Raw genomic sequence first — 126,910 nt, 5'->3', positions numbered from 1 at the left:
TTAGGCCAGTAAGAACCCAAAATATATTGGGCTATAGCTCGATCTACTCGAAACAACCCAATTGGAGGTTTTAAAGGTATAGTCTGAGCAGAAAAACGTGAAATAGCACATTTTAATAATTGTAAAAACGTAGTTAGCCATACAAAAGCGAATATGTTATTTATGCATTTATCTCAAAAACGGCCAACGATAAATATTGAAGTGCATTTTCTAGAAATCCCGATAGACATAGAGGCGCCATGAAAGATTAGTCATTAGCGATAAGAAACTAAGGCGAATGTGACGTATTCTTTTCTCGAAATATGACGTGTTTGTTCTAGAATATTCGAGAGCGTTCAAGAACTTTTGAGAGGAACCGGGGTTTTCTATAAATTAATCCATTTTCTATTCTAATACTGTTACACATTTATTATTAGTTAATTATTGTAAATAAATAAATCACGTATTAAATACTGTTACACATTTATTAAGTTATAAATAACTGAACATAGATTCTAAAAATCGAATAAAATACAGGGTGTTCCATTTACAATTTTCAAGTTGGGGGTGGTGGATTGTTTACACCCTTGTGTAATTAATATTACCAAATTTGGAAAATTGCTCAACTTTTGTATTAAACTTATTTTTGCAAAGTTTAATAGAAAATAAGTTAGAAGGGAGAGGGAGGTCAAAATATAATGAATAACCCAGTACAGGGAGTCCCACTTTCGACATTTTATCTCCGTGAAAGTGCTATCAAAAAAGTAGTATAGGTAATTACTATAAACATATAAATATATTCAGAGATTGTCAATTTCGGAATGACCCTATATTTTCGTAATTAAAAGAGAAACAGAAAAATGTTTCATACTAAAGTTTCTTTACGATTGTTGAATAATCATCCGTTTTTAAAATGAGTATACAGGGTCGGGTAAAAAAAATTATCATACCTAACCTCATTTTTGTAAATGGAACATTCTGTATATTTTAATCTAAAAGATAGCATATTAATTCTCACCTCAAAAATATAACACACCAGGGAAAAAAATCAACAACTATTAAAAAGATTAAAAATAGTTCAAGAGATTTAAAAAATACAAAAAAAAATTTTAAAAAACCTGAATTTTTCTAATTTTTTTTTTTTTAAAAAGTAATATGGAATTTTTTTGAAAGAAATATTAGATGTTTAGAAAAATGAGGTTAAATGTAATAGTTCTTTAAGGAAACTTCTGTATTAAAAATTGTTCTGTATCTCTTTTAACTAAGGAAATATAGGTTCATTCTGAAATTGCCATTTTTTCCATTTTCCACCGTATCTCGACCAACCGTAATCGAGCGACTGTTTTCATTGTATGTACCGGTTAGTTCAAATTCTTGACCCACCATTTAGATCTCCGTAACGGTGAGAGATACAGTGTAGGTTGAATGGGGGCAAAATTTTACCTTTTTGTGACTAATAAAACGCATTTGAAATTTTTAAAAAATCTTTGAAAATAACTGAGTAATTACCGAAAAACAGAAAAGTTACAGGGTACTATTTTCTTATTTCTTATGGGCGCCATATTGGGTTTTTACACAATGCGATAGAGGACAAAAAAAGAAAAATAATGACGTGTCACACTCAATACTTTTACAAATTATCTAAAAACATTTTCAAAATCAAATGTTTTACATTCATTTGTCAATAGTACGTCCGCAGGTAACTAGATCAAATGAGTTTCTTTTTTTGTCCCCTATCTCACTCTGTAAAACTCCCTGTACTATTTTATGACTGACCCAAAAGACAACATGCTGTGTATATTATTATTTTTTTGCACCAACAATAACGGTGATACTCTATAAAGTTCCGAAAATGGGACACCGTGTACATTCCCGGAAGTATGGAAGATAACCCGATATCCAAGAGTGGGGATCCAGGTAACTAACATCCTATTAGAAAGCACAGCTGGGTACCGTAACGCCCTTTGCGCCACAATTCCAGGAAACAATTGCTTTGGTTCCGGACAGTCAAGTCAATGATGGCCTAATCTCTGGCAATTAAAACACGTATTAGCCGATTGAGTCACTTCGCTAAGGTTTTTGAAATTCTCCACACTCCATAGCTGGTGATCTGATTGCTGTCTCATTTACTATGCTGTAATCTATTACCCACGTCCCTCTTCCACAATGTAGCTATGTGTATTGTCCCCTCTTCAACTTCATCCATGATCATCACACGTCATTCAGATACAAGATACTCAGCTAATCAAGGTACATAAAAACCTTACTCATACATGAAACATTAATTGAATTACAGGGTACGTTTAGTATATCAAGTTAAAATCTACATATATCGTTTACCAAAACGAAACGAAGACCTAACGAAGTATCAAACTGGGACATGCAAACAGAAATGTTCCCTTAAGGCACAGTTACAGAAATTGCGTTTTATCAATTTCGTCGTGAAGTCAATCGACCGCAGTCAGCGATTGAAACTCAAACCTACAATTTTGAAGAAAGTGTAAACAAAAATAGATCTCGAAATCGACATTGAAATTACTTACACGGTTTCTTTTACTACATTTTGTCCTTTTAAGTGGAAACCTTTTATCGAAGAAGGAAAATACGTAGCTATCGATTTTATTATATCTGTAATAACATTAAATTTTGTAGGGATGGGTATTCGAAATTGTCGCGAAAGGACACAATTACCTGCGGAGAAAAAGGGGAAACGGGGAAATTCGAGCGTAGACTGTGGCGGAGTGTTACCTATGAAAAATGTCACGCTTTTAAAAAAAATTTATTTACACGAGTTAATTGTATCCGTATCATGTCATGTGTAGCATAATCTCTGAACTCAAGGATAACGTGTAAAATGTTATTTTAATAGGTCATACAAATTTGTATGCATAGCTGAAAGAGACATAATAGCGGTCCACTGGCTATTACCACTACGATTACAGATCTACGATCATTTGGGCTATTTTTTAAACAGTTGTAACATCCGCTAAACGATGGGGGAATAAATTTAAATGGAAAAGGTTAACATTTACTAATCGTAGTAAAATTCCGATATCCAGTTTTTAATTATTCCCATTTTTAATTTATTGGCCAAATATTTTATTCTCCTTCTCTGTATTCACCATCTTCGCCTTCTGAAATTAGATCGCCTTGACTTTTATCTTACATACTGTCGTAGGTGAAAGTCTCTGAATTATTGTTAGTTTAATTCGATTACGATGTATGTAATTTTCGACCAATTAATGTTAGGTATATTGTCGATAAGTAACTAGGCACTTTTCAACAATTTTTCTCTTTTTCGAGGCTTTCGTTTTCTTTTCTTTTGTGTTGCTTGGTTTTCATAACTGCACCTCATTGTACTTAGTTATGCTGTATTTTGTTTGATTTGTTTGGATTTATTTTATATTGTTTATTATGTTATACCCTTTATTTTATTCTAAACCTGAGAAAAATGCATGAATTGATGTTTATTATATCAATTATAAACCATGAAACGTCGACTATACAATACATTCGCCGTTCTTTTTATTCGACGTTTCAGAAAAAAATGGAAAAAGTCTGATTCTTACTTCTCATAAACGAATCTGTTATAAAGAAATCGAAGTACGCGACGAATCCGAGTATGCAAATATTTGTCATAGTGACGGACGTTATCTACCATTTTTTCGTAATTTTAATATCCTTAGCTTAGGATTTACCTTTAGGCTTTTACCAGTTATACAAAGCTAGAATTTATGTAATTATACTCTCCAGAGCAGTGAAGCTACTAAAGTCAACAAAGAGCAATCAAGCTCGCATTCATAAAGACTATTTCAAAGACTAAAGTTACAAATTGGTCAAAACAAAACAAGTTACTGCAACTTTGAAAGAACTTTTTGACCACTATGCCTTCAATGAAGTATAAGAAGAGACGTAACTATCTTCAAGGTAGGATCAAAATGTCAATTACAACTTGGCTGTATCGAAAGTCAATTGCTCAAACGTCATATCAAGGAGTAATTAATTACCTTTGAACCATGCTCGTAACGGCCTTCTGAATTCAGAAGGGCGCTTTTCTGCCTTATCTGTCACAGATAAAAACACAAAAATAACAAGAGGGATAGTGAATAGGGCGGCACATACATATTGCGATAGCAATGTCTAACGTTCGACACTCGGGTACTCGAATACTACAAACCGTAATTAATACTTACTAAGAATCAATAGTTCAATTTACGTTAAATAAACAAAAGCAAAATGTTGACTCTTCAACGAGCTGCAATGACCAAATAGTCGTACCTCAAAAGCAATTAACTAAATATTGGTAAACAGACTAATATTTATTTATTTACTTATTTATTTATACCTAATTCCGGAACGATAATTAAAGTCTCCAGGTGTAAATATATCGTAGTAGATCAGTAGTAATAAAAAAGGTTCTGCGTAATATCAAAGGCGTCGATGTAAGTCGAAATACTCAGAGGAGAAAATTAGGAGAAAATACGAAAGCCCTAAAAGAATATATTAGACGTTATTCCTATTTAAAGGTGACAGCAATGTTCTTTTTGAAGGTCAGTATCGAATTTGTTTTAGTACAGGGAATGCGCACGCAGAAAAAGATCAAGGAAAGGAAAATTTTAACCGCGGAAACTACATCTGCACAACCTCTAGCGGGAAAATAAAGATATAAAACAATAACATCGATAAAATGGATCTGACTATACGAATTTGCACGAGAAATACACAGATGGCGTAAGAATGTTAAATTGGAATATTAATTTGGAATTTAACTAAAAAAACCTTACTTACAGGTTTAAAATTGCTACTCCTCCCAAAGTTTAAACTTGAAATCAATGACATCACACACTCCACTTCACTCTATTTAGTTTTTTTTTAAGTCACCTTCAAATGACATTGACACTAGAAACTGGGATTTTACATGGAGTTGAGCGACTCTATACACCTCACAAAAATTGAGTATTGCCCTTAAAAATATATAACATGACAAAAATTATCAAAGTCCTCGTGTGAGATCGAAGGGACTTCAGCGCATTTTTGTATAGCGGATCAGTGTTATGTTGACTCCACCATCAGTAAGAATTTGTCGAAGGCTACCACATTCACTTTGTCGGTACCCGGTCCCCACTTCCCGTGCACTCGCAATTCGCGTTTGAAGTTTTGACTCCGCCATCAGTAAAATCTTGTCGGGGCTACCATATTCCGTTTGTCGATGCCCACTTCCGACGTCCCATTCACCCGCAATTCGCATTTTGGTGGATTTCGTTAAAAGTCCAGGGCAAAATAGTACTCAATTTTTGGGTACTTCTCATAGCTCGAGCTTCTATTGGCAACACAAGAAAGAGAGACCGCAATTCGAGCTCTAAGAAACTTTTGTGCGCCCAAAGTCGCCTGTAGCCCCGGTCCTAAAGTTGTTAATTACACGGCCCCGGTAGCTACATGTACACTCCTCGTCTTTCTACAAGCATTCTTCTACGGGTCCGCATTTACTGCCAGCCAGCCAGCCAACCAGCCAGCCAGACAAAGTGAGATTAAGAGCTCCCTTTTTACAAATGCGCTAAAAAAGGAGTAATTGAGTGCTTGAACGGCGACCAACTTTTGAACTTTGAACGGCGACCATCCTTTGGAATTTGTGCGGCACCCAAATTTGTCCTTGTGGAAGATTCATTTTCCGATATCACGTGGCACCTTGATGATTACCGGCGAATGACCGAACGGACCTCTATAGTTCACATTTCATCTTGACCTACTTTTCAAGGTCACCTCCCAGTGACGAACGACCTTTGAACTTCACTTTGACCTATGTGGCGCCGCAAAAAAGGCGTTGTTGACCCAAGGTTACCAACCTTTAAAGTAAAATGACAACACAAAACATGTAGTCATTCACCTCAGAACCTTGAAAGCGAATGCCCTTGAGCATCACCTTGGCTTACTTTCCAAGGTGGCCGCCACGTGGCACGCCACCTTTGATCTTCCCCTTGACCTACTTTCCAAAGTCACCACCAGGTGGCGAGCGGCCTTGAAATGGACCATGTCCGACCTTATATGACTAATATTATTTTATCAGAATGTTTTGGGCAAAAAGATAGTGGAGTATCCTAAATCATTAATTATGATCCTACTTCAACGAATAAGCTTTCGTAGTTTAATAATTAGATAGAGTTTCGAAATGTTAAACATTTCACCATATTACAAATCTTCAGGTTTCATGAATTCATAATCTAAAAATTCGCAAACCTAAGGTTTCGGAAAAAATACTGTGTAAACGTCTTTTAGACGTTATTCCGATTTGAACACCAAAAATAATGACGGATATCCTGTATACCGGGTGGTGCCTTGCGCGACGCAGCATAGGGATTTCAATGGTAATTTCTTTATAGTCATTTACTAGCTCCCCTAATTATTTTAGAGCAAAAGTGTAACTACGTTATTTTAAAGAAAAAAATACTGCATCTGTTCATACTATTACTTATAATTTACCGTTTTTCAAAACCGTAGAAATCGACAAAATAAAAAATTACATTTTTATAAATCAGTGATGCTTTGGAATCTTTTAACAAACTACAAACGCATCGCATCTAAGTTATCGTTGTTTGACGTCGAACAATTTTCATATTTAATTCTGTTTCAACTAACCGACCAAGAAAAAGCGTCTATGGGGTATTGTTTTTTTAAAGAACTGGAACCGGACTATATAATCGAAGAAAAGAAATTGATTTGAGGAAGAATTGTTCGTAAACTTAAATTCGAATTTTCCGCTACTGCAGCCAAAATGTTGAATGTACAGTACAACCTCGATAATCCGAATACACGCTAGTCCGAAATCGCGATAGTCCGAAATAATTTCGTTCCTCGTAACAACGATGACACCCCTGAAGACGTTGAAAAGAATAAAGTTTATTTCTTAATGCTTGGGTCCAAATTTATTATTTTCACTAGTTTCGCGATAATCCGAAAATTTGATAATCCGAAAGGGCGGTGGTCCGAATCTATTCGGATTAACGAGGTTGTACTGTATTGCCGTTTTCCTGATGGTTTTGACGGTAATTATGAACGTTATTGGACTTGGAGATAATTAACACTGTGCCTGTTCTTTCAAACTTGCGGACAATTCTGTCTACTGTGGTACTGCTTGGAATCGGCCGATTGGGGTACTCCACACTAAATAAAAACGTTACTTGGCGGACATAAAACAGCTTTAACATTTCCACTTTCTCTTCAGTTAAATACCTACATGATAAACAATTTATGATTAACTAATTTATAAACAAGTATAAATTTAATATACGTCAAAGGCAAATAATGAAAATGTTATCGCTGCTTTTTTAGGTAATTCCAAGGCATATCTGATTTATTGTAAAATGAACATTTTTATTTTGTCGATTTCTACGGTTTTGAAAAACGGAAAATTATAAGTAAAGTAGTTTAGACTTTTGCTCTAAAATAATTAGGGAAGCTAGTAATTGACTATAAAGAAATTAACATTGAAATCCCTATGCTGCGTCGCGATAGGCACCACCCTGTATAAGAAACATTTCAATTTTAGTAAAGTAAATGGGGGTATAAACACGGAATTGGTTCGTTTTACTTAAATTTGTGACTCAGTATTATTTTTCCTTTTGGTTTTGTTTGTAATTGCATAATTTGTGTTTCAACTGAATCGTTTGTGTAAATTGTTTATTTAGATTTATTGTGAAACGTAAAATTGCCTGTTAAAATGTAGGGACATCTGGTTGTATGCGATAAAAGGTTTGCTATCGGATGAGATTAAATTAACGGACGTGTTCTGGTGCTGATAACAAGAGATACAGGTATGGTCAACGATGTGCGCATTATTTTCGGCGTAAGTGGGGACACAGCCTGCGTTATCTAATCCAATTGTAATTGGCGCATTATTGGTTAATACCGGAAGAAGGAGATTATTCTCATAAAAAGGTAAAAAAGAGGTTTAAGATTTTCTTATTTTTAATTATCGTCCGTCTGCGTGCGGGGTAATATGTCCAAACAGGCTATGTAACCTTTTTATGTGTGTCGAATAATTTTTTGTTATTGTCAATCAATTAATTGTGAGCTTATTCGAATCGATTGTGCGACCCGCATAGAGAGTAGGTGGACCACGGTAATTTTCCGTCGAGCATCTGTGGCTTAACTCAAATTTTAGGCATACCAAAACTTTCACACAATTCATGGGCTTCTTTGCGGGACGATTGTGGAACAGTCAGTAGATCTTGTGTTATCACAAATTACGCGTTCTTCATTCAATACCATAAATCGGCTTCGTAGTCTAGTTTTCACTTTCTACTGTATGAATTTTATCTTGTACACTCTGTATCTTATTTTGGACGCTCTTGAATCATTCCTCTTATTTCTTGCTGGTCTGCTTCCAATTTAGCTTCCATGACTTGTTGACCACCAGCTTCGATTTTACTTTCCAAGGACTCTTGACCGGTTTTTATTTCAGCTTGATCAGCTTTTATTTCAGCTTCCATGGGTTGGTGACCACCTTTCATTTCATCTTGATTATAATTATAATAATTATTATTATAATTGCAGAAGTTGGTCCATCTTTCTGGTCACTGCTGGAATAAATTGTTCACTTAAACATAACCCGACATACTTGACACCAGTGTAACGTAAATTTGTTTTTTATTTATTTACAATTAATAAACAATAAATTTATAACAGTCTTTAAACGAATTGATTTGTAACAGCTAATATATTATTTATCACTCCGATTTATAACAGTGCGAACTATTTAGTACTTCGGCGTTGAAATTAGTACTGAACCAGAACGCAATTGAACTTGCGCATATTGCTATCAAACGATCTCGACCGCCTCCGAATGCAAGCGACTATTCTCAAAGGTTCTCGAACAAACACGTCATATTTCTAGGAGAGATTGCGTCACATCCACCTTGGCTCTTTATCGCCGAGGACTAATTTTTCATGGCGCTTCGATGTCCATCGAGATTTCTAGAATGTTCGCTACATTATGTTCGGCGATTGGAATAATTCAAAACTAACGATTTCTTTATTGTACTTGCATCAGAATCGCTTTTTAAAAAAAGTGCGAAAAGAAGGCGATTAAAGTACGTCAAGTTTTAAAGGTTGCTAAGTAATATTTGAAATTACGAAACTATAATCTGCGAATGAAATAAAAATCCTCTCAGCTCGCTCTCTGCAAATGCAAAAGATGTCTTTGGCTCACATCCTTTATTGGAATCTTTCACAAATGCACGTGATTTAGAGCAAGTATGCTGCCAATTCTGGCCCACTTTTTCATCACAGAATTGATTGAAGTTTTGAATGCAATGGATAGAAGATTTAAATACCTTTGATATTTCTATCATATATGACAGCATTAACGGTGTATGCAAAGTTTCTTCCTATTCTTCAATGCGAACAATTTTTCATATTCTTTATAATAGGCTTTGCTGGATTTAGATATTGCAGGTATCAACTTTTCTTCTGCTTCTGCACTAAGCCACTGAATAGACGGTCATTTTATTTACAAAGACGGTGATTTTTATAATCGAGCGTCAAGTGACATTACCATGGCAATCATAGAATTCCGAATAATCATCCCACTCAATTTAAAATGTGTTCCAGTATAACCTCAATATGATTTTCCCTTAGTTTTAAATTATATTGCAGGTATAATTGGTCTTTAAAGCTCTGGCAACGTTTAAAGGTACTCCGCTACGCGTCGTGCTTTTAAACCAGTAGTGCGTGCTTTAAAGACTTGATTATACACTTATGCGCTACTTTGTTGTCGGTTTGCAGATAGTGCGTCTTTTCTGCAGATAGTATCCACCATTTTGAAATTCATTATAACGGTATCGGTGAGCAAAAACTAGAAATTGATGTTTCCTAATGTCGAAGTTTGGTATTTTGGAGAGCGAGGGGTGGAGGAGGCGGATCAAAATGGTTGTGTCCTTCGTGGCATCCCCAATGAAATTTTCAACAAACGGAATTGTGTACAAAAATGCTCTTTTCTGCTCTACTTATTTGCACAAATGTATAAATAGTAAATTACATTTAAAAAACCGCATTTTATTCTATTGTTACGTGTATAATTATTAAATAATTACTAACTAATCAAGTTTGATAGAAGTAGGTGGAAGTTTCATGGAAATAGGTAGATAATGGCAGTATACTGTATATAGTGTATGGGGAAATTTGGTGGTCAAATGCATACCGGTAAATCTCAGTGCAGATCAGTTCTTCTTTCCAAGAAAAATGAAATTTTTGTGTCGAAACCCTTGGACACTAAATAAACAGTATCTTTAGAGGATGTCCCATTGTTGAGATCTAAACCCTCAGACTGACAAAACTCGATATATTTGTTGTTGAATGAATTTAATTGTAGTTAACTTACGACGTAAGTCTTACGTAACATGATCCCCTGGTAAGAAATACGAAAGGAACCCTTCTCTCCTTATAATAAAGTGTAGTTTTATGTCTCGATCGTATTTGGTGATATTTCTCGCAAATGAACTGCCCAACATTAATCGAGTAATATATCAATTTCTTTCCAATTTAACGCATCGACTGACGAATACGAAAGAACTCCCCAGACCTGAGACGCCCTAACGGTATTAAGAGAAATATTCACTTCGTATACTACGGCTAATTAATTTATCCTCAAAACTCGGACGTAACACATTGTTATTTAATTAATATTAATAACCGCCGTAATACAATCGAATTTTGCCCATCGAAGTCAGTGACCTTACGGTGCAGTTTACGTAAAACATCGGCAATTCCGCTCACGTTTCCCGATTAATTATATAGGGGTCTAATCGGTTTTTTTGTGTTATTGGGGGGGCGTTCGAAAATATAAAGCGGGGTCGGCTCGCCGAAAATTTCGGCATTGGCATCGGCAATGAACCTGTATTTTGGCGGTACCCGGTAATGGGCCCGCGTGCAGGGGGAAAAGGGGGCCAAACACGTCTCACCAAACCCGAGCGTCCTAGATTTTTCGAATTGCCATTCACCACATAACGGGAAAGTGCAAAATTTAGCAGAACCCGTTTCAGTTTCACTCTGAACTCGACGCTTATACCTTTCTCTTTCTATTTTTTCCTGGTGTCTGCGTAGCGTGTGTGTGTGATGTAAAAAATTTTCTTTTATTAACTTTTAAGTTCTTACGCGCGGTGCATTAATATTATGTAAGTGAGGTGAATAAAGTGATTGTGAGCTGTAATTGATATTAAGTGTAAAGGTAATAACGTGACGTAATATTAAAACCGTTTTACTAATCAAAAATTAACGACACCGCGATTTGGACGAAATTGGGACCCAATTTGGGCCCCTCCGGTACCGTTACCTCTAATACCATGGATTAGTTTGTAAATAATTGGTATTTGAGAGGGTGTGCGAATCTAAAGAGAGTTGAACCGCGCGCGCCAAGTGGCCTTTAAAAGGTCGCGCCTTATAATGGGAAAAAGTAGTTTTCCTTGTCTTATTTTAAACTAAAATTATTTAGTATTCGCCGCCGCCGTTACAATTGTAATCGAGAAACTGCAGTTTATATTTTAAATCCGGTTCGATTAACACGCTAGAATAATTTATGAATATTTGAGAGATCGTCCTTGAAATAATTAGTTTTTAGAAAATTTCTAAGTTTTAATTGTGCATGTGCTTCGTTGCGTTTAATTCAATTCAGTTTCTTTTTATTCGAAATCACACTTGAAGGTATGTAAATATATTAATCGCATTTTTGACAATATTCACTTGTTACAACACCAAGCCCCTTTCAACTCAATTGAATTTTTCAATTAATATTATCGCCTCCCTTTCACATTTCAACCGCAATTCGTAATTGTTTTTCATTATATCGTACCGTGTATTCGTATAGGTACGATTTTACAAATTTCCTGATATTGTTCAATCTCTGCATGCTGAAGATTCCAAGCATAATCCATAACGAAACGTCAATCGAGTGTATGCAATCCGGATTCTCGTGCCTTAACTTTCTAGCAAATATTTTAAAATAATAGATCAAAGGACTGCCACACGTGTTGAAATATAAGGAAGTTCACTTTCATTTTTAAATCCCTGATTCAGTAGTGCCGTACTAACTAAGGGCCCGTGGCTTTGTTTACAAATTTCGCTTCCGAAAAAGTAAAGGGCATTTTTCTAAATTTTTATCGTGTAAACAAAATGGGTCCTAAATTATATTTCGCGATGAAGCCCAAATTGTGTAGTTGCATTAATTAACTGTAATGATGTTAATGTTTCATTGAATCGTTAGTTCAAAGTTCAAACCCAATTTTAATACCGTGTTTTCTCAAAACCTCCACTTCTATCTCGTTCATCGTTTACAATTTTTAGCGCATTTCCACAAAAATAAAAAAAAATGCGCTATTGTGGCCACTTTGTCCGTCCGTCCGTCCGTCCGCTCGTTTTGCGACGCTACTAGTTCTTTATCTATTTAGCTATTGTTCTACTTTTTTCGCTATTTGGTTCGTTATGGTGTCGAGTCTTGTACCAAGGAACGAATTTTTTCTGTGCCGCTTACAAAAAAAGTTATTGTAAAAAAAACAAAAAACCGCTTTTTACATGTTCCATAATTTTACACTTTTGCCGTTTATTAACGATCCTAGAGATCGTTTATAATTTTGCATTGCTATCTGTCGTCTGCCTGTTGGTCTGTCCGTCTGTTCCTTTGTCTGTCTGTCCATCTATCTGTCCGTGTGAACGATAACTTTGTTTAGAAATGTTCGATCACTTTTACATCTCCGTTAGTTATGACGTGAATTGCATGAAATTTAATATGGGCATAGCTTTAGCCATATAATACGCAATGCCAAAAGTTGAATCGAATCGATTCAAAATTCACAGTGCCCTTTTCGCATCTCGACCATTTTATAAACCGAATTGCAAAATGTTTTACTTATAAAAGCATTTGAATGAAATTTGATACATAGGCACTTGGAATAAAGGAAAATCAACTGCCAATTTCAAAATTTGGTTTTGCGCATGCGCAGTGCCAACTTTTTTATTTATGGAAGAATTTAAACGAAATTTGATACATAGGCACTTGGGATAAAGGAAAATCAAACGCCAATTTCAAAATTTGGTTTTGCGCATGCGCAGTGCCAACTGTTTTATTTATGGAAGAATTTAAATGAAATTTGATACATAGGCACTTGGAATAAAGGAAAATCTAGCGCCAGTTTCAAAATTTTATTTTGCGCATGCGCAGTGCCAACTTTTTTATCTATGGAAGCATTTAAGTGAAATTTGATATTTAGGCGCTTGGAACAAAGGAAAATCTAACATTAGTTTCAAAATTTAGGTTTGCGCATGCGCAGTTCAACTTTCTTATTTAGAAAAGCATTGAAATGAAATTCTTCTCATAAACTGACATTGAAGTAGCACGTCAAAAATGGATTGCCCATGTGCAACGCTATCTTTCATATTTGTGGGCCGGATTTTTACGATTTTATAGAAGTTGCATCTTACAAATGGGAAATGAATGCAAGTGGAAATGCGCTTTATGTAAATCGTTTACGATTACTTTTTAACTTGTTTTAATTGTCCGTGAAAACTACACTCTGCTCTAGCTTGAATCCTTAGTTCAAATATAATTTTTCAACTAAACCGAGGATTAAACAGTCTTAGTATCTGAAAGTTTTCATAAAACCATTGTTTATTTCAATTATGTATTGTTTATTAAAAATGTAAATTGTCACAGATAAACTATACATCGAACTATACACTGCACAGTCACGTGGCCAAAGGTGAACTTAGGTGAACATATTCTCGTCCTGAATAAACCGATACAACGATATATCGAAGGATCCTCAGTATTACCACTACTTTTTTATGGACCAGTCTTACAAAATAGGTACATCAAATTCATGTCTTGGGCATCGCAATAATGCTCTTGCTCTATTTCCCAACGATATTGGTGCATGAATAACGATTTTGATCAAAATCCATGTGGTCGCCAAAAATGCATCAAATTCATGTCTTGGGCATTGACCTAATGGTCTTGGTCTTTTTCCCAACAGTCTCTGTGCAAGAATAACGATTTTGATATGTTTTGATAAACATAAAAGAATTTAACATCTTGAATGAAGCATACGCGGTTATCAAATGTACAGGGTTTACCATTAATAAAGATCACACCGTTAATTGCACAGTTTCGGGAAAAAAATGTTGTTAACAAAAGAGGCCAAGAAAAATCGCTGGAAATTATTTTCAAGTGTCTGGGTTTGCCGCTAGAGGGCGTACGATTCAAGAAAAATAACTTTTTTCCTAAAACATGCATAAAAATACATGCATTGCAATCGTGTATCAATTTTGCATCATTTTGATGCAGCACATATTGCTATAGCTCATAAAATATAAGGGGTGGGAGGAGAACATCTCTTTAAGGAATTGAATTTAACTTCGGTTTAGGTTAACGGATTTTCAGGTAATAGGCCTTGTTGGAAAGAGCTCGCTTCGTGGAATCAGATTTTATATGAACAGAATCTTTTTAATAAATCTGATGATGGGTAGTGGGTGCAGTTTGACATTAACATCTAATTCTCGCCACCATATCGTCCCTTGTAGTGGGCCTTTTTTGAAATACTAGGTCTTTTATCCTTTATCGTTCCCCACAAATAAAAGTCTAAGCAAGTTAGGTAACCGAGTAAAACTTCTTCGGTCATATTTTTCAGGATACACCCTTGATGCAACCATTGCATTTTGATGACACTCGAAATAAATGGCAAACATGTCGTATGATACTTCATTTGAGATGGGTATCGTGATAATTCGCACGAATACGTTTAATGAAAGGATGCGACAGACTGTGATAAACTTTGACAGTTTTTTTTCGTGGTATTGTGTTTCTTTTGTTTCAAAGCCAACTTGTATGCGCATAAATATTTCATTAAAATTTGTGAATGTTCGTATTTTCGCAATATCTCTGTTTAGGAAGCAGATATCAAAATGCGGTTTCAGTGATATTCACTTTTTCATCTTATTTGATAATATCATATAATAATTATATCGTTGCATTTAAAATTTTCAAAAAAAAAGCAAAGTATGTGTTAATGTCACATCGCGCCCTCTACCACTCATAACATTTAGGTACTAAAAAGACTCGGATTCATGTGAAATTAGATTCCACAAAGAGAGCTATTTCCAAAAAGACCTATTATGTCAACATCGGTTAACTTAAACCGAAGCTACATTCAGTTCCTTAAATAGATGTTCCCCTTCCCCCACCGATCATATTTTATGAGCTAGAGCAACATGTGTTGCACCAAAATGATGCAAAATTAATACAAGAGTGCGATGCATGTATTTTTTATGCTCGCTTAGTTGGGTATATTTTAGGAAAAAAGTCGTTTTTCTACTTCACCATGAATAGTACGCCCTCTAGCGGCAAAACTAGAAAATAATTTCCAGCGATTTTTCTTGGCCTCATTTGTTAACAAAATTTTTTTCCCAAAGCTGTGCAATTAACGGTTCCATAGATTGGTTTTATGGTTCAGTGGTAGAGCGTTGGACTATAAATTCGGAGGTCGGGTGTTCGAACCTGGGTTGAGGTGAATTTTTCATCTGTGGCGGAGGTGGGAATTACCTTAGACCAGTTTCGAGCATTCTGCCGGCTACTCCGAATTAGGTTTTCCTGCAGTTTTTCTAATTCGTAAGGTAAATACCGGAGTAGTATAGAACTTAAGACCTTCTGCAGAGGCACCTCTAAAAAGCATTATGCGGGTCACTCTGTAATTGGGCGCAAGCCTGTTGAGAGCCCAGAACAAGGGAGGGATAATAAATAAATATATATGGCCTGTGGCCATTATTAATGGGACACCCTGTACATGACATGTAGTCTCTAGGCACCAAGAGAATGCGTTTAATGCATTTGAAAGCTACAAATTCATGTGAAAAGAATAATTTTTGGTACTTTGGGTGCTCTCCTAGACCACAGAGAGGGGTTATATTGAATTGTTACACCTCTAACAGTCATACGAGATAATCTAGCGAAAGTCCGAACTCGATACATGACTTAGCGAATGAAATATGTTGATTTCTATTATATTGAGCCCACAGTTTTTCCTGTTCATGTATGAACTCTATGTTTTAATAATAATAAGAATAATAGTCTTTATTTGGTTTCCATCAAATCATAAAGTTACAAAAAAAAGGTTTAAGTAAGATTTGTGACCGGGACAGTATAAAACGCTTTATGCGGATCTCGCCTTCGGCTCGCTCGGCATTGGTATGAACTCTTTTTTGTGACCGAGTAAAACTTTCCTGAATTCCGGGCGAGCGGTTTGATTTACGCCAATCTCGTCTTCGACTCGCTCGGTATTGATATGAACTCTCTGTTTTGTGACCGAAACGGACGTGTAGAGGGGCGAGTCTACGGAAGAGCCCGAGCTATACCGAGTGTGCGAAAAATGCGGGCCGTTTTCTTTGTGAGACATGCGAGCTCGGCATTGGTATGGATTTCGAATTATGTAACGGCATCCGGAGCGGTTGGTGTATGCCGATCTCGCTTTTTCGGCTCGCTCGGCATTGGTATGTACTCTGTGTTTTGTACTACCAAAAAATTGAAACGCTTCACTGATAATAATAATAATAATAATCTTTATTGTCAAAACAGGTGTAACACAATCCTAACAGTACAAAATTATATGTGAGAGAGTACAAAATTAATAAAGTAACCTAACTCGTAAAAAATCGTAACTAAGTAGTGTAATTAAGAATGATAGATAAAGGAGTGTGAAAAATATCTAAATGACTTCAAATATCATTATAGTGATCACATCGTATAAATTGGTGAGCTTTGTCTGATATTGGTTCTACATCTTGGCAACTGAAATGTGATTTCGATCGCGGTATATAAAACATTATCGCAATCAGTTAGGTTGTGCAAAAGTTTATATAGACAAGTAACTGTTGACGTAATCGGGGCATGTTTTAAGTTTTTTTTTTTGCAAGAAGTGAACAAATCAAATATTGAGCATATGAAATCACCTCAACTTTTCACGGAGGATTCGATTCCGTCGAATCCTCGGTTTAATCGAAAAACCGATCACAAAACATGTCGTGACTTTCAAGTTAGTTTTACCAGTATATTGAATTATATTAAATTATTATTCTCAGAGATGGTCTCTTATCACGGTGGTTAGAAGCCCCTCTTGTCAAAAATAAATTTTATTTTCTACGCCACTGGAAATTATTGTAACAATTTATTTTTTGCAATGAAATAATTAATACCACTGCTAGCTCAGTAATGTATACATTTTCAGTGACTCTTACCTTGCCCAAGGTTGGTTCTTTATCTCCACTTATAATGTCCATTAAGTTAGCCTCCCCCACTACATCCAACGATTTTCTAAACTATTTCAGAATTAGGTGCTAATTAGGTGCCAATAACAAACGTTTAGTGCTTTGATTCCCCAAGTATCTTACAAAAGTAATTAATCTGCAATACCAATTTTATAATTAAGGGTACGCAATTGGCGCAATCATTTTCATGATTGATCAAGACAACACCTAAATGTTTAAAGAATAGTTTACTCTAGAGTGATGCGTCTTTTCACTGACGAAAATATAGCACCTAATTCGTACTTAATTATAAAATTGCAAATTACTGTTCTAAGACACTTTTTTTCTATTGAGGGGCTCCCAGAGAACCCGGCCTGGACTGCGTTTTTTCTACATGAGTAGATATAGCGGAGAAATTTTCTTGTTATATCGACTTGCTCTTTAAATATTTCTTTCTCTTCTTAATCGTCTTCACTTCGTCCTATGACCAATGTCAACTCTTTGTCTGGATTAGCTCCTAACTTCTCTCTTTTCTTGTCATCTAAAGTTTGATAGTACTGAACCAAACGTTTCATTGCAACAATGCAGGGTGCAACTTAAAATTTAGACTAATTCTAGCTTCTCTTGAATATCTATAATTTTCTCTTCTTTCATCTTTAATTCATCTTCGTTATTCTTTACTTTCTTCTTTGGAATTTCAAATTTGCCTCTTATGCTTTGGAGAAATTTTTTTCTACTCCGTCAATTTCTTCTTCTGTCTCCAATCACGTGTGTTCTACTAATTCTACTTCTTCTTGACAGTTCCTCTCTTGTTCTTCTATTAACTTGTGTCTATCTTCTTTAAGTAACTTCTTGGTCATGTCTGGCGATGAAAGTGATTATTCTTGATTCTTCAAGTATTCTCGCTTTAAAATAACCATTGGCTCTACTTTTTTCGTCCTTAGGCTCCAAGAAAACACTTACGCTCAAAGGAATTCTTGAGCTTGCTTCATATTTTCTCATTTTCCATTAGCTTGCCGTCCCTCCCACTCCAAACTCCCTATTTGACTCTATCTCTTGAGTATCTTCATTTGTTTCCTCTGGTATTGATCAGCTGCGATCTACTGCTCCCATTAAACTCGCTCTAATGTCTTGTATCCATTTACCCATTTACCCTGATGCATTTCTTCATCACCTCCAAAATTTTCGTCTTAAACTTCTGTAACTCTTAGTGTGATTCCTTTGTCTTGAATTAATTTTCTTAAAGGTTTCTTGAAACCCGACCGTAGTTCCATATATAGTTTACAAAAAAACCTACCTTCGTATCTCACTGAATTGAAAAAAACCTTTCAGAAATATCATTCCTGTAACTTCCAGAAAATTAAAAAATTTCCAAGACCCCTTTTATAATAATATTTACTCCGCCACTGGTAGCGATAGATAACTTCAATCATACCTTCTGCGAACACTCTTTCGTATATTTAAATAAATGTATTCAATACAAAATTTTGAAACACAAAACCCATCCATCCATCAATCCATCCTCTCCATATACTCCAACCATTCGTATTCGTATAGTTGACGGTTTCGACCAGCTTTGTAGCAGAGCTGGGCAGAATACTTTGGAAAAGTATTTTAATACAGTAACAACTATCAAATACTATTCGAATAAATAAAACTACATATCCCATTACTTTGAAAAGTATTTAACTACATTAGAAAGCGAGTTAGAAAGTATCTAAATACTTGAGAATCAGTCAAATACTTTAAGATTTTAAAAGATTATCCATTATCACAATCACCTATATATCATTTTAGGCGATTATTTAGTAACTGTTACGTTAGTTACCTAAACGGTACGTATGTTTCTATAACATCATTGATTTTATCAAAATGATATCGTGGCGTGGTGGCTTACAACAATAGCGTTATAGTCACACGTCCAAATTTTTAATCACAGTAAACTAATAAAAACCAAATGAAGAATCAACCGGGCATTATTCATTACTCGAACCGACATATAAAAATATTCAAAGTTACTTTCTGTGTTACTTCCCAAGAATGCATTTTATGCACCAATTTTGTTCTGAAAACTGTATAACGCATTTACCTATCCAACTGTTGTTTTATGATAGAGATACCAGTTTTTGTTTTGTTTTATACCGTTAATAAACGAAACTATGTTTATTTTTCTAAAGCAGAAAATTTTAGAGAGATCACACGGAAGGGACGTTGATTGTATTTTTTATTATACCTGAATCACAATCTCCGTTTAAAACACTCAAATGCGTGCGAAAAAAGGCCTTTAAAACACACGTGCTTTAAAGTTGCTAAGTAACGGTACTTCAAGTATGACTTTTGAAACTGTCATCTGGGTGAAATAAAAAATCTTCCTAAGTCGCTTTCTGTAAATGCAGAACATTTCTTTGGCTTGTACCTATCCTTTGGTTGAAGCTTTTACAAATGCGCGTAATTTAGGGTATGCTTCCAAATCTGTTTCACTTTTTAGTCCCAGCAATAAGTGAAGTTTTGAATAAATGCACCAAAAGATAGAAGATTTAAATACCTTTGACATTTCCTTCATATATGCCAGCATTATCGATGCATTTAAGACTTTATTCGTAAGTAACTTCCTATTCATCCATGGAAACAACTTTTCATATGCTTGATAATAGGCTTTACTGGATTGAGATTTTACACCTACCAACGTTTGTTTAGATTTTACACCAAGCGATTTAATGGGCGGTGTATTATCTGTTTCAACGGAAATCGTTTTATTCACAAAGACGACAATTTTTATAAGCAAACGTCAAGTGACATTTCCATGGCAATCGTGAAATTACGAACACCCAGCCCACTTAATTAGACATGTATTCGAGTATAACGTCAATACGATTTCATTGAATTTCCTATTTTTAAATTATACTGCAGGTATAATAAAAAATACTATAAGATACACGTGTATAATTGGTCTTTAAAGCACTTGCAACGTTAAAGGCACTCCGCTTTGCGTCGTGCCCTTAAACTCGTTGCGCGTGCTTTAAAGACTTGATTATACACTTGTATCTTAATATACTATTATAGCAACGCAATTTACGCACCACTTGCATGCAAACATTATAGATCTTAGATGACTCCAGAAATTTAAGGAACGCTTTTTAACTTATTCGTATATTTTTTTAGAACATTGCATATTTCGGCAATTTCTTCACTTTGTGTAGCTTGACAAAAGATTGTAGGTAACAAGAAAGGAGCTTACAAGAATCTTTAAACTCAAGAGAACTTCCAAGTAACTTGAAAAGTATTTGATAAACTTGACAGTATGTGCCGTTTTCAAAATACGACAATGGGGTGTCTATGTCAACCCCTTGGACGGCAATGCACCTGCGTATTATTGTTGATTATGTATTCTCGAACTATCATTAACCAGACATGAAAATTAGATCGTGATAGTATGTGCCCTTTTGGAGATATGAAGTAAATAAAATTGCCTCTCAATGCCTATTTTCGCTTCGGGCATTTTCGGAAATTGTGGCTAGTATTAACCGCTAGGATTGACCGCACCCAGCTCGTCCCAGGATGTCTGGTGCATCAGGACAACCAACTGTCGGGTTTTGCTTATCCAGGCGGTAAACTATTTTTTCCGGTTTTTCTATGAGTCCCGGAATCCAAAATCATTGTACTTACAGGTTTGGGGAGGTTTTTAGCTTTGCAGAACCGAACCTAGACCCTTTTTTTTTTAATAATAAAGAGCCTTTAAGGGTTTTACGAGTCTTACTGACTCCGTGAGATTCTTGGAAACTTCGCCTATGGTTGGAGACTGGTTTTCTATTCAAGGTGTTCCTAACTATGATGTTAATACGGAAGGGGCTAATTCTTTGACCTTATTCTGTGACTAAACATTCATATAAACATAGTTCCGGAAACGCTTCGTTGCCGATCTACAGGGTGTTACAATTTCAAGATTTTTTAGTTGTTTTCTTTATATTTCCTTTATTTGTACAATCTCTTGTTTTTTAGTCTTAAAAGTTCGTATTTGAGATTGTACTTGTGCTTGCATATGTTTATAAATTAAAAATTTGTCAAGTGCATGGTGAAATTATAACACCCTGTAGATCGGTAACGAAGCGTTTGGAGGCCTATGTTTGTATAAACTTTTAGTCATAAAAAAAGCAAAAGAATTAGCTCCTTCTGTATTTACATCATATTTAAGAACACCCTGTATAAACATGGAATGTTTATTGTTTTTCAATGCCCTTTACAAAATCACCGATAGGTCCTCTTGGATTTGGTCTTGAAACTGTACCATTAGTATGTACTTGTTCGTTTTTTATTGGGCCCTTTTGAACTGTTTTAGCGCATTTTTTAAGAAGTAAAAAAATGTGCTATCGTTTGCGTTTTATCCGTCCGCCCGTCCGTCAATTCTGCGGTTTTGAACTACTTTTAGAGGAAAGGTCCTAGAATTCTGGGATTTTTTGCAGTATGTACCTTGAAACTGTGCCAGACGGCCATCAAATTTCGTTGTGTCAAGGGGGAGGGTGGGGGGCATTCATTATTTCCTGAGATGCTGTTTTTGAATGTAAAGTGTGCATGATTACATGTGACCACCAACTGGTATCAGAATTTGCATACGCATGCCTTTAACAGTACCAAGTAAAAGCTTTGAAAATGGGGGAGGGGTCACACGTTCTATCCTTTATGGTATTCTAATGAAAGGTCTCATTGAAATGAATTGGTTTGTACCTCGGTTTGTACAAATTATAACATTCCTACGCGACTCCCTCCCGAGATCAGTAGGTACCCGAGGGAGGAAGGAGGGGGTAGAATTTAATTTTATTTTTCATGGCATTCCAATTAAAGGTCTCGCCAAACGGAACTGTTTTCTACCCACTACCGCCCTACTTTCTGACTCGTTATCAAAAGAGGGGATTTGGGGGGACCGGTTGATATACTCTAATTAAAGGTCTCTACGTAAGGAATTAATTTCTATCAACCATAGCCTCTTAAGCGACTCCTTATATTTCAAGAACAGATTGTCGGAGGACGGTACTCACAAAGAGCGATTGGGACGTCCGTAAGAAATTTATCTATTGATGATGTCAAAACTTTACGAGCGAATATCTCGAAAAGGTTTTGTCGAAGGAAAGTACCCACAAAGGCAAAATGAATTCTGGACGAGACATACCTATTGGTGAAGTGTAGATAAATCCCGATAAAACATGGATCAATGTTATTACCTTATAACACAACCATTTACTAAGCTATTTCGGTTTTAAAAAATGCACTTTATATCTGATCGTGTTGTAACAGGCCGAACAAAACTAGTTTGCCGCACTCCATACATTGAAACCGCATAGGATTTTCTATCTTTATTGGGTGCCGAATATTGGCTTATCTAAAGAATATTGTCAAATAATATGTACAAACTTTTCATGTTCATTATTCCGCCATCTTAAAAAAAAGAAGAAACTTGTTTCGTGCAATCCCAGCAAACACGGTTACATAACGTCAATGTAAATGTTATGCAACACTGTTACTTTGAAACTGTTTCAGCAATACAAGTGTTACATGTAACTTACCTGCAACTTACAATTATCATATAATTGTGACATTGTTGTTATATGGCGCCAATATAACATTATGGAGTAATCCCTGCATAACATATACAACTAAGTTATGTAACTGTTATGTACCGTATACGGTAAATACTACCTTAGCTTTCAGGTAGAAATTTTGAGGTTAAATATAATGACAAGATAATATACAAGTTTTAATTCACTAAGAAGAGTAACAAACACATTTCAAATAGTAGCACACGTTAGCTATTAACCCCAACGTTGATGTTTTTATTGGTTTTCCTTTTACATAACGATAGTTAATCGCGAATTTCATTGCGTGAAAGGAGTGAATAGTGATAAATAGCACAGTTTATCTGTTTAAATAGTTTAAAATGTTCAATATTTGTCCTATTATAACAGAAAGGTCGCATCGGGCTTGCATCTTGTGTTCTAAAATTGTGCTGTGTTTCACTAGATCTCTTGTTCGTAGGTACACGTGGTGCAGCAGTTATATCTTTATAATTTACATTTAAAGTGATTATTAACTTACGATGTATGGATATGACGAGGGCGGGGAGGAGGGATATGACGATAGTTTTCGAGCAAGGAACTTTTAGTCCATAATGTCGAAATATTAACATTGAAAAGAACAATAAAGTACGAATAGAAATGTAAGTTTTTTACTAGTGCAACTTAACTTCTTATTTAATTCATCTGATATCCAAGTGAAGGCTTCGACGTATCAAAATTAGTTCGAAAAGAATGTATTGATAAAAGAAAGCAATAAATAACTGAATAAATATGTAGCTGAAAGGTTCGGCTATATTTTAGATACAATGTCACTTAGCTTTAGAATATAGTTTTGGTTGCGATCGATGGTTTTTAAATATTAACCGAATACAAAAGTCGCTTACTTGATTTACTTTTTTTTTACTTACGACGTGCAACGAAAATTTGTTTGAATGCTTGATGAACTGTTGCTAGATACTTTAATAACGTTAATGTTGTATTATTATATAACAGCTATGTATATGTACCTAGTGTATATGACTCTGTTACCCCAAAGATATATAACGGCAATGTTACATGTTCAATGTTATAGTTATAACTGGATATTACATTCAGTATGTTTCTGTTACGTCTATGTTACATAACATATCTTATATAGCGACAATGTAACGTGTTTGCTGGAATATGCGAATAAGTAAAATGAAACAAGATCATTTTTTTCTACAGTAACTTTAGTATAAATTGTGCTAGCTAATATCTTGATAAAGAAAATTCGATACCGTAAATATCCTTATAGAAAACAAATTGAAATGTATGTATTATAACAGTGAGCTTCACTAATATTTTGCTCCGATAGTAAGTGATAAACACCAAAGATTAAAATGGATAGTGACACAATCGTCCTTTTCTAAGAGTCACAACCGCATCAAATTTGTATGGGCGGTAGGGAAAAAGTACTTACCTATAGCTATTCAAAAATTGGACATTTGGTTGTCGTACTGAAATATAGAAGTGATCTGTTCAATTAGTCCAAAAGAGAGTAGGTTCGTTTGCGAAACTGTGTTGTATTTATTGCAAACAATAAACGTAGTAAGTTGCGTTAAAATAGAGGTTAACCTGTAATTATATTATTGATAATTGTTTTTTCACGCTCATAGCGTGGGTATTAATCTCAAAGCACAGCGTGCCCGAGGTGGTTCCCTGGGGACCGCGTAAATAAATCCAGCACAAATCGTAAGCCTCGCGTAGTAAACAAGGAAACCGATACATTCATGTGACTTACTTTTTAATCATTTACAAACACGAAGGTATGCGTTAATTAGGCCAACTTCTAAAGGTCGCTCGAAAACTGAAATAACAAATTCCGAAGAAAGGCTAAACTAACCTAAGTCGCAGTGATGAGTTCATTGATTGCCCAATTAGACTCGTGTACTTAAATTAGAGCCATTTCACCTGAGGTTTGCATTGACCTTTTAATAACACGAAATACCGCTTTGTGATTATTTATGGAGTTAAACAGACCAAATACCTAATTACGAAATACAAAGTTCTCCTTGACTAATTAGTGAGCGTGTGCCAAATCAATTTGGCGACGATTCAAATTCCCCAAATTCGGTTTTATATTATTGTCGTTTGTAAGACGTACGCAAAAGTGTAACTTGCTAATTGAGCCCGGCGAAAAAGTTACATAAAATGGCTCGTGAAACGGATGAGAGCTGAATTTTGTCCCGCTGCACAAAGTAGACTAATTGGAACGTTAATAGAATTTTTATTCTCTAAAGGTTGCCATAACGAAAAGAATTTATATTCGTATCTTACTTATTAACCCAGTTATCGTTACTAGTATATTGTTTCTAAACTCAATTCCTGTTAGAATGTACCTAATTACACAGCAATTTAGTAAATTTTCAGTAAAAAATTGAAATCAAGGCAAATTAATTGCATGAAGAACGTGTTCCATGAGACGATAAAATTTAATTCGATATAATAAATACGTTTTTTTGAAGGATCAGAGCCTTTCGCTTTCGTAAGTCTAATTGTCAATTTAACTTTCACTTGCGAAATTTTAGATCTCGCGGAAGTCTTTTTCTGATAGGTATCTATCGAAAATCCCCCGCATATTAATTAATTATTTTTATCGCGCGCTTTTGTTTTGCACATTATCGAAGCGCGAAAGTAAACATTTCTTTTACGTATGTAGTTAATTACACTTTCACGAGTTGGTAATGAAGCAATAAATAGTCGAACGCAACAAATACCGTCGACTTTAATTGCTTTGAAACAAAAATCTGTAGGTAACGTTTACTAATAAGAAAACTGTCAATTTCACGGAGGCAGCTTCCTGTCGCTTTTCAATGTTGGGTACTCGTAAAATGTATAGAAAGTGAACCCGGCTCGTTGCTCCAAATTGGAAATTTGCATTTTTCAAACTCCCACGCATGAAAAGTCGCCAATGATATAGAAACCAAACGAGTTCGTTTTCCAATCCATATTTTTCAAACTGAAAAGTAACTATCACTACATCTTTGTGCGAATTTTACACCGCCAGTAGGTAGTAAAGTGTAGGTATCTATAAACATAATTTTTTATTATGCATTTTAAAAGGGAAACGAAATTTTATGAAGGCATTTATGTAATGGCTATTTCGGTATTGTTACCATAAGCTCTTTTACAATCGATAACTTTATCTAATCGTATCCATTATACCTATTTCAATTAGCTGTTTAACCGCACTTGCCAAGGCAAAGAACGTGCGTATTCCCCATTTGGCTATTGTGGCATTTCCTGGAAGCACGGTCTTACACCGTGCCTGGAAGTAATATCCAAATATCGCCGCGTTGTTCTTGTTAAAAAATTACAAAAGTCCTCGTATGTGCATCGATGAGACTTCAGCGCATTTTTGGCGTGACGGATCAGTATTGCAGTAGCAATCAGTATTTTATCAGAAAATTTTAATTATAAAATAAGGTTTATGCAAACATATATTTCTTTATTAATTTTCACGAACTCTAATAATAATTGAACGATGGTATGAACAGTACGACTCGTAAACCGAACAATCAACAGTGTAGTTGACCATTTTGCCAAAAACTCCGTCAATTATTGTTCCGCCATTCGTTGTCACTGTTCGGGGAGAGATGATCACTATATTGAATTTCTCTTGAAGAAATTTCTCTACCCGATTTCCGACAGAAATATCTCCATAAATAAGAAAGTTGGCATTGCGCAGTCACTGCGCATGCCTACACATAATTTTTACTATTTGCGAAATGTTTGCCTTTACTAGAAGCATCTGTGGTTCCAATTTCAAAGAAATATCTCCATAAATAGCAAAGTTGGCATTGCGCAGGGACTGCGCATGCGCACACATAATTTTTAGTATGTGCGCAATGTTTGCCCTTACTAGAAGCATCTGTGGTTAAAATTTCAAAGAAAAATCTCAATAAATAGGAAAGTTCGCATTGCGCAGTCACTGCGCATGTCTACATAATTTTTACTATTTGCGAAATGTTTGCCTTTACTAGAAGCATCTGTGGTTCCAATTTCAAAGAAATATCTCCATAAATAGGAAAGTTGGCATTGCGCAGTCCCATTCCGCAGGGACTGGGCATGCGCACACATAATTTTTAGTATGTGCGCAATGTTTGCCTTTACTAGAAGAATCTGTGGTTAAAATTTCAAAGAAAAATCTCAGTAAATAGGAAAGTTCGCATTGTGCAGTCACTGCGCATGTCTACATAATTTTTACTATGTGTGAAATGTTTGCCTTTACTAGAAGCATCTGTGGTTAAAATTTCAAAGAAATATCTTATAGAATATTTCATAAATAAGAAAGTTGGCAATGCGCAGTCTGCGCAAAATAGAGAGTGCAATAAAACTGTCTGAAATGGGCAAATATAGACCATAGCAGCTATCAATTAGCGAAAACCCGAAGTCTCTAGGTGTCCCAGGGGCCGAGATCTCGATGGAACGGACGGACGGACGGACGGACGGACGGACGGGCGGACGGACGGACGGGCGGACGGACAGACGGAAACACGAGCACATAAGCGTTACCTCAACTTCGTTGTGTTACGCTAAAAACCGCTCAGACCTGGATACGATATTTTAACCAAAATTATACCACAAACTGTAAAACTCATCACCGTGTTATGATTTTGATTAGTTTTCACCTTGAAGTAGTTATCCTAGATAAGTCATATTAGTGACCGTAGTTAGGCAATGTCAAAAGTATATTTTATAAAAAAGCCATTCCTCTACGTCAATCGGATCGGCTTAAAATCGATATACGCACGGACAAGTTTTCAAGCGGCGTTAGTTATTTCGCAAATTCTAATTAAACGCAACCACTGCGGGCTTAATGAATGTCCATTGCGCCAATAACTCGACAAGACGGAGATAATGCAAAAAACCGGACCTCTCTACGATGTCTAGATCAAAAGTTTTTCAATCCGCCCAGCCACCCAGCCAGCCAGCCAGCCGGACAAAGTGAAATGATAAGCTCCTTTTTGTTACCAAAAATGCGCTAAAAATTGGGCCGAATAGTCCAGGTAACGAGTGCTCAAAAGGGGCGAGGGGCGCCCGGTATGACTGGAAGCGGAAGATTTGACTTCAGAACCTTGTTTGCACTCCTTAGCAGGTAACCATACTCAAAGTCCACAGGATTCCTACTGGAGGCGCAAAGGTCAACATTTTCGGTTTTTCGCTGATATCTTGAAAACCGTCCGTCCTAGGAAAACATTGTTTATTAGCAAAATGAAAGCTCATAGAATTGTCTATAAATTTGATTGTATACACTTTTTCGAAGTTCCCAACCGTTTCCGAGATATAAGCTCCGGAAGGTCGGAAATTTTGAAAAAATCGGTTTTTACCTCACGTTTTTATCAAGTATTCCTTTATATCCTGTGAAACGATGCTGACTATGATTTATGATTTTTATCCTTAAATAAAAACAACGTATGAAAGGTGCGAGTCAAATAATTGTGTTGTCTTATTACTAAACCTCCCTGAATTAATATGTAGTGTTATGTATGAAATTTACTTGAGTTTTTAAGAAAGCGGGGTTTGTTAATCAACAAAATGTTTGAGTGAGCCGTATATTTAAGATGAAGACTACGCAAAATATGGTCATTGGCCATGCAATTAATTGCAAGTTACAAAGAATCTCATACGATTTTCAGTAGGGGATTTTTTTCCATTGTGCTCGTATTCGGAAACCAGACTTTTAATCCGGCTCATATTCAATAGCACTGATCCTTGAACTCCTTGAACTTGAATATTTCTTCATAATGGTTGTTGAATAATCTGTCGTTTTCAAAACAAGTATATAGAGTCAGGTAAAAAAGTTATCGGACCTAACCCCATTTATTTAATATACATATGTATACTTTAATGTACAAATAGCATATTACATTTTATTTTTAAAAATATAACACGCCACGGATGTTATTATAAAAAGATTCAAGTAATTCAGAAAATATTCAAGAGGATTAAAAAAGATTTTAAAGAAATTAAAAATGTTCAAATGATTAAAAAAATACAAAAAAATTATTAAATTTTTTTTATTTTTCAAATCTTTTTAATTTTTGAAAAGAGGATTAATATGCTGTTTTTAGATTAAAATATACAGGGTGTTTGCCTTGCGTTTTGAAATAAATTCGCGCGTAAGAGAACACCATAAGACTCTACAGCAGAACTAACTAACGGAAGTGTGACATACTGAGACCAAGCTTTCTGTCTTTCTTACATTGCATCGACTACAATATTGCTTCACAACTTAACGGGTAGTTCATATACCTTTCTTTATTTTACACCTTGGGTTAGACTCGCGGTTGAGCGAAGGAAATGAAGTGCACAATATCTATCTGTATGGGAGTAAATATCTTGATAAGCCTTAGGGGGCAACTTAAACAGGTAGTTACAATTTCGGGACGGAAATGCCTACTCGTACTATTAAATGTTGACTCTTTAAATGATGTTATTTTCTTGCAATAAATTTTAACATCGAGTAACTCTATACAACAGGGCTCAAATCAAATTTGTTCGGGAGATTCAATTCAAGATCCTGGATCTCGTGAATGAATGGCGTCTTTGGTTTTGAAATTTCAACACAATAACTGAAAACGAGGGCAAAGCCGATAGTTGAAACATAAGCGACAGCGGTTAGGATGAGAAAACTGGAGCGGTAGAGAGTACAAGATGGAAGACTAAAGTGAAAACCGACACGGAAGCGAAAGCTACAATAAAAGCAAAATTGGAAGTAAAAACGGAACCAAAAATGGACATGAAAGTCAAACCAAAAGCTAACGCGAAGGCAAAAGCGATAGCCGTAGCGGAAACGAACGGAAAAACGAAATCGGACGCGAGATGCTAATAGAAAGCCGGAACGGGAGCCAGAAAAAGACAGGCAACCAAAAATTCGAAAGTGGCACCCGGTAAGTGTCTCACAATCTTTCGCTCAACTTCAGCTCCCGAGCGTAACGTGACGACCACAGAATATGGAAGCGTGCTCTATATTCTGTGGCGTTACGCATGAGACTCCCGTCCAAAACCTAGTGCAGACCGAGCGAAAAGCAGTAATCACTTCAAACAAGATAAGCCGAATGTGGGAATGTAAGAGAAAGCGGTGAGACTACGAGAGAGAACATTAAGGGACACCAAAGTGCAAACTGAAACGGAAGCAAAAGTGAGATCCAGAGCCAAATCGGAAGTTGATAACGGAAGCGTGAAGGTAATTTGAGGCGAAATCTGGAAGGAAGCAAGAGAGCGAAGACGAAAGAAAAGATGCGAGCTAATAGGAAAGCGATAAAGAAGAGGAGAACCAGGATGAAGAACAAGACGAAGAATACAGCGAGATCCTGAAGTTGTTATTAAATACATCGAGAACGAAGCACAAGTAGAGACGAAGATGATAAGGACGACAGCGAAGACGAGAACTAAGATGAAAACGTAGACAAACATCAAGACGAGAACGAATTCGGGAACGAAGTCCAGAACAAAGACGAAAACAGAGACATGGATGAAGACGAAGACTAAGATAAAAACGAAAACAATGATAACCGTGAAGACGAAAAAGAAGACAAGAATGAAGGAGAAGACAACGTAACCCGAGGGTGAGCGCCTCTGTTATTAACAATGGTTATATGCGTACAAATGCGACTATTGCAGACAGGCGATAAATTACGTCATGAAAAACTTCCGCCATCCGTATTCGTAACTAATTTTCTGTCTCGCAGTTTATCCTTTGATTGAGCTCACAAAATGATTGACTCGTTGCGAAGTACAGTTGTAAATTATCGTTTTCGATTTCCTCCTTGCAAAGTAACCAAAAACTTTCGACCGCACGCGACTCGGCCCAAATTTCGAACACATGGGTATTCTTTCACAAATTCTAAAACCACTCCGCACTATCTTACGGTAGTTGATATAGCTTTTCGGACGGCTCGACGTAAACGCTCTCGTGGCATAACGCACATTGTCCCGCGACAACTTATTCCACCAACGAAAACTATTTTTTTCGTCCAATCAAAAATCTTGACGCACATAACTCTGCTCCACATTCATACAAATTTAACAAAAAAAAAACACCCTGCGTATCAACCTTGATAATGACGGATGCAAAATAAACAAATTCTTCCTGCAATCAGAACTAAACACGTCAATATCAAGTCTTCATGGTTTCAGACGCAAATACACAGTTAAGAGCATAATCCAAGACAAATTTAGAGAATAATGGAACGTACAGTTACTTAACATACGAGTTGCGAAGTTGCAACACTTAAGTATGTTATGGGTGATGGTGATTGAGGGTGCCAAAACCAGCATTTTTTCGAAATAAATCTAGGTCTTAAATGTTTTGACATTTCAAGTACCAAATTTGGATTTCTTCAGCGACCATAACAGATACATATTCTTGCGGCTTTACCTTTTCAAAATTTATCAAGAGGTTTATAAAACACGAGTAGGTACGTATATTATACAAGTTAAATTGTGCACAACCCTTGTGCAGATAAAGCGCATTTTTTATACCGAAATAGCTTAGTAAATAGTTGGGTTTCTTGGTAGAGGTAGTTTTTACACGCAAAGTTTTAAAGGCAGCCTGGCATATATTCTAAATCCTCCGACACTCCATTCTGCAGATTTTTGCATTGAAAGGTTTGATCACCAATAGATTGCCTTTTATGAGTACCCTTTTCCGACACTTCGTTGTCAAGGTGTTTGGTTCGATTGTTCAGTCGATTCATTTTGCCTTTGAGAGTACTTCCCTCCAACAAACCGTTTTCGAGATATCCGCTCTTAAAATTTTGACATCACCAATGGATATTTTTTTGTACACGTTCCAATCTCGCTTTGTGAGTACCCTCTTCCGACAATTCGTTCTGGAGATATAAGGCAATATACCCGATCACGATAAGCGGTCGAGGAGGAGGAATGATTAAACCAGTTCACTGCCCCCCCCCCGCCCCAACCCTCTTTTTTGATAAGGGGCCAGGAAAAAAGGCGGTTCCTTTCGTTGAGACCTTTAATTAGAATACCATGAAAGATAAAATTAATTTCTTCCGCCCCCCCATTTATTTCGTGAGATCTTTTGTTACAATCCCTCCCCCCCCCCAATTTTCAAAATTTTTACTTAGCTCCACTAAACACATGCGTAGGCAAAGGCATTAGACCAATTGCTTGTCGTATGCAAAAGTTATGCACATTTTACTTTCAAAAACAGCATCTCGGGAAATAATTTATGGACCCCCCTCCCCCTAAGGCATCGAAATTTGATGGGCTTCTGGCACACTTTCAAGGCTACCTATTGCAAAAAATACAGAAGACTCTAGGACCATTCCCCTAGAAGTAGTTCAAAACGGCAGAAGTGGGGCCGGACGGACGGACAGACAAAACGCAAACAATAGCACATTTTTTTTATTCTTAAAAAATGCGCTAAAAAATAGGGGATGCTACCTTAGATGAGGTTGCGAAAGTTCCGATGTAGACGCAGTTGGGTGCATAAGAATTTTTCAAAATTACGTATTTAGAATTCGAAATTCTAAATTCATGAAATGTGATAGGGGTATATATCCTTGATGAACAAAATTGTCGTATATTCTGAATTCGATGCACGCCTTAAAAAAATGTATGCATATTAACGACAAAATCGCCTAAACGTAGTATAACAATATAATAATAAATATAAAATGAAATTATTGATGGTTCTGTCATCGTATCAAAATGGTCAGAATTACAGTTCCTTTCAAATTTTTCTTCCAGATTCTTTTGATTTTTTGGATTTGTCGAATTCTTCACTTCCTTGAGTTTCATTGGATTCTTTGACTTTTTCTATATCTTTGATCTGTTCTCTTCTGTTTGTTTAGTTTAAGATTTTTTCGAATTGAATTCGTTCATTTCTTCGCATTCGAAAAAATGCAAATTCAAAAAAATTTTTAAAATTCTTCTTCTCAATAAGGCATATTATTCCACCATAGAATGTATTTACGATGGGTTTAGTCATCTTTAATTGTTAGTAATTGGTGTAACTATTTGTTTTTGTTAGTTGATACAATACGTTGTTTGTGATCTCTACTTATTCATTTCATGACAAATTTAAAATTATTATTATTAATTCTTTCAATTGTCTATATTTTTTAAGTTCATTATTCTCTGTGATATCTTCATTCCTTTAAACTTTACAGGTTTTCAATTTCTTGGATTCGTTGAATTATTCATTTCTTCGAATTTCTTGGAATTTTTTCCACGTCTTTTCCGGTTCTTTTATTTGTTTAATTTTAGAGTATACGAATTCTTTCGATTGTTTGAATTTTTCAAGCTCATTATGCTTTGCAATGAAATTGTTTGTTTGAATTGTAATAACCCAAGTCCAGCCGAGAAGCGACTGCGCAACTCAAAACGAAAAATCAAAACTCCCGCCTCGAAAAAAAAATCTCGCATCCTTTTTTCATTTGCCCAACTTTCGCCTTTAATGAAACGCATACCTTTATAGCGGGAACTGTTCAATTCAAAACTGCCAGAATTCTTCCGACTGTGAAACTCCCGCCAATTATTCGAATTTTTTTTATCTTTCAGTTTCTTGGAGTTTTTAACGTCTTCCCGTGACTTCCCGATTTGTTGGATTCGTCGAATTGTACATTTTCTCGAGTTTCTTTAAGTTTGTTCCGTTATCTTTTCGTATTCTTCTTCGAATTCTGGCTATTGTTTGGATTTTTCAAGTGGTTTTTGTAATGCAAGTTTTTTTTCGAATTCTTACGATTGTGCAAGTACCTACTTCAGCTTATTCGGATTTTTCAACTTTGATAGATCTTCGGATTCCTTTAAATTTTACAGATTTTTGCACTTCTTGGATTCGTCGAATCCTTCAGTTCCTTAGGTTCTTTGACTTTTTTCGTATCTTTGATCTTTTCGAATTCTTTCATTTCTTCAAATTCTTCCGATTGCTTATATTTTTCAAGTTTTTATTGTATGTAACGAAATTGTTTCTGTGAAGCGACTGAGCATTTGAAGAAACTACTATAAAAACATAGGGAGGGTGTTCTGTATGTAGTTAGATTTAAGACTACTACAGTAAATGTGCGCTTCATTCAAACTGAGTAGGAAAAAACAGTAGTAGGCTTGGGTCAAGGTATTAACATAGGTACTTATCTTTCTTTTTACCAAATATTTCTTTACTTGCCAATTTCCGCCACTTCTCTATTGTTCCTCCTCTAACCGGAATCATCTCTCTGGTAAGTATCGAATAAGAATGGTCCAACAGTAAACTCTTGGGGAACCCCATTCCAAGTGGAAATTTGATTAGTGTTATCTAACACATCGCCATGCCTCCACTCTACATTCGATACGCAAACTATTTATCGTTGTTTTGAACCAGATTCATTGATTGTTTGCACGTTACTCCCGGTTTGTTCTTACGCGATTATCTGTTGCAAACATTTCTCTGAAATTCTTCAAACAGCAAATAGTCATATATTAAGATTACATGAAAAACGGATTGTTTATCAGTCACGTAAGGTTCATTCAGGGGACGCCTTTACGTCCGTGTTTCCACTCACCACCACACGAAAAGCTGTGGTGTCGCGGCTCGGGGGTAAACTGCGTACTGCGTTTCGGATTATACATGAAACATACGCCCTTTAATTTATTGTCGAGCGAAATTATCTCGTTTTTTTTATCTCACGCCATTATTTTTACCAAAAGTCGTACAAAACTGTATTATCTAATCTCATCGATTTGATAACGCAAAAGCGAAAAAAAGGTTTAATCTTTGTGAATACTTACGTGTGTTTGCAGTGAGAAAAAAAAACTTGTCCAAATAAATAAAGTGCGGCAGTAAATAATTTATTAGCCTTCCGAAATTTGGCATTATATAATGATACCATTATTGTAAATGTATATGTAATCAAATTGTAAATTGATAATAATTACACGTAAAGTACTGCAAAATTACGGACGTCATTCAGTATTGGCTCGGGAGTTTTACTAACATGGTCATTGCCTTGTCCAAAATCGCGGATTAGAAATGTCGGGTGAGTTGAATCTTGAAAATTTTGCTGCGCTGTAAACAACTTGACGTCGCTGCGTGAGTTTAACTAAGATAGATCGTGGGCGCGTTAAAAACTAATTTGTAGCCTTGTACCCCTTTTCCGCTCCAAAAATGTTTACGCAGTTACGTTCTTGTTACAGAGACGATGAGGTCACTTGAGGTGACAACCCCTTGGCAGGAGGAGGACGAAGATGTCGAGGTTGACGACATGGAGCTAAGCAAGAACAGCCGCGATGAGATGTCCGAAACGAGCAGCGACGAAGCAACGGGCAGAAAAATCGCGAGGCGGAGGACAGGAGGTTCGTGCAACCCCTCTAACTGACACCTTTCATTCATCCTTTGCCTTCAAAATTTTAAAAGAGTCATGTTGCGTTCTCAGGAAGTACGACGAGTGGTGGTAGTTCTAGTGGGAGTACAACGACCAGAAGGAGAAAAACGGGAATTAGTGCGAGGGAGAGAAACTTAAGAAGACTGGAAAGTAACGAACGGGAAAGGATGAGGATGCACTCTTTAAATGACGCTTTTGAGGTAAACTATTTATTTTCCATTCGTGCACGAAATCAATTCCAACTTTTGTAGTTCAATTATTTGGAAAACTCGAGCTTTGAAGTTTTTTCCTGCACAAACGAATGTTTCCATTCTGAGCGGTCCTCAGTTTTCATTTCATTACGTTCACACGCCTCGTGGTTAGTTTTTATTTAATACCCGCTTTACTATGTTGCATCCAAAAGGTATTTTGATAAACTGAAATAACGTCACCATGTAAGCGAAATGCTCGGAATACAATAGCGGATTATGAAGTGAATAGTCAACAGAACGAAGAAATTGGTTCTATTACAGGCTACAGTTTTCAGGCGGTAAAATATTAATTGGGCGGGAATTGATCACGATCAATTTTTACAAATTTCATTAATTAATGATCACTGTTCGTAACTCGTACCCTCACTGAAATTTTTTTCCAAAGTTCAAAGAAACTAATATTCAACCAGTAACCATAAGATTGACAGCGGAGAAAGGCTAATCTGCATCATTTGAGCTGTACAGGGTGGTTCAAATTCGTGACTCACCATTGGGGTCTCCGTAACCGTGAGAGGTACAATGCGGTTTGTCCCTTTTTGTGACTAAAAAAACGCATTTGACATTTTTTTTAATCTTTGAAAATAACTGAGATATCACCGGAAAACCGAAAATGTCATATTTCGTTTTTTCCTCTCGATCGGAAATGGACGGTTCTCGATAGCACCTTCTATGAGTACTTTATTAGGAGAATCTGAATCTGCTATCAGCATTTCACTAGATGTGGAAGCTACAGTTTACTACTTTCTTATTTCTTATGGACGCCATATTAGATTTTTACGGAATGAGACAGAGGACAAAAATGGTCCGCCATCAAAGCTATGTTGATTCAGCAAGACCTAGTTACCTCCGTAAAAATTCAACATGGGGTCCATAAGAAAATTCAAATACAACATTCAGAAAAATTTAGAAATATTCAAAATTGAGAATTGCAAATTTGTAAAATTTCAAAACAATTCACAAGTGTGCAATCAAATTAACAAAAATTTGGGAAACTAACAAAATTTTAAAAATGATTAAAATTTATAAACATTAATTAATTAATTTAAAAAAAGGAAAAAGAAAAAAATTCAAATAACTCACAAGAGCCATTAAAAGGAGAATCGAAAGTTTAAAAAATGAAAGAGAATACCGACAATTTATTAAAATTCAACAAAAAACAGAAAATTAAACAAATTTCAGAATAAATTTAATACATTCAAAAAAATCCTGCAGGTGTAAATAAATATTCAAAATATATTCAAACGAGCTACAGATAAAGCAAAAGTTTATAAAATGGGAAGACAAAATTCATAAAAATTTAGAAAATTCAGAAACATTCGGAGCAGAAAATTTGAATATTCCTAAAAATTAGGAAAAAGTGGAAAATTTAAAAACAAATTCTAGGGAATGTGCGGAAAAATTTAAGTTCTGAAAATTCCGGACATTTAAAAACATTGAAAGAATTCGAAAAATTTCAAAATAACTAGGAGCAAATGCACAAAAGTTCAAGTTCGGCAAAATTTGAAGAAAAATTGGTTAAGGAACAGTCGAATCCTAAAAAAGGAACATAAAAATTCAAATACAGAAAAATAAAAAAATTCAGAAAAATTTTAAAAACATGCAAAAATGAGAATTGAAAATTCGTCAAATTTCAAAACATTTCACAAGTGTGCAATAAAATTAACAAATATTGGGAAAAATAAACAATTACATAATTACAAGATTAAAAATTTATACAAATTTAATCATTTATAACCTTTGCAAAAATTCACGTTTAGAAATACACTTGTCAAATTTGCTATACATTCCTGTTAGACATTTTCATAATGGCGTACGCATTTCCAACATTTCGATAATTTGTTGCACATTGTTTTGCGAATCATTTCCATCGTTTCTGAAATATTTCAAAGATATCTGACATTTCCAAAACATTTTCCAAAGTTTCCCAACATCTCTGAAACATATTTCTCAGCATTTCCAAAACTTTTCCAACATTTCTATTTCGGAAACATTTCGAAAATAGTTTTCACATATTTTGAAAATTTCTTACTTTTCCAAAAAATTTGCACAAATTTTTATTTTATTTGATTTAATTTTTTAAGTAGGCGTGGTCTTGAATTTTTTATTCACATTCAAACCATAGAGACCCCCTAATCCACTACGGCAACAAGCCGTCAAAATGTAATTCCTTCCAAAATTTCCTAAATATTTCTGAACATTTCATAAGTATCTTATACACTGTATCCAAGATAAGGATGTCTATGATGTGATCTGGAAAACGAAAGAAAAGGTACGACAATGGTCAAATTAGGCAAAAGTTGTGCAATAAATAAATTTTATTTATTATTCTTCTTTTCTGATGTTATTCCAACAGATACCATCGGACAAATTTTTCTATTTTCCAGGACATTTGCCCGATAGATATTCTTACATTATTAGGGCGTTGTACGCGGGTGCACCATCCTGTTGAAACCAACAGAGTTTTCAGCTTCTGTTTTCTTTGGTACCTACTGTACATCGTTGTATTCGTAATTAAACATGCTACTCAAGCGAAACGTTGCATTGAAAATCTCCAACGTAAACGTCCTATAAAGCTCAAAAAGTGGCAATGAGAAATGGTGTCTGTTCAAATAACACTAGAAAAAAATAATAACAAAATCTTCGGAAGTAATCGGAATTTTCTGGTTTTCTTTACTGCACGTCGCACGATAATAACCCTTTAATTGCGCAACTTTTCGCGAATTTGACCATCGCCTTATATCTCCATTGATCCTTAGATATTCCAAAGGAACCGGTGGATGACGTAGGGGGATTGTTTTGAATTAATTAATGGGGGTGCTACATTTTAAATTTGGGGGACCCGCTGGATTAACGATATGGTTCAAATGTATATTTGTGTTCAGCTTCGTAACATTCTGAGCGGCGGATTAGGTAAATATTTGGCACTAAGATAACCTGATGTGTATCATTTGACCTTTGTCTTTTTCGAAATGAAGTTGATCGTGTTTTTACAGTCATTGGAATGCGCTACAGACGCGTATAACTGATTATTAACGAGGTCCTAGCGAGTTTATAATTTTGCAATGTATGTCCGTCTGTCCGTTAGCTTGAAATCTCGAAAACGATGCGATGAAATGTTTCAGGCGGATTCTTTATCAAATATGTAGATCTGAGTTCGCGAATTGGCCTTAGTTATGAACCGAATTGCAATCAAAAAACGTGTACTCATTAAAAAAAGGTCCCAGTTGACTATGCAGAAGGGCACCACTGACCACAAATTTAAAGTACATAAATTGGTAGCAAAATTCTATAATTCTAGATCTTGGTGAATCAACATGGCTATGATGGCGATACATTCAAAGGAATTTCCTTTTTTTCCTCTATCCCATTCCGTCAGAATCCAGTATGGCGTCCATAAGAAATAAGTAAGTAGTCACCTGTAGCTTCTATGAACATTCTGATACCAGATTCAGATTCTCCGAAAAAAAGTTCCCATAGAAGGTGCTAATTTTTGCGAAAGTTACGTGAGCAATTCGAAATGCTCAAAATAAAGCTCCAATTTTAAATATCCCATCAAAATCAAAATCGATACGTTACCTGAATTATACCTTTAGTTAATAAAAACTGTCAGGTGCAGGTAGTACAATTTATTTACACGTATTTTCTACTCCCCAGACACTAAGTGAAACAGCTTCCTACCATGTATCATACTCAGATCCCGTTCGGCGCTTCTCAGTTCTCATTTTCTTTGGAAAGGGAGTAGTGTCAAGCTCAGTTATTTTGCAATATTTACCATTAGTTCTTCTTCACGAGTGTATTCGAAACGTGATGGTTTCATCTCGATTTCCTGGAAAACTGCTCTTATGCTCTTAGTGGGAAGCTTTTTTTGGTTTTGGTTTACTATGCGAAAAGGTTGGTTCACTGGCGAGAAAGTCCCACAAAAATTGTTGCCTTTTTGTTACTCAAGTTAGGCCAATTTAGGAACACGGTCGCCATTTGAATTTTGGCTCTAATCTTAACATTGGAACCTATCGACAATTGTAACCTCTCGTACTCCTCGCTAGAAGTACGCGATTAGCTTCGATATGACAGTATCAGGCCAAACTACGAATGTATTTTTAATTTTTAATTAATTGATTGATTTTTCATTGAGCCACTCTAGGTCGGTTAACACAATTAATTTTTATGCGACAAAAGCGGTAGATTATAATAGTAGGGAGTTCCTCAAGGATCAAAGTGGGCCCTTTTCTGTTCGACTTGTATTTGCTGGACACTTGGTCTGTTATGTCAAATTTAATAACGCACTTTTTATCGTAGGTAATGTGAACTTGAACCATTGAATAATATTATTATTCAATGCTTGAACTAAAAATTTCTGCACGATTGCGTATATTGCAAAAATAAGAAAGTATGTATGTTTTTATCCCCAAACTGTTCATAGCGAAAATTTTTCCGATATTTTTTTGATGTCTGCTTTATTTTATCGATCCCATGCTTTCACTCGGAATTTCATAATAATTTAGCGAAAACTTTTCGAAAGATATGTAAAAACAATCGTACCATAAAATAAAAAGTCAATTTGAGAAATATAACAGGCGATCCCGACGAACTGTGTGAGACAGTTATTGTGTTGGCGGTTGTTTTCGCCAAAAATAAGCTCTATGTTTATTTTTAGGAGACGATGGAGCCCTTTAAATAGATAAGATTTTGTTTTGGAGTGTTTGGGGAGGTGTATGTAATTATAACCTACGTCAAACTCTTGTTGTTCGAGTATGGTGCGGTCGATGGGGGTGATAAAGCGAAACAGACATAATTCTAATTGCATTATAAGACAATTTGCCAATATTAATTGGTTTACGTACACTGTTTGTTTGATTAAATGACGTTATCTTTATCGTCAAAGATAAAGTAATGCAAATGCACCTCCCTTTTGTGCAAGGTTTGTGCACGACCAATTTTAATCGAGATAACAAGCGAAGTGCCACAATTTAAGCTCTAGCAGCATTTATTCTATTACAGGAATTATTAAGTTATGTGTATTTAGAACCGATTGTCAATACATTAGGACCCTTCGTCCGAAAGTAGAGACTATGTTGACGTCGTTATAGCTTTTTGTCGTCTGACATAAATAATGCCCGTGTAGGCCTACTCATAGGCAATTTATTATATTGTGTATCTATGCAAAAACAAGCCCTATTAAATACAGTGCCATAAAGGCACAAAAGTATAATCTAACGTAAATTTAGTTACGTGATTTATGCATATAAAATCAATTACTGTATTTTATGTTTTATACTAGGTTTTGGGTGAATTGCATTCTGTAACAAGTCAAGCGAAATAAAAATATTTATTGTTAAAATTATTATTTATCATTTCCTTGTGCTCACATTTATAACGCGTAAAGCCCGGATTTTACTATTTATCACTTTGGCGTGGATGTTGAGTTAGAAAAACTGAACACATTTTAATTTGCTTACATAGCAAACAAATAAACCTTTTCGAAAAGTCATATTCGCTTTCATTTTTATCGCAGGTGACTCATTTATCGACTTGGTGGCGCCTTAATGTCGCTCTAGAAAATTCATTACGCTGCCCCCTCTCATAATACTGTTGCGTATCACTGGAGGTGTCCCGTACTATTATCGATACGGGCTTTAGAATAGCGCCGGCTCAAAATTTCGTCTCTGGTCAGTGTGTAGTTCCAGGAGTACTCCGAATCTGGTAAAAAGTTTTATTACCAAAACGTTTGCAACAATTGTCACTTCTTAATTTGGTAACGCATATATGTTACTATCCATTCGCTGAAATAGTCCATGTATTTGTTTCCAGAAGCTGTATCTGGAAAGAGCCCCTAGTTTTTAGTTAGATCTATGAATCTATATAAGTACTCGTTTTCCATATACATTATACAATGTTTTTTTTAACACAACGTTTCGTTTAGGAGAAACATCATCAACTTTATTTTTTATACAGCCCGTAAAAAAGTACATATTTTATTGAGTAGCATTTTTTCCTACTAACGCAACGATGTACGGCACAACAAAAACAAAAGTTGGAAACTCTGTTGGTTTCAGCAGAATGGTGCTCCAGCGCATAACCCGTAATCGTGCGAGAATACCTGTGGGATAAATTTTTCATTTTCCAGGATATTTGTCCGATAGGTATTCCCGCAACTTGTTTTTTTTTGTGCATCGTACATCGATGTATGTGTAATAACAAAATGTAATTAATTGTGCATTTTTTCTCTAATTTGACCATCGTCGTATCTTCTATGGTTTCGGAGATCTCCATAATAGACATTTTTATTTTGGACACATTGTATAACAGTCATTGTAATGTGAATATAAAATGTACCAATGTGGAAACGCAAAAATATTTTTTACGTCGGCACGTAAGAATCTCTATTATAATAATACAAGTATTTTTAAAATGGATTCCACCATTTAAAAAAAATCAAACCCCCAACGTAAAGATAGGCAACGTACATTGCACGTAAAGTGCCTCAGATGAACTCATTAACTCTAATACAAAAGAAATTATTAACGACCAAAACAAACATTTTTCCCAGTAAAGCAATGGCAGAAAATGTTTCGTTTGTGAGTTATGGCTCCAAAAAATCCATAATTAGCGTTTCTTTTATTTCGGCAACCATAATAGATACATAGGATAGAACTGACTGCTTCGCATAGGTCTTTGGGACCTTTGTTTCATTGAGAGAAAAAGTTTTATTTTGATATTTTCTACCCTTCAGTTTTTACACACTAATATGATACACCCTGTATAATAATTTTAAGAATGCACTTTAATAACATCAAGTTTTTGCTTTTAAAACGTCCAACGACCTCGGTTCAGACTTTAAGGGGTCATCAAATATCCGATTGTGTTTAAATGTTAAGGCCTTTAATTAAAGGTTCTTGAAGGTCCGTGAAAATTTCTTGTACTCCATTGAAGGAACTTGAAAAGCTGGTAAGGGTAAAGTCTAAACATCCTTATTTGACTTCATGACAGTGTTGAAGCGTATTTAAGACTTTTAAAGGCTCTTAAGGACTTTTAAAAGTCTGTAGAAGGGTCTTCAAAACTTTTGGAGACTTGTGGAGACTTTATTTTAAAAAACCTTTAGAAGATTTTTCTATTCTATTAAATTTTAAGAAGCACTTTGGTACCCAAATGTACAGAGGGACTTTAATGCTCGTAAGGCGTCTTCAAAGTTCTTATATTAAACATTCTTAAAGATACGGAGCCGAAATTATCAAATCGCCACGATCAAACGCAGTGGTACACCCTGTACTCGTCTCTGTTTTTAAAAAGGTGCTTTAATAACATATGAAGTCTAGGGTTTTGAAGAGTTCAAAGACATCAAAAGTAACGAAACCTTAAAGAATAGATTCGAGTGACCAGTGGCTTAAAAGAACTGAACACTTGAAAGCTATTGGAGGCTCTCCAAGACTTGCAGCTTTTGAAATCTCTTAAAAGCTGTTGACACTTCGGGACTGTAAGCGATCCTTAAGAGCTCTTAAACACTCAAACACTTTTACAGATCCTAACGGCTAACTACGAGTCATTAAGGTTCACGATTCGGCTTTGAAACATTCTTAAAACTAGTGTACTTTTAAAGACTAAGGCTGAATATATACTGTGGCTGAATGTCTGTTAAAGGTTTTATATACCTCAGAGGTTTTGGAAAACGTTTGTTATTAATGCTTCCAGGAACTTTCTAATACATTTGCAGGGCGTTTTAGACGTTTTCTGGATATTTCGAGTTGCCATACTAAAAAGGGTCTAGAAAGAACCCTGAAAACTGAAAGTGATGTAAACGCCATAGGAAAGCTCGTAGGAGATTATATAAACCTCTGTAAAGATACTAGATAGGGTAGCGTCTTAGTTTTTCTTGCATTCCAGGGACTTCCTAGGGCAAGGTCTTTGTTCTAGAGCAAGACGAGCTTATGATCTTCAGAAAAGCCTCTTTAATAAAATATTAAAACCCGAGGAACTAATCTATAGAGCTTTGTCAGATCCTAGAAAGAGGCCTAAGGCGTTCAGAGAGGTGCTCCATGAATGTGGAAAAAGCCTTGTTTGCCAGTCTAAAGCATTTTCAATGGTCAAAGCGCTCTATTGAAGCTCTTTATAGATTTTGCTGGCCTAGAAAAGGAATTTCTGAAAAAGGTTTTACTGTTCTTTGAGAACTGTACAAATAGACTCTGGAAATGACTTCCTGCACTCCAGAACTCTGCATCACCTTCCAAAGCATTCTATCGTTTTCCAACTGCATTTCCAGAACTTCCCTGGCTATTTGCAGAACTTTCTAGGCGCGTCTATCAGGGCTTTAAAGAAAGATGGAATTCTGGAAAGCACGAGGTGCTTCCAGATCGGCATCCGAATTTCCTATAACTATACTTCCACAGTTTTTCAGGTCTTCTGCAGAGCTTTTTAAGTTTATTCCAGAGCTTTAAGTTTAAGTGGATACAGTTTATCGGACTTTCCGGATCCTTCTCAATGTGCTTCCTGTTTTTTAGAGTCTTTACAGACACCAGTGTAGTAGGGCAAAAAAAATCACGTTTCAGTATTCGATAAGTGTTAACCCGAGCGTTTTACGTCCTTTCCAAAGCGTCCCCAAGGCTTTGTCTGCATGTTCCAAAAGTGAATTTCATACTCAATTTCGAAGACTGTGAATTTTAACCATGATTATTTATGCTATTATTCATGCTACAATTTTGGTGGAATTGTGTTTAAATTTTTTCTATGTATATGTTTTGAAAGGAATTCTAAAATACAATGGAAGGAACATAAAAATAGGTACAGAATGTTCCAGGTAGACTGCACCATAGGGAAACGGCTTCGCAAAGGATCCACGAGGCATTTGAATGCTCGTTCAACATACTGCTCGTACACCAATCTCTTTCTAGCATCAGGCAAGCGCCATAACGTATGGTTGAATGCTAACTTCAAACACATAGCAAAGACCTCGTCGATCCTTGGCGAGATGTTTGCCTATGGTGCGTTCAACCTGGGACACACAGTACTACTCGTATACATAATGAAATTATATGGTAATTTAGCAATGACATAATACTAAGTGTGGTGATCCTATCGTACATTTTTCCCATAAGATAGCAGTCCGCCTCTGAAACCCATCGAGAAAAAAACTTTGCGAATCTGGGTCTGTGAAATTATTCAATGAGTGTCGAAATAAAAAATGGAGTACCATGAATATAGGCGCCACTAATGTTTTCAGGCTCATAGACCAAGACCAAATATGAAAAAAAAACTAATAAATAGGTATTCAAAATGGTCTATATTTGAAGTATTTCACTTGAGCTTTCACAAAAGCAATATTTTTCAATCTAGACTCATCATTGAACCTGACCTTTTTGTGGCCTACCTCTAAGCAATATAGTTAATGCATGAGAAATATGTGATATGGATGCAATTAAAATGTAATAAAAGTGAAGTATCAGTTTATTTCTTCATTAATGTAACATTAGCTTAATTGTTTTGGTAAAATTCATGCAATAAAATGAAATCAGTGGATTGTTAAATATTTCATTAGTCTACATACTCCCATTACCTCAGGCTGGGATTTACTAAAGAAGTTTGTTTGTTTCAGCAACTTAGGGAAGTAATACCACACATAAAAATGGAAAGAAAACTATCAAAAATAGAAACATTAACATTAGCGAAGAATTACATTATGGCTTTAACGAATGTAATATGCGAAATGAGAGGGGAGGAGAAACATTACACGTAAGTAGCACTGAGTATGCGCCTGTGTACGTTACTGATCACCCGTTTTGTTTAGATTCCAAGACGTCTCCGAAGACAGAGACTCTGTAGATACTGTAACAACGATACAAGAAATCAGTAGGGAGCAAAACAATAATTCCATGTTTCAAGAAAATCTAGAATTACCTCAAGAAAACACTCTAATAAATTCACGTTGAAATCTAATTATTTAAGTATACGATAACTTAAATCAGTTATGCTTATTCGTCAAAGAGACTTAAGTGTGACATTTACTTAGTTGCATACGACTGAAAATTTACTTACTTTTTAAAATTAAAGTCCGTAGCGTTGTGAGATAAAAATATCATAGACACGTAAGTAGCTAGATTAGATCAAAATTACATTCCCAGTGGCGTAACGGGCCCCTACCACGGTGCAGCGCCACTGACAACATACTTGTCGCACAACTAAACTTGATCTGAATCAAGTATGTGTTTTTGTTACCTATTTTTTAATGTATAATTTTTTGTATTAAGGCGGAAATTAGTTGACGAATAGACTACTTTAATATTTCGCGCTTTAGGCGCTTCTTTTTGTTCTGCAAGGGACTTTGAGTTAACGAGAAAATTGAAGCAGATCCGTTCAAGGATTGTTCTAATTTGTGGCGGCTAGTATACTATATAAACGACATCAATTACCATCAGGTGTACCTTCAATCGTGTTTAAGCCAAACGTTGCTATGCCTGCTCGGCCAAATAACGAGTTTACATATATTGTAGGATAATTGTGATTTTTTTGTGCTTCCGTATTATTCCTTTTATTGAACGCCGCGCTACTATAATATGTAAAAACAATGTGTGAGTATCAATTAAAAAATCTAAATGTAAGTTATTTTTTGAAAATATTACAATTACAAATGTATAAAAGGTAGAGAATATAGTTCTTAACTAACAATATAGCAAATTTAAGAAATTTGGAAATTGTTCATTTAGCAAAAAAATGAGTTACCTGCAAAAATGGGATTCCCAAAATACTCATATGCTCAAAAATAGTTTGGTTTCTAGAAAAGTTGGTAATGTATAAATTGCGTTTAGTCTTCGAGTGTGTTCCTATACGATCATTAACACAAATTTTAAAAATATATCTTAAACTACAGGGTGTACATAAATTATTTTTTATATTGACCGTTTGTTTTTAATTTATACATTATTAATTTTTGTAAGATGAAATCTTTAAAAGAGTTCCAAGTGCAATGTGATATTGTAGTAATTGAGAAAATTTAGTTTTGTGTTTTAATTTAGGTATTTAAGATGTTAAAATATACAATATATATTTTATGAAATATGTATTAAATGTATTTTTCCTTGTATAAATAAGTATATATGTATACATAAACCTATATCAATCACATCACACAGTATAAAATATAAAAAAAAATGTTAACTATACATCAAAATATGTTGTATAAATAAAACGTTGGTGTGAAAACAGATCAAATCTATATCTTGTTGTTTTTCTTTTCTATGTATATTAAGATTCCAACATCAGGTACTACTTTGCTAACCGTTTTAATCAGCATCAAACACTAATAATAAACAAATCTGGCGCTAAACATGGTTTTATGCTTCTGAGATCTGTTTTTAAATCTGCATGAGGGATGGTCGCAGATTAAATATTAGAAGCAAAGACCAACATCCACCTTGAAGTCGCCACATTCGTATTTTCGACATAAACCACTCGCTGGAGGGTTAGATAGACGGCGTAGTGCCTGGGGGGTGGGTACAGAAGATGGGCGCGTCGATCACGGTACTACCAGAACTATCACGGACTGCCGAAAAACGCGAAAAACTACACTTTGGGACCAGTACTTTCAGAAGTGTTTGGAGACTGCGGAAGTGCCAAAAGAGGCGCGAGACGCAACGTAGGTACCTATCAAACCTGCAGGGTACCGAGAACGCACCCAAAATGGCGGTTTTAGAATTTTTTAGAAACAAGGCCATAAATCCTCTTTGAAGCTGTCTTGAACCTTCTTTTCACTAGAAATCCTCTTGAAATTTGCTTAGGAATCTCAATAAAAATATATTTAAGAACATTCCTAGAACCCTTGTTCTTCAGGCGACTGTACTCTATATGTAACCTGTTAAACATGGTCTTTCGCGCGGTCAGAACCTTCTCTGTTGGGACAGGTACAATGCATTTACATACCTAGAATGGGTACAGATATAGATATCGCAAGCCTCGCTCTGTGTGACAGGGCCTTTAGTCTCGGCGGCAATTTCATTGAAATCATTTTGGCATTTCAGTTCTGAATCGATATAGAATGAAAATGTTCCCCGAAGTTCAGGACGTGTCTTTAAAAACTTGGAAATTGTCATTGAAGCTTGTTAAAAATAAACTTCTTGTAAATACCTATTAACGCCCTGCCACACAAAGCGCGCGATAGGCCCTGCCACACATATAGTCCAAGAGCCCAGTAGGAAAGTATACCTTGAACGCCCGGACGATTCTAATAATTTTCATACGATTCGCCATAAAAAGTTGTATTAGAATCGACAACGGTGCCGGCGAAAATCCTGCCGAAAAAAATTAAATTCGCTCCTTATTTTTGGAAAATGACTGCGCCAAACGAAACATTTTAAACCTTTGATTTTTGTTTTGGTTGGCTCTTCCACCCAATTTTATTTTACTTACGTGTATAATGTATATTCATACTCTGCTTATCGATTTGTCTGTCTGTCTAGCACCCGAATTGTTAACTTCCTGTTTGTAGAGCGAATTTCATGAACAAAAATTGGAGAGTCTTGTGTGGTGGTGACCAAAATGTTCATTCCATGCAGAGGAAACATTGTCGCATTATATATTATGGTCTTGGATGAGGTTTTGTTCCAAGCCCGCGTGGTAAATAAATTACTTTTATTCCATTAGAAAAGCGGTAAAACGCTCTTATTCGTTGAGGAGGTGGTTTTTGGCGATGGAATCAGATACCACTCTGAACCACCTTGTGATGTAGGTAACATATCCGCCGCCTACTATAATTCGTCATCTAAATTCGCATGTAAATAGTTAGTTGAAAATTCTAGAAAATAACAAAAAATTAACGATGTAGGTAGGTAAGTCAATATTGTGATAGGTACTTGGAATAACGATTTATTTATTGTAAAAGAAATCCTTAAAGAAGCATTTTCCCACCACCCGCAGCCACGCAGAATCTACATCTTTTTGGAATCGAATACTGTGCGATCAAAAATGAGTTGCTGTCGAGTCACCTTTGGAACTTTTGTTTACATAGGAAATCGTATTTAACTTGAACTTCCAAAGGCGACTCGACAGCAACTCATTTTTGATCGCCCGTTATTTTGTAGAATTCAATACCTGCAATGATCGACATATCAAATGACCATTTAATGTCATTGTAATGCCACGAAGAGATTCATATGATTGGTAAAGGAAGTTGACTGATAATAAGAATGTTAGCATTGAATTTATGTTAGTAATAAGTATAGTGCCAGTTCTAGTTGAAACATCCTGTATACAGAACTTAAATTATCTATTTTTAACTTCAGTGCCACAATGCAATAACGTAAATGGCAACTCTAAAGCCTTTTTGATGATGAGTGAACACTGCAAACTATAGCCCGTTCTAGCATGATTTTAAAGACACATTCTCTGTTTCTTGCGCAACTCAGATTATTTTCGTGTTCTTTGTCGTTATAGGCCTTTTGGACCTTTCGATTCTTGTAACCTTGCACCTTCGGGCTTTTGAATTTTTTGGAATTTTGGACCTATAAGTACTCGCTTGCGCTTGGACTTTTGTATTTTTGGGTCTTCCTCGGATTTGTGGACGCTTAGATCCTTAGAATTTGAAACCCTAGACCCTTGTTTTCTTAAACTGCAGTATCACTGGACGCTTGGACATTTTCCGCTTGAAATTACTGACTTTTGAACTCTTGAATGATGGCACTCGGGGACCTTAAGGCACTATAGCCTCTTGAACCCTTCCACTGGCGGGATCTTGGATTATCCGACTTATTATTTAGCCACTTATTGGATTCTGGAATACACAGCATCTTAGAATGTTGGAGTCTAATAATCTTGGCAGTATGAACTTTTCGAATCTCAAAATCACTGTATTTGTAATTTGGGATACTCGAAATCTTGGAATATATTCGCATATTGGTATGTTTGAATCTTAATAAGTTTTTGAATCCTTAGAGTCTCAGTACAACCTCAAACGTTCGGAAAATGTAGGTCTTTTCTCATACTGTGATCGAGATTTGTAGTTTAGGCATCTTTGTAACCTTAAAATCATCTTGGAATTGAGTGTTTGTGCTTTAGGATCTTGGGCGAACCTTAAACCTGGAATCGTAATGCTAAAATGGAAATCTAAATATCTTCGAATCTTTGAATCTTAATACCCTCCGTTACCCTGTAACCGTAGACACCTGAAATTTTTCATTGTCTTGAAACCTTATTGAACCTAGACCTGAAATGTTGAAGCCGTAATCTTGAACTTTAGACCTTGAACCTTGATCCTCGGCTTTAGCCTCGAACATCAAATGCTGGATTATAAACCTTCATTCAGCTTTGAAACTTTAAATTGTACGTCTTCTATCTTGTATCTTTCAGCGTCTTGTCGTAACTTTGGGTAGTGTATCTTGGATCATTGACCTTGGACACCTGGGACCTCCGACATATTGAGTTTTCGAATCTTATTTGTGTTCGAATTTTTGGGTCTTTTGAACTTCTTATTCTAATCGTTTAACCTTTGGATCTAGAATGCCTCAGGGTTTTTATTGTTTGATATTGAGGTTTGAATCTTTTGGGCTGTTTCCGTAGAGCCTTCTTGTTGGGTATTCATATGTGAGTCTTGAGTAATGCAAGGTCGTAGTGGTCGTGGTCGCTGGCCCGTGTGGCGCATTTCAGTTCAAGCTGCGAACGGTGGTGCTAAGAGTCCCTGGTTCGAATCCATCAAAAATAAAGGAAAAAAAATAAAATAAAATATTGAATTTTGAATCCTGAGCTTTTACTCTTTGAGTTGCGGATCTTGAGCATTGGGCCTCTATACCGAATCTTGGATATTATTGTGTGCTAAGTCTTAAGTTCTCGAGTGTAGGGTCTTGAGTTTTGGGTCTTCAAACCTGAATCTTGAGTCTTATATTATGATCCTTGAGCTGTAAGTTCCAAGCCTTGATCAGAAGTAAGGATAAGCTATGTGGCAAGAATTGCGATAAATTGTTTTATATTTGTCTATTTATTATTATCTCGATTTGTAATTTTTGCATACAGAATTCTAGAAACTTATATTAATGAAACGTTTGTGATTTATTTGGCACACAAGATACCTACATAAATATCTCCCTTTTGTGATCTACTAAGCATTTCCTAACGACTACTAAGATTAAATTACATTATTGAACATGAAGCAAAAAAAAACTACGTAGGGGTTCCTGATGGATATGCATCATTTTAATATTTTACTTTTTAAAATTGTGCTCTTAATAATTTAATTATCTAAAGCCATTGTTAAAGCTAAACCCTTGCATTAATTATTGAAAAAATTGGTAAATCTCTATCTATACTCCATAGGTATTTAATTATAGTTATAAATTTAATGCTCATGATGGGTCATGAAACAAATTGTTATAATTCTCCACAGTTCAAAAAAATGCTCAACATTCATAATTGAAGAGGGGGAAGCGTCAAAAGTAAACTTTTTTTAGTCTGATAATTAGATCGTTAATATTTCTATAGGAATCTTAAGTATAATGAATAGCGTCATAAGTTGTGTAGGGTAAACCAAAACTGTGCCCAGAACTCCACCAAAAAATGTTGTCTCTGGAGAAAATGTTTAATTAAAATCTGTAATGATGCTAGACATCCGCCAAGCCGACGCTGCAATTTGGACTTACCCTGTACTTACAGTTGGCAACTACAAAATACAAAAACATAGATATATAAATACATAGATACAGCCATACCCCAACATAGTTCAAAAGGACGTACCATCTATTACCATCACTTTCGGCACATTAATTACGTATAGCGCTATCCTTTATAGAGGTACCCTGAGCATGGAAGGCAAGATTCGCATTATTTATTATAACTGTCAATCAAATTGTTAGCACAAATCACACAGAAAATTATCAAATTTGAGACTTTACAACATAAATAAACCGCCTTTTTATTTATTTAAATTGCATAGCAGCAAAGAAATGTTACATTTAAAATGGAAGATGTTATTTAGAAAGCTGGCAAATGAAGAATTTGAAAAAATTACAGCTGACAACTGGAAGAAAGTGTGTGAACATGTGGAAAGTGATTAATTTAAAAGAGAAGTTATATTGGTTGATGTTTCTGAAGTTGACAGTGATGATTCGGATTTGTCAATTTCATCTGATGATGATTCGGATTGTGAACTTTTACAAACGTAATGAATGTTGACTAAATGATTATTATCACCAATTGGATATCATTGTTAAGATGTTGTATTTATTTTAAATAAATGTACACGGCGTGTAGCTTACTTACTACAATTAGCACTATAATTTCAAAAAGAAACCCCACCGATTGTACAACATATGCCGAAAGGGAGGCAAGACGCGTAGCGACCAAAATTTGATATTGCACGCACACACAGTCTATAAATCTCGTTTTCCTAAGAATATTGCACGGATCCTTCTTTGTGATCATGATACAAACGCACTGCATCAACATCATATAGGCCAAAATGATAATTGGAAACGAATTCACTTCCTGTCGCAACTTAATCTCCGTTACCAATACGCCTAAAACCATGCAATTAAAATTAAAATGTTGAACATAAACTTTACTTACTTACGGTTTTTTTGGTATTCTGTAAGCCAGCAATGAATTCACTGCAGCACATCATGCCAAACAAGGTAAACATAGTCCCAAATTTGAATGGCGTAGCTCTATGTAATAAAACTATTTCAGGAATAACAATTATGGACGCGTCTATCATTATGGCAAGCACTAATGTTATTCGTATTCCATTGATAACGCAATAATTACATAATATTTAGTGAATAAACCGGCCATTTAGTTAGATTTGATTTCGCGCGATCGTGAAATGTGTCAACTGTCACATGACTTATGGGACGCGCTAAGTTTGTTTTAAGCGTCCGATTCGCGTACGACATAGAAGTTAATGCAATAAAAAGAGATAGAACATGTTTCTTCTTGGTTAGAAAGTAATGGAGAGATGTACAAATTTCTTTGATATGTTTTTTAAAAACCGAGGTACGTTTGTTAAGGATGGCTGTATCTAGGTATTTATATATCTATGTACAAAAACTACAAGCAGAGCCATCTAACTTTCAAGTCGAAACTACAGAGGTTTCGCGGCACGTTTGAATCTCGGTAGCAATCGATTCCAAATGGATGGCACGAATGAACTTCTACATAGTGTAATCACTGACCTTTATCATTGTTTAAATACTTTATTAAACAATGCCTTTATTTAGATCAGATCAGATCAGCATTCATGTCAAAGTCCATTATTATCGCCCAAGTAAAACACATGGGTAAGTAGAGACACAAAAGTTGCAGTACCAGTCCGCACGAGAATAAAGTAACAACGAAGCATCGGACAATATGAGGTACTTGCTCCACGGAGTAACTAAACCGAATTATACAGTGCAACGTCACTGATAATAAACTTCCTTGTGAATACATAAATAAATACTTAATACAACAATAATCACCGTTACAGTACAAGTACAACAAACATGATTCAGCAGTTTCGTATTTTTTCCCACACTGCCATTCTTTCAATTGTGATGTGTGTTGCCCTAGCCATAGGGTATGTTCCCACAACGCGTGAAATGTTTTATATTTTACTCCTTTGAAGGGCTGTTCAACACTATTATACAAAACTTTAAAATCTTACCAAAAATATCCCAACAACAAAGGTCAAACAACTTATATGTACCTACATAGAAATATGAAAAAGTAAAAATCCTCCATAGTCTTCGTTTCATAAGTAGCCAAGTCTACCTTTCAATACTCTTGAATGACTATCTGGAACTCAAATCAAAACTGAAAAATTTTACCAAGAAATGGTCCCAAATATTCTTTTGGCACTTGGAATATAAACAAAAAACCTCTTAATGTTTTTGTTATATGGTTTAGGTAGCACTGAGCTCTGGTTAGGATATCCAGAATGTTGGCAAAAAATAGCTGCAAGTGTTCCTTCGCCACTTGGAATACGAAAAAGTCTCAATCTTTTTATTATGAGGTTCGATCAAACTGCCACTAATTAGCGGCACAAACTGTCCTATTGAATCCAATGAATTGAAGAAAATCATGTGTAAATTTTGAGTATCAAGTGGATAATGAAACCACATTTTCCAGAAATATTCAAGGAAAAATAAATTATTCTATCTTTACTATAAATTACATTGAACTTAAAAGTAATTTAAAATTTTATAAACGATAACAGTCTCTGTCCCTGGCATGAGGTCCCACATATTAAAACAAAATCAAAATTCAAAAATTACAAATTCAGAACTCTTTTAACACGTTCCTTCTCGCTCTTCTCCACCACAGACCGTCGTTTTTTCTCATTGCCAAGAATTTTACTCTCATTAATCTTGTACTGCTCCATGATCTCTTCTAAGGTTTTATTCGCATCCAAGACTAAAACTGGAATGGAATTGAAGCTGATATCGTCAGTCATAAGCCACTGTTCATGGCTATCATGCAATTCTTTCAAGTATTCTAATGGTACACTCGATTCCTCCGGCCGTTTACGAGCCTTCATTCGTTCGTAAACAACTTCAGGCGTGCTTTTTAGGTAAACTGAAAAATAACTCGTCATTACGATACAAGAATGAGTTGGTTACCTATCAAGTCTAGGTCAATATCACAATTATTTTTCGCCCATTTGTACCACTCGTCAATAATAGTGTAATCTGCTCCGTGAAGCGCTCCACTCTTAAATGCCTGCTCGACGAAACAGTACCGATTGTTTTGCAATGACCTCTCGAACATCTGCACTGTGGTTGTACTTTGAGGAACGGTAGTCTGAACTTTCAGTCGGGTCAACTGCACATACATCTGAAATGTATTCAACCATTTGTCGCGATCCAAGTATGACAACTCCAGAAGATTGTGCCCGTCCAAGTTTCTCCACCAATTGATCGGTTCCTAAACACGAACAATGCCCAAATTAAGCACAGAGAAAGAGTGAACTTACTGGATATGTTTCAATTCCAGGCAAATGTGAGAAATACTTGATCAATGTGGATTTGCCGGCTCCAATGTTACCTTCCACTGACACTCTGAACGGCCGATCCGTCGGTGTACGGATATTTGTGAGCTCTCTCTGAGGTGATATGCCTACAAAGTTCGTTCGTTTCGTCGGCGACTTTTTTTCTGGGGTCACAATGGGTCGGATGTTACCGGACTCTGTCATTACGTATCCTTCCATTTCTAATGTTTTACTTATACTTCTGGAAACAAAACATACTTGCAATGGTGTGGAAGAGAACATTCTACCACCTTACGGTAGCAGGTAAGAAAAGAAGGGCGTTACAGTTTTACATCAATTTCAGTTTCGAAAAATCAAGAGTGCCTTTGAAATGTTCTAAAATCGTTTCTTGCATACCTCTTACCATGACACGTGAAAGGTTCAAACACAATTTTCGAACTAACTGTATTAATTTATCAGTCGGTTTTTGGGAAACCATCGTTTGTTTTCCCTTATTGATTGATTAAACAATGATCTCCCAGTCCAAATCCCATATAATGTTAAATCAATGTATAATTAGTGAGTTGGGTTCGTTGAAACCCCTCCCACTTCAAATTAAAGTCCAAAAAATAAACAAATTACAAAAAAACGAATAAATTCCTAATAAACCGTTTTCCTATGCTATCCCATCTACTTGTACTAAAGTAAAATAAATTTAATTACATGATTTATTTATCTTCAATTAATTAATAGTAATTAAATAGATTGATTTATAAATTACTTAGCTATTATTTATTACTCATTTGTACACAAGTTTATAACATGCAGGTTTATAACAGACGAACGCGTACTACTAATTATCACTTCGAAACTTCCATTAGACACAATTCGATTTGCTTATATCGCAAACGGAGTGTTTCTAGAAAGATCACGAACATTCTCGAGAATTCCCGAATACCTACGAAGTCGGTATATAGGAAAGAATGCGCCACATCCGCTTTCGTTCCTTATCGCCGGTGATTAATCTTTTATGGGGCGGCTGTTGGCGCCCGAATGTCTGGGATACTCGCTACAATAATATACGACTCCAACTTAAAAATTCAGAATTAAGAAATCTGTTTCATGGCATCACAAAAACAAAAAAGGACACCACCTGGTTAACGGACCCCGAGCCAATTTGATTTCCTTTATTCTGAAAATGCAGCCAGACCAAACCCTTTCGCCTACAATAGTTAACTTACAGTTTTACTTGCGTAAAATATGTCAAAAATTCCACCGCTCGAGTGCACCTCTGTCGCCTGTCGTGGGGAGATTGTCAGGGTATGGGCCATTCTAGCCTATTTCGAAGATACAATGTAAAGTACTGGAATCTCCCCAAATGTGACTACTTCCAGAGACTTTGTTTATGTGGATTCCGCTTCTGTCAGGCAATATAAGGTTCGTACGTGTATTTTTATTTGCAGAACGCCCACCATCGAATTCCACTCGCAAATTTCGGGCTCCCAGAGTTTACCGGGGTTATTGGGCCATTCGGATTTGTCTCATTTTTCGCTTCCCGTAACTGTATTTGTTTTCTCGTCCATACGCCGCCACGGACCTGACCTGGAAACGACATACTTCCAAAGGTTCCTTAGCTGGGGCTGGGAAGCGTTTGAAAATTTCCCAAGACGGGTATGACGACTTCGAATAATCGTCTCACAGCCGTGTCTGGCTCAATCTCAATGAGGCACCTCTCCAATCTCACTGCTAATTGGTATCGCCTCCCTCTCGCTACGCCACTGTAATCTTACCTAAGTAATTGAACTTTGTTTAGTTGTTAACGCCAAGATCAATAGAGAATCTGTTTATAAATAAGTTATCAGTTCAGACTGCCGACAGACGTAGAAATCACTCGGCCCAGAGAGCAAAGTTTCAGATTAGGTTATTGGATATCTTGGGGTCTGTAATTACACAATACAAGAAATTAAACAAACATAGCAAACGACCTGCTGGGTGAGATGGCAAAAGCGGCTTCCTTATTTTTTGGCCTACATTGCCAATTCACGAACTCCGATCTACAAATTTGATAAAGAATCCTCCCGCAAAATTTCATCGTAATCGGTCCATTCGTTTGTGTATACCAAATGGTTCTAATCCGTTCAGCAGTTTAGCCGGAAATGAAAGTACAGACGGACGGATAGACAGACATCATCGAGATTTTGTATAATTCGGAACCCTGGTGCTTCGAAACGTCTATTTCCGTTTAAAAAGTGGACGGAAATTTTTTACCCCAATACCCTTACTATCGTGCGGGTGGTAAAAAAAATTCATATCTATTCGATACGGATGGGGCGAGGTCAAAAGAATGAGAAAAACAGGAGAGAGGATGCAAGATGAATTGACAAAAAATGTACTGTGACAGAGGGCGAGGTACAAGGAGCTGATGAGGGAATGGATGCTAATACAGTGAATTTTTTTTTAATGCGAACATAGGAGTTTGCATCAGAGACTTGTTATAACTAGACCGCGCGTAACGTACATTTTACTATAAACGCCTGTTGTCAAGATAGGATAGGCAACCAACTGTTCATCGCGGGGCAGACGTACGTTCTGCAGCTTGCTTTAGCATATGTTTATTCTAAATTTTAGTAGCAAAAAAAGATAACATATAACTGTTAACTGTTTTAATCGAATTTATTGGTATTTTATTTGTACTAAATTGGTATATAACTGCCTTACTCTGGTCCTAATTCGATTTATATGTGTATTTTGGTGGTGAACACGCATGGGAAAATATACTCTTAAAACTAAAGATGTAAGTAGTAAGATATGATTATTTAGCGGATTTTAATTCAATATATGCCTATCCAAAAACCCAAATGGGCTGTAACTGTTATTTATTTTTCTTAGACTGCTGATAACCATTTTGTTTACAACGCGGTGTGGTGTGGATTGAATGAAAAACCTGAACACATTTTCAGCAATTTGGCGAATTTTTAATTCATCGCTTGATACGTGCAACAATCCTCCACGATTTTTTTCTAGTTAAAAGCTTTGAATGACTCTCTGATGCGAATATCGCATCTGCACATATGGAACATTTAACAGACTTTTAGCTATTTTTCTTGTAACAAAACCTGAAATATACTTAGTACCAGTAAGTACTTAGTTACGTCTATACCTAATAGGCAAATAGGTACTGCCGTTATCTGGTAAAGGATGTCGAATAATAGTTCTACGTTATTTTAAGTGAATGGGAAAGTCGAAAACGCTCGGTATTGCGTTATTGTTTAACACCTTCGTAGGTACCTGTCTAAAATAGGCTTCATTCCCCGCAAATGCACTATGGTGGGAGTAAATTTTTCTCTTCGAATGGCTCTGATCCATTGGCCCTTTAAACTTTTATCCGTTGGAAATCTGCATATTATTTAAAATTCTATCTACAGAGTACATGTTGATACGCACGAGTTAACCTAAGTTTATTGGTTTATTCTCAACAGAAATTTATCTGTTCACAAATTCGAGCTAATCACGAGAATAATTAAAGAACGGAACATCTAAAATAACAGCTTATTTCATTATATTGCACATCATCTCTGCGATTTTTGCCCCGCGGTGCATTGTGTGTTGCATACTGTGTCGACAACACCTTAGATACGTTAAGCGCAGTCTAGTTATAGCAAGTCTCTGGTTTGCATGCAATGTAATTTCCCTATGTTCGATTTTTAAAAAAACACATCAATCTATTGAGTAGTTCAAATGAGTAGTAGATACAATTGACAGCTGTCACATTTTTGAAAATACCACCGTCCAATTTAATTACGAAATCGGTTAGGTTATTGCTTAGAATGCCAAGGAGGACACTTCCAACATTTATTGTAATTGTTTTCGGTATTTATTTTCTTATTTTCTTAATAATTAAAGGTTGGTTCACAATGAATTGCGATGTCAGCGCGTGCCATGTGAAGTCAAGTTATCGTAAGTTTAAGAAAAATTTATCCTAAAGTTGCTATGACCTCACACGGCTTATTTAAAAAAATCTTACCGGGTGCTCTTCATCATAAAGACTATCAGTTGCTGTTCATAGTCACACAAGTTGTACGATTTGGGAATGTGAACCGCGCACACCTCATAGATTGATGTGTTTTTTTTTAAATCGAACATAGGGAAATTACATTGCATGCAAACTCCTATGTTCGTATTTTAAAAAAATTCACTGTATATCTAAGGCAGGGAAGAACAAATATTAAGATAATAAGCGATAAGGAGATGATGATGAAGATTTTAGAAAATTTAAACATTTAAATTGTAAAAGCTAACAACAGTATGGAACTTGAGGGTTTCCCTTGGTATTTTGGTATGCCCTTTCTGATTTTGTAACAATATTTCCAAAATTCCTACTCCAAGATGGTGCATTCATAAATGGGATGTCGGCGAAATTTGATATGTGGGGGTTCTTCAACATGAAAATAACGAATCCAAAATTGAATTTTGAAAATTCAAAAAAACTGTAATTTTTGACCGCACCATAAACAATGCTAAGAGTTTCATGAAATTTTTTTCGCAAGAAAATCAGGCAATCTGGTTGCTGAAAGATAAATTAAAGAAGAGACTCAAGTTTTGGGACTTTCGGGGACGCACCTCCCAAGAGGAATATTCCTTCAGTTCATTTGGAATAAATGCTTTCGTTTTGTACCATGAAGGATCAGATTACAGCAGAAGAGCGGTGGGTATATTTCATCAGAATACCGTGAAAGAAAAATACAGTTTTTAACCGCACTCCCACTCAACTCACTCGCACATCTCGGTCGCAGAGGAGAGCGATAGTTGGTAGAAGGTAGAATTCAATAGTAGGAGTTGGTATTTATTTTAAATTTTAAAGAAAGCCGCCAAAAAGATAAGTACAGGGTTATTCCATATATTTGGACAGGGCGTATCGCGTTTATTATAAAAGATAGAAAAAAATGATCAAAGTCCTCGTGTGAGATCGAAGGGACTTCAGCGCATTTTTGTGTGGCAGATCAGTGTTATATTAGCCAATATTGACTCCACCATCAATAAGATCTTGCCGAAAGCTACCACGTTCACTTTGTCGGTACCATTTTCTCACTTACCGTGCACTCAATTCGCGTTTGAAGTTTTGACTCCACCATCAGTAAAATCCTTTGTGTCGATACACACACGTTGTAATTCACATTTTGGTAGATTTCGCTAAAATCCCGGCATAAAATCGTATTCAACTTTTGGGTACTTCACATAGCTCGACCTTCTATTAGTGACACGAGAAAGAGAGACCGCCGCGCTGTAAGAAACTTTTGGGCGCCCAAAGTCGACTACCCCTCGAAGCGCGCCGCGCAAAAGGTGGTTTATTTCGCCCCTATTCCGCCACGTTTGACAAGATCTTCCCGACGACACCAATTTGAAAACAATCGGAGAAAAACTGTAGAAGAAGATAGATAAAAACTGAAAAATCTACATGGCGTCCAGATTCGTCGACTTTCCGGGCCCCGATAGTTACATGTACACTCCTTGTCTTTTTACAAGCGTTTTTCTACGGGCGCGCATTTACTGCCAGCCAGCCAGCCAGCCACCCAGCCAAAGTGAGATTAAAAGCTACTTTTTACAAAACAAATTTTTTTGCAAAAATGCGCTAAAAACTAGAAATGTGGGATTTATCATGTCGCCAAAAAATGTAAAATAAAAAAACAAATGGATGTCGCCAAGTTAGTAAAAAATGCAAATGTGGTAAATTTTTAATGAAACGCCCTGTATATTTTTCAAAAATTGAATAATCTTTGCTTTCTGACGAGAAAAGCGAAGCGCGAAACGAAGTTAACGGAATCGATATGAACAACGCAGAAATGTTCTCTTTAATCCCTATCGAGTTGCACTTAATTATAACGTAGCAATCGATTACAGTTTCCAGTAAATCGTTGCTATTAGACCAAAGAACTTTGTGTGTCCACATTGTAAGGCTTTTAAGATTAAAACTGACGCCCCGGGATTATGTTGCGTCATCGGTACCGCCACCAGAGCCACTACATTCCTTGGTTTCCGGAAATGGGCCAGATTCTTTACATTTTTTTACTCATACTGGGTGATTCCTATAGTACCTGCCACCGTTTGGGAGCGTATAGGGGGTGCCTAGGGGAGTATTTTGATATAGGACACTTGCGGAAATCTAAAATAAGGGCAGAACCAAATTTATCTTCTGGAATTTCACGCCTGTATGTAGGCAACCCAACCGACCGACGTTTCGCGCGGAGCGATGCAGAGCGAGTTAGCGCGAGGAAGCGACATGGGAGGGAAGGAGGGAAAACGACAGTCAAAAGCAATAACGTTTACAAGTGTTCAACGTGGCCACCGTTGTTCTCAATGCACTTCCTACATCTAGCCAACTATTATTATACTATTGCCATAGTGTTTATTCACTTGATACGCGTCGTTGCAGACGGGATTTCGTGGGTTTAAACAAAATTCTGATCAAGTGTCAGCCACACATCGCCGCCTGAGATCGCTCCGTGTGCACCGCCGGCCGGTTGGGTTGCCTACCTACAGGCGCGAAATTCCAGAAGGTAAATTTGGCTCTGGCACCCTTATTTTAGATTTCCGACCCCAAGTGTCCTATATCAAAATACTCCCCTACGCACCACCTACACGCTCCCAAACGGTGGCAGGTACTATAGGAATCACCCTGTATATCCAGAAATACAATAATTGCTTTCAAATTACGGCATTTGGCGCAACAAAAAAAAGGTACGTTGCCAATCGTCAAAAGCAACTAGAAGTGAGTCCGTTTGTTTTTTATTATTTTGGGGAGAGATGGGGGAGAATTTGGGACAAGTGTGTCAAAATCCCTTTTCCGGCTAAATGGTTGAACCGATTTAAACCAAATTCGCTACGCATATTCTAGACATAAAAGGGCAGAATCGCGCATGCGCAGGTGGGGCGGGTGGTACCTGTGCTAGCCACAGCAAATTTTTTGAAATAATTTTTTGTAATTATTTATTCCAGTCCGAATTGAATAGGTATTAATAGCTAAGAAAGAGGAAAGCGTCCGTCGGGTCAGCTAGTATACTATAAATGCAAATTGAAGCAAAACATGTTATGTATATATTTCTTACACTATGGCGCTATCTGAATGTACGGAATAACCCTGTACATGTTACTGACAGCAGATCAATAGTAATGGGATTATACACATATCTTTACTTTGAGTGAAGATCTTGAGTAGGTAAAAAATTACTATACCGAGCAGATTCTCATGAATTTTATTAAACTAGTAGGTACCTAGCCTACTATATAACTATCAAAAGAAAACAAAAAAATTACTTTTGTATGGTCCAAATTTAAATTGTATTTAAAATCTTCTTACAATTACTTTAAGCTCATCTAAAATTACTTGAAGTTACTGTCTTCATGTGAGGGATATGAGCACAAAATCTGTTTGTGATACAACAAAAAAAGGAATATTGCGATATCGGTACAACTTCATGAACCATTTTTTTCATTTTTCTTAATTCTTAGGAATAGTCAATTCGCTGGTTCGAATGTTTCTAAATATCCTCAATTTTTATGAATATTCTATTCCCATTTCTTATATTTGCCACTTAGGTCGTTGATTTTTTTTTAATTTTCCAATTTTTTATTTTTTTTTAGTTCATTGTATTTTTATAAATAAATCTCGAAATAAATAATATATCTGTACAGTATAGGCCCTGTCAATGTAAAATACACATAAAGACGCTTGATTTTTTCCTAAATTATATATTTGGTTCTTTGGAAAAGAATGGGGTTGCCGTCTCTCTGTCTCTCTTGCATTACATCCACCAAGGCCATGGTGTCTATTATGTATACACCATGACCAAGGCACAGAATATGTAGCGTACTATATTCTGTCACCAAGGTCCAAGGGATTGCGTCACAATACAAGTAGTTTGTCCTTTGTACACCTCCCGGCTGGATTAAATTCGTACCCATAATAAAGAATCCAAACAACCCTTATTTTACAATCATAAACACGAACGGATAAATTATTATACTGTGACGTAATTAGTGCAATTGGCAATCCATCCCCAACATAACACTTGTTTAGGTACGCCACTGTGAATGATTTTCACTTAATTTCGTTTTCATCGAACGGGAAGTTATAAACACCAAAGATTGGGTGTATCATAAACATAATTCCTCCACACAAAACCAATTAACCAGCAGGAACCACCGCGATAGTAAAAGTTAATGACCCTTAAGTGCAACACTTGCCCGCGTCTGCTAAAAAAAAAGCAAACGCAATGTAATGATTTGATTACTAATTGACCTCCAAAGAGTATGATCGAGTCACGAGTGAAATCGCGCCTTGGGTTCATCATTTCTACCGTCCACGTTTTGTTGCTCCTTGCCCTACTAGTGTAAGTCGTGAAGTAGGAAAGAGAGCCACTATCAGTAAGCTGTGAGAGAGCATTAAAAGTTCCCTCCATAACCTAGAAAACTTACGTGTTCGATTTTGTGAAGTTCGGAATGTGGTTTTTCAATAACAAATCAACGCACTTACCTAAGCCACAAGGTACGAATCTCTAACTTATTTAATATAGACGCACAATTTAATAATTTAAACATAATAAGTCATTGCGTTTACGTAAACAGGACTACCGCTTTCAAGTTCAACAATCAATCAGCTGTGTTGTGTTGTGGGTGGGGCGAGAATCCCCATGCGCGTAGGTCAAATGTACTCAGGATGGGGAACGGTATACGGGGATTGGGATTTATATGTGACGTAGAATTCGGTAAAATGTGTGGTATTAGGTATTATGATTATGTAAATTATTAATATAGGTAGCTGCGGCTCTCTATTTCTCATTACAATCGAGAAGTGAGACTAATAGCTTTGGATAAAAATAATTAGCCTATTATAGTGGCCTAGAAACAGTAAACACTGGAATTAGGTAATTTTGTATAAATGTATACGAGAACACACAGACCACAAGCAGCCATGTTTTTGTTATAATTTATTGTTTTGTCGTTGTCTTGCTTGATTGTTGTGGGTTTGTGACCTCGGTTGTGACAATGTAGTCAGGCAGGACCGTATCTAGGCAGTGGCCAGATGGGCGACCACTAAGGGCTCAGCTACCGGGGGGCGAAAAATTGGCCCTGATAAATAGGTATCATTTTTGGATTAGTGACCAGCCTGAAGTTACTTTCTTTTTTTTAATCAACGGCCTTCGAAAGTGATGGGACTGGGACCAATTTTCATCGCCTTTTTGGAAAACAGCCCTAAACCTCGACAAATTCATCCCCGAAGTTGACAAATTGCGCAAGTGTGTGAGTTGGAATTTTTCGAACTGTGGGGCACTTTTCGAAAAACGATGGATGGGTAGGGCCTCCACGGCGCCCTTATCCTCCGCGTGCAAAACTCACTCACTCACACACTTGCGCAATTTGTCAACTTCGAGGACGAATTTGTCGTTTAGGACTATTTTCCAAAAAGGGGATGAAAATTGGTCCCGGTGCCATCACTTTCGAAGGCCGTTGATTAAAAAAAAACGAATATGTAACTTCAGCCCGGTCCTAGTTATTTTTTGTTTTCCCATTTAGGTTGGTACTATCCCAAAAGCGAATGTCCTTAAAAAAAGCGAATGTAACTTCAGGCTGGTTAAACTGGGTTACTCCTTGAAAGTGAATCTCGAAAGATGACGACCAATTTGAATCCAGAACAAACCCGTGCTTTAGGTTCCTCTCAATTTATTACTTCCATTTTAGTTTACCTACTTACAGGAATGGTTACCAACATTCCGCAGTATGCAAATGTCCAAAATTACCCTTACAACTTAGGGTTTTGACAGCCAACAAAAGCACGAATTAAGCGTTTTTAACTTTTTTACCGATACCGTTTTACTTATAATGTTATTAGCATCTCGTATAACCAATTTACGTGCACCACTTTCATTAATATACTGATTTTTTAACGTAACTTTAGTCCAGTCAAAATAGGCAAAAAAAGAGGGTTTTGCTGCAAAAGGTCAAGGCTAGGGGGAAACAACTATGAATTTTTAGTGTGCAACCCTCTGAATTAATTTGAGTTAACTTGAATTAATTCGAAGTAACCTGAATTAATTTGAATGGACGTGATTTAATTTCAATTTACGTGAATTAATTTGAATGTCTGGTGCACACCAAAAATGGTACTTGTTCCCCTTAAAAAAATTCGTTTCTAAAAAATCATTCGATTCCTGAATAAATTGCCCTTGTAAATCCTCAGAAAACAGAAAAATATTTGACACTTAAAAGCACGTCTCACCCTGGGAAAATTCGCTATAGAAAAATTCTTGTCCTGAAAATTTAAACACGAAAAAATCGTTCCTGGAAAACTTTTCCCTGGAGTACTTGCGTGAAAAATTTAGCCTCGAAAAAATCTCCGTTGAAATATTTGACCCACAAATACTCGTCCTGATAAAATTTGCCCTGAAAAATTCGTTTCTCGAAAATACGCCGATTTCTGTAAAAAAAATCCCCTAAGATATCTCTTGAAAATTCGCTATGGAAAATCGCTCTCATAAAAAAAGGCTCCTAAAAATCTACCTTCGCTAGAATACTTGCGTGAATAATTCGCCTACGGAAAATTTAGCCTCCTACAAAATAGGACTCGAGTCCTGGTAAAAATTAGCTTTGGAAAACTTCTAGATGGAAACACCTTTGAATGTTTGATGTACACCCCTCTGTATTAATTTGAACTAACTAGAATTAATAAGAATTAACGTGAATTACTTAATTAGAATTAACGAAAATTAATGTGAATTAACGTGATTCAATTTGAATTAACGTAAATAAATTTGAATTAACGTGCATTAAATTGAAATAACGTGTATAAATTTGAATTAACGTAAACTAGAGTGAATTAACGTGAATTAATTTGAATTTACGGGAATTCATTTGAATTTAGGGAATTAACTTAAATAAACGTGAATTAACATGAATTTACGTGAATTATTTTGAATTAACGTGAATTAATTTGAAGTTTTGGTGTACACCAAAAATCGTCTTGTTTCCCCCTAGGGTCAAGGAGTTTTGAAACTTGGTAGATTATTATATTTTGGGGTCCTAAATAATACCCTAGGTTTGCGACCTTGAGCGACTGCCGCTCACGCCGCCATATTGGAAAAAGTGTACGAAAATTCAGTTTTTCGATAATTTCTCCGTTCCAGTGCTACCCACGTTAAAAGTAGCTATTACGAAAGTTATAGACCTCAAAACATCGTAGGTATAACTTTCGTAATCGAAGTTTTTTAATCGGATGAATATTTTACGAGCCACAGCCGAGTAAAAGTCAGGACATTTTTTTAATTCGCATTCGCTCTCTAGACACGAAACAAATGAAAATCTGTCGCCCATATTTGGAGAAAATGGTATTGCGATTTCTGACTTTTACTCGGCTGTGGCTCGAAAATATTCATCCAATGAAAAAATTTTAAATACGAAAGCCCTTTTTAACCTAGGTGGTGCTGGAACGGAGAAATGATCAAAAAACTGAATATACGTACCTTTTTTCCAATATGGCGTCGCGAGCGGCGGTCGTTCAAGGTCGCACATGGTATTATTCAGGACCCCAAAATACAGTAATCTACCAAGTTTCAAAACTCCTTGACCTTTTGCAAATTCAAATCCTATTTTGACTGGACTATTGCCACTTCAATAACGCAATGAAATGTTTTGCACCTTGCACCCTAACGCTGTCGTAGTAACAATTTATTTAAATTTTTAATCCGACCGTCGTCCATTTTAGCCCTTGGGTCGGGCTACGATTTGCTGGTGTAGAACATGACGAGGAAATATGTTGACCATATCTTTCCGGAAGTGTTTTGCAAACTTGGTTGGAAGCGTGCGCCATACTATAACTGTGTCCTTACCCACAAAACACGGTCATCTTAACGATTTCATCTGTCGTGTCCATTTTTTCACTGTCAAAGGATTCGTCTGGTTCCAATTTTGATGACTTTTTTTTTTTAATTTTCCCAATAAACCATTCCAATTTTTCATCTGTAAGCCTATTCGATCTCATATCGATATTGAACAGTGGGTATCTATTGTGCAATGAAAGCGTGGTGTAATTTACCTCTGTATAAATACCTGATCTTGTCCGTATCTAAACAACTAATTGGATTGTAATCTTCACTAAGCGCGATATGGTAAATGAATCCTTAACTGAAATGTGCTAATTTTTAGGTAAATACGTACCAGGATGCGTAGACGTAATGTTGGACTACTCAAAGGAAGGTCTTTTTATGAGGCTGTACTACCCAACGAGTTCTAAACAAGAACAGGTTATTATATTACATCAGCAGTTCATGTACGCCTAATGATGTAGTACGTTACAGACACCAAATCCATCCAAATGGCCAGTATGGACCCCCGACGATGATACAATAGACGGTATTTCCCAGGCTATATTTCTAAAACCTTTTATTCTTCGGTTTATAACACGATTGTTCTACGGTAAGTGTGCTAGTTCCATTGTACAATTATTTGTGGACTCTTAACTTCAGCTAGCAAGGTGTATAGCCCCGCATTATTTGGCGAAAAAATAAATACCGAGAATAAATTGAAGTGCATTATATTATCTCATGGTTATGCGAGCAACAGATACTTTTATAGTGTGATATGCAATGAGTTGGCGTCGCGGGGATATTTAGTGGCTGCTATTGAACACAGGTAAGAAGGCCCCTTCAACCCCTTGAAGACATGAGCTGTCCGTGTACCTACATTTTCATGAAAAACCATTAATTGCTCAATATGCACCATTTTACTTTAAATGGATAATTAAATTTTGGACCTTTGGGCATGTATCTTGTATTATTGATTTAGTGGTCACCTTATTATTATTCTTTTAGAGACAACTCATCATGCTTCACATACTACTACAATAGCAAGGAGGATGTAGAAAACGATGTCAAAACGCCCATACGAGTTCGACAGGTTCACGTGGGACATTATATGGAGAGGAACAAGCAAGTAGGTAAGCTAAAGTCTGCAAATTGCACACCAGTCACGGTACACGTAGGTCAACCATCGCGCCGACGAATGCAGCAGGTTACTGGATTTTCTAATTAGGCTTAATGGCGGCGAAGTTCCCTTCAACATATTGGACGACTTAAACAAAAATCTCGACTTTAAGCTGAGCGATTTGGTGGGACGTCTGGATTTGGACTCGCTGACGATTGCCGGACATTCCTTTGGAGGGGCGACCGCCCTCCTCGTTCTGTCAAAACGTAAAGAACTGAAGTAGGTAGACGTTTCTAATCAAAATCTGGTTAGCGAAACGATTTTAAGGCGAGGAATACTTCTGGATCCGTGGATGTTTTCGATCAAAGGCGAAAAGTCGATAGTGGAAGGTACGACGCAACCGTTGCTCTTTGTTAATACGCAAACGTTCCACATATCTGCGAACGTGAAGGCGATGGAGAAATATTTGATAAACGCCGACCGGCATATGTTTACAATTGTGTATGTGCAAGTATTATGTAGTACGAGTAGGCCACTATGGTACCTAGTACTGTATCTCATAGATCACGTGGACCCTGTATACCCTCTCTGTATTCCAATGTCTTATAAGGGTACAAAATATCATCTAAATATCCCAAATGGTTCCCGAAATACTAATTTTCCTTTTTCTGAAAGATTGGCGTGTCGCCATCCATGTGTTTTTGTTCGCAAGAGCACTAGTTACCATGGGTCTACTTTTAATACATATCATGATTGTACTGTATGAAAGCTCTTGCAGTGGCACCACCCACGAAACTCACACCGATTCAGTACATGTCATGGGTTATTGGTTAAACTGGTTCATGAAGAAGTTGCACCCAAAGATAGCGATCGATATTAACAATGGACTTATGTTACGATTTTTGAAACATTATACGTCGCATGATGAGAATATCGAAGATATGGAAAAGTGCTTAGAAGTGGAAAGGGCCAATATAGTACCTGGATTGACTAGACCATGGGCGTAGCTTCGTTATTCTACGTATTTTGTATTATGCGAGTATAAAAAGTGGTAATGGAAATATTTTATTGGGTTGTTTCGGGAATGTTTGAATAAATAAATGTGATATTTAGTTAGTGTCATTGTTCAACAATAACAAATAATGGAAACCAGCGAATCACCACTTTATCACATGTAGGTAGAAAACTATAGTTATTGTTTCGGCTTCTCGGGTAGGTAGCTGGTTCAAAATGCCAACCTACAGATGAATTCATAGCAAGAAGGGTTGGCAGTACCATTGTGTACATATAAGTCACAATGGCAATACATCCGAGAAGTCCATACAAATATTAAGAAATTTACTACTGTAGCGTGTAATGTTTCTAGAGGTCTATCAAGCCGACACTGAAAACGTTGACTTACCCTATACTTACCGTTGGCAACCCTGGGAAAAAACTACAAGCAGAGCCACCTTTCAAATCGAAACGATGGACGTTTCGCGGCACTTTTGAATTTGGATGGCAGTGTGCTAGATATGGGTAGAACGCATGAAATCCTACGTTGTGTAATCGGTTCTTGTATGTGTTGGGACGTGAGACATAATTGGGAAGGGAATTAAATAAAAGACAGAACTTTTGTGCGTAAAAAATGACAAGAACAAATAAATATATTACGCACACAACAAGACCATGCCAGGAAAACCTTCTACGGAACTAAAACACCGGCATACGCCACACAAATACATGAAATAAATCACCTACAGCAATAAAATGCAAGAGAAAATATAAATAAATAAATAAAACATCTCAAATTGTATGATAAAAATCAGATAATCAAATCAAATGCAATTAAACAAGTTCATAAAAACAAAATAAGTACACAAAACATCATAAATGCAGTGGAAAACATGATAAATCAATTCAGTACAAAAACACATCAAAATACCTGTACGATCAATTGAGATAACACAACTGTAAAATAAATAACTTGCATGTACATAGGAAACATGTAAACAACGTGGTTCTACTCCAGCCTTCATTAATTTAATTTAACACGAAAAGTAAATGTGAGAATGCCAATGGCCAATAGCAAGTATTCATGTGAAAATCGATTATTGCTCAAGCAGAACATATTTTAGATAGTGGAAATGTTAATGGGAGGCCCCTACTCGCGTTGCTAAGATGCTAAGAACTGCAATCCGCACGAGACGAGTAGACAACAGATACAACGAATGATCGAACTGTATTATTTAGGTACCTAGTCCACGGAGACAGAATGAACCACTCGCACACACAAACATCGAAACACCAAATAAGAGACCCCCCCCCCCTTCGTATAGCTAACGCCAAGAATTGCAACGCGCCACGAATCAGAAATTAACAGATACAGCGAACAATCAAACTGTATTAGGTACTTCTCTCACGAAATAGTTACGGATCAATCGAACAGAGCAACATCATACTGATAATCAACTCCTCGTGAATACAGAAATAAATACTTAATTAAACAAAATAATGGCATAATCATCTGTACAGTATAACAAACACGACTCATTTAACGGTACTCAAAACAAAGGCATGGAGTACCTACGCCATGATTCAGATATCGTAATTTATGCAAAATCAGCAAAATGTAAATAATATCAAATTGTGACAAGAAATTCAATTATTAAATAGCTAAATTGTTACTACCTGTAATTACACCTTCAAAACACCACCACCAAAATAATCAAGAATAAAAAAACCGGGAACGCGGCGCCTTCCGTCGACCTCGTCTCCATCTTCTTTATTTTCCTAGTTTCATTACGAAAATCCCCTAGTATTCGGCATCTGCGCAAAACGGTTGATTGGTTATATACAGAGCATATCATATTTTTGTTTCCGATGTAAAGGTGTGTTGCCTAACCATAAGGGTGAATTATGACACCATATTCTCTAATGCTTTGTTGTTGTCCATTTAAAAGGAAACGTATGTACGTAGGTATTTGGAAGCACTGGAACTACTGTGGCCGTTGAAGTAAAGCATAAATCCAACAACTACGATGATATATTTATATATCGAACGCGTTTCAAAAGCAAAGCTGCCATCATCATCGAAATACAAGAAAAAAAGCAATACATTATGCGACATATAGAATTCATATCCGTAGATGGCTTAAAGAAATTCAGAAAATGTCCAGTTGCAACCTTTCTTTTAAGTCCGACGTTTACATATAAAGGGGGTTGACCCTCCGTCCCGTGCTACTTTGGAATAAAATGTTGACCTTTCGAAATCAACAATTTTTTTAGCAAAAATTTTTTTACCGATCCACGGATAGCCCTTACGTAACATCAGTTCTCTTTACATTTGTTATTTCACCTTTTCTATTTTTCTAAGTTGCTTGCTCGCAAGTTTATACAAAAAATGACTAACGTTATGGATATATTCCGTGGCTCACTAACGAATGCCTCCACAACTACTCCAGACTAACTCCTACCTATTCTTTTTAACCAATTAACGCCTACAAAATAACTTCTTATTAACCACAAATGGCCATTTTTACTCATTGATTCGTTCCTGCCCTACGAATTAAATTTTTCCCACAATATAGATATGACCGAATCCTTACGCTACGGTTTGGAACAGATAAAACCAATTAAAATAACTACTTGTTACCCCAACATTGGGTCCCCAGACTTCCTAAAGCTATTATGAAAACTTTACTCTATAGAATTTAAATACGCAGAACAAAATTTTCAGTTTAAAAAAAAAATTGAAATTAGCAGGCCTATACTTCGACTACCCCGCTCACTCTCTGTTAACAAACCTACAATAATGCGCACCCCTACATAATTGCCGACATGACTGCTTTCAAAGAAATTCGAGAAAATGAAATCCAAATTAGGAGCTACCGTTACACAGGGTTGCCAGATCTTGATAATTGACAAAAGGCGGGATTATGCTAGCCCAGCGGTAGGTACGTTAGAATTGTTTGACTGACTCATACTTACCTACATAAGACGCGTAAACGCTTACAGATAACGCTAATATAGAAGTATGGGGGCTCATTATAACTTACCTAGTTAATTGGCGCACATACCGCATGTAGCCATAAAGAGAGACCCACTTAAAAATGAGAGCAATAATTGTCTTTTTTGCTCTAATCGTAATAGCGAATGCTGCAATCAGTATGTATTTATTGTAATAGGTATAATACGGGTCTTGTTAATTATTTGATTATATTATATTTTATTTTTTGAATAAATTTTCAATAATTTGTAGATATGACGGATATAGTGAATATATACAAAGGTCAGCGGAAAATGATGCAAGCGTTTCGTAAGAGACAATTCTTGACAGCATTAATAACATACATCGATATGAGGTATAAGTACGATCCTACAAAAAATTTGAGTCCAACACAACTGTTAGCTTTATTTCTAAAGCAGATTTTGATCGACTCAAGAAAGGTTTTAGAAAGAGTCTCTTCCCTACGCAACACGCTCAAAAGTACTCAGTCGTCAGTGTAATAACTCAATGTATATTTGTGACTTAATAAAGAATTTTGAATATTCGATGTTGCTTAATTAAAGTGAACTAAAGTGTCTAATTATTATTATCAATAGCAAATTAGAACACAACATTCGTTACTCATTTTGCAGAAATACGAAACGTACCACGCATTTCATTGCCAGTTATGTTTTTGTTAGTAGTTTTAGTGGTTCTTCTAACAGGCTCAACGGCCGCAAATACCAGTATGTATCAATACGAAATTTAGAAAAATTCTTGATGTTTTGTAGATATCAACACGTTGTATGCCAGTTTGCAAAAGCAAATGCAGGTCGTTAAAGCGATAGAGAATCGGGAATATTTGACTGCCATAATACAGTTGATAGAGTTAAAGTTTGAGGTGGATCCTCCGGACAATTTTACGAGATTACAGCTGTATCTCCTGCTGACGAGGCGGCTGTTAGCGGACGTGAGACTTTTCATTAACCTAATGTGTCAAGTAGTACAAAGGATCAGAAACACCTCAAACAAATTAGTCGTGAAATTCCGAACACTACTGTATGTAGTACGAAATGTTACACACTTCATCGACGTATGGACGGATCTCTTGCTGAACGTAACGGAACCGCTCGTACAGCCCAAACCTCACCTAAACAGAACTACCGATGCTCCGAAGCCGTTCGAGACAGATATACCAAACGCTACAGTCGTCCTACATACGTTGGGTGGTCTATCGACTAAGGTGATGGGTTTGGAGAGTTTCGAAAAGAGGGTGATTCCCAAAATCGGAAATCCAAGTGAGGTTTCGTCAATTACCAACGCCTTTTCGAATATTACGGGCGGATTCTTGAATATTGCAAACAACGCACTGGAAGGCTTTCTGCAGAGCGTAAATAGTACATCGGTTGAGGAAACGAGCGACCAACAGCTTGATAGTACAACGAGTGAGGGCGCAGAGACAGGCGAAGCCACTGCGTCAGAAGACACGTCGGAAACTGATAATGCTCCTCCAGTATTGGGATATCCTGCTGATCGGAAAGAAGATGTTTCTTGAGATTTTCTAACTTTTTTGCACATTTGTAGTATAGAATGTGGTGGAAAAATTGGCTTCCATTTCTACTCGTTATTCCTGCATGCCTTCTTTCTCGTTTATACCTCCCCAATCTTTTTATCTCTTTTTTACCCCTGTTAGTAAGTCTGATTTTGCTCTTCCCTTTATTTATTCCTCTTCGTATATTGGTTCTTCAATATTCACTTGGTATCCTATACTTTTTTATTTTCTCCCAGTTCTTTTCTTCTATCCATGATTCTACCATCCTCAAAACATCATTCCTCTTACAAACTTTCAGAATTGCACGTTTTTGTTTGCTATCCTGACCACATTCCGCAACATCACCTTCATGTTGCTCATCTCCATTTTGTTTTCCTGCTTTCTACTGTTGATATTTTCTTTGGCCCCCCTCCCCCACGCGCCTGCTTTTTTACTTTTACTTTCTCCCTCCAAACCCCGGCTTTTCCCCACCCGTTCTCTCTCCTTTGTTGTCATTTTTCTGTGTTTCTTCATCTCCCACCACTAATATCTTATATTAATTACATTAATTAATAATTTCTAGTCTTTCCCCTCTTTCTGTCGCCACCTCACTAATTTTTCTTTGTATTCTTCGTTATTCATAAGTCAACTCATCGTCTATGTGTATACCGCTTTCTTTTAACTTCCCCGCACCCCTCATAATTTTCCTCTTCTTTTCCATGCCTATTACCTTATTTCCTCGTACTTCAATTGTTCTCGCCTTTTTACGTTTTATTTTTACGTTTTTACCTGTAAGATTCTTTTTCCGTATCTTCTCTCTTTTCTTTCTTTCACTTTCTTCTTCTAATTGTGCTATCCTTTCCATCAGTTTCCTTGTCCCATTGCTCTTCCTTTCTAATATTATTAAAAATGCACAAAAAAAACAATTAGAAAGATACTCTCTTGATACCTAATGTGCGAAGGGGTCATCGTCATATTGAATACCACTACTTATTTGTGCCGATTCGGGTATTTTCGGCAATTAAACACGCTGGAAGTATAAGTAAAAACGACTTGTCTAATCAATATTTTGCTCGTAGAAGAAGTATAGTATGTAACGCGTCGTTGTATCAACTTCGCTCGTGCCGAAAACTCGTGTCCTAAAGTGTCGTTTATAAAACTTGATGCATAATATACACTGTGTCCAAGATAAGGATGTCTATCATGTGGAGAGTATTGTTACGCTGTAAAGAAAACCAGAAAATACCGATTCCTTCCGAAGATATGCCAGAATAACCGAAATTTGCCGATGTTGTTTTTATTTTTTTCTCATGATATTTCTCGTGATATTTCAACCGATACAACAAAACAAAAAACACTTTCTCGTTTAAAGTTGGTTTGTACAAACTAGGCGGGGGGGGGGGGGGGTATTCTAATTACGTCGTGATCGGGTATATTCCCTTATACCTTGAGAACGGATTGTCGGAATGTCGGAAGAGGCAACTCACAAGGGCGATTGAGACGTCTGCAAGAAATATATCCATTGGTGATGTCAAAACAAAAGCTATTCCGGTTTAAAAAATTCGCTTTATCTGCACAAGAGTTGTGCACAATTTATACTTATTTTATATGACCCGTAAAAAGGTACATATATTGTATTGAGACGGCCATCAAATTTCGCTGTCTAAAAGGCCCCCCCCCCCCACGAATTACCTTCATCACTTAAACCTACGGCACACTGACTTGATTTCCATGTCATTGTAACAGGTAGTCGCTTTATCAGTTTTAAAAAATTTAGTTTTGGTAAACGGCGAAATTTACACATGTACCGCTTTATAGCGAACATGAACGAAAGTATGTCTGGAAATAAAAGCGATAACATGGCGTGCATTTTGAAATAAGCATTGGTTAGATCGTGTATGCAGACGAGGTTAACCTGTCAAAGAGTTCACACGTATTTTTTCGGTGTGAGAATTTTATTATTTCGGATAATTGTAACATTTTCGCAGCAATTTCGCCAGCGGTTACTTACTATCTACGCTAAATTGTCGTTTGAAAGAATTTATCAAGTAGCGATAAAGTGTTATCAATTCTTATTTTGAGTAAAAAATTATCAAAGTCCTCGTGTGAGATCGAAGGGACTTCAGCGCATTTTTGTGTGGCAGATCAGTGTTTTATTAGCCAATATTGACTCCACCATCAATAAGATCTTGCCGAAAGCTACCACGTTCACTTTGTCGGTACCATTTTCTCACTTACCGTGCACTCGCAATTCGCGTTTGAAGTTTTGACTCCACCATCAGTAAGATCTCGTCGGGGGTTACCACATTCCCTTTGTCGATACACAGTTCCGACGTCCCGTTCATTCGTAATTCACATTTTGGTAGATTTCGCTAAAATCCCGGCATAAAATCGTATTCAACTTTTGGGTACTTCACATAGCTCGACCTTCTATTAGTGACACGAGAAAGAGAGACCGCGATTCGCGCTGTAAGAAACTTTTGGGCGCCCAAAGTCGACTACCCCTCGAAGCGCGCCGCGCAAAAGGTGGTTTATTTCGCCCCTAGGAAAAAAAAACAAAATTCCGCCACGCAGGAGTTGTGCGCGTTGACAAGATCTTCCCGACGACACCAATTTGAAAACAATCGGAGAAAAACTGTAGAAGAAGATAGATAAAAACTGAAAAATCTCCAGGTTAGTATAATACGCTCGGGGATGGCGTCCAGATGTCGTCGACTCCAAATCTTGTAGCCCCATCCCTAACGTTCTTAATTACACGGCCCCGATAGTTACATGTACACTCCTTGTCTTTTTACAAGCGTTTTTCTACGGGCGCGCATTTACTGCCAGCCAGCCAGCCAGCCAGCCAGCCAGCCAAAGTGAGATTAAAAGCTACTTTTTACAAAAAAAAATTTTGCAAAAATGCGCTAAAAATTCCAAACAAGTACATCGCTGCTAACATTTTTAGCGCATTTTTAAGAATTAAAAAAAATGTGCTATTGTTTGTCAGTCCGTCCGTCCGGACCCACTTTTTGCAGTAGGTGGCCTATACCTTGAAGGTGTGCAAGACGGCCATCAAATTTCGCTGTCTAAAAGGCCCCCCCCCCTACCAATTATTTCCTGAGATGCTGCTTTTGAAAGTAAAACGTGCATAATTTTTACATACGACAACCAATTGGTCTCAGATTTTACATACGCATGCCTTTAGTGGTGCCAAGTTCAACTTTAGAAAATGGGGGGGGGGGGGCATGTTCTACCCTTCATGGTATTCTAATGAAAGGTCTCATCGAAATAAATTGGTTTGTACAAACTATAACTTTACGTCCGCACTGTATAATCAAGGGCTATATAACAACTATTTTCTGGAAATGATGCTGTAATTCTCTTCGCCTGTATTTTTTTCTAGACCATTTGAGGTGGTCTCGAAGAGAACCCCCGTTGAAACTTCCCCAGTATCTCACTTGTGCAGGGTGGGTAATGATAAATATTATATAGAGGTAGGTAGGTATTGAAGTGTCAAAATGTATTTACCTACCTATGCGTTAGTTAGGGTATGCACGTATCTTTCATGAAGACTTTTTGAAAAACAAGATATGCTTATATGAAATATGATTTTTGTGAGAATGAGCACCACATTCTGAACCTGATTTGGTCGAAGGATTTTTGAATCCTGTTTTATAGTAGGTAAGTAGGTATGTAAAAGATACTCTGATTTACAGTATATTCATAAATTCATTTAATAATGACCACTGGTGGTAGACAAAATAATATGACGACAGCTACGACACAAATTTAAGAGTAGTGTGTGGGAGTTTTGGTTGAGGTTTTGTTGGGTGTTGTTTCAGGCCATGTTTCAGTCTTTCAGAGACCACCGATTGTGATGCGTGTAGACTTTTTTGCACAGTGAGCGTGTGTGCATAATATCCACATTTGGCCATATGGGATCATAGAACACGACGCTGTATGGTAGGTACAGTACAACAATCAAACAAAGCATGTAGCTATTAAAAATCAGCGTCTTTTTTCCAAATCAAGCAGATCTAAAAATAATGAGATATCCCTGAAAGATGATTAAAAATCGTGTAAGAGTTGCCATTTATCTAAAGAATAATTTTCACCCCTCCGAAGGCGCCATCCCATTGTAAGAACAACCTACGTCACAGTCAGTGGCGCCACTAACATCTGCAGGGATCCATATAGTTCAACTACCTTTAAAAACTCGATTTGAATGGTCCCTTTTGGACTTTTAAAGGTGACATGAGACTGATCCCTGGTGCCGTTCTTCATTACTTCCTTTTTTTCAACTTACAAATCTGAATATAAAAGTATTAAAATCTGCATGCACAACGCACCTACAGCAGGTGCGCATAAATAATTAACCAGTGGCGTCGATACCAACGCAATTCGGCCGTTGCAGGGCATACTAGGCTCTCAAATGAAAATAATGGAATGTAGAACACGTTAAATATAGCATGTAAACGTAGGTAATTCATATCAGCACGAAAACCACAAACCGTAATCACTCAGATATCACACATAGCATAGTCTTCCACCACTTGCATCAGTACAAACAATTAAAAAACTAACAAATTTTATTTGAGAAATATGTAATCAATGCATGTGATACTTTTCTAAATACTTAACAAAATTGTTTAAAATTTTTGAAAGTATTCTACAGCACTCCTGCTTTACATACAACAATTTAAAGTTATTTTCGTTAATACTTAGGAACGGCATTGTATTGAAGTCGTCAATTTCGTCGATGAGATCCTCAAAACTGTCACTCATCACCTGTGATTCCCTCAGATGCAAGTCAGCTTTGCACCAAAGCACCAGCACCTTCAGCAAATCCCCCCTTCGCACTTCATGTAGGTACTTGTTGAAAATATTTCGAGCTTCTGCACTTTCCAAAACGTTCTTCATGCGATCGCTCAGGTGGTCAATTTCTTTCTTGGAGAAAGTCTTCGGGTTACATTGCTGAAGACATGAATACGCCATGAAAATCTAGAAAATGAAGTTTCGATTAGTCAAAAATTATGGCAGGCTACGATTAAGCGTTCGCACCTGCCCCATTTCGAATGGGGGTTGCATTAGTCACGGTTTTGCGAATCGATAATTGAGCATTGATAAAACAAAGACGTGTACAGCGTTTTCCCACCAGAACGTGTATTGAGGTGTTAGTATTGACTTTCTCAAAAAGCGTGTTTATTTATAAATGGCAAGTACACAACCCCTTAATGCTAAAAATAAGTCGATTACTCACGAATCCTCTATAAATCCATACGATTTAATGAAGCGAATAAGAAATGTTTCAGAGCGCCGCCATATTAAACAGGAACTTACCTTTGTTGACTTGTGTATTGGCACGTGACACTTCCCCCAATCGGACGGTAAGGAAGGTAAATTCAAACGAAAATAATGAGATGCACTCGTTCAGGAATTTCGATGAATTTTGTAATTATTGAATTTTTCGGGAAATAACGCCGTCGCGGTGCGCATCGTCGTGGAATGTTGTGAATCAACTGGCGCGCGCGCGGGTCTCCTTTGATTATATTTTTGGCACGTGGGAACGTTTCTTGAGGTATAAGCCAAACGTTAATGATTGTGGGAAACACCTGGCCCTTTATTGTTCGGTGTCAGTGACGCTTGAAAAACAAGTATTCGTGCGGTAAATTGCATATCTTTCTAACGTGCCTATTCTGCCTACGAGTGGTCCAGCAACGAAATAAAACCAGTTTTTAAAAAAATTGATATTTGAGTTTTAATCACCGCTATGTGGGTAGTATAGCGAACAAATCTATATACTTACATATAACATAAAAGCAAAATAGGGGTAGCATCCCTCAATCAAAAGACTACCTTCACTAAAATTACCAACTGGAATACACCAAATAAAAATAAAAGGCAGCGTTCTAGGGAAAACTAAGAAAGAGAGTGAGAAAAAAGGGGACGGATAAAGTGAAAGGCATAGGAAACAATCTAAAAACATAGGTATCTACTTGACAAAGGTTTACCACAGAAAAATAAACCCTTAGTAGAGATAACACAAAAAACAAGGTAAGATTATCGAAAAATGGGAATGAAGAAAGGAAAACGAAAATTTTCAGAGTTCCAAGAAAATGTTTTCATTAGAGATTGACACTGAAAAGGGAAACTTTTAGAACCACACACAAAGGATATGCAATTTAAACCAAATGGCTCGCCAAATGGCAATAGAGAATCGGACGAGACTCCAAAATATGATACATAACAATAAAAGGTATAATAAAAAAGGGGGGGGGGATTGGATTATAGTATGAGGATCAAATAGATTATAGAGTGGATACTGAAAATCCAGGAATATACGCAGAAAAGATCTTTCAAATCCACAGCCTCTACAAGATAATTAATATGCGCACCATAGCAATATGATACTGATTTGAGAGAGATACAACCCTGTCAGCGAAGAGCCACCTTTACCTTTAGAAATTTCAAATTAAGCATTACAAAGTGGAGGTATTTGCGGAAGATATAGACGAAAAAGAGATTGTGCCATATAACTTGACATAGTGCAACATAACGACGCCATCGTGTCGCGTGGGACAGAAAACGGAATGTTCGGAAGAATATCGGGTACCTATGAGTCGAGCTAAATTGGTTTGACAAAAGATTGAACTCCTCCTTGAAAATAATCGACGTAACGTACACAGATCCGCGACTTACGTGTCGCTAGCCCGACGCTTATGGAATTTGAGTTGAAATTTGCACAAAGCATGTAGCTATAATTACTAGTATCTATCAAAGTATCAGATTTAGTACCTACCCGTAATATTCCATAAGTTTCGGACCAGCGACATCGGCCTAGTTCAATAAAGTTGCAATGAAGCCAATTTCAGACTAGGTTTTCATGGAGGGAGTTTTCTGTTATTACAAAATAATACGGGAAAGTTTTATTTTAAAGTTGAAACATAACTTCAGTGGATGGATATATTTGAGAACCACTAATCGTAATTACAATCGCTTACCTGCTGATTCAATGGCAAAGCAATCTGTTATATTGCGCTACCGTTTGATTTTAAATACAGTACTTTATGTGGAATAAGCTGCTCAAACCTGTTATACATTTCCTCAGCAGGTTTGTCGGTATTTTTCCACGATAATGACAGTTATAAATTATAATGATATTTGTACTATAGGCCGAACATAAGGTGAACGCAATGATGTAAGTAAAGTGCAAGATGCCACTATTTTTTATTGAAAGACGTATGTCTGAGATAATTCGTGCCCACAGTAAGAGTTCTCACCTTTTTCTAAGGGGTTGGGGGGTCATAAATGATATTAAAGTAATAAAGGTAGGTATATTAGCTTGCTCCGGCGATTGATGGTTGACATAAAAGTGTATAAATATATAAAATTTAAAAAATCTGCATCGATCCGGAGTAGAACCCGGGCCACCCGCGGGGCAGCTACAACAATTATTAGACGAACGACGACGACGGCTAGCATCTTAACAGACATGATGGATGACGCCTCGATAACGTTTAACAATGTTTGCCACACTGTCCCCTCTCAAAACATAAGTAACGGTTGTATGTTGTATCGGTGACACTCATTCTGTCACTCTCACGTTATTTTTATGGCGCTACTTGCACGATGATCGCTTCGTGCACCTCCCATTTTCTCTAATAAGAAGCAGGTAACGGTCTTACGACATGATTCTGGAGTTTCCTTAGGGTTAAAACAACAAATCAATATTTGCAGCCATGTACCTTGAAATACTGCTTCCACCACAATCCGCACGATGCGCCAGTCCCCCGAGATACATTCACGTTTTTCGCTATTCAGTGAGTCAGCGCGTACTGCATATCTGCTACAAATTTCTTTTACCAGGACGTCTGCAACAGTTGACGCTTCTTGCTTGGTGGGAGAGGGGAGGGGATATGCTTCTGTCCTTTTCTTGAAGTAATCCATGGCCATTATGACGTATTTGTTTCGAGAAGCCGTCTCTAGGAAGGGGTCATTATAATGCCTCATTTGTGCTTTTCTTTCCTACCAGTCTGATGGTTGTGGCCTGCATCATTCCTTCGCATCTTTTTGTAATTTACTCAGTACAATCGTTCCCGCACCTTAACCAGGGTTTTCGTCACTCCTAAAAGATGTCCTCCTCTGTCTACAACTCTCTTTAGAAGACCATCTTCTAACCATAACGAGTCTCACTGAGTCTCTAGAGCAGTTTAGTGAAGTTACAAGATTGGAAGAACGATAAATCTTTTTCGGGTGACGAGGGTCATATTTGATGAATCGAATAATAGAACGTATTGGACAGCAAGAACAGAGTCATGGGAAACTATAGCCGTAGTCGAATCAAAATTTTACTTTCGCTAGTGTAGTCATTCGAATTATTGATTCTTCTTGAGTATTTATTACAATGTTAATATCCGATTGCCTCAGTGTCAGACGTTAGCATTGCTTACGCAATATTTTAAGTGCCGCGCAATTCACTACCCCTTTTATTTGTTTGTTGTGTTGTTTTCTGTTACAGAACCAACCCTTTTAAGCTCACAAGGTTGCGACCCGAAGGTAGTTTAGATTTTTCGGCGTTTTTTTAGCGTTTGATTACATACTGGTTTTCGATACAATTGAAATGTAATTATTACAGTTACTTGATATTCACTGAACGACTATAGCTCCGTTATTTTCTGCGAAAACCTTTTTTGACATTAATACTTTCTCCGACTACGTGTTGAACCTCTTTTTACTAAAAATTAATTTAAATTTAAACATTGACATCGCAGATCTATACATATACTACAGTGTCCTATTTGTAATATTTTTGAGATCATTTTATTAAATCACCCTCGATTATTGTGTATATTCTATCTCTCTCAAGTATTTTATTTCTTTAACTCTGGGAACAGAGTCTTGTTTCTCACTTTTGGCCTAATTTTATATTCAAAGCTTTTGGTAAGTATTCTTTCCTCTCTTTTGAAAGTGACTAGAAGATTACATGGCGCCTATCCGGTTTACTATTATTACATTTCCCTTTTTTCATTATTTTCGCTAGTGTACTATATCAGAACCCCGATATTCACCCCGACCCAACTTTACTTTGCTTGAGCTTACCGTGTAGTTATATCTCAAGGTAATTTTGTTACATTTGGCTCAAAACGAACGTAACAATTCTCTCCATGGCTCTACTACCCACCGATAGCGTAGGATTACAACACCTACTGTTCTCCATAGCCATGGCGTATAGGTGCCCCAGGCCCTATTGTTCACAGTACACCCATACACTATAGGACTACAACACCTACTGTTTGCCCGTAGCCGTAGGTCCTCCAGGTCCTATTGTTCAACTTGTTGAGTATCCATTCTCTCAGGGAAGCTCGAAATGGGATAAATGATAATTCGGAACAAAGATCACAAAACCTTCCCCAGAAATTTCATTTATTATACAAAGATATAAATACTTAATGATTGTTTATATCTTTGTATAATAAATGAAATTTATGGGGAAGGTTTCGTGATCTTTGTTCCGGATTCCCATATTGTTCAGCCATAGCGTAGGGTTACTACTAGCCGTGCTACAGTTGCATTTGACATCTGGGGCTGTTGGCGTCACAGTTCTGCCAATGTAAGTCGCTGACACGAACCTTCATGGCCCTCACCCGTTACTCCAAAGAGTGACCGCAAGCACTGGCGCAACGTGCTGTTACCAGAAACATCACCTCACATGTTAATACAACCCCCAAAAGTGTATCGGATAAAAACATCACATAAGGGGAATTTTATAAGAAGATTCCCTCTTATGTGATGGTTTATGGTTTTGTCTGTTCGTCCGCTTGTTCCTCGTCTAACTCAAGAACGAAAATAGAACTAAAAGTCGTGTTTCCGAATGCGAGCGGATTTTAGTACTTATGTTCGAGCGATGCACAAAAAATTCCCTACCGAAAATTGTACTTATGCGATTCTCCGTACGCAGGCGCCATTTGGGCATGCTACGCCACTGTTTTGTCACCATAGCGTAGGTAGATGATCCAAATTCGTAGTACGAGTATATTCCCTTACTTTGTACTACGCGCCTTCTTTATTTTCCCGTGACGTTACGTCAAGCAAAAATAAGTTGTTGCACAGAATGCAGAGTTCTCATCTGGTTGCTAGGGCCTATCACGCTGTAATCCCTCCGCAACGTTTCGGCCAATATACCAATTTCCAATTTCTTCAATGAGCGTTCTTCACCTTTATCAGATGTTTAAATCTGTGCCTTTATACAGGGAAAACCTACCTTGCAAATAAATGGACACATTTTAAATTTTATTTAAAAATAAAGATGCCAATTGCACAGTACAAAATTATTCGCTAGTGAATTTAGGAGGACGTTTTTCAATAAATGCGGTCATGCCTTCCAATCGATCCTTAGTCGCAAACGTTCCGTGGAATGTTCTCTTTTCGAAATGTAAACCTTCGGCGAGCGTAGTTTCAAATGCGGTATTAACGGACTCTTTGGCGAGAGCGACAGCAATGGGCGAATTGGCGGCGATCTTTTCGGCCAGCTTTACAGTTTCCGGTAACAGTTGATCGGGGGGGAATATTTTCGAGACGAGACCCATTTTCTCGGCTTCTTGCGCGGTCACTTGATTACCTACAGAAGGTTGGGTTGGGATTTTTTTCGCGACTGTAAATTGGACTTTACCTGTAAGGACGATTTCCATCGCCTTTGACTTTCCAACTGCTCTGGTTAAACGCTGAGTACCGCCGGCGCCGGGAATCGTTCCGATCAAAATTTCCGGTTGACCAAATTTGGCCTTTTCGCCCGCGTAGATAATGTCGCACATCATGGCTACCTCGCAACCTCCTCCTAACTGATGGAACGATTATTATTGTCTACAGTGGGAGGACAAGCACTTACCGCATATCCATTAACAGCGGCGATTACTGGCTTTTTCACGTTCGCAATTTGATCCCAGCCACTCAACAGATTTTTGGTGATGCACTTGGCATAGGTCACATTCTGCATTTCCTTAATATCGGCTCCAGCCGCAAACGCCTTCTCGTTTCCGGTGATGATGATCGCGCCAATGTTGTCATCGGCATCGAACATTTCCAATGCTTCTAGGACTTCCTTCATCAACCCATTGCACAGGGCATTTAAAGCTTTGGGCCTGTTCAATGTTACCAAACCAATATTCTTTTGGGCACCGGCCTTATCTACTTTGATGTACTCATATTGGGTTGCTGGAATGAAAATAAAATTTAATTGAAGACTCCCAAAAATATTAAGAATCTCTACAATCTTGTGAATCCCCGAAAACGACCATGAATTCCAAAAAACCCAAGAATTTTCGGAAAATATTGTCAATTTAATGATTACTCATTACGCTAACCATTCGTACTTTAAGTAATGCGTCATAGGAAGGCCCAAATGTTCCTTTAAATCTTATCAGAGTTCAGTCCCGCGCTTGAAGAGACAAAATTTCAGTAAATCGCGTGCCTTCTTATCTTAATACCACCAGAGCCATATAAGAACGCCAACATTTCTCGTCGAAAAGTCGCTGCCTTTATGCCTGCGCCGGGTTGCATCGACAGCACCAAATCAACGAAAGAAAGTACTTCCGGTGTAAAAGGAAGCAGAAGAAAGACTTTAGCACACGGAAGATCGTCGACCAATCGTAAGCTAAGCCACGACTCCAATTAGATATCCTCGCGGGACAATTTCTCATTTACGTACACCAGATCTGCGGAATGGAACAACAGGTTCTTTAAATCCGATTATTTGTGACCGGTTAGCGCATCTAGATAATTCAAAAAATCAATAATCGCAGAAACCTCGAAAATTACAAAATTCTTCAGTTTCCTAAGAAACTTAATTATCTTCTACATTTTGCATTAGTTCTGCGTAGCGCAGTTGGTTTATCCACACTCTTAGCACCCATTGACACGAAGTATATGGGAAACAGTATGTATAGGTTCGAACCTTGATCTCTACCGGGTTTTTTAGAGATCCAGCAGCGACCAATCTTAGAATAAAGCGGCACGTCTCCAACAGCGACTGGAAACGGATTGAGAGACATTCGACGACCGTGTCATGGAGCATGGGCGAGTGCCCCCCAACGGCGACTGGAAACGAGAAGGGAGGTAGATGCGCAGCAACAGCGCTATAGAGCGGATGGAAGACCCAACCAATAGAAATTAAGAATTTGTCAGAACCAATGGGAACGAAGGACGGAACCAATAGAAATTCGAGGATTCTCAAAAGATGGCGGAGATTGATAGGAGTAGAGTGGGGGCCCAAGGTGGCTCCTATACTACCGCTATGGATTTGTTTTTGTGTGGCTGCCACCGAAATTTCATGATTATTCCGCAAATATGATAGTAACCGCGCCGTGTATCGCTCGTGCCTAATTAAATCAGCTTGACCTCACACCTATTGGAGAAGGTTGATATTGCTGTCTCTTTTCGTTCGCGAGTTAGACGAGGGAACAGACGGACGGACAAAACCATTAAATAAGGAAATTTTTTTTCTTTCGAAAAATTCCTCTAAAAACTATCTGAAGATAAAATATTTTGTTTGATATTGTTTCAACGAATCAAGTCTCAAAGTCGCTTTCGAAGTACACCATCAAACTGGTAAGAAGAGAAAGCTCTAAAAAAACAAATGGTTAAATTAGTAAGAATTCAACCAAAAAAGAGGCAAACGAAACCAATCAATCATCATTTGCCGAAGTGATACATGGAATTTTGTTCGAAAAGTTTATGAATGGATACGTTGCTTAATTACCACCATAATAAGCACTTATTCTTCAATTGAACAAGTCGTACCGTAATATAGTTGAAAACGACCTTCATTATCGTGTCCCCCCTTTTAGACATTAATTATCAATTATCATGTATCATTGTAATTTTTTCGCACGGAATAATGTACAAAACGGTTTGTAAGATTCACTTACTTTTTGTAACTGTTGTAATTAATTGAGGAATTCAATTCAATTCAACAACAATTTGGTCACTTTCTGAACACAAGAACAGTTTTTATATATTGAATAAGGTCTACAATTTGTTTAAGCAAATACAGAAAATAATGGATTGGTATAAAAGGAAATTTGTTTTGTGAAAGAGTACATTTTCCAAAAACTTGGAAAAACACAAAATAATTCAAAAATCGTTGCCTCAATTTGCGTACATTCAAAAAATCAATCAAATCTAAGACAACATAACTGGAACTCGTATAAATCAGATCATTAGCTGAAAATAATGTTGCGAACATTCAGAAACTTATCCGTAACAATTGAACACAATGACTTGACCCCTCATTTATGATAAATTTTATTCAGGATCAAATAAACCCATAAAAGGGTTTAAAAAAGCGGCAGAGCACCTCGGTGTGACCCCACGGAGACATTGGATTTGACCCATTTTCAATTGGATTGTTACATGTGGTATATACTGTGCAAAGTTTGAACCGAATAGAGGCGTGACCCTACGGGGTCATTGGTTTGACACATTTTCAAAAGACTTGTTACATATGGCATATAAGTCTACTGTGCAAATTTTCACTCGAATAGGTTCAAGCGTTTGGCAGGGACAGAGAAGCGTGACCCCACGGGGTCATTGGATTTGACCCATTTTCAATAGGCTTATTACATGTGGCATATAGGTCAACTGTGCAAAGTTTGAACTAAATAGGTTCAAGTGTTTGGCAGAGACAGAGGGACGTGACGTGACCCCAAGGGGTAATTGAATTTGACCCCTTTTCAATAGGGTTATTACTTGTGGCATATAGGTGCAAAGTTTGAACCAAATCGTTCCAAGCGTTTGACAGTTATCGTGTTCACGGACAGACGGACACCATCGACTCCCCTATAAAGCTTCCATCGCTTTGCTCTGCCGATTAATAAAGAGATGATAAGGACAAGCATAGGTAATGGGAATGTGATAAATTCTTTCTTTTTCTTCAATAAATTAACTCTAGTTGACATACTCCGCCTTAAGTCATCGAATGAAAATGGGAGAAATCAGATGACATTTTGAGTAAATTCACGACAAATATATAAAGATATTCCGAAGAAATTCTAAGGGAAAATGGGGAAATTTGAAGGAGGGAAATTATAGGAAATCAGTGATAGAACTGACAGGAAATAAAGGAAACATTCTAAGAGATATTGTGACCGAAACGCTTTGGACACCCCCATATACGGAAATAATTCTCAATCCCCTGAAAATACAGAAGTGCTCATATCCTCCAAGTTCTACGACCAGCTTGACGACCAGCGACATATTTCTTTACTTACATATCAGGGTTATACGTTGACTGTAAACAATAATCAGTGGCGTGCATAATGTTTTAATAATTTTTAATCTGTATAGTCTATTTGGATCAAGATCAACTTTCTGTTTCTATTAATTTCACGTTCCCACCTACTCTACTGAACCTCTCATTTAAACAAAACAAAATTAAAAAATCTTATACTTAAGAGGGTTCCAAGAACTAAGTCATTAGGATAGATTTATATTTAATTATATTATTAGTAACGCAGTTATTTGATTTCTTCACAGAAAATTAACCTCTAAATTAAGTTATTTAAATAATTACATTTAGATTAGCAGTTGAATGTCACTGGATTTAGTACCCCCTTGTGAACGAGCAAGTTTTCCTCTTTGAAAATTTGAAATGTAAATATGGGTGTCGCATGCGATTAGTGGAGGAATGCTGCTCTATTTATTCGGAATACCTACCTACCTAATGTTTATATTAAAGTGATAAAAATAATAAAACTGGATTTCGAGGAGTGTAGTGTAGAATTTACTTAGCGACAAGAATTTGCATCGACGAAGCACCGGACCCGAGGACGAAGACGACTCTGATAAAAGCATTTATGCTACGATAGGGAGAGGGACCGGCCCGCGGTTAATACCAGTCATCCAAGTATATTCGCAAAAACAAATTTTTAAATAGGATGACCCAGGAACATCTTGAGATGGTTTTGGGAATTTCTTCTAATTTGGAGCCAATTTTCGACGCTGTAATTAATGAACAGTCGAAATTTGATTTGTCACACTAACCCCGGACATCGAAACAATAATTTTGTACTCTTACAATAAATCCTCTTTGGCCCGCTTAAATGTTGTCATTATTTTATGTGGCCCTCTTTTAAATTTATGTCCCCATCCCTGTGCTACGACTACAGCATAATTCTAGCCCGGCCCTGACCACCGAAATTTTCCATAACTGCACTGAAGATAGTGTTTTTATTCGGTAATTGTCAATAAAATAGATTTGGGCGAACTTTGATCAGCAGGGCACATGACATGACACATTGAATTGAAGGCCAGGTGGCCACTAATTCCCTAACTTTACAATTTTAGGGGGTTAAGTACGCACCTGCGGGTGAACTAAATAATCTCGCCTGGTTGGTGAAGCTCGAACCCGAACGGGCAACCACGTTGGCTTGCACTTTTCCGTAAACAAATCTAGCGAGACTTCTCGTAGCCATTATTGTCGACGATGAACTGGGGAGGCTGCCGCCTTGAACTGCGTATTTATAGTAACCGTGTTTCGAGAGAACGCAAGTGATAAAACGATGTGGACATAGTGAAATCTAAATTCGTGTTGCTTATCACTTTAATCTATTTTTAACTACATACTTTTTATTAAATACCATCGAAAATAAAGTTGCAAAGGTTACGCTGCAAGCCAGTGGAGTTACAAATTGCACCGTTTGCCTATAAATAACGGTAGGGCGTGTATCAAAGTTGAATAGGCAACACATATTACACGTCTATTGAGTGCAACGGTCGCCTCAATTATTTGAGATCTTGGGAGTAATTGAGGACAGTGTCTATTGTTAAAAGATCTTAAATACTCGTAAGGAGGTTTTAAAAAAAGGTTACAAGCTCTAAGGATTACCAAAAGACCGTAGAGACTATACAGAAATCATGGAATGAATACATTTACTGGATTCCCTCCCTTAATGACAGTTCTCTGTATCACAGGTCCTAGCGCTCCAGAGACTTGTTACTACTAGCATAGTGTATTCTTTACACTAAGCTACTAGACCGCGCATAGCTCAAGTTGTACGTTATCAACATGGTACCCACCGAACTCGTAAAGGCAATAACTTTCGCGCTCCAATCTTCACTATTTGTTTTTGCTGGGATTATATCGCTGCCCTGGGCTAGTTTTTCAGTATTTTTTAAAATTTCTTTGCTGAATCGAAAGCGCACACTTTCTACACACATAATGTTCTCAGAAAAGTGTATAAACGGTAATAATGAAATAAAACAACCGATGCGCAAAGTAGTATCTAGTGTAAATTTTCGTATAAGGTATTTTTTATCGGATAGTTACATCTAGGTATAGTTATGTAAAAATGGAATGGAAAAGCAGAAAAGCACCAGAATATTTTGAGAAACAATCTTTGCGATAGTGTAACAGAGATATGAATTTGTTTATTCGGCGTCTTTGTTGTACGTCGCGCAGAAATCTCCAAGGATATAATATGTTTGTAGCACTTCAAGATCAGATATTTAATCAAGACTCTTTAAATAATCATGTCCTCCAGTTAATGAACTTAATACTGAAGGTATTCTTTACAATACGTATTCATTACGAAAATAAGAAAATAAACGTATAGTAGATGTGAGAATTAGACATTTGTACAACAAACTAGTATTGTTTAAAAGCCAATAAACATTTTTATGTCGATAAGCACATTTCATTTTACCATTGAATAAAATTTTTATGCAATGATTCTAGTTATATTCACTGGTTATATGTAGGATCTTGCTACACTGGTCGCGCTTTGCCTTTACGTGTATGATGTGTTGCCTAAACATGTTGGCAACACTCTTTTATAACCGTTGTGAAAAGAGCGGGCGATTTCCAGTTTATAGGCGAATGGGATTGTATGGGCGGTCTAAAGCAGGCCTTCCACGTGCATTTATTTCATCGAACTTGGAACAGAATGTTGAAACACCACTTCCACGTTCGCACATGGTTCGTACAAACTTGGCGAGCAAATACAGGTACAATTGTTCACGCGAAAACAACGATATGCATTTTCGGTTCCTCATATACTATAATGCGTAAATCTATCTCATTAATGTCTTAACTCCAGGAGCGACAACCACATCCACGCTCGCGCTCAGCATCGCTCCGCGCCAAGAATTCAGGATTGGCAAAACTCTTCGCTCCGCACCAAGAACGGCGCAAACTTTGCGCGATGACCACTTCCACGTTCGAGCTTGATCTGTTTGTAGGAGTGTACACGCCAAGTTCGATGAAATGAATGCACGTGGAAGGCCTGCTTAAGTATAACAAGTCTTCTCTGTAGCGCTCTTCCTCCACTGAATATACCTGGTTGCGGCAAATGATTACTAATGTGATATTTTATAAGAGCGGCGCAGCATATGATTATTGATCTCCCTGTATCTATTTTGTGAGTAGCTTTTTCCGACATTCCGTTCTCGAGAATTCGCATTTATGGTTTGAACTCGATCAACTAATGCGCCTGGTACCCATCAACAATTTCCTTTTGTAAGTTCTTAAGAAAAGTGCTCGCTACGACGCTACCCTGGTTTCCTGTAAAAAATTCTCCCCCAACGCAGAAAGGTCTCCTGAATTTACATTTGTTGTAAGGTGTGTTGCCTAAGAGTGTGTCATCACAAATCGACTAATGGTGCAATGTAACAATTCGCCTTAAAAGGTTCCACACTGTATATACAACTTACGACAATGCACACATTTTTGAGAGTTGGCAACCACGCAATTTTTAGGAGGGGGAAAGCGTTTTGCGCCATCTGTAGAAAGCACGAACGTGTACACAGATATACGTTGTAACCAATGAATAAAGGTTGTAACCGTGGGGTTACGTTGGGCATCTTGTCTTGAATGGCGGTTGTGAACGCGTCGCTCCATAAATGTTTGTTGTTATTTTGTGTTATTTAATGCAGGTAGTAATTTTTGCATTTCTTTATATCGTATTTGTGTTTTGTATGCCGCATTTTATATTTTCTGTGTGTTTCAATCTTTGTTTTTGAAATTTATTTGGTTTAACCGCAATGTAGAATAACATGTTTAATACCGTTATCCTTTGTTTGCAATTGTTTACGTTTTTGGTGTAACGCTTGCTTAATTTATGTTTATTGATGTTGATTACTTGATCTTGTCCCTGAAGTAACATTCATATAAGTTTTGGTCATTTTATTTTAATATGTGGAAATTACCGATTCGTTTGATGTATGTACTGACTTGTTGTTTGTTACTAACATTTTTTCCGTGAATGAAGCAGTGGTAACTAAAAACTGTAGTCAAAATTGAGTTATGACACCTAATTCCGTGACTGTATTCGACATTCAACTCTCGGCTCGAAACCCCGAAACCAAGGGCGGGCTACCTATCTTGCAGGAGCAGGATTACGCAGATCAAAGCTCTTCAATTTAGTTTAGAATCTATGTGCGATAAATGAGTGGCGATTCAATAATTTCACCATACCTTGTTTTTAGTTAAATTTGCCTACAAGGCCATGTAATTTTCCATCTTGCTTTTAACAAAAGGACTTTATTGTACTAAAGATGAGTCACATCCTATGTATTTCACCCTTTCTTAGAATCTTGGTACCTGCTTACCTGACCCATAATTCCCAAAATTTGTTTTTAACTTATATGTTGCCTCTTGAAGTTTACCTGCTACTTTTTGTGGTGTTATAATTTTCTGTCACGTATTCACATCATTACAAACAATTAATTTTAGAACACAATGTGATATTAATTTGACAGCTGGTTTTTTTATTGGTAAGTTCTTTTTGTCCCAGCCTATTTCTATTTTTATTCGGTGAACCACCATTTTCAAAGTTTATTTTTGCAATGTAATTTATTTGGACTTAAATTTCCGAGCATTTACAATCAATAATAATTGCGATCATTATTAAACAAACTTTTCACAATTTTTGTGTCAAATTTGTTGTCAAATTTAAGCGGGATCTTGTTCATCATCACAAAACATGATTTCAAAAACAGGTAAAATGTAAAAGGAAGAACTGGGTAGCCAGGGTAGCTATATTTTTGGTGCAATAAAACTCTTTTGTTAAACATGACCTTAAAGGAAAATTCAACGTTTAAACCACGGAATATATGAAAATTAGTAATTCACAACTCATATGGTACATAAATTTAAAACCGAAGAGTTTCTTGTTAGTAAGGTCCCACCCCTGGGACGTGTCTCTCGTACGGGAAATGCAAGCGTTTAGATGAGCTTTGAGCTAACCAGATGAATTTTATTATATTGAAATAGAGGAAGAGCGCAGCTGAAAGAGTAGAGGGGGAAGAATGGAGTGGGAACAGCGCTGGTGGAAGAGTACAACGGGAAGAGTTCAAGAAGAAAAGGGCATCGGAAGAGTGCAGAGGAAAGAGTGAAGCGGGAAGAGCGCAACGGGAAGAATGCAGCGGTGAGGAGTGCAGGGGGTACAGTACAACACATTTTATAGAGATTGACTGCGCGTGGCAAGGCTAAGCGCGGATACTGCAGATTTATTTATTTATTTATTGTCTCTCTTGTGACCAATTTCGATTACTTATTTGAATCGCCCAAACTACATCTATAAAACTGGTTCAAATTTTTGATTTTGGATTAATGTTCTATACCATTGTTTATTCATTATTATAAATAAAGTCTACACTTAAAAAAAGGACAGTTTAAATCAGCTGTTCGCACTACTCTCAATGCTGCCACAAAACACTTTGTGAATGCTGCACCAAAAATCAGGACTGATGAGAGCGTGTTCCGCGTACTATTGTCCTTAGTTATGAGAAATTCAAAAGAGCGTGCTCCCTCAAAGGAAGAAATTGGAAATAACTTTCTATATACAGCTCTGTGGAAATAACGTACTCTGAGCGTGCTACAATCGAATAAAAGAACAAGAAGAAGCATTTGGAGACAGAGCTGGGATAGTTACTTGTAAAATGGAACTAGTTACAAGTTACTAGTTACTTTTTAGAAAGTTTCTAAATAAATTAAATTACTTTTAAAAAGTAACTTAGTTTCTTCTAAGTTACATTTTGTATAAATGAAAAGGACACATAACAATTTTTTTATTCTCAAAAATACAAAATAACAGAATATTTCTATTCGATTTCTATAGTAAAAATGCCAGTAGAAAAAAATATTTATCTTGGAGAGAGCGCTATAGCCGTTTTTGTCTTTAATAACACTAAATTTTCAAAATTGCTGTCTGAAAGGTTGTTTCTTCTTGGCGAATCGATAAATGTTGCAAACGAAAACATGCGTTCTACTGGCGCTGAAGATTGAAAAGGGGTATTAACTGACTCACTAGTCACGTGCCACGTAACTACGTTTTGTAACTCAAGTTACTTTCCTGAAGTAACAGTTACAAGGTACTTCGTAAAAGTAACTAGTTCCAAGATACTTTTAAGTTATTTAAAAAAAGAACTAGTTACTTAAGTAACTAATGACCGTTTGCACCGACAAATTTAAGTGGAGCTTAGCAAAATCCATGGCAACGATTATTGAGACAATGGTTGCCATGGATTTTAAGCTACGCTTAAGCTAATCTCAGCTTAACTTTGTCGGTGCAAACGGGCATTAGATACTTAAGGAACTTAAATAGGTACTAATTACTCCCAGCTTTGTTTGGAGATGCCGAACGTACCCTGCGAGGTTTGTACTACTACGCTAGTGCAGAGTGCTCCGAGTTCGTGTTTTTTGCGCTTTTCTACTTGGGTACACCGCAGTTTCAATAATCGAAAAGTTTGTGATGTCTCGTGTAAGCAGTGCAATACTTCCGTGTAAAACGCTCTTTACTAATACCAATACAATAGTTAGGCAACCAACATTACGTAGAAATATTGGTATGGCGCGTGTGATGTTTGCGTTATAAATTCCGCAATTTCATAATACAATAATAGTAAACAATGTATTATTTACGAATGTTTTGTGTTTAGTGTAAAAACTGTGGGGCACTTTTCATCATAACAGAATGACTAGTACGGAACAGATAGGTTTAAACAAGACATGGGAATTGTCTTTGTATGAACTGCATCGAACCCCCCAAGATGCGATTGTTGACAATACCGAAATTGCGGTCTCTCCCAGAAGCTTACACAGTGAATTAATGTGCCCGATATGTTTAGATATGCTGAAGAAGACTATGACCACCAAGGAATGCCTGCATCGTTTCTGCTCGGACTGTATAATCACCGCTTTGCGGTCGGGCAACAAGGAGTGCCCGACGTGTCGTAAGAAATTAGTCTCGAAACGGTCATTAAGACCCGATCCGAACTTTGATTTGCTTATATCTAAGATATATCCTAGTCGCGACGAATACGAGGCGCATCAAGAACGCGTGCTGGCCAAGCTGAATAAAAGTCACTCGCAAGCCGCCCTTGTCAACTCGATCACGGAGGGAATTAAGCTTCAAAGTCAAAACAGGCCAAATAGATCTAGGAAAAATAATGATGAGCAAAGGGAGCCCACCGGTGAACCGAGACCGGCCCCTGAAAATGTTGAAAACCCTGTAAGTATTTCTGTTGCTGTGTGTTCATCACGTGGGATTTTTACTGAATTCCATTCAACTTGTAAATGTACTGCTTGTCACAATAATTGGGGCCAACCTGACCGTTATGGTTCAAGCTTAGCTATACTTTTTATTGTATTCCTTCAAATTAAGAATTTGATACATTTTTCTCAAACATTTCTTAAACTCAAATTGGTAAAAATGCGAATATCTATCATTCCATTCACTTTTTTTACATTTCTTAAAGTGGACATATTATACAGGTTGTCCACCTAGGAACTGACAATTAGTCAACTATTATATGAGAAACTAATCCAAATAGATTTTTTAAAATTACGAACATTACGAACGATTTTAGAATTATTTGAATTTGGGGTAATAAAGATGTACTGGGTGACCGAGTGGGTGACCCAAGAAGACTGTTCCTCGGCCATATCTCGGGAACCGTTTGTCGTATGACTTAGGTGTAAAAAAAATTATTGGGTAAATCCGAGGGTAGAATCGCTGGAAAATATTTTCAAGTTCTAAAAATGACCAACAGAGGGCGTAACTGCTCGCGTAACTGCCATCTTAAATTTTAAAATTGCATTTTCTTTCAATTTCGCATAATAAACTAAACATTCTTTTTTCATATTTTTAAAGAGAACCAGTTTATCTATCATTTTCGTAAAAACAAAAACTCAGTTATTTCAAAAATAAAGATTGTGTAGGGCGTTCAATTGTTTTTGCAATAATCTGCTTTAACTTCTTAACCGTTTGACCGATTTTAACAAATTTGGTATGGTTGAAAAGAGCCGTTCTTTGGGCAATAAGAATATAGATAATTTAGTTGTATCCTTCTCCGCCAGGGGGATAGTTTTGACCGAGGTTTTGACACTGTGATCCAAAAACCTAAAATATTAAAAAAAAATCAAATGGAATGATATGACTTTTTCTTTATGAAAAAGTAGCCAAATAAAATCCAAAGAGGCCAGTGAAAACCGTTATTCAAAATCTCGTTCCTAACCTCAAATATTGGGAAAATTAGATTAATTAATTAATTAATTAATAAAAATGCTTAAATTGTATCTTAAATTTACTTTTGACGTATTTTCGGTATTTGTAGATGGCGCGAAGGAAAGGACCCTACACTTTTAGGTAGGCCTTGGAAAATTAAACAAATGAAACACGATACATTATAAAATAATATCAGCCGTAATTTGTAAATTATTCTGCTGTGTTTACATTCAGAAAGTGCATTTTTTTGAATTTGTAATCTTTTCTAAAATGCCGATTTCTAACCAAGAAGCATTTAATATGCTGGCCGCGATGGTTCGTGGTTGATTCGGATAACGCAAATAGAAGATGCGGGCAGCGATGGTCGCATTTTGAAAACACTCAAAATATATCGCCAGCACATGAAATGCTTCTTGGTTTGAAATCGGCACATCTGGTGGTCATTTTTAGAGCTTGAAAATATTTTCTAGTGACTCTTCATAACACTGATTTACCCTATAATTTTTATTACCTCTAAGTCATACGACGAACGGTTCCCGATATATGGCCGAGGAACAGTTTTATTGGATCACCCGGTACATACCTACGCCTTACACAATATGAAAACAACGCTATTACACCAAACACTCGACCAAACACTAAAATAAAAATAACATACAGGGTGTCCCAAATTATAGGATGACCATTGGAATTTCTGAAAGCCTAACAGATACATTTTCCCTTTTAGTTTTTTGTGACTAGATATTTGAAGAGATTTTTGAAAACAAATGACACTTTTTCATTGCAAATTTTTTATCGAAACTCGACGTTCCTTTTTTTTTGGGGCTTTTTTGGAGCCATCATTAACGTTATTTTTAATCTACCTTTTGCAATTGTACCAGTATATTTATAGGTTTATAGATTTATAGGTTTATATCTATCATTTCCAAGAAACACTCTAACTTTCGTAATTATGAACCGATTTGGACCAAACTTGAAGCGGACTAGAAGGGTTGGTGTAACTCATCAGTATATCGGTTAAGTCGAGGGTTAAGTTCGCGAATCAGCCTCAGAATCCGCCATATTCTAACAAAATGGCGGACACTTTCATATGTTAATGCGGTTAAAGAAATCTACCTACACCTGATTGGCCGAGCCGATTTTTAGCGCATTTTTGAAAAAAATACGCTATTATATTCGTCATTGCTGGCAGGCCGGCTGTCCGCGTTAGATCTCCACAACTACAATAGCTAGAGACTTCAAATTTTCACTAAAAGCTTTCTGCTATAGTGTAGATGTGCAGGCACTACTCTATTTTGAGTTAGATTACTTGTGAAATCGATAATTGAAGAAAATAATTTCGATATGGGTTTCGGAGGTGCTATAATTTTACCGTTAGATAGCGCTACCAGTATAAAAACTTATTATTTACTTTGTGATTTGTTTTACAAAATGAAGACGTACCGTCAATTGAAATTAAATAAAATTAATTATTTAACGCAGCCAAAATACTCGTGAGATCGATAATTTTAAACTTCGCTAATAAAATACTGACCTGCATTACCAAAAATGCGCTTTAATCATGCATATGCTGATTTACAACTTGTTTAAAATACGGATCTGCATTTTTTATTTTATATTCTGAAAATTCTCAGCAATCAGCATGGTTACTAAATGCTAACACCATTACATTGACAATAAAACAAAATTTATACAAAAATATAAGGTGACTATCCAACAAAAGCATAGTTATGTGCAGCGCTGTAGCCAAGCATTCAATTGCAAGTGGGCAAGGAATGTTTGAGAGGGGCCAAAAATATTTCTTTTGATCACGCGAAATGTATGACTACCCAATGTAGAACTATGGCTCTAAAACAAATCGAGGTGCAGATAGAGGTGCTGGAAAATGTTTGACATTTGAATGCAAAATGAGGAGAGCATTAACGATGTTGAAACCGAGGTCGAAACTGACACCTGTTCTGACAATTGCGAGGACAATTGGGAAGCCGAGTGTGCGTACATGTAAGCTCGCAAGTAAGTGATAAATAATAAGTACTTAACTGTTATAAATCACTATATAAGTTGTAATTTAGGTTCTCGTCTATAGTGTTAATTCGTGTGAACTTTATTATTTTTGAAACTTTTTTGTGTTATTTGAATTTTTTTCCAATTTTTTGAATCACTTGAAACTTATGAATATAATACTACAGAATTTTAAAAAAATTAATATTGATTAATAGCATTAAAAGACTTTTTTTAAATTAAAAAACTTTTAAAATCAATAATTAATTGTACCTCAATAAATCATGTGAGCAATTAATTAATTAAAAATTAGAAAAATTTAAAATTAATCAAATTGAGTCATATTAGTTGATCGAAGATGAAAAATCTTCTTTTTGAGAGATATGCTCAAAGAGAATCAACAAAATTTCACTCAACCAATCTTCAAAAAATCCCAACTGCAAAACTTCGTTCTTTATTTAGAATAAGAATAAAATTGTCAAGAACGTTTTTAGATAATTTTTCAAGAAAGAGACCCTGTCATGAAAATTGGTGACTTAGTACCTTGCCTAGTACAGTGTAATAATATTTCGCAGTGTTTGAGTTGTTAGACTGGAGCTTGGAATGGAGTAATTTTTCTATGATCCTATGAATTTGTCTAAAAAATTTATTTATTCAAAATGATTAAAAAAAATTTTTGAAACTTGCATTTTTTAATCATTTGAACCTTTTCTTAATTTTTTAAAAAATGTATTTTAAATTTTTTTATCACGTGAACCTTTAACACTAAAAAATTAAAAAAAAATCAATATTGATTAAAAAGTATTTAGAAAAAAATAAAAAATTAGAAAACCTTTTTGAAATTGTTTGTATTTGTTTGAATCATTTTAATCCTTTTTTATTTTTTTTCATTTTTTGAATTTTTTGTATCACTTAACTTCTTTTAATATCATCCCTGATGTGTTTTTAATTTTAAAAGAGAATTTAATATACTTTTTAGATTAAAATATACAGTATGTTCCATTTAAAAAAATGGGGTTAGGTCCGCTAATTGTGTATTTATGTTAAAAACGGCGGATTATTTAATCATTCTAAACTAAAAGTGAACAATGGAAGCCCTTTCAATTTTGTAATAAAAAATAAATATTATAAAATGGCGATCCTTCGGGCGATCCCTAAGCGGGGACTAAAGACGGAAGTCGTCAGAATTTCATGAATTTTGCTATGTAAGCTGCAGATGACGCTTTTTTCCATCGATACCAAATTGATAAGTCGAAATTGGAATTATTTTTTCGCGCCCACGATTACGTGGGTGCCATCTTGGTGTAACAATTTATGAGAAGTTTGTCGTTAGTTCGATCGTTCCATGTCTTATGACTGCAGAGAAGATAATTAAGACATTTTTAGGCACAGTGTTTTGGGAAAAAATGTATACTTCTAACCAATAAATAAGCGTGTATTCATTGTTTAATTTTAGTTTTGTTTATGAAGTTATCAGGCTGGAATTTGGAATGGAGTAATTTTTCCTCGAATTTTTCTATGACGCAATGAGTTTGTTAAAAAATTAAAAAATCACTATTGATTCAAAATGATTTAAATTTGTATTTAAAACTTTTATTTTTTTTCAAATGTTTTTTAATCACTTGAACCTTATGAATATAACACTAAAAAATCAAAAAAAATCAATATTGATTAAAAGGAGCTCGAAAATGAGTTTAAAAAAAAATTAAAAATTGAACAACCTTTTTGAAAATGTTGTATTTGTTAATCATTTGACCCTTTTATTATTTTTTTTGAAATCTTTTTGAATCTCTCTTTTTGAAACCGCTATACAACTACCCTTATTCATCGTCGTAGGAGGTTGAAATTTTGCATGTGACGTGTTTGTGGAGTTTATAGCGTGTATGTAAATTTTGGAACATAGCTGATCATTCCTAGCGGTTTTTAAAATTATTTTTGACGAAGACTAGATTTCATACTGTAGACTTTACTAGATAGGGTATACATCCATCCATTCGACCAAGTTAATGTAATCTTATTTAGAAGTAAGGGTTACAATGAGAAGGGCAGGTAGACGGTAGTACATTCGAATACATTGAAATACTCCAAGATGCTAGGCTATAACCGAGGTAGATTCCTATTCTTAAGAGAAGTACCTTTTAAACAGAAGTAGCACCATGGAAAGTACGGGCGGTACATTAGGGTGCATTGATTCAGTACGTTGAGGTATACTCCTAATGGTTGCCAAACCACATAGAACTGAACCAGGGGATGAGGTCTAATTTTTGCAAAAAAACATGCGTTATAAACTGCCGAGTACAATGACAAATCTCGTTGAGTAAACCTATTGTTCTCTTTTAAACTAAAGGGGTACAATTGGGGGAAATGCGATACATTGAAAGTACTCCAAAGTACATTGCTTGTTAAACCTCAAAAGAATTGAACCGGGGCGATAGTCAAGTTTGTCCCCACCGTACCTTTTTGATTAAAGAGATGCATTGAAAAGTAAAGGCGGTACATTGAAAGTAAAATGGAACTGTGTCAATGGCCAACTTGATGAAGACTGTTTCTGCATTGTCTCTTAATGATTGAATTTCAGCCAACTGTCGCGCCACCTGTTATAATACCACCTACTGTACCAAACGCGAATCCAATCGTTAATACCGCGACACCGCCCCCGGTTGCACCACTCATAGTCCCTCCAGTGACCATCGCGCCAAGTATTTCCACCCCTAGGCTACCGAGCCCTACACCTCAGTCCGGCCGAAGCACCCCGTCGCAACCACCGAGCCCGGTATCGTCGAACGTCAGTTCCATCAGTAAATCTCTAGGCAAACGTCCCAAAAGCAACATGACATCCGAACGAAGCGAGGAGAGCGAATCGAGCGAACGGACAGAACAGACGGACACCGAAGGGGAAGGACCCTCAGAACCGACGACTCTCAACGAAATCGAGTTAGTTTTCAAACCTCACCCGACCGAAATGGCCGGCGACAACCACCTCGTAAAGGCCTTAAAGGAGAACTCCATCAGATACATCAAGACGACCGCAAACGCGACCGTCGACCACCTACATAAATATCTCGCGATGCGTTTAACCATCGATCTGGATTCCCAGCTGTCTCAGACGCACAACCTCCTCAATTTTTGTATTTACATTTCGCCTACGACAGGCCAGTACGTCCAGCTGAACGGTAATCAAACTCTCGGACAGGTTAACGACAGATATTGGAAAGTGAATAAACCTTTAGAAATGTATTACTCGTGGAAGAAAACATAGGGAATAGGGAAGGGGGTTAAGTAGGCCCCCTTGTGCATTTTTTATTTGGAAGGTATGTCAAATTGTAATTTCTATACTCAGCTTTGGATTTGATTAATTTTATTTTTAGAACTGTATATCTATATCTTAAGTGATGTATTTACATAATGGTGTATGTAATAATTAATAACATAATTGACTTTTTCTTTTGTGTATTACTGTTATCTACATAGTGTGGCAAAATTAAACGACCATACCTTCAGGGCCAATTTTTGTGTGGCAAAAAAAATGCGTAGATATACTTATCTATAGTAAAACAATTGACATTTCAATTAAATATAGAAGCACAGATTAACATAGTACAGATATATTATGTCATGCAAAATATTTGGAGGGAAATGTATGCTAATTCCACAATGCAACATAAACCCGTTTATACGCACCCCATTTTATGTTATTGTACTACTTTTTTCATATATCTACATTTCGGACAATAAATGCCCTATACTTCATTAGCGTTCCAATAGCCATTTCTGCACAATCTGCTCTTGAAATGAATCTGAATTTATAGTCATGTTGTTAACTATGGTTACTTTTGCAAGGTTTCTTTTAAGTTTACACCTTAGGCATTTAAATGGCTCTAAAATCTGGAAAGATATATCTGGGACAAGACCATGTTCTGCCCCACCTGGCCACCCCCTGACTACAAGCTTGCTACGACCGGCCCCTACTTGACCGCAGAGGGCGTCAAGCGAAGGGAGGAAAAACCAACTTATTAAATTGCGAGAGAAAAGCATCCCGCAATAAATTACAAAGGTGCCAAAAGCTTCCACGTCTATCTGCTAGATGGCGCGTTTTCTCATTCGTGCCCGCCAGACACGCATGCGCATCCAAACTGTCCACTAGTCCCGGCAGTTACGCAACGGAAAACAGAAGATGCGATTCCGGAAGTACCCGCCATCGCCTTCTGGCAGTTGGCGATCGAAACCGGATTCTAAGCCAACAGCTAGTATCCATATCATTTTGAGCCTATACCAAAGAGTGACTAATAATATACTGACCAAATCAGAGCGTAGAAGCATTGTTTAAAAGAAGTTACCATTGTGGACCCAACCGAACCGCGATGCCGCTATTGTCCGAAGATCTGATTGGTATCCTGGACGAGGATGTAGCTACCGCCATCGCCGGGGATCTAATGAGAAGGGTCCCGCATAAATTTTCAGGATTTAAAACCGCAACGGCGGCGTCACTCTCAGAAACTCCAACGCAAACAATCACACGATATACTCGAATACTGGCCGGAAGGAAGGGACGACGTCCTAAACGTCGCCGCCCTGAAAGGTGGACCGTTGCAATATCGTCCCACAACGATGCCAGAGATGGACTCGGACCATAATATCGTTCTTCTAGAACTAGGCGTTATTGGGTCGAAGTCGAACACATGCATCAGACTAGGTCGAGGAAACGATTACGGACGTTTCATCGGTAATCGATCATTTTGAAACGCGCACAAGCGGCCTACAAGACAGAATACCGCCATCCGGGTTGGATCCGAGGCCTAATCCGCGAGAAGAATCGATCATAAACGCGATTCCAGCGTTTATGGGATCCAAACCGAGTTTCCAAGACCTCAATATAGGAGGTCAAGACCGCCATACACTTGTAAACGAGTTCTGAGAGAACGGTCTGCGATCCTTGCATGAGGAAGAAGTTTCCGACGTCATCAAAACAATCAACCCGAGGAAGGCACCAGGACCGAGCGGTCGGTGTCGGGAGCAGAATGCTAAAGGAGCTCCTTCAAAATGCAAAAAATTGCTCACCTTCATTTTGCATGCAATGCGCTCTCGGTGGAAACGTGCTGTCTGTAGTGCTGTGATAATAATCCACTCTTATGGTTAGGCAACACACCTTTACATCTGAAACAAAAATACGATATGCTCTGTATAAAACCAATCGATCGTTCTGCGCAGATGCGGAAGACTAGCATTTATGATGGCCCGTGTGTTTTGTTTTTACGAATTTGTTTAATAGCATTTGATTCGATTACCTGATATTTATCATACAATTTGAGGTGTTTTATTTATTTATGTGTATTTTCTCTTGCATTTTGTTGTTGTAGAGAAGATGATTTTTTTTATGTATTTGTGTGGCCTATGTTGGGGTTTTTGTCCCGTAGAAGGTTTCTCTTGTATAATCTTATTGTGTGCGTAATATATTTATTTGTTCTTGTCATTCTTACGCACAAAAATTCTGTCTTTTATTTAATTCCCTTCACGATTATGTCTCACGTCCCAACATGTGCAAGAACCGATTACACAACGTAGGAGTTCATTCGTGCCATCCATATTGGGCCAACTGTTATCCAAATTCAAAAGTGCCGCGAAACGTCTACCGTTTCGATTTGAAAGCTAGGTGGCTCTGCTCGTAGTTTTTTTCCCAGAGTTGCCAACGGTAAGTACAGAGTAAGTCAAGGTTTTCAGTGTCGGCTTGAGAGACCCCTAGGATCATTATAATGCCAACATAATTATGTTACAGAAACGGAACCAGTCCACGTCCCCCCAGTTTCGACGATTGTCAAAGAAGCAGAAGCGGTGATCTAATAAAGGGGGCTGCATCAGGTCCAATCGTTCAGAATGGACAATGCGGATTCTGGAAGGGCCATTCCATGGCCCATCAAGTGCTAAAAGCGGTAGAATACGCGACACGAGTTTAGTCTTGTTGGACGTCTCCAAGGCGGTCCCCAAGGTCCGGCACAACGAGCTAGTGTGCAGATGCTGGAGAGTGGTCTCCTCTAGTCCTCTTCGCCACGGTCCAGATCGTAGTATCATTTTGCGTCCGTAGTGTTGTAAAATTGACGTTGAGTTCCAAATGAAATACTAAGTGTATAGTATCACTGATTTTATAATTTTTTACTCGATAGACTGACGTAAAAAATCAACATGTCCATTTAAAATAATGAACTTGCTGCCAATATCTCGAGAACCGTCATTTTGAAAAATTTACGTCCATTTTATTTATCCCATCGAATCTCTAAAATTATCGAAACTTTTTGCGATAGCTCTCTTTGAAAGAGAAATACGCAAACCAAATTTGGCATGGCTCTGCTCCGGCATCGTCTATCACTAATTTCACGCGAAAGTGTGGTAAAAATGGAAGGTATTCAAGGTATAAAGTCCATTATCATACAAAAAAAAAAATACTAAACAGAATAAAAGTTAATTAGAGGACCCCGTTCTCATATTGTTAAGATACGAGTGATGCAGTCCGCACGAGACAAGAAAGAACCAGAAACAGCGAAGCATCAAAACTGTGTTAGGTGCTTTCACTACGGCATAAACGGCTAATAGAACCATACAGGGCAAGACACACTAGACAATCTCCCGCATGAATATATAAATAAATACTTAATAAAATAATATAAAAGCATAACCGCGTATAAAAAAAACAATGATTTCCGCACGCCATTCTTCAATAAACAGATATCAAAGTCTAATGCAAAATAGAAGTAATAACTTGTGACACAAGATTTAAAGATTACTACCTACATGTAATTACACTTTTCAAAACAAAAACATTAAGAAACCAGTTCGCTTGCACATTATTAGAGCTAGGTATCGAAAAACAGTAATTCATCTTGACAAGCTTCATACCCAAAAACTCTCTATCCGCGGTGTCTGTGTCAAACCGTTGAATGAAAAATTCGTTATTCAATGGCATAGCTATGTCGATGGTCATACTCGAAGACTAATCACAATTACTGTATACAAAAGCGTTTTGATTTTTTTCACATAGCGCTCGTAAGGTGTGTTGGCTAACCATAGGCGTATGCCCCATAATTCCCAGATAGATTTGTAAATCTCTAAATTCCCAGAGACTCAGATAAATGTGTATATTTACAGTTACAACTGTCAATTAAAAAAAAAAGAAAGTGTATGGCCCTTCTGCTCTTCCGTAATAAGGATCTATGCTCATTAAGATTCTCATTTGAGAAAATGAACAGCCATTGGCAAACGGCACGTTGTAAATCTCAGTCTTTTTTGCTTTATTTTTTGTTTACTCACTTACGCACGATCCATTTCGTTTATTTATACTCGTATAAGTGATGTGTAGTTATTTTTCCATCCACAAGTCAGCTTACACTTCAATCAATAACGCGCTCGGTTCTGTAAATATTTGATGAGACACGCTTTGCCTACTAAAGGGAAAAAAATGCTATTAATGGCAGCTGCATTTTGAAGAAAGGTATATAATATCCATATCCCAAATTCAATATTTGTCTAAAGTATCGGTGTCCCTCTGAGAAATTCTACACCACTTTAAAAGAAGGAAGCGGTAATTCTATTCCCACGTTTCTTAATGAATGAAAAATTACAAGATAATGAAAACTGCCAGATCTTGAACTATTGCCAACGGAGCGGAAGAGAAAGGCATCGTCGATACGAATCCATTAAGATAAGTTGTTTTTTTCTTAGTCCTCAAGTATGCACACAATTAGCTGTTAAAGTCATTAGGGTGGTCGCGACGTGTGGTTTTGACACCGACAGTCGTGATGGGTGGCTGTTTGGTTGAGTGATAGGGCCTTTGCTACATGTGCTTTTTAGTAAACGCAACAAGTTTCATTGCAAATACGTAAATCATTTCGAAGCGAGAAATTATAACTGTTCATCTCGAAGGAACCGGCAATTTCCGAAAATTCGTACATTCCTTCACGTAAAGTTATGCCCACGTATTATTAAAGAATTACGTAAATTATAAAAAGCTTAGGTACATCAAGTGCATTTTTATTATAAAAAAAAGTATATCCTCCGGCTATCAAATTAGATCCTCTGATACTAAAATCTCCGTTAGATATCGTTTACCTTAACACTTTTTTGTTTCCTAATGTTTGGTTATACGTAAATCATTATACTTTAGACCAAATTACAATAATCAGTGGCTCGCCTCCAAAATCATGCGAACTTTACGGTACTGATTGTAGAAAGTTATCAGTGCAGATCCAACAAATATTACTTCTCGTTCAAAGTAAAAAGTAAAAAAGTTCTTACGGTTATTAATTAAATAAGTTTTATTTCAAGGAACAAACTCTCTACATCGTCGGCGGATGTACCTTAATTTAATTATGTATTTTGATTCGTTTTTGCAAAATATTTTTTAAAATTTCAATCTAGAAACACCTACATTTGTACTTAATTAATTTGTAAAACATATAATTTGTTTAAACGCAATGTTTTTCAGTAGATGAAGAACATGTCCGGAGGGATGGCCACATACATCAGTATCGTTGCCACCTATTTCATTGTACCTATAAGGAAAAAAATTGAATCTGTTTATTCAGTAGCGTGCTGCGTGGGTATTGTGGGCAGCTATTTATCAAAAACGTTAAAAGTCTGAACGTCCGGTCGTCCAAAGATCTTTGATATCTAAAAACTCAAATTTGACACACGCTAGCCAACAAAGTAAAAATAAATACATAAACCACCGCTTGTGGTGACTCCATCGACACGTTTTTACGGATTTGGACTTTGCGCATCTGACCACTTCGAGGTAGATATGTTATATTATGTTGCAGTATTTTAGTTAAGTATATTTATTTTTAGGGCTTTAATAGCTGCTGCTAAGAGATTGTTAGGTACTGTGTAAATGGCTCCTATACATCCGATTTAGCTTACCCTCCTTGCTTCGTTACGAAGAATACACCGTCCTGTCCTACAACCGATTTTGTTGCCGATATTGATTTCTGTTAGTTTGTTTGCATTGCATCCTTCCGATTAGATGTGCATTTGAGATAGTAATGGGCGATCAAAAATCAGTTCAAGTTAAGTACCATTTCCCATGTAAACAAAAATTCCAAAGGTGACTCGACAGCAACTCATTTTTGATCGCATTGTAGATACCGTTGCTCTGTGAATTAAATTTGAAGTTAACGAGACTTGGTCCGAGACCAAAACCAACGATTTTTCAGGTGCATTATTTGTTGTGCTTCGAAGAATTTGCTCATACTAGTTTGTTTGCATTGCTATTGAATAGAAATTTAGTTATTTGTACATCTTAAAGTATTTTTCTTAAAATTTAACGTCACTTTGATGGTTTAACATACAGATGTAAAGACAATAAGTAGTCGAACTAAATTTTATTTTTACTATTATAAAGTCATTCGAGTTATTGATTCTTTTTAAGTATTAATTACAGTTCTTCGTATATGATTAGCTTTCGTGTCATACGTTAGCACTGCCATTCGCAATATATTTTGTGCAGCGCGATCATTACCCCTCTTGTTTGTTTGTTGTGTTTTTGTCTGTTTACAGATTTCCAGGACGCGCCCTTCTTGAGCTCAACAAGCCCGTTGCGACCTGTAGGTAAAATTTGTTATGTTCGTCAATTTCCATACTTTAACGTTTGATTACATATTGGTTTTTGATACCATCGAATTGTAATTGTTACATTTGCTTGATATTCTCTTAACGATTCTAGCTCCGTTGTGTCTGCGGAAGCCTATTTGATAAATATTTTCCCCGACTACGTGTTTTTACTAAACATTAATTTAAATTTAAATATTGACATAGAAGATCTATACAGATATTACAGTGCCCTATTTGTAATATTATTGAAATCATTTGATTAGATCACCATCGCTTGTGACGTCAACTATTGTTGATGTTCGGTCTCTATCAAGTGTTTTATTCCTTTAGCCTCTCCATACCAGAACAAGGATCATTTAGTCTTCCTTGTTTCCCCTTTTGGTAAGCATTTCCTTCTTTCCTCATTTACTGGAGACTAAGTGGCGTCTATTCGGATTACTATTACTATTTTTCGCTTTTGCTTTATTTTTGCTTGTAGATAAGAAACCCAAATATTCACCCCGACCCATCTCTACTTTGCCTGAACTTACCGTGTGCTTATCTTAAGGCAATGTTGTTACTTTTGCCCAAAGTGAACGTAACAGATTCCTTTGTGATGTAACTAAGGACTACCTTTGCTTGTTGTGCAAGGTTCTAGCCTGGGTGAAGGAGCCTTCCCGGTTGCGTAACTAAGGAGTTACCTGGTGCAATGTCGTGTCGTGGAATTTCCCGGCGAAAAAACGTACTCGATCGTTATGTGTCATTTCAGGCTACCTAAAAAATGCACAAACGATAAAAAAGGGAGTTGATAGACAGGACAGCCAGAGAAATTTTAAACTATCTAATTGGGAGTTGGATGGATCTCCGGTGCCATTTCTTCAGAACTGGTAAATTTTTGAGTTGTTTACTTGTAGGAAGATATTTGAAATATGTTTCAGAACTTGTAAAAATTTTTGCGTTTAATTTTATCCCATAAGAGGAATGAGTTTTTTTTAGAAATTATTTAGAACAACTGAGGCGGCATTCCTCTATATCTGTCCCAGGGATCTGCATCGCATGTTGGGAGTTACCTCTTATCCACTCGTACAATATTAATGTATTTTCTCGTCCATACATGGTCGAGCCTTCGCTACGGCATTTGTAAGATGGTCTCAATAAAAAAACACATTTACATTATCTCCACGATTGTACGATTGTTCCTTCTTCATAAATTAACGCGCCATTTAATAACATTAATTTCCACGTTGCATATTATTTATCATTTGTAATTCGAGTAGGCATTGTTCGAGTACATTCACACGCCATTTGTTAATTGATTAATTTACGCATCGCGTATTATTTACCTGACACTTTTACACCTAAACTGCAGTCACTCGATCGCTAATCATTCACTTTTAAACTAATTCTGCTTTTGTAACTATTACAAACGCGCGGACGAAAGATACACTTCTATAGACGTTGCACATCTCTCTGGTTCCGCTGTATGCTTTACTATTTATATTAACCCGAAACGGAACCAACGAAATTGCCCCGATTGGTGTCCCTTTTAAGCCGATTCTTCACTCTTCGCACCTCGCTCTTCGCTCTTCACCGACTTGAAATGCGCCTAGTCCGTAGCTGCATTCGAGTTTGCCTCACGTGCTACTACCAGGACAATTTCTGTGAGTGCAAAGAGCGTATTCTAAACAAACTTTGGATCTCTACAGGACTTCTTTCTATTGAAGGACAATCGCCGAGTTTATCCTACAGAAGCTCATTATGTAAGACCCAATTGGTTTTTATGGCCTTTTTGTACCCTTCTAAACCATCTGTTTCTGATTTTATATTAAACGTTTAAACCGTTATTATGACCAGAGAGATACTTCTGTCGACAGATGCCAATTCACAACCATGTCGCGTCAGCTACCTCTTTTCTTCTTATGCCAATGAAAGTGGGATAATCGGTACCGCCCCATACTGGGCCTTTGCATTGCATCCGATGCAATAGTCCGCCAATTGTGAAACGCGGACAGTTTGTCCTGAGAACATCGTGGCAATTTGTAACCACCTCTATCAGTTAATATTGCCCATAGTGGTCCTTCAGTAGGTTTAGCAATTTTTATATCCCCGCTTTGCAGCACAAATTTTCTTTTTTAAATTTTACAGCTGAATAAAATGCATGTTAACCGTTTGGTATACGTACTAATCGCGGTTAAGTTGTTAAAACGTACGTATCTAGAACGTATGGATTGTTCCCATTTACTTACTTATTTTCCGATACGAAACAATTAGAAACAAAGGATGCTGCTTTGCTATTGCTTTAAAATAGACGTCAGACTCCAAAGTTTCGTTGGTTCCGTTTTTAGTTTGTGATAAATAGCTGAGCGCGCGACTAGTCGGGAGAGACGCTTATTGTTTGTGAAGGTGTACACCTCGTACGTGCGAATTGAATAGCGACTTGAAATACGTAGCGTCTTTGAAATTGCGTACTGAAAGAGTCCTTTGGAAGTGTAGGCATCCTACTTGCATATTTATTAGTTGCAGAATGTGTAGTGTCTTTGTAATTGTACACTTCATTCGCGTGTAGCAGAATTAATTAAAATTGAATGGTCAGCTATCCAATTATTACAGTGTATATAAAACTAAATTGTTGAGATTTATATAAACTAAAGCTTGTTAGCAAAAAAGTGTTACTGTTGACGATTGTTTCAATAAATACGTATACATGTCCGTTTTTTTAGTTTAAAACGTTACAATAGTTGCATACAACCTAAACAGCGTTGCTAATTTGCAAAGGCGATATTTTGTCATTTTCACACGATGCAATTAGTATTAACTATGCAAAAGGTCATTCATTACAGTAATGTAATTTAATGAATAATATTAAATGATAGTTTTCACACGATGTTATAAAAGAATTGTTATTTGAATTGTTGGTCTCGAGTAACACAATGAGGCCGTTCCTCATCTGCCGTTATTGTATTATTTCTCATTTTTATGTCTGAATTTAACGATACTGATGCGTGTTACTAAATTATTGTAATCTTAAACCTGCTTATTATTGTATTGTTAGATGCTCCGGCTCCGCGTGAATGTATTAATCAGTTTACAGATTTCTGGTATAATGCGAAGAAGCGGCCGCAGACGTCCTAATGTGAATGGTGAAATAATCCGATTACACCGCGGCAACAGCTTAAAAAAAGCAATTTAACTACCTAATCAAGAAGACAATGCTCTGAAAAAATGTGGACGTAAATCGCATTATATCCATCCTACCTCTTCATGCCGTTATAATTAATTCCTTAATCCGATATTCACTATCGCATTAATGATGAATGAAAACAGCTCCTTAATTTGTCTAATCTTGCCCCTGCATCTAAGGAGGAGGGTTGGAAACGATGATGACTCGCGTACGAAGGGACTTTAACACCGTCACCACAAGGGCAAACTATAGGGGAAATAGATGAACTGACGCAAGATACACCACCCCATATATACATTCTTAAGAGGGTCCTGATTTTCTTTACACAAACACTTAGCGTAGAAAGAAAACGAGACCTTTTACACGTTTTTTCGACAGTTTAATTTGTAGAGCACGCCATACTAACCCTCGTCATATTTCAATAAGTGAAAGAAAGTTGCACCAGTATCCCTGAGAAAGCCAAGATTTTACTTTTAAATTACGATAACGCGCCTTTAAAGAGAAGAGTTGAGACGCCTCCTGTTCCAAAACTGAACGCCGCAAATTTGAATTAAATTGGGTAAATTTGTCAATCACCTTTCGATTACTTTCCTTATTCAACAGCCGAGTTTTTTCGACCGTCACATTTGTTTTCTAATGTAAACACGACAGCACTATTGATGCAGGCTTTCATCGAAACTGACAAGCGCTTTAGAAATGGAAACGACGTCAACACGATCCATTGTTGTCATATGATTTACACTTGAACAGTTTTATGATACACCAATAAGAGATGGCATAATAACATATTAATTCAGGAGATGCAGTTACAGTGTATGTAGGCTTTGTGAATCTCAAACAATCAAAAAGATTCAACAATGTATCTGCAATGGGGAATGTCCCTCAGAAGAGCTTTTCAAAGAGGCAAATTGCGGGCGATATAGATTTTTCGGTCTCATCACCAAATCCGACATTCATCGGTTGTCCTTGAGCCCTAAGTTATGTAGACCAAGCGGTCCATGCAAAGAGGTGCATCGGCTGGAAATAGTAATCTAGATTTTGTACAATTTAAGGAGCTAGCTTAGAATGTTTCAGGGGGAGAACCTTCACAAAATCATTTTTTTAGATAAATTACCTTCATCACTTAAACCTACGGCACACTGACTTGATTTCCATGTCAATTGTAACAGGTAGTCGCTTTATCAGTTTTAAAAAATTTAGTTTTGGTAAACAGCGAAATTTACCGCTTTATAGCGAACATGAACGAAAGTATGTCTGGAAATACAAGCGATAACATGGCGTGCATTTTGAAATAAGCATTGGTTTGATCGTGTATGCAGACGAGGTTAACCTGTCAAAGAGTTCACACGTATTTTTTCGGTGTGAGAATTTTATTATTTCGGATAATTGTGGTATTTTCGCAGCCAATTTCGCGAGCGGTTACTTACTATCTTAGGTACGCTAAATTGTCGTTTGAAAGAATTTATTAAGTAGCGATAAAGTGTTATCAGTGCTTATTTTGAGTAGAAAATTCCAAACAAGAACACCGCTGCTAATTTTTTTACTGCATGTGATTAATTGGTGACAAAATGCGAGTTATCTGCAACACGCAGATTTAATTTTACGTTAAAATTGAAAGTGCGTCTACTTTGTAGCAAGGCCATTCATTGACGAATGATAAAATTTACGCGAGGGAACATTTTAGAATCGGAGATGCGCTCTTCACATAGAAACGCGATTAAATAAACTGAACGTAAAAACTCACTGTGATAAATATGGAAATTGTTTTTGTTTCGCTAACAGTAACGACCGGTAGGATATGTAGACTGAGTGCAGTATAATGTCTACGGGGAGTAGACTGTTGACACTGAAGTATAGACGGAATACATTCAAGTGTATGCTGTTGAGTGTAGATAACAAATTTTGGACTGTAGACTGCGAACCTACGATGTGTACTGTATGTGAATAGTAAACTGTGAACTGGTATAACCTGAGACTCTAAACTATAAATTGTAAACTGTTGATACTGAAGTGTAGACTGTAGACCTTGTCTTTTAGAATTGATGTACTTTTCGAAAAAAAATTTTCATCCTCTTACACAAACACACCGGAAACATACAGTGCTATGGACTGTAGAACTTGTAGACAGTAGATATTGAACTGTAGATTGCGTCCCGTAGACTAGTGCCTGCACGTGACAGACGGTCAGACTGTCGGATGCAAACTGTGACCTGTATACTGTGGAATGCATTCCTACTGTGTCCAGTGGGGTATGAACTGTAGACTGTGGAACGTAGACTGTGGATTGTGGAGGATCAACTGTCGATTGTGAAATAGAGACTGTAAATTATACACTGTGAATTTAATACTGTTACCTGTAGACTGTTGTCCTGTAGACTGTCAACTGTAGACTGCCTACTGTTGACTGTGGATTGCGGACTATAAATTGTCCACTGTCGACTATGGGTTATGGATTGTAGCAGGAAGACTGTGGATTGTGACTTGCAGATTGTGAAGGGTAGAGGGTGGATCGTATCCTGTAGGTAGATTGTAAACGTAGGACTGTGAACACTGACTGCCGACTGTGAATTGTCGGGTGACTAATGTGGACTCTAGGTTACGGACTATAGATTTTGTATTATTTGCTGTAGGCTGTAGACAGTCGGCTGCAGAGTCAACTGTAGACCGTGAGCTGCATACTGTGGACTGTAAACCGACCGCAAATTGTGAACTGCAGGTTAAAGAGTGTAGTCAACGGACTGCCTACTATTTGCTGTAGATTGTGAATTGTCTCTTTTGGATTTACGTGACAGATTGGGTACGGTACGGAATCTGGAGCGCCACCAGGAGTTTGTCGATCCTTGCTTTTGGTCAAGGACGACCGGCTACAGTGTCGGATGTTCTGAAACCACGGACAAAACAGCTGGTCAATTCGGAAGTTCGGTCACTGGAGAAGAAGCTAAAACAAAATACGGCACACGGAAGCGACAGTAATTTCCCTAAGCGTGAACGGAAGCAGAAATGATTAACGCTGAAAGAAACCAAAAGATCCCCTCCAAACAAACGCCTCATCTTTTATAAAATTCGAAAAGTTGTGGAAGGCGCGGAGTTTTCCCAGCCGGCACGACGTACTCTGATGAGACATTACTCGGCCCCCTGTTGTGATAAAAATCTGTGACTACTCTTAACACTCATGTTAGTTAGGCGCGCTTCCAAGGATACCACACACGATCCATTTTGGTAACGTTTGCTGCAACATAATTAATAAACTACGGTTAATTATACTCACTTAATTGGCCGGATTAAAATTCCAAAATTCTCTAGTCCAGTAAAGCCCATTATTAATTGGAATTCTCGGGTCAAACGATTATTGTGTGTAGCTTGTATCTAAGGTATTTGTTTATTTGTTTCGTTGTAAAAAGATTAATTTCTAGAATTATTAAAGATAGGGAAATTTTTATCTCATTTTCGTTATCAATTTGTTTTGTTAAATTATTTGTGTCACAGTTCCCCAGTAAGAAAAAATCTATTGCAAATGCGTTACTGCAACATCACATAGTGATGTGTGATGTTAGCTCTTTAGTTGCAATAACGTGTAGAGGATGTTACCGCAATGCCTTATGTCCGCGTCAGGGACGTTAGTTTTGTAACGTTTAAATGTTAACGTGTATGTAACGTTTCCAGTTGGCATTATAGACACATTACTTCAACGTTATTTATTTTACTTCTAGATTACACAATAAAAACATTTTTGGTAAAAAGGATTACAATTTGATTCCTTATTATTGGAAATCGAATTTTGTTTTCTTTTATAGTGCAAGGGGTGTTATTAGCTGATAACCCTACATTTCCCACTCGATGCACTACGCGAACACACGTGCCTTACCTGGGATTCGAACCGCTAACCATTGAGAGTCGATATCACCAACCCGCGCGCCGGACCAACTGAGCCACTCGGTACTCAGATCTGCGTTTAGGGAAAATATAACCCTTCTTAAATCTGTCATGTAGTCGTGCTATTAAATTTTATAAAACAAATGTTGCTCGCAAATACAGATAAAAAATGTTACAACAATTTATTAAATACATTACCTGATAAATAGATTCAAGTGAAGAAGCGACAATCATTTCAGTTTGCCTGTTTCCCTGTATACTGAAAGTTACACATATTAACATTTTACGTGAAAAATAATTAAAGGAATTAACGTAAAGGACAGATAAGGGTTGCCATAAATGCAGTCAGGTGGTGCGGAGATTCGGCACAAGTATTTCTCTCATTATTCGCGTGTTTTGTGTAAGCGCGCACGTTATAAACAATGGCGAGCGATATTATGTATATATTTTTTTTTTCACTACTAGCGTCTGATGACATGATTATTAACCTTTTTTCCACTTGTAAAGTAGGCTTTCTCGGCATTTGTTCAAAGTGGTTAATAATTTTTTATTATTAACTAGTAGTCAATAATGAGAACTGTCACGCTGTCACTTTTAGAAAACACAACCCGAAATTTCGCTCAATGAACGTTTAGACAAGTTCTCTAAAACGAATAATTGCCACCATTCGCAATTTCCAGAGAAATTACATACCTAAAATTATCACATTTTGAAAAAATTCGAACGAAATTACTCTTTGAAAAATCTCAATGACAGAACAAAATACGGCCTGTTTGACTTGTACTTCCACGTACTTGATTGACATGTTAAATTAATAAACAAACAATTCTGTCCAACCGTTAACTCTCTTATCAATATAATATGTTAATTTAGAGGATTTCAAGTGCTAGTAGTGAAAAAAATAGTATATATACCACGGTAGAGAAGTCTCTTATTGCCTTCGCACCTTACCCCCCTCGGCGCAAGCGCCTCGAGATGTAATCTTGGTGCTCAGGCAATAATACTGGACTTCTCTACCTTGATATATAATGTACTATTGTTGATATTCTCCCTTAAATTTTTAAATGTTTAAATATAGGAAAATGTTATTGCATACGCATGGAAATCAATTCCATCTGTTTCTGCCTCCGCACTTGACTATGATGATCATGACAAACACGTTTATTGGTTGTTAAACGTACCACGTTTCTTGATTATTACAATTAAAACGTTGCTCCTATGTGTATTGAGTCACGTTTAAACAACGGCAAAGACGAAAAACAAAAGCGTATGGCAGGAACATCACATTTTAACGTTCAATTATCAGTCACAATTAAAACGCCACAAAAAATTATGTCAAACGAACGCCATCTACTAAACGTTAAGAAGATGAATAACAAGAACTCGTTACATTCACGTTTAAAGAGTGATGTTATACTACTAACATGCGTTAAAAGTCACTATAGTGTACACGAATTAAATGTAGCTATCAAAACATTGGTTAAATGTTACGGCAATGTACCAACTTAATGTTTATAAACCCCTCTGTTGTGACGTTACAAAACGTCCATGTTACGTTCCTTTGTTACTGGACAGGGACATCACATTTTAACGTTCAATTAACAGTCACAATTACAACGTTACAACAAATTATGTCACACTAACGCCATCTACTAAACGTTAAGAAGATGATAACAAGAACTCGTTACATTCACGTTTAAAGAGTGATGTTATACTATTAACATGCGTTAAACGTCACTATAGTGTACACGATGTAAATGTAGCTATCAAAACGTTGTTTAAATGTTACAGCAATGTACCAACTTAATGTTTATAAAACCACTCTGTTGTGACGTTACGAAACGTCCATGTTATGTTCCTTTCTTACTGGGTCAGATTTAATGTATTGGGCACTTCTGTTATTTTTATAAAAGGTTTATTTAGTGATAAGGATGCATGTTAATAGGAAAAGATTGTTTGTTTTCGTAGAAAATTGTGTATTTTAGATAAGATAATTCTGCGTAAAATTTTCTTACGTGCCTGAAGAGAGCGTCCTGTAGCAAAATGTTGAGTTGTTTGTAGCGTTGGATGAAAAATTTCAATTTGTTTAAAGAAGGAAGACACGTTTAAATAGTGGAGTTAGCGTTGAAAGGGGGCTTTTTGTCAAGTTCGAGACCGAGTTGCGGTTCGTTGAAGACGTATTTTGTCAACTTTGAGCCCAGGGTGCTATCCTCTGAAGTTTAGAAGACGCGCGTTTCTACCTTATAGTTTGGTGGGAAAGGTTTGCATGTAACCTTTTGATTGTAGTTCTGTAAATTAAAAACCGTGAACAGTAAATGCTAATGTGAAACCATACACTACAAACAGTAAATTTATCTTTAAACTGTAGACCGTAGATGGTAGCTGTCAGGGCCGGATTTACGTACAGAAGCAGAACAAGCGCGTATTTGTGACTCACAACCCAAGGGCCCAGTTAAAATGTCGCGTAGAGAAGGTTGTAACATGGTTTAGTACGTTACTCTAACGTTTACTAAACCATTTATTTGATTTCAATGTTGAGATAGGGGCCCCATCCCTACCTCGTGCTTGGGTGCCCTGCCATATGTAAATCCGGTCCTGGTAGCTGTTTAATATAGACCGTAGATTACGGAAATTGTTGAAGATTGTGTACTGTAAATTGCGTATGGCAAATGCAAGTCTCTGCAACTATATGCAGCCCTTGAACACCCTTATTTGGCCACCATGTACATTATCCACACGAAAATATATGACTGTTGATTGAAATCCCCTCCAGTGCCTTTATTTTAGTATAAGTGTGGGTATAAATAAAGTGAATATACCCACTTAAGAGGATCTAATTTACATGCGACGATAAATTCCCAATTAAAATTTCCCTTTTCCACTTACGTAAACCGTGATTGAGGGAATTTTCAAAGGTACCTATATAGCAAAATTCAGGGAGAAAATAGAATTTTTCAGACACTTTTATTAAGCTAAACGGGGTTTTCCCGTAATTTTCGCCTCGTCGTGTTCTATGAATAACTGCATTTAAAACTTATAATGAGACGGAGAAATCCCGCATTACAGGGAGCAACTGCACAAAGTTTGTAATTTTTAACTAACTAACGCTTCAGAAATTGGAGCTGGCAATCAGGAACTGAGCTTTGTGCGGAAACACGACGTTGGCACGAACTCCGTTGCAGTTCTTTTCATATAAATTGATGGAAGAATATATCTTTTAAGGAACGTACATTATAAATGAATCAAGCCAAACAACCCCTGCAGTTAGGGTGTTAGTCGAAATACAAGTAATATTGCTTGCCGTAATAAATATTTTACAAGTGAGATCACAAATCGTTCCAATAAAAAAAACTATTCCTTTAACAACGCTCTTATTGATCGAATGGAACGTCGAGACTCATTGATTTCTTCATCGTATACCTGTTACCCTAACAACATAATTGATCAACGCCGTTTGTCCCTTTTTTTCTATCCACTTCCGGCGATGAAATGTCGGATATGTTTTTCCCCATGCAAACGCACAGATTTCGCAATTCCTATCATTTGATGGCTATACATTAAACGATACCGGCGATTATGCACATTAAATAACTGAACGACACGCCAGAAGGGATTGTTCTGCGGGTTTCTCTTCCGGCGAATCTCCTGTCCTTTACTCATCTCGGTTTACATCACGGGAGGGTGGTAATATGAAAAAGAATCATCAAGATAATGTGAAAATTAATTAAAATTGTTTACCCCTCGTTAATCCGACAGGAAACGGGAAATGCTTTTCTGCGATTATTATGTTCTTTGCCAGTCTCTCGGAACGTATGTAATTGAAGGGTGCTCTTGTTATATGAGTTCAGGTCGCACTTTCATACCTTAAATTTCGTTTTTCGCGTAATGGAGGCTACTTTTTTTACCACTTAGTCTATTACACGGGGACAATTAGAGAAAGATTCCTGTTCACAACTGTACATACTACACTATGGTAAGTTAACTGGTTTTACCTTTCTTCGTAGTCCCTTACTTCTGGCCTATTCCAACTGCAAGACTAATTATACATCATGCACCTATGATCGACTCGACAAGTTCCATATTTCTAGAGCATTTTGCCAAAAAAATGCCCATAATTTCAAAATGTGATGACTTTGTCGTAAGTTGCCAAGGTATTTTCTTGGGAAACAAATTCCATCTTAGTCTTTGCCCAGCAGCAGCCTCGTATGCCCATAGAATGTGTTCAGCCGTTTCATCTCCTATTCACAAAGTCTGCATGTGGCCTCCGCCGCTGCCACATTCTTATGTAGATGGTATTTAAGCGGTATATGACCTGTGAAGAGCCCCGTAATGGATCGTAGATTCTTCCTGTTGAGGGCTTCCTTAGTTTTTTGTAACGTGGCCTTAATGAAGAATTTGGCCGATCGTTGTCCTGGTACCCTTTGCCAGTGATGGATCCTATTCATCTCCCACTGGTTTAGGGCTTCTTGTATGTGGCTTAGTCTCAGTCTCAGGTACGTGCTACTTAAGCTTGAGTGCCTATGAAGATATCTATTTTTGCGCCCTTCTTAGCCATTTCTAGGTTTATAAGGGCACAGAGGTTTATGCCTTTATGGCATAGACCTCTACTTGAAAGACGGTGATTTTGTCCCAGTGATCTCGAGATTCAGCAGTGCCCCTATATAGCGGCTGTAAGACAGGCGGTCATGGCTGCAGTTGTTTTTGTGCGGTTGTTTGCTCAACTTTTGCCCACCCAATGACTGCGGCATATGTGACCATGGGTCTGATGATAGTTTCATAGGACCATGGAAACCATATCTTTCCATACTATGTATCAATGGAAAGAGCATAAAAAACGGACAAAAAATGTACCGGGTGACCCAATAAAACTGTTTCTCGGTCATATCTCGGGAAATGTTCGTCGTATGACTTAGGGGTAAAAAAAATATTGGTTATGAAGAATCATTGGAAAATATTTTTAGGTTCTAAAAATGACCACCAGAGAGCGTAACTGCCATCTTAAATTTTAAATTTGCATTTTCTTTAAATTTCGCATAATAAACTAAACATTCTTTTTTCATATTTTTAAAGAGAGTTTATCTATCATTTTCGTAAAAACAAAAACAAAGATGGTGTGGCCTGTGGGGCGTTCAATTGTTTTTGCAATAACCTGCTTTAACATCTTAACCGTTTGACCGATTGTAACAAATTTGGTATCGTTGGAAAGAGCATTCCTTGGGCAATAAGAATCAACCAAAATATTAACTTAGTTGAATTCTTCCCCGCCAGGGGGCTATTTTTGACACTATAATCCAAAATCCTAAAAAAATTTAAAAAATCAAATGGAATGATATGACCTTTTCTTTATGGAAAAGTAGCCAAATAACACCCAAAGAGACCAGTGAACACCGTTTTTCAAAATATCGTTCCTAACCTCAATTATTGGGAAAATGAGATTAATTAATTAATAAAAATGCTTAAATTGTATCTTATTTAACGTATTTGCGGTATTTGTCGTTGCCATCGACAAATACCGGAAATACGTAAAAAGTAAATTTAAGAGACAAGTTAAACATTTTAATTAATTAATTTTAATCTCATTTTTCCAATATTTGAGGTTACGAACGAGATTTTGAAAAACGGTTTTCACTGGCCTTTTTGGATATTATCTGGCTACTTTTTCATAAAGAAAAAGTCATATCATTCCATTTGATTTTTTTTAGGATCTTGAGTCATACTGTCAAAACTAGCCCCCTGGCGGAGAAGGATTCAACTAAATTACTAGAAAATATTTTCCAGCGATTGTTCATGATCGATTTACCCAATAATTTTTAGCGCATTTTTGCAAAAATTTTTTTTGTAAAAAGTAGCTTTTAATCTCACTTTGGCTGGCTGGCTGGTCGGCTGGTTGGCTGGCTGGCTGGCAGTAAATGCGCGCCCGTAGAAAAACGCTTGTAAAAAGACAAGGAGTGTACATATAACTATCGGGACCGTGTAATTAAGAACTTTAGGGATGGGGCTACCAGATTTGGAGTCGACGACATCTGGACGCCATCCCCGAGCGTATTATACTAACCTGGAGATTTTTCAGTTTTTATCTATCTTCTTCTACAGTTTTTCTCCGATTGTTTTCAAATTGGTGTCGTCGGGAAGATCTTGTCAACGCGCACAACTCCTGCGTGGCGGAATTAATTCTTTTTCCTAGGGGCGAAATAAACCACCTTTTGCGCGGCGCGCTTCGAGGGGTAGTCGACTTTGGGCGCCCAAAAGTTTCTTACAGCGCGAATCGCGGTCTCTCTTTCTCGTGTCACTAATAGAAGGTCGAGCTATGTGACGTACCCAAAAGTTGAATACGATTTTATGCCGGCATTTTAGCGAAATCTACCAAAATGTGAATTACGAATGAACGGGACGTCGGAACTGTGTATCGACAAAGGGAATGTGGTAACCCCCGACGGGATCTTACTGATGGTGGAGTCGAAACTTCAAATCCGAATTGTTGCGAATGGGTGTCGACAATGATGCAAAACGCGAATAGTGCACGGTAAGTGAGAAAATGGTACCGACAAAGTGAACGTGGTAGCTTTCGGCAAGATCTTATTGATGGTGGAGTCAATATTGGCTAATAAAACACTGATCAGCCACACAAAAATGCGCTGAAGTCCCTTCGATCTCACACGAGGACTTTGATCATTTTTTTACTCCTAAGTCATATGACGCACGGTTCTCGAGATACGGCCGAGAAACAGTCTTATTGGGTCACCCGGTACTTGCATAATTTTTCTAAAAAAACTAAAGTACATTTTTTTGTTCGTTTTTTATGCTCTTTCCATTGATGCATAGTAAAGATATGGTTTCCATTTGAAAATTCTAGTTTTTGACCAAAAACCGATTGTCAACTTTGATCGATATTATTCAAATTACATTTGAAAATCAGACCAATAACATTTGATAGCGTGGACTTTTAGCTGTCCATTCGTGAAAAAAACATTGCTCAATTGTCAGACAACAGTGATATGGCTCATTTACTGAACCTCTGAAACCGAGTCTGAAACTGTGCAACAAGGTCAAAAATGTCAAATAACTTCGAAACCATGTCAGTTAGACATACCATCATATTGACAAAATCATACTGATTTTTTATGAGGAATTCAAAAATGGCATCAGAAAAGATAGTGCCATTTGAAATAAGAAAGCTCCGGTATCGTTCTGATACAACCGGAAAAACAGCCATCTTGAAAATATTTTTAAACGATTCCTTTTGATCGATTATTCAAAAAAGATAATGGGCCCCGAATTATAATTTCCAACCGTTTCTGAGATACCTACTTCTAATGGCCCACTTAAAAACACCACCCTGGTATACGTAATGATGCTTCGTAAAGTTCTCGATACAAATAATAAAAAAGATGCACTTGGGGTAGTTTCCAAACATTTGCGACCTTCGACTTACCTACTTGAGAAACATGTTTGTTTTAGTCATTTAACGATGAACACCCATCGTTAGCCGTTTTAACTTCTGGGGATTTACGACTATCTGCAATTAGAAATTAATTTTATTCAGAGATTGCTCTCATATGATTTTTTACTGGCCAACCGCCTAAATTCTTAATTACCCTCGTATCTAAACCACGTACAAAACCGGACATGACGGAGATGCCGCGTTGAATTGAGGGCATTTGCAGTAAAACGAAATTGCCCTATCAATATTTATGGCAGATTATTGTAGACGAAATTAATTTCACGCCTCATGAACATATATTTCTATACAATAGTACAACTTCCATTTTCTAAACTCTTCCACTTTGATAAATTGGTCGCGCGACCGATGCAAGATTTGGAAAACAATGACATGATACTTTCGTCCTCAATCATTTCTTTCGAGAATGGAACGATTGCATCTGCATTATTAATAATTGCTCTTCTTGGCCAGAAAACCGACGTGCAATTAATCACGGGATCTATTCATTTTTTTCTGTAGTGTTGCGGAGGTATACATCAAATAGGATTCTTGTCCCTGGTGAACTGCGTATCCATCGGGTATTAGTGACTCACTTCCACATCCCTCTTATATTTGCCACCTATAATGGCATTTCCTTGATCGTCGAACTGTTATTGTTACTACTAATGCATTCCAATGAAGTAATTATAATAGCAACCGCGTTGTAGGGGGTTGTGTCGAGCACAATAAGGATTAATAAAGCTCTGTCAACACAAACATGGCGTGCTATTTTATTTGTCACGTGTAAATATAGTGCTCAACAGTTGAATGAACATTTCACTATTTCCTATTGATCAATTCCAGACTTAGCTTTGCGTATGGTGTATTCATCAATCTTTTTCAATCAAAGAATCTATCTACCTCGCGTGGGGTAGTCGTTATTAAATGGAGATTAGATTCCAGATCCATATATCCATTATACTTTACAAAGAAGTTCTTTAAATGCCTAAATATTAAGTAAGCGAATTGCATTTGATTGTATTCGACATAGCAGATAGTGAGTTTTCAATTATCTTCCTCTAAAACTGGATCTGCTTTAAATGAAAATGAATTCCACTTGCTACGGGTTTTCGAGTTTATGACTGTACCTCCATGGCCGATCACGACGGATCGAAAAGATAACTTGAAATTCTAAATTTACATTTAATGAGAAAAAGTAGAAACTACCAATATCTTTGGTCTGGGTGCGCTTATGATTCATAAAAAATTCACACGGGATAAACCCGCATAAATCGACCTCTTCAAAATGACTTTAAATTCCTCAAAAACGATCGATTCCTATTTTTATACAATACAAAAATTTAGTTGGATTTCTCCTTTGGAAGGCAGAAGCAATTTAGAAAATTGAATAGTGGAACGCTTTGGGTTAAGTTCAATTGGTTTGCTTGTTGAAAATTTAAAAAAAAAATTGATTCAGGTTTCAGGCTTACTTTGATTTAATTGGTTGAACTTTGAGTTATTCACAGTAACAAATTACCGATGTTCCGCATCAGTTTGTAAATGTCAAAAAAGATATCCTCGTAACATAAAGTTTTAACAGCAAACAGAAGTATGAATTAATTGTCTTTAACCTTTTTACCAGTAGCCGTTTTGTTTATATCAGCACCAACACCTGTACAGGAAATTTGTCCAAAATGGACAAGAAAATTGCGAAGTACTTGAAACTTGGTATAAACGTTTGAAAATACGTATATTTCAAGGAACCGAAGAGTCCCTAACCACAAGAGGTGTGCTGGAGTGGTCATGCTCAAGAACGTAGAGTGAACTGGAGGTTCACTTTTTTAACAGGAAGTGACAGTTAAATCCTATTAAAAAATACTTTGTGACATTTTTAAAGCATTTTTTAAGAATTAAAAAAAATGTGCTACTGTTTGCGTTTTGTCCGTCCATCCGTCCGGCGCACTTTTACCTTTCTGAAGTACGTCTAGGGAAATTAAATTAAATTAAATTAAATTAAATTTCCCTTTATTGCCCAACAGAAAAACAAACATTCCAATTACAGGACAATATGACGTTACAAATAATAAAGTGTGCAAAAGTGAAATAGTAGCTTAAATCTTAATATAATAATACCTTATTGTTCTACATAACAAAACAACCAAAAACAAAACAAAAGAAAATTAATAAAATGAAAAACTATGAATGCATTGTATGGTATTGTACAATCAACAATTGCTTTAACTCCCTAAGGGTGTGAAAACAAATGGTACTAGACTCCAGCAATTTTTTGCAATATGTTGCCTACATCTTGCAGGGTGTGCCAGGCGACCATCAAATTTCGCTGTTTTAAGCCCCCCACCCCCCACCCATGAATTATTTCCGGAGATGCTGTTTGTGATAGTAAAACGTGCATAACTTTTACATACGAAAACCAATCAATTGGTTTGAGATTTTGTATACGCATGCCTTTAGTGGTACCAAGTACAACTTTTGTACATGGGGGGGGGGGGAGGTAAACACACGTTCTACCTTTCATGGTATTCTAATGAAAGGTCTTATCGAAATAAATTGGTGTGTACAAACTATTACTTTCCTTCGCGACTGTTTTTCGAGATCAGTGGGTGACGGGGTCGTAAAGATGTTTGCAAATTTGCTCCACGTATGCAACCGTACATTTGCACGAATTAAGTTGTAGTACACTTGTTCGGATTGTGCTCCTCGCGTAAAGAGTGTTGTAATAGGCTACAATGTGCCCTTGATTCCATCCCCACTGTTCGGTATTATTGGTACTACGAAGCCATATCTGAATTTGGCAGAATACTCGTGAGTAATGCTGAGCAGCGGCCACTCAAGTTAGTGGTAATAATTCAGCCCTGATTTTTGTTTTTGCAGCGATTTTTTTAAATTGATATAACCTATATGAATTAACGGCAACTTTCAAATTTTCTTCTCACTGTATACCATCAGAAAATGGGGTTCACCAGCTTCTCTTACTTTTGATAAGGTTGAAATTTTGGTCATTGAAGGTTCTCACTATAGCCAATTGCATTTTGTTTTGCAAGAATTTGAAAAATAGTAATTTTTGCTTCTGAAACATACAATATGTGGTATCACTACTGCATAAATGTTCTTTTTAGTTTTGCCTTTGTCTGACTTTATCTTTATATTTTTTGGTGTTATAGGCAAGAGAACAAGGACGTCAACATCCCCGCCGACTACACGCATGTTCGTCCATTGTTAAACATTTCTATTACGTCATACTTTCATTATAGACAAACCGATACAACAAAATATCGAAGGATCGTCAGGATTACCATCACCTTTTTAACGACCATTTATTTTTATCTTGGAGATACATATAGTCAACAAAGATGCATCAATTCATGTCTTGCTGTTAGTGTTTTTCCAAACGATCTTTGTGCATAAATAACGATTTTGAAAACTTGGATGGAAATACATATGGCCCCCAAAAAATGCATTAAATTCATGTCTTGGCCATTGAGATAATGTTCTTGGTCTTTTTCACAACGATTCCGGTACAAGAATAACAACTTTGATATGTTTTGAGCAGAACACGCTATAAACAGCAGAATTTTTTTCGTCCTTATTTCGCTGGTGCCTTTAAACACTGAAAGTGGATACGGAGCAAGTTCCTACTTGAAGAATTCCGCGAGATCATCATCCTATTGGTTCTGCGTATACGATAAAAATCCGATCCGGGAAAACTTTACCGTGTGAACGAGCCGTTACGACAGGTGGGCGAGCGGCGCGAGGGTTTTTAAACCTTCATTTTGGGCTGAGTACACTATGTAACGCTAGGGACTCGTCGAATTCTTCAACAGAATATTATTTAGGTATAAGTATACAAAGTTACAAAGACTTCGCAATTTTCTTGGATATATGACGAATTTGGATACAATTTGACTGTACTAAAACAGAAAAATTAATAAATACTGTAACCCTGCGCAGTATTCAAGGTTGAAAATTATATCCATCCGTCCTATACAATTAGCAAAAGAATCTTTAAAGCCTAAGCGACCATCTGTTACAAGAGATTAAAAAAGATGGAAGAGTTCGAAAGAAATTAAAAAAGCATTCTCGCGCTATTTCGGAAATCTAAGAAAGCTTTTAAAGGTTTTAAGTTTCAAAAGCTTCAAGTTATTTCAGGAAGTTATAGAGATGTTCTTCATTTTCGTACAGCACGGATTGAAGAGATCTTTAAGCAACAAAATGTTTCAGTGAAAGTGTGAGAGGGGTTCAAAGAATTTATCTCTTTACCGTTTCGTAAAACTGACGGTGGAGTTTCAGAGAATTTTAAAGCATTTGAGATAGTTACAGAGATGGGATTTAGCAAGATTTGCAGATATTCAGACATTAAAAATTTATTTTTGTACTTCGTGGACTAAATCAAGGTGTTTTGTCATTCATGTAAGGGACTAAAGTGCAATTTTTTCTCCCGGAGAGAGAAAAACGCGACGCGGGACAAAAAGTGACAGTGCACACTGAATTGTCAAACACAATTTAATAATTAATGGTTACCTGTATTGTGCATATTTATTCTTGCACCATATTTTACACTTATTATACCGTTTTCCATATTTTCCAATAGCGTATATACCACAGGATTAAAGTGCGTCCTAATCTCTCGGGATTAAAACACACACTAGTCCCTCGGTATATAATATACTATTAGTACAGTAGTGTTTCGGAGAGCATCAAAGTAGTATATTATTAAAAAGAAAAATCTAAATTGGTGACGCAATACGTGTTGTAACATTTCTCCGTTAGATGTCGACTGGAGTCGTCCCAATCCTTTGAAATTAAATCCATTCTTAGTTCTCCACTTGCTTGTACTCCCCCTTGACCCTGTAAAAGCAAGGTTTTGTATTTGAGGACTTTTTCCCAAGACCTTTACCAGAGCTCACTACCCGGTTAGAACTCATCCAGAACCATATTCTGTATATTCTACACCCGATCATATATTAATTATCTCTGCATGTTCCCGACGAGGCATACTTTTCCGTTTATTTGCCACGCAGCCGTTTAATTCATTTATTAATCTCTCACCAAACCTGTTAATTTTTACTTACACCATCTCACTTTGCTAACCGTATAACCTGCGGACTTCCGTTGCCTAATTACTGCAGTGATCTTATGGGTTTCTGTTTTAGGTCGATAGACCTGACTAGAACACGACGTACACACTCCTTCGGGAGACCCGAAAGATTCAACCGACTCCTAATAAGGGTTGTTTGAATCATTCGGAAGATTCCTTTTAAGAGTTGTATGCCAGGTAAATCCTACCCGATCTTATTTGGAAATCAGAAGGACAGCACAACATTGCGTTTTAAGGAAAGTAGAGTCCGTGAGTTTCCAACCCTGTGTAGCGGTTCAATGCCTAAAATAAAAGAACGTGAAAGCTGACCTACCATACTTTCGGAATGTACGTACCTGTTCACCGTAGTAAATAATTAAATGAGTTACAGTTAATTCATCCATAAATGCTCGAAGGGAACTACTCTACGCTCAATCAACATCACGTACCACCAGGGAAAAAAACAAGTTATTTGA

The 126,910-nt window shown here is 36.8% G+C and overlaps 7 protein-coding genes and 1 long non-coding RNA gene across 13 annotated transcripts; 5 read left to right on the top strand and 3 right to left on the bottom strand.

The window, feature by feature from the left end:
* The first annotated feature begins 23,446 nt into the window (after positions 1-23,446).
* LOC116178246 (oligodendrocyte transcription factor 2-like) lies at positions 23,447-46,216 on the top strand. 2 transcript variants are annotated; one of them, XM_031497690.1, is made up of 5 exons: positions 23,447-23,467; positions 34,989-35,147; positions 35,228-35,376; positions 45,011-45,147; positions 45,203-46,216. In XM_031497690.1, the coding sequence occupies exons 2-5, from the start codon at positions 34,994-34,996 to the stop codon at positions 45,342-45,344; spliced, it is 582 nt and encodes a 193-aa protein (XP_031353550.1). In that variant the 5' UTR covers positions 23,447-23,467; positions 34,989-34,993; the 3' UTR covers positions 45,345-46,216. The 2 variants fall into 2 exon arrangements, with proteins under 2 accessions (XP_031353550.1, XP_031353549.1); XM_031497689.1 differs by lacking the exon at positions 23,447-23,467 and adding an exon at positions 34,810-34,831.
* A 7,275-nt stretch (positions 46,217-53,491) lies between these two features.
* LOC116178371 (thymidine kinase 2, mitochondrial-like) lies at positions 53,492-63,004 on the bottom strand. 2 transcript variants are annotated; one of them, XM_031497849.1, is made up of 4 exons: positions 62,868-63,004; positions 54,344-54,599; positions 53,991-54,294; positions 53,492-53,946 (listed from the first exon to the last, which is right to left on the bottom strand). In XM_031497849.1, the coding sequence occupies exons 1-4, from the start codon at positions 62,930-62,932 to the stop codon at positions 53,642-53,644; spliced, it is 930 nt and encodes a 309-aa protein (XP_031353709.1). In that variant the 5' UTR covers positions 62,933-63,004; the 3' UTR covers positions 53,492-53,641. The 2 variants fall into 2 exon arrangements, with proteins under 2 accessions (XP_031353709.1, XP_031353710.1); XM_031497850.1 differs by having other exon boundaries at positions 54,344-54,596; positions 62,868-62,979.
* On the top strand, positions 62,636-68,421 carry LOC116178370 (platelet-activating factor acetylhydrolase-like). Of its 2 annotated transcripts, none has more exons than XM_031497847.1 (8): positions 62,636-62,879; positions 66,533-66,630; positions 66,685-66,802; positions 66,853-67,018; positions 67,198-67,318; positions 67,368-67,588; positions 67,637-67,810; positions 68,088-68,421. In XM_031497847.1, exons 1-8 carry the CDS (start codon positions 62,834-62,836, stop codon positions 68,314-68,316), a joined length of 1,173 nt encoding a protein of 390 aa, XP_031353707.1. In that variant the 5' UTR covers positions 62,636-62,833; the 3' UTR covers positions 68,317-68,421. The 2 variants fall into 2 exon arrangements, with proteins under 2 accessions (XP_031353707.1, XP_031353708.1); XM_031497848.1 differs by lacking the exon at positions 62,636-62,879 and adding an exon at positions 63,109-63,258.
* Positions 68,422-69,944: 1,523 nt separating this feature from the next.
* Positions 69,945-71,841, top strand: LOC116179247. Its single transcript, XR_004146979.1, has 2 exons — positions 69,945-71,455; positions 71,550-71,841. It is a non-coding gene; the product is annotated as an uncharacterized LOC116179247 (long non-coding RNA).
* Positions 71,842-71,940: 99 nt separating this feature from the next.
* On the top strand, positions 71,941-72,901 carry LOC116179122. Its single transcript, XM_031498836.1, has 2 exons — positions 71,941-72,022; positions 72,068-72,901. Exons 1-2 carry the CDS (start codon positions 71,965-71,967, stop codon positions 72,829-72,831), a joined length of 822 nt encoding a protein of 273 aa, XP_031354696.1. The 5' UTR covers positions 71,941-71,964; the 3' UTR covers positions 72,832-72,901.
* Positions 72,902-77,360: 4,459 nt separating this feature from the next.
* Positions 77,361-78,367, bottom strand: LOC116178713. 3 transcript variants are annotated; one of them, XM_031498291.1, is made up of 2 exons: positions 77,851-77,987; positions 77,361-77,790 (listed from the first exon to the last, which is right to left on the bottom strand). In XM_031498291.1, the coding sequence occupies exons 1-2, from the start codon at positions 77,875-77,877 to the stop codon at positions 77,398-77,400; spliced, it is 420 nt and encodes a 139-aa protein (XP_031354151.1). In that variant the 5' UTR covers positions 77,878-77,987; the 3' UTR covers positions 77,361-77,397. The 3 variants fall into 3 exon arrangements, 1 of the variants encoding a protein (XP_031354151.1); XR_004146890.1 differs by lacking the exon at positions 77,851-77,987 and adding an exon at positions 78,130-78,367 and having other exon boundaries at positions 77,675-77,790; XR_004146891.1 differs by lacking the exon at positions 77,851-77,987 and adding an exon at positions 78,050-78,140 and having other exon boundaries at positions 77,675-77,790.
* Positions 78,368-83,066: 4,699 nt separating this feature from the next.
* LOC116178873 (enoyl-CoA hydratase, mitochondrial) lies at positions 83,067-88,330 on the bottom strand. Its single transcript, XM_031498506.1, has 4 exons — positions 88,145-88,330; positions 83,675-84,000; positions 83,459-83,627; positions 83,067-83,407 (listed from the first exon to the last, which is right to left on the bottom strand). The coding sequence occupies exons 1-4, from the start codon at positions 88,254-88,256 to the stop codon at positions 83,118-83,120; spliced, it is 897 nt and encodes a 298-aa protein (XP_031354366.1). The 5' UTR covers positions 88,257-88,330; the 3' UTR covers positions 83,067-83,117.
* Positions 88,331-93,628: 5,298 nt separating this feature from the next.
* LOC116178877 (E3 ubiquitin-protein ligase RING1) lies at positions 93,629-100,791 on the top strand. The gene is made up of 2 exons (XM_031498509.1): positions 93,629-94,292; positions 99,868-100,791. The coding sequence occupies exons 1-2, from the start codon at positions 93,756-93,758 to the stop codon at positions 100,546-100,548; spliced, it is 1,218 nt and encodes a 405-aa protein (XP_031354369.1). The 5' UTR covers positions 93,629-93,755; the 3' UTR covers positions 100,549-100,791.
* The last annotated feature ends 26,119 nt before the right edge of the window (positions 100,792-126,910 follow it).

The sequence above is a fragment of the Photinus pyralis genome, unplaced genomic scaffold (assembly GCF_008802855.1).
Source record: "Photinus pyralis isolate 1611_PpyrPB1 unplaced genomic scaffold, Ppyr1.3 Ppyr1.4_LG8, whole genome shotgun sequence".
NCBI classification, from domain to species: Eukaryota; Metazoa; Arthropoda; class Insecta; order Coleoptera; family Lampyridae; genus Photinus; species Photinus pyralis.
The sequence above is the reverse complement of the archived record's forward strand: the minus strand, read 5'-3'. Positions and strand labels throughout refer to the sequence as shown.

Excerpts from the sequence above, each read along its gene's own strand:
- LOC116178873 (XM_031498506.1), bottom strand. The coding sequence starts at position 88,256 with ATGGCTACGAGAAGTCTCGCTAGATTTGTTTACGGAAAAGTGCAAGCC. Across the intron at positions 84,001-88,144 it reads ATTATTTAGTTCACCCGCAG|CAACCCAATATGAGTACATC; the intron begins GTGCGTACTTAA and ends TTTTCATTCCAG. Across the intron at positions 83,628-83,674 it reads CCGCTGTTAATGGATATGCG|TTAGGAGGAGGTTGCGAGGT; the intron begins GTAAGTGCTTGT and ends TCGTTCCATCAG.
- LOC116178246 (XM_031497689.1), top strand. Across the intron at positions 35,377-45,010 it reads CTTTAAATGACGCTTTTGAG|CAACTTAGGGAAGTAATACC; the intron begins GTAAACTATTTA and ends TGTTTGTTTCAG. Across the intron at positions 45,148-45,202 it reads GGGGAGGAGAAACATTACAC|ATTCCAAGACGTCTCCGAAG; the intron begins GTAAGTAGCACT and ends CGTTTTGTTTAG.
- LOC116178370 (XM_031497847.1), top strand. The coding sequence starts at position 62,834 with ATGTGGTTTTTCAATAACAAATCAACGCACTTACCTAAGCCACAAG. Across the intron at positions 66,803-66,852 it reads TATAACACGATTGTTCTACG|CTAGCAAGGTGTATAGCCCC; the intron begins GTAAGTGTGCTA and ends TCTTAACTTCAG. Across the intron at positions 67,019-67,197 it reads GTGGCTGCTATTGAACACAG|AGACAACTCATCATGCTTCA; the intron begins GTAAGAAGGCCC and ends TTATTCTTTTAG.
- LOC116178713 (XM_031498291.1), bottom strand. The coding sequence starts at position 77,877 with ATGCAACCCCCATTCGAAATGGGGCAG. Across the intron at positions 77,791-77,850 it reads CCCCATTCGAAATGGGGCAG|ATTTTCATGGCGTATTCATG; the intron begins GTGCGAACGCTT and ends TTCATTTTCTAG.
- LOC116178371 (XM_031497849.1), bottom strand. The coding sequence starts at position 62,932 with ATGTTTAAATTATTAAATTGTGCGTCTATATTAAATAAGTTAGAGATT. Across the intron at positions 54,600-62,867 it reads ATTCGTACCTTGTGGCTTAG|AAGTATAAGTAAAACATTAG; the intron begins GTAAGTGCGTTG and ends TTTTGTTTCCAG. Across the intron at positions 53,947-53,990 it reads TATTGACCTAGACTTGATAG|TTTACCTAAAAAGCACGCCT; the intron begins GTAACCAACTCA and ends GTTATTTTTCAG.
- LOC116178877 (XM_031498509.1), top strand. The coding sequence starts at position 93,756 with ATGACTAGTACGGAACAGATAGGTTTAAACAAGACATGGGAATTGTCT. Across the intron at positions 94,293-99,867 it reads CTGAAAATGTTGAAAACCCT|CCAACTGTCGCGCCACCTGT; the intron begins GTAAGTATTTCT and ends ATTGAATTTCAG.
- LOC116179122 (XM_031498836.1), top strand. The coding sequence starts at position 71,965 with ATGTTTTTGTTAGTAGTTTTAGTGGTTCTTCTAACAGGCTCAACGGCC. Across the intron at positions 72,023-72,067 it reads CTCAACGGCCGCAAATACCA|ATATCAACACGTTGTATGCC; the intron begins GTATGTATCAAT and ends GATGTTTTGTAG.